The sequence below is a fragment of the Drosophila elegans genome, unplaced genomic scaffold (genome assembly GCF_018152505.1).
Source record: "Drosophila elegans isolate 14027-0461.03 unplaced genomic scaffold, ASM1815250v1 contig_814, whole genome shotgun sequence".
Lineage (NCBI taxonomy): Eukaryota > Metazoa > Arthropoda > Insecta > Diptera > Drosophilidae > Drosophila > Drosophila elegans.
The window spans coordinates 4,643,107-4,760,105 of record NW_024546167.1 but is presented as its reverse complement, the minus strand read 5'-3'; the positions used below and the strand labels follow the sequence as shown (position 1 = coordinate 4,760,105).

The 116,999-nt window shown below is 39.2% G+C and overlaps 17 protein-coding genes across 24 annotated transcripts; 10 read left to right on the top strand and 7 right to left on the bottom strand.

Moving 5' to 3' along the window:
• Nucleotides 1–23,748: 23,748 nt before the first annotated feature.
• LOC108138140 lies at nt 23,749–27,167 on the bottom strand. Its single transcript, XM_017260199.2, has 5 exons — nt 26,566–27,167; nt 25,842–26,062; nt 25,181–25,787; nt 24,041–24,568; nt 23,749–23,985 (listed from the first exon to the last, which is right to left on the bottom strand). Exons 2-5 carry the CDS (start codon nt 25,925–25,927, stop codon nt 23,761–23,763), a joined length of 1,446 nt encoding a protein of 481 aa, XP_017115688.1. The 5' UTR covers nt 25,928–26,062; nt 26,566–27,167; the 3' UTR covers nt 23,749–23,760.
• A 487-nt stretch (nt 27,168–27,654) lies between these two features.
• Nucleotides 27,655–29,423, top strand: LOC108138328. Its single transcript, XM_017260495.2, has 2 exons — nt 27,655–28,084; nt 28,722–29,423. Exons 1-2 carry the CDS (start codon nt 27,667–27,669, stop codon nt 29,360–29,362), a joined length of 1,059 nt encoding a protein of 352 aa, XP_017115984.1. The 5' UTR covers nt 27,655–27,666; the 3' UTR covers nt 29,363–29,423.
• Nucleotides 29,424–31,704: 2,281 nt separating this feature from the next.
• Nucleotides 31,705–37,671, top strand: LOC108138289 (transcription initiation factor TFIID subunit 4). The gene is made up of 3 exons (XM_017260448.2): nt 31,705–31,819; nt 34,646–35,760; nt 36,397–37,671. The coding sequence occupies exons 2-3, from the start codon at nt 34,647–34,649 to the stop codon at nt 37,386–37,388; spliced, it is 2,106 nt and encodes a 701-aa protein (XP_017115937.1). The 5' UTR covers nt 31,705–31,819; nt 34,646; the 3' UTR covers nt 37,389–37,671.
• A 125-nt stretch (nt 37,672–37,796) lies between these two features.
• Nucleotides 37,797–39,186, top strand: LOC108138300 (pinin). The gene is made up of 2 exons (XM_017260458.2): nt 37,797–38,350; nt 38,414–39,186. Exons 1-2 carry the CDS (start codon nt 38,068–38,070, stop codon nt 39,094–39,096), a joined length of 966 nt encoding a protein of 321 aa, XP_017115947.1. The 5' UTR covers nt 37,797–38,067; the 3' UTR covers nt 39,097–39,186.
• A 1,084-nt stretch (nt 39,187–40,270) lies between these two features.
• On the top strand, nt 40,271–41,562 carry LOC108138167 (putative protein TPRXL). Its single transcript, XM_017260262.2, has 2 exons — nt 40,271–40,363; nt 40,819–41,562. Exon 2 carries the CDS (start codon nt 40,820–40,822, stop codon nt 41,498–41,500), a length of 681 nt encoding a protein of 226 aa, XP_017115751.1. The 5' UTR covers nt 40,271–40,363; nt 40,819; the 3' UTR covers nt 41,501–41,562.
• Nucleotides 41,563–42,069: 507 nt separating this feature from the next.
• LOC108138192 lies at nt 42,070–42,955 on the top strand. Its single transcript, XM_017260309.2, has 2 exons — nt 42,070–42,346; nt 42,495–42,955. Exon 2 carries the CDS (start codon nt 42,496–42,498, stop codon nt 42,838–42,840), a length of 345 nt encoding a protein of 114 aa, XP_017115798.1. The 5' UTR covers nt 42,070–42,346; nt 42,495; the 3' UTR covers nt 42,841–42,955.
• A 1,348-nt stretch (nt 42,956–44,303) lies between these two features.
• LOC108138153 lies at nt 44,304–45,566 on the top strand. 2 transcript variants are annotated; one of them, XM_017260236.2, is made up of 2 exons: nt 44,304–44,449; nt 45,097–45,566. In XM_017260236.2, exon 2 carries the CDS (start codon nt 45,098–45,100, stop codon nt 45,503–45,505), a length of 408 nt encoding a protein of 135 aa, XP_017115725.1. In that variant the 5' UTR covers nt 44,304–44,449; nt 45,097; the 3' UTR covers nt 45,506–45,566. The 2 variants fall into 2 exon arrangements, with proteins under 2 accessions (XP_017115725.1, XP_041566268.1); XM_041710334.1 differs by lacking the exon at nt 44,304–44,449 and adding an exon at nt 44,956–44,973.
• A 102-nt stretch (nt 45,567–45,668) lies between these two features.
• On the bottom strand, nt 45,669–46,413 carry LOC108138158. Of its 2 annotated transcripts, XR_005977879.1 has the most exons (3): nt 45,964–46,413; nt 45,841–45,903; nt 45,669–45,787 (listed from the first exon to the last, which is right to left on the bottom strand). XR_005977879.1 is itself a non-coding variant. In XM_017260250.2 (2 exons), coding segments are annotated over exons 1-2 (351 nt in total). In that variant the 5' UTR covers nt 46,314–46,412; the 3' UTR covers nt 45,809–45,902. The 2 variants fall into 2 exon arrangements, 1 of the variants encoding a protein (XP_017115739.1); XM_017260250.2 differs by lacking the exon at nt 45,669–45,787 and having other exon boundaries at nt 45,809–45,903; nt 45,964–46,412.
• A 92-nt stretch (nt 46,414–46,505) lies between these two features.
• On the bottom strand, nt 46,506–49,453 carry LOC108138116 (coiled-coil domain-containing protein 96). 3 transcript variants are annotated; one of them, XM_041710588.1, is made up of 5 exons: nt 49,197–49,453; nt 47,823–49,128; nt 47,289–47,393; nt 47,137–47,233; nt 46,506–46,972 (listed from the first exon to the last, which is right to left on the bottom strand). In XM_041710588.1, the coding sequence occupies exons 2-5, from the start codon at nt 49,125–49,127 to the stop codon at nt 46,566–46,568; spliced, it is 1,914 nt and encodes a 637-aa protein (XP_041566522.1). In that variant the 5' UTR covers nt 49,128; nt 49,197–49,453; the 3' UTR covers nt 46,506–46,565. The 3 variants fall into 3 exon arrangements, 2 of the variants coding, with proteins under 2 accessions (XP_041566522.1, XP_017115634.2); XM_017260145.2 differs by having other exon boundaries at nt 47,823–49,453; XR_005977906.1 differs by lacking the exon at nt 46,506–46,972 and having other exon boundaries at nt 47,145–47,233; nt 47,289–47,389; nt 47,823–49,453.
• Nucleotides 49,454–50,394: 941 nt separating this feature from the next.
• LOC108138270 (disks large homolog 5) lies at nt 50,395–60,530 on the top strand. The gene is made up of 10 exons (XM_017260424.2): nt 50,395–50,601; nt 52,000–52,092; nt 52,158–56,405; nt 56,470–56,835; nt 57,791–58,045; nt 58,123–58,342; nt 58,804–59,042; nt 59,107–59,336; nt 59,398–59,614; nt 59,762–60,530. The coding sequence occupies exons 2-10, from the start codon at nt 52,038–52,040 to the stop codon at nt 59,866–59,868; spliced, it is 5,937 nt and encodes a 1,978-aa protein (XP_017115913.1). The 5' UTR covers nt 50,395–50,601; nt 52,000–52,037; the 3' UTR covers nt 59,869–60,530.
• A 519-nt stretch (nt 60,531–61,049) lies between these two features.
• On the bottom strand, nt 61,050–69,473 carry LOC108138279 (protein spaetzle 4). The gene is made up of 3 exons (XM_017260437.2): nt 69,053–69,473; nt 62,098–63,431; nt 61,050–61,671 (listed from the first exon to the last, which is right to left on the bottom strand). Exons 1-3 carry the CDS (start codon nt 69,101–69,103, stop codon nt 61,218–61,220), a joined length of 1,839 nt encoding a protein of 612 aa, XP_017115926.1. The 5' UTR covers nt 69,104–69,473; the 3' UTR covers nt 61,050–61,217.
• Nucleotides 69,474–72,798: 3,325 nt separating this feature from the next.
• On the top strand, nt 72,799–75,643 carry LOC108138310 (conserved oligomeric Golgi complex subunit 8). Its single transcript, XM_017260470.1, has 5 exons — nt 72,799–72,947; nt 73,016–73,488; nt 73,544–73,757; nt 74,436–74,617; nt 74,676–75,643. Exons 1-5 carry the CDS (start codon nt 72,875–72,877, stop codon nt 75,432–75,434), a joined length of 1,701 nt encoding a protein of 566 aa, XP_017115959.1. The 5' UTR covers nt 72,799–72,874; the 3' UTR covers nt 75,435–75,643.
• A 9,583-nt stretch (nt 75,644–85,226) lies between these two features.
• On the bottom strand, nt 85,227–85,668 carry LOC108138199 (E3 ubiquitin-protein ligase complex slx8-rfp subunit slx8-like). Its single transcript, XM_017260320.2, has one exon. It carries the CDS (start codon nt 85,666–85,668, stop codon nt 85,258–85,260), a length of 411 nt encoding a protein of 136 aa, XP_017115809.1. The 3' UTR covers nt 85,227–85,257.
• Nucleotides 85,669–90,795: 5,127 nt separating this feature from the next.
• Nucleotides 90,796–91,568, bottom strand: LOC108138179 (protein spalt-accessory). The gene is made up of 2 exons (XM_017260290.2): nt 91,361–91,568; nt 90,796–91,298 (listed from the first exon to the last, which is right to left on the bottom strand). The coding sequence occupies exons 1-2, from the start codon at nt 91,370–91,372 to the stop codon at nt 90,885–90,887; spliced, it is 426 nt and encodes a 141-aa protein (XP_017115779.1). The 5' UTR covers nt 91,373–91,568; the 3' UTR covers nt 90,796–90,884.
• An 87-nt stretch (nt 91,569–91,655) lies between these two features.
• LOC121467882 (histidine-rich glycoprotein) lies at nt 91,656–92,966 on the bottom strand. Of its 3 annotated transcripts, none has more exons than XM_041710513.1 (2): nt 92,858–92,966; nt 91,656–92,371 (listed from the first exon to the last, which is right to left on the bottom strand). In XM_041710513.1, exon 2 carries the CDS (start codon nt 92,348–92,350, stop codon nt 91,835–91,837), a length of 516 nt encoding a protein of 171 aa, XP_041566447.1. In that variant the 5' UTR covers nt 92,351–92,371; nt 92,858–92,966; the 3' UTR covers nt 91,656–91,834. The 3 variants fall into 3 exon arrangements, with proteins under 3 accessions (XP_041566447.1, XP_041566448.1, XP_041566449.1); XM_041710514.1 differs by having other exon boundaries at nt 92,848–92,944; XM_041710515.1 differs by having other exon boundaries at nt 92,898–92,915.
• A 607-nt stretch (nt 92,967–93,573) lies between these two features.
• Nucleotides 93,574–95,156, top strand: LOC108138338 (phenoloxidase-activating factor 1-like). The gene is made up of 2 exons (XM_017260507.1): nt 93,574–93,665; nt 94,047–95,156. The coding sequence occupies exons 1-2, from the start codon at nt 93,608–93,610 to the stop codon at nt 94,919–94,921; spliced, it is 933 nt and encodes a 310-aa protein (XP_017115996.1). The 5' UTR covers nt 93,574–93,607; the 3' UTR covers nt 94,922–95,156.
• An 8,181-nt stretch (nt 95,157–103,337) lies between these two features.
• Nucleotides 103,338–107,818, top strand: LOC108138130. Of its 2 annotated transcripts, XM_041710568.1 has the most exons (4): nt 103,355–103,405; nt 103,542–103,868; nt 104,398–107,510; nt 107,577–107,818. In XM_041710568.1, the coding sequence occupies exons 2-4, from the start codon at nt 103,655–103,657 to the stop codon at nt 107,673–107,675; spliced, it is 3,426 nt and encodes a 1,141-aa protein (XP_041566502.1). In that variant the 5' UTR covers nt 103,355–103,405; nt 103,542–103,654; the 3' UTR covers nt 107,676–107,818. The 2 variants fall into 2 exon arrangements, with proteins under 2 accessions (XP_041566501.1, XP_041566502.1); XM_041710567.1 differs by having other exon boundaries at nt 103,338–103,868.
• Nucleotides 107,819–116,999: the final 9,181 nt, after the last annotated feature.

Below are 116,999 nucleotides of genomic sequence, written 5' to 3'. Positions count from 1 at the left end.
TTCATTTGATGGTAATTATTGTAAATGGCGGCAGCGGCGCAGGTGGAAGTGGGAGTTTTCCAGGGCTCTTTGATAAAAATGAGCCAGCACTAGGGCCCCCGGGGGGATAAAGAGGGCGAGGGCGAGGGCGTGGGCGTAGAGGGCGGGTCATGTCGTGGACTGTGGGAACATTGGCGGGAAAACCGCTTTGGGCGCTGATTGAGCAACCAAATAAATGCGCCAAACTTTGACAATGGCTGATGTTGTTGATAATAGCATAAGGATGATGCCAGGACCTCCACTGCTCTTCCTGCAGGATGCTGCTCACGATGGTAATGATGATGACGCCCGACTCCCTCTTGGTGTTTATGGCATTCCAGCTGACATTCCGAGCTTAGCTGCGTTGAACTGAACTAAACTGAGCTGAGCTGAGGTGTCCTATGGATGCCCAGCGGCCAAAATGTGAAAAGTTGTCGCGCCACCAACTATTTAATGGCATTTGTGTGTCGTCCTGCCCGATTCCCAGCGGAGTTTGCACATTTGAACCCCCTTTTCGCTGATCCTCCAGGTGTAATTGCTACTCTTTTGATCAAGAAATCGATGCCCACGACAACTGCATTGGTAAAAAGATATAAATATCAATCAGAATCAGAGAATGGTTCAATAGGATGTCCCTATACATTCACTTAAATTAAAAAAAAAATTGATTTAACAACAAAATCACCTCAAACAATTAAGTGTTTAATCAAGGATATTCGTTTATATTATTATCTCTCTCATGAAAAAAAAATATTTAGGAGCGCAACTTAGTTTCTTTAATACAAATTATATTATTATTATTCTATGTATATATTATATTATTCTATGTATTTTTTTTATAGAAAAACCAATGCTTATATGACTAGCTCAATAATCTTAACTTAAAGTGTTGTACTAAATCATTAAATGAATTAAATGAAACCTCATTTTAATGTAGATTTGTTTACTTAATTCATTTTTTATGGTGAAATTTTTATTATTTAAATATTATTAACTATGATATCTTTTAAAGTGCTTTATTTTTGTTTGAGTCAATTATACACCTTGCTTGTGTTGCTCAACATTAAATTTAAATTTAAGTTTAAAAATGATGGCAAACAAAATTGTTTTAAATCGAACAAACACGACATATTTTTAAATATTTCACTAAACGACGAGTTTAAAACTTCCGTAACCATCATCTTTAAAAGTTCCTCAATCGCCTGCAGCACATTGTCCTGTTTAATTAGATTAGTTTACGTATATTGCAAAAGCCTGGACAGTGGACAGTGTCTTGGGCAAGCAAACGCAATAGAAAGACATAACTTAATAAGCAAATAAATTAATAGGTTGACCACACAAAACATGCACCGACCTCCTTCGCCAACTCCTCGTTGAAATTGCCATTGATTGGAAACCTGCCATCGATGAAGTGACCCGAGAAAAAGGAAATATTTTTCTAATTTTGCGAACATGCCCCCGGGCCAAACACAAACAGACAACAACTAGTTGAAAGCGGGGGAAAAAAAGGGGGCTACATATGCAAAGCAAAAGAGCTGGAAAATCATGTTAACATTTCACATTATGGCCATGCGGCAGATGAACGGAAAACTCATTCAATTTTCGTTGCAAAATAAGAGAATAAAGAAATCATCCACTGGACATTATAATTTTATAAGAAAATTGCAATGTCCGTTGTTGGCCGTAAAGGAGAATTTCTATGGCCGTATATTGAGGCCATCGAGGCAGCCCAAGGTGGACCAAAAGGGGTAAAAAGAAAAGAAATTGGACTGTAGACTCAGGAGCTGGGAAAACTGCTGACTGGGCGACATGGAAAATGTCTGGAATCGAGGTTGATTGAGGGTGATGTGTGGTCCTAGTGTCAGTTGCATGGTTTTATACTTTCATTTCCGCCACACTCGCTCATAAATGCAATATACGACTTTCGCTGCGGTCTCCAAATTTTCAGCTGAATGCAAACCAAACTTTGAAGGTGAAATGAAAGTTTCATCGACTATGAAAGCGGTCAATGCAGTTACCCAAGCTCAGTTGGCCAAAAAGTCAGACACATCATTCTGGCTAAGTCCTTAAATGGTCCAGCGAATGTGTCGGTACGTGAATTTTTTCGAGGGTTTGTTGTCCTCAGCGTGCATTGTCTGCATTCATTTTCCGAGCTGTTGGTTTTTGTGAGGGTTTCTAATTCTTTTTCTTTTTGCTCAGGGGTCAGGCATTAAGACAAGTGAGAAAAAGTAAGGTGTGTTGACTGGCTATCGAGATGCTCAACAATTGTAAGCCCTTAAAACTAACTCGCTTGGGAGATTCCTTTTGGAATAAGATGCGTATAGATAGTACAAATACTTATAAATATCCATCTCCAAGGTGAATGACATTCTGGAGAATCAATAGCTGATTATCTCAATGAAATGCGCATCAGAAGGTCTTATTTTTACTGATTTTCTTGATTGGATGAGAGCAACTTTCCTCTTTAATGCACCCCATACATTATGAAATTGTTAACTGATTGCAAGCAGAATAAAACAGCATAAATTGTTGACATCCAATAAGTCGCATAATCAAAAATGTTATTTTACTACTAATTTGACATATTTGCACAAATTAATATTAACTAGATAACAATTATTCGCAAGCGGATGTTTTTTAAAGCAAAAAAAAACAGGAAACTGTCCTTAATTATCCGTACACAAGGTGGTTTAACGGATTGATAGATTTTATTTAACATACAAAAAAGACTTACAAATAATTATTCGCAAAATGTATATAAATTAGTTGCAATATTTGACAAAAAAACTAACACAAATCAAGTGGAATAATTAGTGATATTATTACGGCTATAGATAATTAAAAAAGTATCTATGTTAATCCACGTAAATTAAATGGTACAAAATGCTTGAAATATTATTAAATTGTTTCCACCTGCAGAGTGAATGTTTTTTTTGTTTTTTCAACGACTCTAGTCTACGGATATGGGCTTTCAACCCAGCGGCCGAGTGGAAAAGGGCAAGTTTTTAATCTGATAAACATGACCAACATCCAAACACGAAATTAAATTAAAACTTTTCCTTTTCGGGCACAAACAAAAAATCGAATCAAGTCCGTTAAAATGAAGGGAATTGCGAGACTGGCAAGCAAATAAATGTTTTAAATCAATACAAGCTGCTCAAAGGAAGCGCTTGGGATGAAGGCTTTGTTGAACTCCCCGAATCAAAAGTGATAAATCTAAACCGGACGTGTGCGTGTACACTTATAGAAATTGAAAACCGGAGAAGGGCAGCCAGCAGCCAGCAGTCAGCAGCCAGCCAGAGGCAAACGATTGCTGCCGAAACTATAAATTTTATTTTCGTTGAGGGCCTGCCAATTTCAATGACACTTTAATTTAAATTCGCTCAAACGCAATTGCTAGCCACGCACCCAGTGGCAATCAAAGGGAGTCACCCAATATATCCACATCCGTGAGGCGGGGAGTTGGGTTCCATTGAGCAAGTTGTCAAATTGTTTGAATTTATTTATTGACTTGGTGGGTCGGCATTTGCATTCCAGTCGGGAGACTTTCGACTCAGTGGCTCGAACGGAGTCTCTTGCACTGCCATCGGCGGCGGATGTGTAAGCTCACGCTCCCTGGCTCCTTTATCCTTCCACTTTTGGTCCTTCCCCTTTTCTAGGGGTCTAGGGGTCCGTATAATGAAGGGCAAAGGACTGCAGCTCATCCGGCAAACTGGGATTGTCTGCAAGTCACAGTGGTGATGTGATGATGGAGCTGGTAATTAAAGTGTTTTCGTTTTGATAAAAAATCATTTATCGTTTTTATATATTTTTAAAATTATTTACTTTTTGTATATAAGCAATGGCGATTCTTTCATAAGCTTATATTACTATATAGATATTGGGTGCTTTGAAAATTTTGATTTACATGGTAAGTAAACTTATTTAACATTTTAAGGAAGTTTCAAAGTAAATTTATTAATTGATTGTTTAACTCTGTAAAGTGGTTATCTCTAGGTTTTTCAAAAAATTCAAATTATTTAGTAAATCAAATTAGTTATTGTATATTTATGTTAGTAACCATTTGAGTTAAATTGTAACATATATATTGGCATTCTTTATTTTAAGTAGACTTAAGGATATATAGTAGGCAGCGGTTAACAAGATTACATACTTGAAATTCTATTGTTAGGCCATCTTATCCGCTGATCATTGATTTTATCCTTATTCCGCATACTTTGCAATCAAAGCTTTTTATAGCACACTTTCGAGGGCACTGACGAGAATAACTCAAACTGATTTTCCACTGTGAGCAATTGAATGGCAAGCGGAAGGGCGCACACAGATACAGATACAGAAAGGGTCAGCGGTTGGATGTCCTGGCATCATGTGTAACTATGTGTGTAGTGGGAGAACCTTTTAACTTTATCGCAAGCAGCGTATACACATGAAATAAGCCAAGTGAGACTCGCCCCTCTGGCATTTGTGTGTGTGTCACGCACGGCTCACTTGGCCACAGCCCTTTGTTGGTGTGAGTTTCGGTTGACTATTTAATAAATCCCAGTTTTGTGGTCAGCATACCAAATTAATGCGATTTACTTGGCACACACACACAAACACACTCGCAAACAACTGGAGTTTGGGAAAAGTGTTAGTAGCAAAGAATGAAAGTGCGGAAAATTCATTTAATTTATTCTAAAGATTAGCTATTCATTTCACTGTTTTGCTCCCGAAATTCTTTGTCGAAAGAGAATTGTTACACCCTCTGGACGCGATGGCAAGTGCGGAATTTAAATTTGTCCTGTCCAGTTAGCAGGTGTGGGAGTGCCTTCGAGTGTGGCTGGGAAAACGACTTGGTAACTTCTTCCTGGCACGTGTTTGACTTATGCGCAGGCCAAGTACCAAAGTTTAAACTTTGTCCAGCTGAACAGAGCCGAACAAACAAAATTATGAAATTTTCAATTCGACTAGATGGTATCCTAAGCAACTAAAAAATTAGTCAACTCATGACGCAGTTTAACAGTCAAGATCTTAGCGTTGTTTTATTAATGAGGTATTTTTGGTTGTTTTAGTTTTATTTTAACTTAGCTTTAGCTGAAAAAGAATCGACACTTTGTTTTATTTATAAACTTTTTGGATTTAACCATATTTGATGCAGATTGATATCGAAAATTTAAGTACATTTATCAGCAAATAAATATCATAGCCTTTTATAAATTGATGATTGTAGCTAACAAGAGAACAAGTTTTTAATCCTCTACACTAGGAAAGAAAATTATTAAACTTACTAATGATAAATAAATAATAGGAATAAAAATAAAAATAAAATGTTAAGAGATATATATACACAATATAATGTAAATAATAATTATTGGTTTTTGTGAATTGATAGTCACGGGTGGCATTATTCATTTTGCATTGGAAAACTCTATTAGTAATTAATTATAAAGGGTTCTGGGGTAAATGACCTTAGTTATGCACTTTGGTTGTCATTATTCCAGCACACTCACCTGCTTTAATGGCCAAGGGGTATCGCAGCAGACTCGAATTCAGAATCACAATGGTCGAAAGGAAAAAAGTTTTGCGAGTACAATGCCAGCACCGGACACTAATGCCCGGCAAGTGCCCAAGATCAGGTCGGGTCGGTTTGGGTCGCGTAGGGTCAGGAGCTGCCGACAGTTGGCCAAAATCGTGGCCCATATGCCAGCGCAGCTCGAGGAGGATGGGAATGATGGCAGAGAATCTCTGCGGACACTGGCAACACCCTGAAATTATGCTAATTTCTTGGAATTCCTTACACATTTATGTTATTTATTGTTTTCTCTTTTTTCCGCTCCTTCTTTTCTATTCCCTGCGAGTTGAAAAGAAGTATCCAAAAGTATTTAGAGTCTTGACAGTTTTTTGTTTGTTTCCTTACGTGCGGGGGGCGGAGATGGTAAGATAGGATTTGCTAACTTTCGGTGACTTTCATTTATACTTTGCCGAGGGGAAAGTGCGGTCTGTTGATTAAAGCTTAATAAGGGCGACATTTATGAGTTGAATTTAAATCTGAAGACCTTTCTGAAACATGCTTAAAATCATTAAGTGCCTTAATAATTTGTGTAAATCTTAGAGTCAAGTAATTAACCAGCCAGCGTGGCCCGTCTTTCAGTTATCAACTGCTCATAATTCAAGCAGATGGATAAATCCAATTTCATGTCTCATCAAGTAGCTGAACCATTTCGCAATCAGGCTGTGGCCGGAGCACTCAACTAAGCAGGCTTTGGATTTGGACCTGGCCAAAACGAGACGAGACAAGACGAGAGCAGGCAAGGCCAGCAGCAGTAGCAAAACAAATCAATTAAAATAATACTGACACACACACACACACACACTGATACACACACACAATGAGCGACGGCACGCAGCTTAGGCCAAAGTCCACTTCAGTCAAACTATTACATAATTAAATCACAGCGACGCACGCACGCACACACGCACACACACAAGCCGATTCGCCTGTACATGTACTCATAATAAATGGAGGATTATGTTAATCAAGCGGAAAAGCAGACACGCAGCCGTACTGAGAACGGCCAAATAAATGAATGAATAAATGAGACATTTTATTAATGGTTTATTTCCACTGCCGCGCGTCGTCCTTCACAGTCACAAAAAAGTTCAAAAAAGTCTAAAAAATAAATCTACAAAGCCGGATAAAAATGGACAAAAAAGTTATAAGCACTTAGCTTTGTTTTCGTTTGCTTAAATAATTCATTAAATTAAGTGTACCAAACAATCAATCAAGACGCATTTAGTTTTGTCGGCCAGCGCTACGATAATGAAATTCGCAGATTCCTTTTGACTTTGCCCTCATTATAACGAAAACTTTTTCTTCAGAATTCAGTTTCTTGAAGACAAATTTAAGCATATTTTCGCCAGCCGACGACTTTCCTTTTGCTTTGCTGGCGTCTGGAAAATTCTTTTTCAGTTTAAACATTGCCGAATACACGAAAGGCTTCAGGCAATTATATTAAGAAATTTCAAGGGAGCTATACTAAAAAAAAGCTATGTGAAAACCTAGAAAACAATTCACACGAAACACGCAATATTAACGTTGTTGGCAAAAAGTATTAAATATTAAAATATTAAAGGTTTATGAAGGCAATTACTCAAACATTAATTTTTATTTTTGCCTATTACAACGAAAAGTCCAAAAGATTGGCTTATGTTGTACAAATCCGCTGCTAAAAAAGGCTTTAAATTATGTATGTATATTGAAAATCGGAATTCCAAAGATACCTCAAAATATGACAAAATTAATCATAATTTTTTTTTTTTTTTTTGATGTAAAAATGCTCTATCATTGCAAAAATAATATCTTTAAAATTAAAGCAAAATAAATTAAGCAACATTGAACAAAAATAACACTGATGTTGTTCTTAAGAAATGCTTTTTTTTTAATTTCCAATTTGAATGTTTTGATCGTTTTATTTACGAAGGTATAAACTCAGCTGAATAAGATTAAATGAGTATGATTTTTTTAAGATATATTAATTTTATACATAATACATATATCAATTGAATTCTAATTGATAAAGCTGATTTTTTTTCAGTGTAGGAACGGAGCAGACCGAAACCAGACCTCGGGGCAGACTCGAATGGCTCCTGCAGCTGAGCGTTTGGAGTGACACAATAATGCGCATTAAAACTAGCGCATTTTTCCAGATATTTCGTTGACTATTTTTCCCGCGGGAGCTTAATGCCCCGCCCCCCCATTGAACGCCCACTAGCTCATATGGCTTTCGCGGGGTTGTCGAGTTTTCCGGCTCGTCTCATAAGCAGTTGCAAGTTATTGGCGCAAGATTTCCCCCGACGTCGGTTCCTGCGGAGAATTCAAGGCGAATGCCGAAGGCAGCAACATAGTTTAGTCCTTCGTCGCATAGCTACTCACACAAAGATACTCACACACAGACACAGACATAGATACATATACACCCGCACACACGTGCAGTCGGGGAAGCCAACAAATATGCGAAACAAATGTTTGCCTTGTGCTTGCATTTTGAGCAACATATTTTTATAAAAATAATATGTAGCCCAACAATTTCGGGGCTTTACTTTCGTTAAGCATCGAGTTAAGTTTAGTTTATAAACGTTAACAAATAGTTGCCCATGGCCCATGCCCTGTGATTTTTCAGCAAACTTATTTACTGGGAAAATAGTTGCACTCGTTATAAAGTTAGTTACTCGAGTGCCAAATAAAATGCCGTACCTTGCACTGCTTTTATGCTCTTTTATGCTATTTTCGGTGCTTGTTTGTTGGTAATTCTTTCTTTTCTTTTCGTTTCACTTTTTGTTTTTGTGCATTCTGTGTTCCCTTAAATATTTTGCGACTTTGTGGCCTGTGTTGGCTTTGAGTGCAAAAGCAGCTTGCAAATAAACATATTTTTGCGAGAGCTAGACCTTGAAGTGCAGAACAAAAAATATTTTTCTGCAACATGAATTTCTGAAGTTTTTGTAATAGAAATTTATACTTAATTTAACCACACTTAATGCATTTAAAAAAATTGGCTTACTTTACGTTTACTGGAAGTCCATTTAAATATTTAACTTTAATTCCACGAAATCTCGTCACAATTCTACTAAAATCAAAAGGAAAGAGCTTTAAACTTGTTTCTGTAAAAAATACTTAATCCCAGTTGCACCACTTTAATATTCCTTATAAAATAATTCAACGCTTGACACGTAGTTAAGAAGTCTTGTTATCTTACCGCCTTTTTAAGCAGGACTGTCGTGTATTTTTATCGGCCTGCAGCACGTGATTGCCTTTGGGCCGGCTTTCAATTATTTAAGGTCTTTATAATCGAATAATTAAAAATGAAAAATTAACGCATGAAAAATGCATCCTCAACTCAACTCAACTCAGGCCACGGATGTGCAGAGGGGGGAAATGCCATCAGAAAGTTTTTATTTCGCCTTTATTTGCTTGGACCGTGCTACTTTTTGCCTACTTTTTTGGGCGCCTGCTGCCCAAACACTTTGAACTCACACATGGACAAACAGGCACGCAAACATGCGCATGCAGTTCACGGGTAAAAATAATTGGAAGATATTTCGCATACTTTATGGTCGAAGCCTGGAAGAGAACGAGTCCTGGGCGGTCAGCAAGGATGCGCGACCAAACACATTTAATGAAAACTGCCTGAGTAATTAAATACATGATGACATAAGTGGACAGACATACATACGTAGTTATAGTTTTCTACTCTAGGTGGCGGGCAAACCGAACTGACAATAAATGATCCAAAAATATTCGAAGACATATTTAAAACCGTAAAATATATATGTATGTCTGCATTAAAATATACTACATGAAAAAAGCTACTCCCAAAACATTTTTTAAGCTGAAAATGGATTGGATTTTGGGATTTTATAACACAAAAAATAATAATTGGATGGTGGAGAAATAAATAAGGTTTTTAAAGTATTTCTAAAAATGTCTATAAGTAAGTTATACAGGATATATATTTTAATATTTTGGTCCATACTTTGGGACTCATTTTGAACTGATTTCAACATCCCAGTAATTTGTTTGGGTTAAATAGCATTTTTTAAGCAGAACAGTTTTATTTATTATTTTATTTTATTTATTTTTAGGCCCTTAAGATTATTAATTGTAGAGTACCCTGTTTTCGGCATAGTCCCATTGCAGAAGCCGCATTTCATCATTTTTATTTAAAAACACAGCGAAATATGCGAGTTATTTATGACTCGCATTGACCACCGACAAGGATAAAATATATCCGGACGGCGACGAAGGACCACGGGCCATGTTCCGAGTTGACTTGACCCGCCTGTCGTCGTTTTCGCATCACATTATTGGTTGCCCATTGACAGAAGATATTAAATAAAAGCCCTATCGCCGCCCTAATGCGTTGAAGAGCCGGACTTAACGAGGCCGCAGCGAGGGGAAAGCCGGAAAAACTCACCAACTGAGGTCTCACTCCCACCCGAAAGTCCAACTATTTGCGAGTTGTTTGTACTCCGGCGGAAATTATTTGCCGAACTGGGAGACAGGGAAATGTAAAATGTAAAACCCGGCCAGTAGTGTCCGGCACAAAGGCGTAAGAAAAATTCCAAACAAAACTTAATTACTTTGTAGGGAAAAGGGAAATGGAAAAGGGAAAAGAAACGGGCGCATGGGAACATAACAAATTGGCCAAATTTGCTTGACTTGGTAGCAAGTTTGCATTCGTATTCGCCGCTCTTTGTTTATATTAACTGAGCAAGGGTGACATTTTTTTTGCGCCTTTCATTTGCTTCGCTTTTTCCTTTACTTTTCAGTTTCTTTAATGAGGGTTTAAGTATTATTTGCTCAAGGGTTGCCTTTGGCCTTTGTTTGACTGGTGGCTCCCCATTTCCTAAGCCGAATACCTTGTCGCCGTAATTTGAGTAGGAAATGCCTGGTGAAAAAAAAAGGTTTGCGTGTAATAATTTTTAATTTTAATTTTTAGTTCGCTGCGGCCAGGAAAGTTTTCTTTTCCCGCATTTTTTTTTTTTTTCTGTAAGCCACTTAAGCGGGCTTAGGGTCAAGTGAAGAAGGTTGGGCCGAAATAAATGTGGCAACAACGAAAGTGGTTGTACTTGGCGGATGCGAGATAACCAAATGAGATGTCGCTGCCGGAGTAAATAACCGGCGAAACTTATGACAAAGGCAAAGACCGAGTCTGATGTCATTTGCAAGATTACTTCTGGCAGTTGTGGGACTATTTCAATACAAATTTACTTAATTGTTGAAGAAATGGTAAGTGGAAGAGTTTGAGTGGCGGTCCCCAATAAGAAAGTCAACAGAACGATAATTTTTTTATTTTTTAAACAGTTTTCGTGCAGAAATCAAAGAGCCTTAGATTATGGAAACCCTTACTTGAGGTAAAAGTAAACCAAACTATATCTTTAATATTAAAACAGTCACATTTTTGACACCCCTGATATATCTATGTACAAAAGGATGCTCAAATCGAGTTAAGAAAAAACATTTTAAAAATATTTTTAAGAGGAATCAATAATATATATTATTTTTTTTAACCAAATAAATTGCTTTCTGTTCTGAGAAAGATATTGTTTATTAAAGACTCTAACAATTGGCTTTAAAGTTGATCAATAAAACGAAAACAGGAAGTTTGCTGAATTCTAACCTGAAATCAAAATGCAAACGATGAAATTGGAAAAAAAATGTTTTTTTTAATATACAAATTATTCTTGTTATGAAAGTATTTGCTAGTCTGCGAAAGAAAGTGTTCACAATGAGACTTAAACAGTTTACACAGAAGTAGATCAACAAAACGGAAAAGTGAGATGAATTTGAATCTCTAATCATAATACAAATACCCAGAATAAAAGTGGTTCTATTTAAAAGAGTATTTGCCTTAATTTGTATTTGATTTGCTATTCTGCGAAAAAACGTGTTCAAGAAGAAACTTGAACAGTTTACTCAGAAGTTGACCAAGAAAACTGCAATCAGACAGAGCTGTAAGCCCCTTTTGTCTTTGCGGCTCATTCGCTTCTTTTTTCCGCCGCTTTTTGTTGAAGCAAATAAATGCTCTTCCCCACAGGATGTTGATCAACAATGGCTTCAATCAGTCGGCGCATCGAATGCTACTTTGTTTCTCGGTGGACCTTCACGTAATTTGATTGACTGTTTTCGGTATAAATCACTCCCAGACTGACGGACGCATGGGTCAATCGATTATTTCAACAATCTTTGCGAAAACATTTTCGCTCTTGACGCGGACACTCACTCCAAGCAATTATCATTATGACGAGATGCGGAATAATTTGCCAACAAGTGGGCGAAAGGACCGGAGATGGTTTGACATGGCCGTTCGCAGGACTGGCAGGATGTGCCGAGTTTTCGACGAGACATATAAAAGTAAATTCTATTTTTATTAATTGTCCGCCGTCTTGTTTGCCCTCGCATTGGAGTCCGTTGGTTTTTCATCTTTAACCCCACGACGAATCCGCTTCAAGGGCACTTGACTGGCGATGGGCGGTCGATGGAATGCCGTTTCGAGTGGCATGCCAGCCCAACCATTGAAACACTATCGAGTGCAGGGGGTCCTGGGGATTCCGAGGGCTGGTCCTCGCTCCGCTGGATCCTTTCAATATTTATAATTTGTGTGCTTTAATGAGACGCGGACAGACGCGGGGGGGGAGAAGGGCTGGGGTGAAGGGATCAGCTGGCTGGGCCGCGTATAAAAATAATTTTAAATCAGCTGCATATTTACCCAAAGCCTTATTTGATTTTAATTGATTTTTTCCGCCAGCGATATTTGCTTTTAATTTGACTGGCGAAGTCGCAGCCCCTCTGCAGACACGTATTTGCCCATAATTCGACTGTTTGATTTGTCGAAAAAATATACGCGTACATTTGCACACACACGTTCGTGCGTATTTTAATTTTATTTGCTTTTTAAATGAAGCATCAGTGGCCCAAAGCGAGCGCAACTGATTGTGTCTCCGCCCCGGGCGATTGACAATCAGCTGGCCGGGGTAGCTGCAATCCTTCCCCCCTCCACCCACACCACCCAAACCACCCACTTCAATCACACCCCTGCAAAAATTAACCTCAATGCAAGCTATGCGTGCGCCACCAGCGAATAAATAAGAACAGTTTCAACAAAAAACACAAAGTGGAAATTTTATCTATCCCCATCGTGAACTGTGAATATCCTACTTTTACATACACAAAATTTCAGTACACTTTTATAAAAACATAGTTCTTTTTAAGATATCTGTCGAATTTATTGTATTTATAAACATAGTAATTTTAAAACGGAAATCAATTAATATTTACTTACGAATATAAAAATATATTACTATTCAAACGGAAATATCATCAATAAACTTAAGTGAAGTTTTCTGTACCCATTTTAAGCCCTAAATACTTTTTATAGTTTTTAAATAGGTAGTTAAACATATTAGAGATTAACAGTAAATACAATTTGATCACATACCGTCATTATAGCTCTCCTAGACACAATCATTTTAATTATTTTTAATTGATATTCTAGCTCTTATTTAGAACCTATAAAGTAAACTAAGCTACAATTCAATCTTTCCAAACAATCTTTTAACAAAATGATTTTTATTTTAATTGTCTGAATTAATTAATCACTTTTATTGCATTTAGATTGGTTCTACAAATTCCGTTACTGCTTTCACAGTCTAGTAAATATACCCACCTAAAATATTGTTCAACAAAAATAAGGGAAAATTTTATTTACTTTGTTTCTTTGCGCGCCTGGAGCTACTTAAGTTCTTGGCTTTTCCCTGATTTCCCAGTCTTGTTGTTTTGCTTGTTGTGTATCGTAAAATATTTGCGTTATTATGCTAGTAATTTTTCCTCTTTTTTTTTGTTGTTTTGCCCTCGCCCCTTTTGTCAGGTTTATGTTGTTGTTGTTGTTGTTGTTGTTGTTGTTGTTGTTGTTGTTGTTGTTGGCCAGCTAGTTGGCGGTTGGGTTTGTGACGTTGTCGTCGTAGTTCGGTAGCTCATTTTTATTTCACTAGCCCCGGGCGGGGATGACAAAATCAGGGCTTGCATGTGAGTGCCGAGCTGCGACGTTCTTCGCTTCTCGGGTCCTGTGGCAGCTTTTCCAGCTTTTTGCAGCTCGTCATAAAATGCCAAACATTTCCCAGAAATATACAGCTCGGAGTAGCAACAGCAACAAGAGATACTGCCATTAAAACTAAATCAAGCACGGGCAGCTTTTCCCCTCACCCCCATTCCCCAAACACTGGATTCCGGTTTCTCAGAAATTTTAAACTTCTACTTCAACTTGTACTTCAACTTTGTTTGAACAAAAAAGGGAAAAGGTAAAAAATCAAAATATTAGAGTAAAGCTAGAGCCAATTGCCAAAAGCCTGGCGGAATGTCCTTAAGCTGGCGAATCGGATGAGGAACTATGTCGGTACACAGCCAGGCATTTTAATGACCTTTAACTTTGACAACAAGGCATAAATGGGCCAACAATTGGGGCGTTAACGGAAATTGGCTTAAAAAGCTATAAAATTTGCTTCGGCAGCTCGGACAGAGAGTGAACACATTTATTGGTAAATAAAGTTTCGTCCAAGGTATAAAAGTTAATAATAAATTGAAACAATGGAGCAAATTTTGTTGATCTCCGTTAGAATCGGGTAAAATCTCTTGCTACAAAAGTCAACTTTTATGGCTGGCAATAAAATTGGTAATTGGTTGAAGGGCATATGAAAATAGCTACCGAAAAGGGAGTGGATTTAATTAAACATCAGAGTGCAAGCTGTTGATTAAAAGTCATTTTCACGGAAGGCTACTCCAACTAGATTGTTTATATTTATTTTACAAAAATTAAGGCTATGGATAAATCACCAGCAATTTATAGGGAATGAGGTAATAGACAAGGTACATTTTAAATGAAAATCATATATTTATTTTCTCTTTTCCAATGTTTTTAGTTTTCCTTGAAAATATCACATTAAATTTTTAATTAGCCCACACTTCGGTAAGAGAAAAATCGAAAAATTCCAAGAATATCAGACGTAATTAAATATTAATACGGTTTGCCAATTAAGATGCCGCGACAAATGTTCAAGTACAAAATTTTCACTTCTATTCATGTCACCAAATTATCGCATCAAATGAGAAAGGTAAAAATTCAACATAAATTGGAAAATGGCATGGCCCAGAGGTGGGGGATAAGTGGCAGAGGACATTTGCCCCTAAAAGATGGCAATCTGGGGTGTGTGTGTGTCGTGATTGTCATGCTGCTCGCCTCGCAGATGAAGACGCAGTGCGCATGTGACATAATTGGAGGCGACACGGCAGCCTCGTATGAGCAGGTGAGCAGGATGCCTGTCCGTCCTCCGTCCAATAGAAGATTATAATGTACGCATTGCTTAATTTGAATGGTGCGTGCTGGGCCTGTTCTTCTGCTCCTGCTCCTGTTGCTGCCATCTTTGAAATGCTGTCAGAGACGCTAAATGAAATTAAAGAGGGCATCCCCTTCCATTCAGTCAAAGATAACAGGGCACTCATGTTTTAAAAATTAAGCGAAAATAATGAAATTAGCATAAATAATCGGCGCTAATAGGATTTCCTTTGTAATTATCAAATTGCCAGGCTGGCAAAAAAAAAAGAAGACACACAAGCGATAAATAAAAATTGTAAAATACATTAAATAATCACCGCAGCTTTAAGCATTCCTTTGTGGTAAAACGGTGAAAAAGTGCGCAAATGTACACACATGTTGGCAACTGTTTTTTGTTTGTTGATATCTGTTTTGACGCCTGCGCTTGTTTTGTGGGTAATTTATTGGCTTGCTCGCCAAAATCGATTTCGCATTATTCGCGTATATCAATGCACTGGCTAATTTGCTTAAAAGCATAATTAACACGGCTCACGCAGACAGGCACAATGCTCGCCATTTTATGGATGCACGTGAGTCGTAAAAAATCGACAGACACGCGAGGTGCAAAAGACACGGAAAAAACATGATGTGAAAAAAACAGCTGTAAATCAGCGCACAGAGCTGGCAATGCCAATAACATAGGTCCGCACCACACGTCGTATACGTAATGAACATTTCGTATGTTTTGTTGGCCTGCTTTGCCGCTTATGCGTTTTTTTTTCAGCGCGAAAAAATAACTAGCACTTGTGTTAAGTTTTCCAATGAGTATGCATGAACAAAAGTAAAGTGAAAGTGTGAAACATATTTACCATACAAAATAAATTAACTTTTCACTCAACAATAAGAATTAAATTGTAATGAAAGTTAATCGGTACGAAACAGAACGACTGTCTAAAAAGTATTATTCATTTCTTAAAATGCAATTAATTAGGACATAGTCATTAACATTTTCCAGTACAAATTCTTGAGAAAAAAAACTGAAGTGAATTGCAAATCAAATAGGCTTCTAATTGAAGTCAAATATTCAAAACACTATATCCTCAAAAATGGCAAACATTTTCAATTGAAAACTTGACTTATTTATGTTTACTTGGAAGCATTTTCGGGTCATAAAATTCACGTTTACTGAAGCTTAACCTTTTAAAATTTTAAATAGGGGACATAATTTTCAAAATGTATTTTTTTTTTAAACTTGTTGGCTCAAAAAGGTTTCGCGTCTTTCTTTCATTGCCATGATTTGCTTTGTGGGCCAATTAAAAGCGATTAGTTTCATATTGTGCGCCATTTATATTATTCGTTCTGCTCAATGCGAGTTTTGTGTTTTCGAATGGCTAAAAGTACGAAAACCTTTTTTAATTCTGTGGTAATTAATTAGCCCGGCCATTCAAATTGCCCAGCGGTTCCAGCCACTCGCTTTTCACGGGTCTGGAAAAGCTTTTTCGGCAATGCACGTAAGCGTTTACCTATAATTTTATGACTTTATGAGCAGGGCTAGGGGCGGGAAACGACGGGGGGGCCGGGTGTTGCCTGTAAACAAAGTTTTTGTTGGGGCCAAAAACTTTTCTAATTATAATCTACATAACTTAAATTTGCAAATGAGACGCGAGGGCAAAGGCACAAAAGTTTAGCGCTACCAAGGCATATGAAATTAAATTATGTCCGTGTCTACGCCATGTGTGTTTGGGTAAAACAAAAAACAGCTGTTTGGAAAGAAATGCAACAACGCAGACAAACATTTAGATTCATATGTCAAAGCGGCAAAATTCGAAATTGAAAATATCTACAGCTTAAATTTGAATTTTTTGTTCAATTTTTATTGATTGATTCATTTAAAAACGCATACTCATACTTAGGAAAATGTACGAAGTGGGCTTTTCCTTTGGTTCCAGAAAAGAGGATGCCAACTTTCTGCGTTTATCTTGAAAAATCATCTAATCTTAGCTAGACTTCATATTTTTCTCAACGCTAAGCTGCCTGCCATCTAAATGTGAATCGTTTTCGTGCACGGTTCTGAAAAAGAAAACCTCTAAAATGATGAAATATTTTGTTTGCTTTACTCGCCAGGTTTTTATTTATACAAAAATTGTATATCATCTTAAATTATTTACTATTAAAAAAGTACTAATAACTAATAATAACGATACAAATTTATTTTTAACAATTATTTTTTAAACATTATAAATCTTATTCATTTAATTTGTTTTTAGCTATGTGTAATTTTGTTAGACTCAGAAATAATTTAATTTTTGTTATTCCTTTTTAGACTTTTTTATATTTTAGTCGACTGTTGAATTTGATTTTGTTTAAATAATTAAAAAATAGAGCCAAATCGGTTTTATTCAGGCATTTGTAAAGCACCTTTATTTGTAAAACAAATATTTATATTTTCTAATTGTGAAATCCAACTATTCACGGTGTATTGTGTCAAACTTACACACCATTTATAGTCTGAATTTAATATTCATAAAACTTGTTCATTATGATTACCGTTCCATCTTTACCGGAGATTTTTGATTTTTTTGAGAAATTGGTTTTAAAAACACAATTACCGAGGCGCACGAGGTAAGTGTGTGTGTGTGTGTGTGTGGTTAAAAGCCTTTGGCTTCCTTCTTCCAAACACCCTTGGGCATATTTTAGAGGCTCATGTGACAAATTGCGGCAGCACGTGTATCGCATGCTCATTTCTGGAATATGCCAGGTTCTGTTCCCGCTGATGCGAGTATCTTTTAGTTGCGCACACGCTGACAAATCCAATTCATTCTCCGCCGCCGTATACGTGGCGTATACGTAATGGGCCAGCAACTAAAGGTAATGTGATGGGTGCTACCTGCCTTCCACTCTGATTCCGTGTTTATGCATGTACACTCCACAAATTGGCTCACACTTCAATCATTTCCAGCTGCCTCGTTATTTTTTTTTTAGTTTCCCATTTGCTTGTTTCGCTGGCGATCCATCAAGTGGAAGGCAATCGAAAATTGGCGCTTCACAACAAAATGCTCAATGTTCAGCAAGAAATGGCCGGACTTCACTTGGCCGGAATGATATTGTTGCATGGCTATGGCATGGGTATGTGCATGGGCATCTGCATCGGCATCGGCATGGGCATCATCCAGCAACTGGCAACAATTACGCGCCGCCTTAATTGCCGCACACACACACATACATACACACACACACTCGTTAACAGGAGGATGGTGGAAAAACGCCAACAATAACAACACAATTGGGCAGACAGAGACGGAATGGGGCTGGGCATCGGACCTGAAATCAAAATCATTGGTGTGAAAATAAACTAATTGAAGAAAAATTTCATTTGCAACACCGGCAGCAAGAGGAACAGAAAAAGCAGCAACAACAGCAATAACAACAACAGTGCCACTCGACGCACCGCATCTTGTTGCATTTGACCCGGGGTCAAGTTGCAGGGAGGCCAGTCCAGGCCACGGCACACATGCTGGGCCACATCCTCGCGCTGGAACAGAAGACTCTCGATAAGGGGGACAGGGGACACGGACTGGGGGCACGGTACACGGCACACGAACACCAGGGAGCCCGATACAACGTGTGCTTATTTATCAGTTGAACCACATCCCCGCAAACCGCACAGTGGCTATAGGGAATTATCCCATGGCGATGGCATTTTTCGCTAAAATTAATTGATGGAATTTTAATTCATTTAAGGTGGAGCTTGGGTTTCCTTTCATCAAAATATTTTCAAAAGTTTTCAATTCAATGCAATTTCTGTAATTACATTTTTTATACAGTTAATTAATAACATAATCACTATCAGTCAAAAAAAGGTATCTCCACCCAATTTATTTATGATTTTTTTTAATAGAAACGGCAACATTTACTTTTACAAACATAGCTTCAGCATTGAAATAGTTTTTCTAAAGTTAAAAAAACCGATAAGACTTTTGGTGGTTGTGAATTTTATTAAAATAAAAAAAAGGCTTCCGATAAATGTTTAAATTTTTAATTTAATTTTATCGTTATCAATCATAGTGCTATTTTAATTCATTATTGATAGTAAAAAGAAATTACAAATTATTAAAGAAATTGATCGGTTTAACAACATAATTTTCACAACTTTTTAGAGCTTACTCTCCAACTTGTGTACTTGCCAAACAAACACATTAAAGGATCGAAAACGCTTTCGCCTACTTGCACCATGTCAGCAAATAAGTACAACACAAACATTTACTGTATGAGTAAAGGATACAAATATGCATTTAACACTATTTCCCCATGAAGTAGTAAATCCACAACTGTTAATCTGCTGCTTAGGTCCACTGTGCAAGTTGGAAAGTCTCTTAATGCCTGACTCACTTCGGTGCACTGTCCTTGTCGGGGTAATATTTTCAGGGAGTTGCCTGCCGAACGGCTAACTATCGAAATGAATGCATGAAAAACTACGAAACGGTAATGTGCAGTTGCCATGTGGCAGTGGACCAAGAGCATCGGCAGATGTTGCTGATGGAGCCGCCCCGAGTTGTATGCTATACTTTTTGCACAGCACATTCGATGGCGTTCCTGCGATAGTGTGAGTGGCGTGGCGAGGGCGTGGCACATATCCTTGAATGTTTATTTGTGCTGCCTACTAGCTGCCAGCGGCTTACGCGTTTTCCAATGCTGCTGCAGATGCCGATGTTGCTGTTGCTGTTGCTGTTGCTGTTGCTGCTGCTGTTGCTGTTGCCAGCAGCAACAGTTGCGTGTAGATAGATGGACAGCCATCTGGCAGACCGTAGATATTGCAGCTTGTTTGCGTGCGCACAGGCAACAAAAGCTGCAAAAAAATATATATATGAAACACACCAGGCTTTGCCGATTGGATTTTCAAATTTTTCACCTAACTGGCAGCCAGCCGATTGTATTTCAAGTGCGAATTCATCGTCTCAATTACAGTTATTATTGGTACGAATCCATGGTTTATATGGGCTTCATTTAATGAGTGCATCCAAAAGCCAAGCTGCATAGTTGATGGTGATGAAGAGCACTATGCGTGAAAGTAGAGAGCACTTGTTCCACAAAAATTATAGAGCAAAAGCACAGATATTATTATACTGCACTATAAAGTTGAATATTCACAAGTGTAATTTTATAAAAAAAATTTTTAAATTATCTTTTGAATATAACGTAACCGATACAGTTTTCAAACACAGAAGTATTCAGCTAATTCTCTTACTTTTATGTACAAAATTCAACTATTATTGTGTCTTTGAAATTTGATTAATATAACATGGTTTCAAAATATAGCAGCCTTTCTCTAGGAACTTTGTCTACTAAGATTTAAGTGAAACTAAATATTTCCTCCACTTAAGCAACCAGTTTGCTTTTTTTTTTTTGGCCTAGTCACAAATCAATTCTCTGATTCTCATGTTCGATAAGAAAGAGGAGCATCTCCCTCGACTGAACTAATTCCTTTCACGCTGCGGTCTGAGTTATGGAGCTTAAATTGGGCAGTCCCCAAACACCAGGAACCACAAAATTTGCATCTTTCCCAGGCTCCATCTAGTCTATATCTTTTTCGCTTCTGGAAGTGTGGAGGCATCTACATAAATGTGGCTTTTCATTAAAATCTAAAAGCATAAATCTAAAAAGTGAAACCAACAATGCCCGAGCAGACACAGGCGGACATCTGCGGTGTGCACCACCCCTGCTCCTCGTGAATCCACAGGATCTGTGGGCTGACTGCTTTATGCCTTTCTTCCTTCCTATCTGAATCTGTATCTGTATGTGTATGTGTATATGTATTTGTAACTGTGTGTGTGTGGGCTTGGTGGGGTGTGCGTCACAAAAACTAATTGAATTTTGAAATTCAAGTCGAAATTAAAAAATTACAAACAGCCGGCCGCATTTGGCAATCGCCGGCCGAAATAAACTGTAAAACGGAAATGTATTCGGCAGGTGGAAATTGAAACTGATTGAATTGTAAAGTGAAGCATAAAATGCTTTTGCCTGCGTTGTTTTTGTTTACAGCCTCTGGCACACCCACCATCAACCGCCCACCAACAACCGCCCACCGCCAATCGTCCACCGGTTTTCCCCAGTTGTTTTTCTTTTTGTATAATTTATGGTTTTCGATTTTAATTTGCGCACTTAGGCGCGTATTTTATGGCAGCTTTCTCGTTTGTTTTTTTTTTTTTGCATATTTCGACGCGCCTTCTGTGTTTTGTCACAACAAAATGTGGCAATGATTTAGAACGAGAGTGGATTGTGGAATTTCAAATGCTGATAATTCAGCAGATTTATACTAATAGGCATATTTTAAATATAATTAAACAGAATAACATAAGGAAAATACTTATAAACTTAGTCAGAAGAAGCAAAATTATCATTTCCAAATTAATTTGAATAATTAACATATAACTACTATAGTTATGAAAATGGATAAAAGCTTATAGACTTTAAATACATAAACTTATTTAACTATAAAAATAATTAAATTTTAATTTAAACTCTGTTAATAAGCTTTCTAAATGGATATCTGCCCTCGCTGCAAACTGAAAGACATATGCATTATGATTAGCGGGCGTAATTGAAGTTTAACTGCGCGTGTAATAAAAGCGATTTTTGGCCATTTGCAACGCATTAAAAGCATAAATAATACAAGGCGACGACTGTGTGAAAATAAAGACACGCGATATATTGTGTTCTACGAAGGGCTTCGCCCATTTCGCTAAAGAAATCCAAAAACATTTCTCAAAACAGAAGAAATACGGCACAATTTTTTGATGAGTTGAGGATTTGGGGCACGCGAAATGGGCGCGAGAAAATGTGCGAAATGCGATATTGTACCAAGGCATTATGAACGTGTCGGCATTACCAAAACCTAGACCGACTTATGTATATGCGTTTGTATGGCTGTGGCGGGAAATGTGGATGTGCTGTAGACCGCAAACAAACGACGGCGACTTATTCATTGCGCTTGCCATTAAGGTGGCTCTCGCTGCCATTTGGCCATGCTTTCTCCCACTGCCATTGCCATTGCCATTGCCACTGCCATTGCCTTTGCCCCTCCCACGTCAGGGTGATATATAACACGCTCATAATTGGTCATAAATCTGACAAATGTAATTTGTCATCACTCAAGCAGCTAGCGAACCGGAGCCAGCATCACCCCAATCTTTCTCAGCACCCAAAAAAAAAAGGACATAAAGTTGCTTCCGACTATCAGATACCTGGTGTTTTAGAAACAAGGCATTTGGATGTTTTATACCATACTTACTTTTTTCAAAATTTAATTTTATAATAATAAATCATCGAATTTTTACTGGCTTAACTTTCTTCGCATTTGCAAACACTTAAAAGACTTAAAAATCAAATATGAACCAATTAACCACCACATTAAATTATTAAAAATTAATATTAATTAATTAATATTAAAAGCTGCAAGTAAAGTATTACATTTAATTTACTACCATTAAATACTTATTTTATTTGATTTAATTGAAATTTAAATATTTCAAAACCATACAATAACTTCTTTTACATACAAGTTTATAGCAAGCAGAACTTATCTTTATGAAAAATTAAATAACATTTTATAGCCCTAGGCATATATTCCACACATTAAAAACCTATATTTTCAAGGACTTTAATAAATTATAAATATACCTGCTGGCATTTTTTGCATTCAAAATGTTTAATGCCTATATTCGTCACCTTTGATTGTTTTAATATTTATTATTTTTCCATATATAAAACAGCACCCTGGGAAACCATATATCCTTTGAGCTTCCGGGCATGGGAATTACCCTGTTTCCTTCCCACATTTTTCGTCTTTTGGCCCAGTTGGACGACTTGGTCATGCGACGAGTATACTGAAGTGCCAAAATGAAAAAGGTGCTTGACACAAAATGTCAGCTGGATATTTTTTATTACACAATCACAACATACACACACACACACACACACACAACACACACGCACTCACTTGGACACCTTCGAATATGCCCAGAAGCAGACTATGCTTTTGTTTTAGTTTCCGCTCGACACCCACACACACACACAGACAAACATTATTTTCGGGCACTCCGCATATAAGCCACAAAGTAGTTACTTTTTATGCCCCTGACTCGCACACACTCATAATCGGACTTGGGCCCCGATTGTGATTGTTTTCCCCAACGCTCACTTGAGCTCGTAAATATTTTACAAGTTTGGCCCCGTCCCCACTCTCGGATCTAATTTAAGCTCTTGTAGATGACATACGACTCAGTTTTGGGGCTCCTTGAGTACGAAACCTATCCAGCATCTTCGTTATAAATGACTTTCAAAGGGCCTAAACGTTCTAAATGGAGCAAGTGCGTGTTTCTGGTCAAAACATCGTCATGAACATTAAGTTTAAATGGGCGGCAGCAATCAATAGGCCATGATAATTTATGGCGATTATTTCGCAAAAGTTGAGCAAGTTGTCCGAGAATATGACTTAATATCAAACTTTGATTTTGTAGTTGGGGGCAAATAAACATAATTATAAATTGTTTACAATGTTAATGACTGAATATTGGTTGGGAATTTGAGCGGTTTTAATTTTTTCATAGTTACAACAACGCTCTTACTAAAATGTGAATGTAAAAATTTACTAGCACACTTTTAGGCAGCATAATTTCAGCAAAAAAATATTTTTTTTTTGCCTATTAGAGTTGGTTTTTTTATTATTATTTATTTATTTGCCTCAGTATTTATTTAGCAAGTATCTACGAAAAGTTAATTTTGTGGCCATTTTAAAAGCGTAAGTGGATTTATTTTAATCACAAAATTCTTAAATTAATGTTATTGAGAAATAATTACAAAATAATTAAGACATAATGTTGATCCCCTAATAAAAAAATACTTAATTAAGCTTTCTTTTTTTTATATGACGAAGAGAGGCGAGGGAAAGAATCCATCCGTAGGAAATACTCCATTGGAGGGTCACGTAAATTACCGTCAATATCAAGAGGTAAAAAAACAGGGACATGCGAAACTCATAGCCACTCATTGAGATGTGAAGCAGACTGGTGGTGACGATGAGGAAAAAGAAATAAATGCCAGTCTCCGTTGAAGAGGTAGTAATTACCTGGAGATGGGAGATAATCAGAGTGCCTAAAATAAGAGGGTAATTGAATGCTTACCGAGCAACTGGGGTTGTAGCAATCCTGGTAGTGGAGCGTTGGAAATGCGAAAAAGACCGCATAGGTGACCATGCTCATTACGACTCCGAAGGTGGCATCCCACATCTTTCTCATCTGCAGGCACCTGATGACTATAGCCTCACTGAACGTCTCACCCAATCCAAAGTACATCAGGGCCGTGATATCGGGCGTTAGATCGAACTTGGTGCTAATATACTGCCACGCGAGGTTCTCAATCTCTCGACAGAGAAAGTTCATCGCAAATGAGCTGGCGATCAAGCCCTGAAATGCAAATAGCCAAACATTATCGGGTCGCCTCAAGGAGTGGGTGGAGATGAAGGTCAGGATGCTGAGGGTCCAGCAAACCACGAGCATCATGACCCAGCCTACAGCCTTAACCCCATTGAGAAGGCAAATGAAGGGCAGCACCAATAGACTGAGGCAGCTTATAAATTTAGTCCAGCCCATCAAGTAGCGGTCTTTTGATATAACCGGAATTAAATTAGATATTACAAAATACATAGGCACCTGTAAAATAAATAGTGTTAAATAAAATAAAATATAAGAACACTTATGAAAAAAATGGAATAGTATAAATAAATATCTGACTATTCAACAAAATAAATAAGAACACTTATAAAAAAATGGAATAGTATAAATAAATATCTGACTATTGAAATCAACATTTTATATCAAATTTTAATCGCAATATTTAATGCACATTAAGTCCCATGATTTAAAATTAAAATATTTGAACTAATCTTGAAAATATTAATAGTTTCTATTTGATTTAAATGCATTTTGTTTAAGATAAATAGAGTTTAAATTTAAATTTAGTTTTTAGCTTTTAAAATCAAATCCGAAAATAATTAAAGGAAAAATTTTTAAATATTATAATATTTTCATATTTAAAATAACTTAAAACCGAAATAGATGAAAATCAAAGAAAACATATTTAAATTGAGTACAAAATTCAATAAGTAATTGGATTTACTAGTGTAATGATATAACAACTTTGAATCTATATACCAAAAAAAATCAATTGAGCGAAGGCAAAGATATTGTAATTTATCAAATTTGCTTAAAATAAAAATCCTTTGTTTAAGCAGTTTGTTTGTTTAAAAATGTAGTTGTACCCACCATTACAATCCTATATATTACATGCGAATCGGCCATGTTCCTATATCCATTCACCGTCTTCAACCAGAGCTCACGTTTTGAAAACACTCTTTGCTTCCGGTATTTGCCTAAGATTTCATCGCCGCTATCCATATCCGAAAAGTGGTCTAAACTTGGGTTCTGCTTCGGGGCATTTCGTTGAAATGTAGTGTGCGACACGACCAGGATCACCAATAAGACCATCGCAAAAGTAAAGATGAACACCGTCACCCGGAAGGTAATCAAATACATGTCAGTTTGCTTGTAATCAAGATGGTATGATTTCCTTGTGACGACAACCAAATAGTACATTCCGACCAAAATGAATGTCATGCACGACCAGAGGGTGACTCCTTCAACTCGATATCCTTGCATACAGATGACCATAACTCCCATTACAAAGTATTTCATGATATCTCCCACGATGTTTGAAAACTGCAGAGGACTCATGTTGCCTTTGTGGGAATAACACACTTTGCTGACACTGTTGAAGTGGGGTACAAAAAAAATTGCACCAAAGAACATGTAACTGAATCCAAACATTGTCATGGGTGCAAATTCAATGAGCGTCACTAAATTAGGCACAAAGCTGCAAGAAATCATCATTTAGTAATGAATGAAATAACATGCTTGCATCACCCACAAGTATTTTGTCACCATGAAGAGCAGACTAAAGTGTGCCATCAATAAGAACGCACTTATGAAGCCATAAACTAACATCGAATTCATTTTGAAGATGCAGAAGGAGATCTCTAAGTAGTTTATAAGGTGCACAAACGTTCCACAACTAAACGTACTCCTCGCAAGATCACATGTCTCATTGGCAAGTCGAAACGATTTATGTGAAATCAATGAACACCGGTCCTGCAAAAAATCATCAAGTCAGTGGGATTATTTATTTCACCTCTAGAGTACTTGCCACAGCTGAAAGTTGCACAAACGCCATATCAAACTAATGCTAGTTAATTTTTGATAGATATAATTTATTAGAGCTCGTTTGCTAAGGTTTCTGAGATAGTGCCAAATTTTCTTTATTTATAAAACAGTTAAACTGTATTTTAAAATGCACTTATATTTTTAACAACTTTAGTTTATTGTGATATAGGTGTTCGAAATCCTTTTTAAATTCATTTATTTTTATATCTTTATCCTTTTTATTTAGATTCCTATGTCGAAATTATATATACTTGATATAGAAATAAAGTTTACATAAACTTGCTATCTATTAAGCAAATTTCAACTTTAAAATTTATTTAAAAATATCTAAATATCTAGTATAAAATAGATTAAAATTCAAAGAATAGTTCTCAACCAAACATTTTGTAATTCTGAGTAAAATCTTTAAGGAGAATATAGATGCTACTTACTTTTCCACCAATTTGATAGATTCCAATGGCCTCTCGGCGTCAAGGTGCAAATGCAAATGCACTGCCTTCGAAATGGGTCATCGGTGGGTTCATGAGCGATCGCCGTCGTCATCGTCAACGTGACGAGCCCCAAGTACGCCGCATATCTCTCCACAGTCGTTATGTATCTTTTGTGCCTGCCCAGGCAGCAACAGCTAAAGATTCGAGTTCCTGCCGTAATGAAACTTGATGCAAATTGCCGTCGCATCAACAGCAGGCACCAAACATCGCTTCTCGAGAACATGATATTCTGCTTTTTTGGGCTCCAAGAGAAAATCCGAGAACTTTTCGAGCTCGTCTCAATTAGCGGCAATTGAATTATTACACGGCGGCACTCATTCAATTTTCAGCGATAGGGGAACAGACCCACCAATGTTGACAGGCTTCTTGATGGTCGAGTGCGACATGAGTGTGGATACGACTGGGCAATGGCATAACAAAGTCACTCTACAGAGATTTGGGAAAAGAACTTCGTACTCTCAAAAAGATTTCAAAACTTCGTTTAAATATGAAATTCTTTGTTAGGGACAAATCCAAAATTGATGTGATATGGCATTGCTGAAAGAATGAAACGATCATAAATTAACTTTCCAATTCTTGAATTAATAATTAATAAATTAAATTTAATAAAAATTAAAATTGGAACCTTTAGTTATTCGGTTCCATTAAAGGTTTTGTACTCAATATAAAAATTATTTACTTTGATTTTTAAATGTAAGAGTTGTTAAATCAATAAACTTGTATTTTTAAGTGAATTAATTTTCGTTCCTCAAGCATAATAAACTTTCTTAATTGTTTTCGAAATTCATGACTGACGGATTTATGCTTGATTAGATATTTTACATTTTCTCGTACTTGGATCAACAAAATTCCTACTTAATGTACATAATATTTGAAAACTAAACACTTGATTTACGGATACGCCCTCCTCCCAAATCGTAGGGCATCGTCCCACGCATTTGTCACTTTGCTCGCATAAACACGTCGCAGTTGTGCCGCCTGTCTTCAGTTCGACCGCACCACTCGATCCGTTTAGACCAGCTTAGATTCGTCGCGATCAAGATGAGATCCTGCTACTTGGCACTCTGCCTGCTGCTGATCGCAGCCTCCACATTTCAGCCCGCTGAGGCTCGGGGCGGAAGGGGGCGTGGCGGCGGCTCGTTCGGCGGCCTCTTCGGCGGTTGGCGCAAGTACAAGAAGCCCTCGTCGTCGGGCGGTGGGCGGCGTGTGGTGAGCGGATCGCCGGTACACACGGCCATGACGATGCCGAAACCGCCACCGCCGCCCCCCGCACCGCCCAAGCCGATGACGCCATCAAAGCAGCAGATCGCCAGCTATCCGCGCCAGCAGATGCCAGCTGGCTACGGCTACGGATCGTATCCTGGCCAAGGAAGCGGGACGTACTACGCCAACGCACAGGCTCTGCCCGCCGGAGCGGTGTTCTACGCCCAGCCACCTGTGGGAATGAACAGAGGACTGGGTGAGTATCAGGGGCCAATTGAAAACAATAAGACTATTGTACTTACTTAGAAGCTCCACCCTAAAAAAAACAAATTTTTAACAATATACTAAGTTTGACCAAATTTTTCAAAGTGCTTGGAATATGATAAATATTTCGGTCTAAAAAATATTTAAATGTCTGTCCGTTTCTCCGATTTTAATACTCTATAATACCATGCATATATCAAAGAATTTTCAAATCCATTGAATAACAGCGAAGTTAAAACAATTATGAAATCGTCGTCCCATTGATAAAGTAACGAAGAATATGGTTTTAATTTGTTTTCATCCTCTTAATTTTATCATTGCGATTGTTTCAATTTTAATAAAATTAATTTTAAAATATTAAACCATTATTGTACTGTTAAAAAATGAAATTAAAATGTTTGTTTCCGTCTCGTTGGGACTGATACACTACCTGTAAAATAATTAAAATTTTTGGAAAGTTAAGAGAAACGTTTTAGTTGTTTCGAATACAACATACTGCCGTCACAAGAAAAGACTAAATCAATTCATGTGAATATAAGATTATCACCTGTTAAAAACAAAAACGGCAAGCTAACAGATGAACATCGTTACGATATTTTACCTTTGCTCTTATTTTTTTATCCTTGCAGGCACGGGAGATTTTCTCACCGGAATGCTGGCGGGTCACATGATGAACAACATGCTGTTTGGTCACCGCCACCATGTGTACCACAGAAATCCGGAGGTTGGGCAGTCGCCTGAGGGAAATGGTCGCCAGATCATCATCGTCAACAACGGTCAGCAGCAGGGAGTTTTGCAGAACGAAACCACTATTTCTGGGGAAGCCTCCGCTGTGGTGCCCCCCGAAAATCCACTGACAGAGGAGCAGGATGAGGAGGAGGAGGAGGGGGAGGGGGAGGGGGAAAGTGAACACGTTTCTAGCGAGGAATCCACAGAATTTGAGGCAACTCCACAACCATATCCAGACGGTGGCATCGTTTGCTTCCCCATCACACTAAACGAAACAGATCCCGAGAACGCAGACCAGATGCGAGAAGTGGAGCGCGTGGTTTGCTTTCCAGCACCGCCCAACAATCCGGTAAATTTGCAACCCACCATTACCACTGAGCCACCCATTGTTGCAGGCGATATTGTGGGTGGTGCAGAGGATGGCTCGCAAGGTGGTGGAGGTGACGAGGCTACCAATGCCAATGCCAATGTGGGTGCCCCAATCGAGGTGGCCAACTTTGTGGCATCAAGAGCCGCCCAAGTCGAAATGGACTCCTCTTGATTACTCCTAAGTTATAAACTAAGTAAAATAAAGTTAAATAAACATAATAACTTATTTCTAACTACGATTTTTTATCTGGTAAAATAATATTATGGCTTGCATGTGTGTTTAAAACTGACTGGCAAACAAATTGAGAAGGCGACATTTTTAAAAGCAAGAAAGATTATTAAACTTACGAATATATTCAATTTGATATTATAAATTAAAATACCATAATGAAAACCCGCTTTGTGATAATTAGTAACATAGCCACGACAAGATTTCAGATGATTGTCCTTAAATATTCTCTAGTTCGAAATAATTTAAAAATTTGTTAGTAAGCTCACTCTATATTCTCAAGTTCAAATTATTAAATGTTTCTGTGTTAGTAAGCCCACTTAATACGTCTAAGTGCCCTATGAAAATGATTTACATGCCCTCAGTAGCTTTTAACCAAATTAAAAAATATATTGTTTGAGCCATAAGCACGCAAAAGTGACGCGAAACAGGAGAAACCAATAATAGAACTTACGTCAGAGGCTCCCTAGTGCGTCCTTCGAGTGTTAACCTTTTGCCCAGGTGTTAAAACAGGTAACAACACACTGTAAAGAATGTCATCGTTTAGTATGTTTACACTTTGCATATTTATTTTTATGTAAATATTTTATTTATTCCACTAATGTTTATCGATACATACAACGCAAGTTTTAAAATAAATTTTTATAGTTATGAAATAATAAGAAAACTATAGGTGAATAAAAAGTAAAGTAAAGTAAAACGACTATTCTCTTACTTCTACCGGACGGCAGGTGGCGCCTGCATTTGTTTGTCATAGTCATAGTTTTGTACAAAATTTCTGTCAATAATAATAATATAATATAATATAATAGAATAACTGATTTCTTTTTTTCATGACACTTGATTTGTAATTAGAATAATAACAATTATAATAAAAGAACTATTGGCGAACCTTAAGCACAATAACAACAACAATAATATTAAAGACAATCTTTACAACTTTTAATAAACAGACTAATACTGCGACGCTGTCGTAAGCTGTGACGATGACTTTGGCGTTGAAGGCAATCCAAATCAACAACAAAAACTACAAACGAGTGCTGCGACTACGATTATACCCACTACTCAGCTAACTTTCTTAATCTACGGCATTAAGGTATCAAAACCTAATTTTTTATTTGCGTATGTATTTTCTTTTTTATTAACGAGTTTGATTGACTTAGCTGTTAGACTGTTTAACAGTTAGACTCAGATATATGTACATACCCCTGTTGCATTTGTTTTAGTAAAAACAATATTCCCAATTTCCACACGGATAATGGGTATAATCGGGAACAAATACAAAGCAGCGACACGAGTTGAAAAACCCAAACAAAACTCACTTGTGGGTGTGAGTGTGCGATGATCCAACAACCAGAGCAATGAAGCTCACTTGGCGCTCATTAAATTCCCCAGCACCTACAACAAAAAGCGCCACAGAAGCAACAACAATAAAAGTCGGACAATAAAGTGAACGAAAAGAGAATATGACAGACAATTTTGTCATTCATAAGTTTTGTTGAAATCATTCACAAATGTTTAGTTCATTTTGGAAACAAATTAAAAAATGTATTTATTTGAAAACTACATTTTTTAGATTTTAATCATTTTCATCACTCATAATGTATATTTAAATAATCAGTTGTTTTTTTTTTTTTTGGATTAACTGTAATTTTTTTATATTATCCCAAATCATACGGATAACTTTCAAACGGTTGCTAACTAGAATTCTTTGATTTGCTTATTACTTGTTTATTTATCTGTTTCACCTTTTGCTAGTTCTAAATGTATTTAAACAGTCGTAATGCCAAACAGCAGAAAGATAAACGGTAAAGAGCGGCACCAGAAATTCCCTCCGGAGAGAAGCACAAAAAATGACAAATTAAATAAAAACATTCATACTGAAGCGCCCAAGAGATAATAAAGCAACGTCAGAAATATGAAATATAAAGAGAAACCGTTAGAAAGCAATAGTCGACTGCAGAGAAAAAAAATTACCTAAATTGTAGTTAAATCGATAGTTTTTGGTTTTTTTTTTTAATTTTTGTTTTAGAAATAGGACAAAATAAAACCATTAATGTGTTAAATGTTAATACGAACATAGTTTTTCGAACATATTAAACTTTTATAGAGTTATATATCAAAAGTAATAAATATAGTTTGGTACTTTATCAACTTTTTTCAGTGTACTGACCACTGTGACAAGGCAACATGTTGGTCTCGCTCTCGCGGTCGCTGTTCTGCTGCTCCTCTGCTCTGCTGCTGCTGCTGCTCGCCGCATTCCGCTCCAGAGGAAAACGCAAAACACACAACGCGAGCGATTTTTTAGCTCAGTTCAGTTGTTCGAGAAACTTTGCACGAAACAAAAGCGAAAATCGCACGCGGCAGAAACAGCAAGCGGAATACACAGTTAAAACCAAAGTAAATATCATATAAATTAAGGTTTATTTGCATTTGAAGACGAGGGTGTTTTGAGTTTTATTGTTTTGAGTTAGCAAAATAATTTGTTTAACATTTAAGTAAGGTTTTAGTAAGGTTTTAACAGCAAGTTTGTTAATTTAAATACTAATTGCAGTGCTCAACTGCTCAACGCTTTTATTGCTTTCTTGTGTTTTTCTTTTTTGCAAATGCTTGCCCGAATTGAAGGTCACTTCAAAACAAAAAGGAAACAACACAAACCAGACCATATTAAAAGTATATTCCCCATCAAAATCAATTTGAGGTTCTATACTCGCCTTTTCTAATGCGTTTTTTAATTGTTTCTTAAATGTGTATGTCAGCAAATGTGTGTATCTCTCAAATATCCAAACATAATTCATTTTCTGCACCCCACAGGTTGGTTTAAAATTAGAAAATCTAACTTTGTTATGACGCCGATTGTTTGCATTATTCTAGGAAAAGGTATACATATTAACATATCAGAAATTTATGCATAGATGCATTGAAGTGTGACACAAAAAAATGAAATATAGATTTAGCAGTAAATCAACAAATGAGTCACTAAGCCAAGCTTAGTAATGACAAATGAAAAATATTTGTAGAAAATTTATAAAGTATTTATACAACTTTATTAAGGGATATGGAATATATAGTAACTTGTGTGTAAGGTAATCAGTATTAGATCATCTAAAATACTCTGTGGAAACAGCTGCCACATCTCATTAGATCTATGGGCAAACAAAATTTTATAATTTAGTTTTGAGACCAGCTGAAAAAATAGCCAATAATAACTATTTGTGCCAAAACGGTTTTCAAGAGTCACCCACTCAAAAACACACATAACTAACCGGCTTTTGACGCCCAATTAACTTTTATTTTTATGTCTTCTGTCTTCCATATATTATGTAAGTCTTGGCCAAACAAAGCTCCCTCCAAGGCTTAAGAAAAATGTGATTCATTTATTATTGAAATTGAGCCTTGCTTATCTATAAGCATTTTGACATCTGACTTTAACACTGCGATAAGCATTTGAATTCTAGACCGTCTCTTAATGATTATGATGCTCCCATTGGACACTCGTGTAGTTCATAGAAATCCAAAGACAATGGGTAAACAAACATGAGGTTAACAGTTTCGTGTTAAAGTATTTCCCCATTGACGTCATAGCTGCGCATGCGTTGCAGTTCAGCGGCTCTATGAGTCAGCAAACAAGTTTATCACGCTTTCAGCATCGCTCGTAGTTTGCAGCAAGTGCATGTGTCGGTCCTAAACAAAAATCTGCCCACAACTGCAATTAGATCTCTCTGTTTATATAAAACAATTAAATCTATTGTTGGTTTTCGCGGAATCCACTGAATTGATTCGTAAGAATTGCGTTCTTGATTAAACCAAATACATTTAATTTATGCCGGTTTTTATAGTCTTTATTTAAAAGTTACAACACTTTGATTAACTCAGCTTTTCTGCTTTTTCCTTCCAAAGTTTGCTAATGTGAAAAACGGATTATTTCAATTTCAACTTGCAAAGTTAAATTAAATGAATAACATTTGTATCCAAATATAATACAATTTTAATTATATATACTTAATACTTATTCACTGTTTTTAACAACAAAAGTACTTTATTATTTTTAAAAAGTGGGTCTTAAATTGAAAGATATATGTGACTTACAACTTTTTAAACAAAATATGGATTCTTACTTAATTAATTTAATATTATATTTTTATATTTTATATTATATTCTTATATTTTCGTTCAAGAAAAAAAATTAATAAAAGATATATATATATTATTTATATAATAACACTATAGTTTAATGAAACCAACCGGCATCTTTTAATTTGCAAGTAAATTTCTGTTCCAGTTTACTTTTCCTTCTGATGTAATGAAGAGAACATCCGTTAGCCTTGTAACCCCAAGACTTGACCTCCGAATTTGTGTGTTTATAGTTGTGGAACTTAGCCTGGGTGTGTTTGGCCAAAGTCAATGGAGTGTAGCCACGCGACAAGCCGTCCAAATCAGCAAGTTAATTATCATTAGGCGGTCGCTCAAGACACGCATTACGCGCTTCTAATTTGGGCAAATAAAAGGGAGGCAGGCCGTTCTGAGCCTCCTGTAAATTTGGCAATCAGGGCGTGACACCGACACATTGTTCATTAGTTGAAGTGGATCGGGAAAATTCCAAAACTGCAGATGAAGTTAGCAAATTTAATAATAGCTTTCAAAATGTTGGCAATCTAGTAAAGCTGGCGGGGAACTAATTCTCAGTTGACTAACTATAATTTTGGTTTATTATTAGCGTAAATTGAATCAATTGTTTTTTCACACAAAACATAAAAATATAACCATGTTGGCTGATGATGACTGACAATGGGGAATGAATTGTGGGGTGCAGTAGGGATATACATTAAAAATAAAACTTAAACGATGGCTGGAGTAGTCGAATCTGTTATACCCTATATTACTATTAAGGCTTTTTAAAATTGTGCATTAAACGAATATCACCATAAAAAGATCTATAACAGATATTAGAGATCACGTTAGTTGAGGCTCGTTTCTAATCGAGGCCTAAGATACAAAGTTTTTAAGGTTAAATATTTTTTTTTAATAGCAAGCGGATGGTTCTGTCCGACCTTAAATATCCGAAATACTTAATTAGGTTTGAAAATATTTTTATTTGGACTTCTTTTTTAGTCTATATATTATATATATAACTTGACAGCAAATTCGTTATCATGATTTACATATAAATCTATAAAAATCAGAATTGAAATCACTGTGAGTAACTGAACATTGTTCCCATTTCAGAATGTTCCTTTACCCGCGGCGGCTAAGTGGCAGCCTGTTGGTGGTGGTGCTTCTCGTATTGGCGCTAACCACCGATGATGTGCATGCCAAGTGGAAGTCCAGTGGCAGCAGGAGTTCCACTTCGAGCAGAGGTTCCAGTTCGGGCAGACGGACCTCTTATCCAGCTCCTTCTTATCACCCAGCTCCAGCCCACCATGCGGCTCCCTCGTATCATGCACCACCCGCTTACCACGCACCACCGGCGCACCACCCAGCTCCGTCGCACCACGCCAATGCGGACAACGTGAAGCTGAGCTACGGCGGTGGAACCCAATCGCAGCCCAGCAGGGTGGCCAGTTCCCAGACGCACAGTGCAGCCCCCTCCGCCCCTGCCGCGCCCATCGGCTGGAATGTGCCGGCCAAGCCGCAAGGACCACCGCCAGCGTACTCCGCCTCGAATCCCGTGGGCGGAGCTCATACCAACATAAACGAGCGTCCGCCGGCCTACAATCCGTCGTACAAGCCGGCACCGCCCAGCTATACGGCTGCCACCCAGACGCACAACACGAATCTGCAGAGCCAACCTCGTCCAGCTGGAGCAGCTAGTCCCAGCTCGAGTCCGGGTGGCTACTATGGAGGAGCACACTCCAGCACTGCTTATCGTGGTCGCAGCAACTCCACCGGTGGCTATGGCTCATCGGGTGGCTACCAACCCATCACGGCCACCAATGCCCACAATGTGCAGTCGAGCTATCCGCGTCAGCAGTTGCCAGCCGGAGCCACCTATCATCCGGCGGGACAGATTCCAGCCGGGGCCACTTACCACCCGGCGGGTCAGATTCCGGCTGGTGCCAGCTATCATCCCGCGGGCGGATATCCAGCCGGAGCCTCGTACCACCCGGCTGGCCAGGTGCCCCACGGAGCCACCTACTATCCGCAGGGTCAGATTCCGGCCGGAGCCACTTATCACCCAGCCGGGGGCTATCCGCACGGAGCCAGCTACTATCCACAAGGACCACCAGTGGCCGCAGGAGTGCCGCCAGGCGCCACCTTCCTGCCCGCCGGAGGAGCCCTGCCCGCCGGAGCTGTTTTCTATCCCCAGGCGCCGCAAAAGTCCTCCTCGGGCTTGGGATTGGGTGAGTTTAAAAACATAATCTCAACTGCTTAAGGAAGCAGTTTTAAGCCAGCATATTGAAAATTACATTATTAATTAGATATACAATTTACATTTTCAATCGTTTTTAATAGAATTAGAATTTTCCTTAGTTTTTCTATGCACGTTATATGGAATGGTTTTCTAACATAGACAAAATTAAAAAAAATTCTAAAATACCAAATCAACCTTCATAAAGTGCACTATAAAAAAAAACCTAAAAATCATTGATTAGTTCGTGTAAAAAAGAGTCTAAATTTTGTAATCTTTTTGTAGGAAACAGTTAAAATATATCTCGTAAATAATCAAAATTAAATTAAAACTTTTTAAGCTTCGATTTACTGCGACTTTAAAAACGTGAGTTGTAGGAAAAACACTTCAATGTTTTGAAGGCTGGTGTATACTTATACTTATTAAATGGTATAGGTATATATAATAATATGCGGCCTTCATCAAATTTGCTCCCTTTCACTTAAAATTTATTAAATAAAAAGTTTTAAAGCTCAACTTCCCCTTAAAAAAGCCAAGCAGCTACACAATTAAAACGGATTTTTCAGTCTAAGATAAAGGATGCAAACATTTAATAGCTTTGCTAACTTGGTCTCTTTATTTTCCACAGGCACTGGTCTCATTGCTGGAGCCTTGGGTGGAGCCATCCTGGGTCACGCCCTTACTCCCACCCAGACACGTGTGGTGGATCACTCCTACTCTGGCGGTGGTGGTGGTGGAGGCGGTGGCTACAACCAGGGTGGCGACGACAAGATCATCATTATCAACAACGGACCACCCGGATCGGTGACCACCAGTGATGTGGGATCTGGCACTACGGTGATAAACACTGGCGGAAGCCAAGCAGCGGCTGCTCCTTCGCTGCCAGTGCCACCTGTATATGCATCTCCTCCGGCTCCTGGCCCGCAATCTCCTCCTGTTCCACCAGCACCTGGAGCTGTTCCATTGGCACCTTTGGGTCCTGTTCCGGAAACTCCAGTTGCTGCCGGAATTCCACTAGCTGCCGGAACTCCAGTTGCTGCCGGAACTCCAGTTGCACCCGGAACTCCAGTTGCTGCCGGAACTCCAGTTGCTGCCGGAACTCCAGTTGCTCCCGGAACTCCTGCTGCTCCGGCGGATCCCAATGCCCCAATTCCTCCTGCACCTGGCGCCGCCGCTGACCCCAATGCCCCACCAGCTGGACAGATTATCTGTGTGCCCGTGAAAGTGCCACAACCTGATCCCAACGATCCCACCAAGACGATAGAGGTGGACCAGGTGGCCTGCTATCCAGCCCCACCGCCGGAAACTGCTACTCCGGCCAATGGAACCGCACCAGCCGTCGAGGGAGCTGTGCCCGCTCCCGTCTCTGCCCCAGGATCAGTTCAACTGGCTCCCTTCCAAGTCACCACACCCGTGACCGTTCCCGAGGGTTCGGTGCCCTTGGCTCCTCTGATCCCCGGCGGTCAGCCTGACATAATGAAGATGCCGGGTCTCACCTCGGCTCGACTGTCGGCGGAGTCGGGCCTGAAGGATGCACACAGTGTGGCCGGACGATCCTTTGGACACTTTAGCCTCATCTCCACTCTGGCGACCCTGATCGTGGCCTACTGTCTCCACTGAGCACTGAGCACTGAGCCCTTAGCACTGAGCATGGGTGCTCATCCCCACACCACCACCCTTTCCTCAAGCAAGGACGAAGTGTCATCGGCAACCGGAAAGCTTTAACTTATTTATTGTCATTCTGTGGGACACGAGATTCAATTGGATTTATAAGACCAGCCCCGATCAGACGGTTCTCTTTATATATTTTGTAAAAAAAAAAATCGAATTTTTGATATATACTCGTAGTTCTGTTAGATTTCAAACTAAGCCAACAATAAATGTACCAAACCATTAAAACACAGTCATTGGTGTTAATTTTTGGAAGTATACGCTATACATTGCAGTGCCCAAGTTGTTGAACATGAAAAATTTTCTTGTTTTAAAATTGTATTAAGTCCATACCTAAAACCTCAATTCTGCAACACTGTGCGAAATCGGGTGGTAAAATTGGTAGTTAATTGAAAAAAAACCTAGTTTTTAAAATGTATTATTTTCCGGTGTATTATTCCTGCAATGAAGTTCTTTTAAATGTTGGCATTAAATAGCTCAATATATATTAAAAAGTTAACTTTCGCGAATTACATATTTTTCTATTATTTGAAACGTTTTAATTGTACAAATTTGACCAATCAAAAATTGTGTGTCAAGGTTGTTATTTTTGAATAAAAAAGTAAGGATAAATACCAATAAATTACATATGCACTTTTCAACACTTAAAAAAGATAAAAGACCAGAGTTTCTGTCAGACTACAAAAAAACAACTCTGACAATTCTGACATTTCAATTAAGTTGTCAACCGATTAAAGCAGAAAAACCATTGAAAAATATCTTCCTAAACATGGACAAAAAACCGAATTACAAGGTGACCGAACGCGACTTGGACATCCGGTCGGATCTGGAGTTTGTGGACAGCCTGGTAAAGGATCTTCGTTTGGAGGTGGAACCACAAGCTCGTGGCGTGATTCTAGATTTGGCTTACAGTGAGTTGAAACTATACTTAACTTTTGTTAAAAAAAAGAACACTTTTTGAGTGACTGGTTTAGCTTTGGCCAGGGACAAACTGGTGGAGGCGCAACGCTTCGCCAAGCTGGCCAATCGCTCCAACGTGAGTGTCGAGGATCTGGAGATGGCGGACCTGGAGCGCACCGACGAGCTGATGAGGCGACCCCGCCAGCAGTCGCTGAAGAACCTGCTTCCCGCCCAAGCATCCCTGCCCTCGCCCAGTCTGACCCGTGGCCTAATGCTGCCCACCTTGCGCCACTGTCAAGTGGGCATGACCGCCGAGCTGAAAGGCAAGGGCACTGAGCCCCAACCACAACCACAACCACAACCCCAAGCTCAACCACAAGTCCAAGCCCAACCACAAGTCCAAGTTCAACCACAAGTCCAAGTCCAACCGAACCCGAGGATTGGGCTGACCCCTAATCCTGTGGCACCTGCTGCCGCAGTTTTGGTCATGGCACCTGCGGGTCGTATGGCTGCACGTTCCCAATCTCGTCCGAGTCGTCCTTTTTCGACTCTTCCAATCATAAGTTCCACCTCGGCAGTGGTGACCTCTACTCCTGGAGCTCGACCCAGTGGCAATCCGGCAGGCGTGGCTTCCTTAACTCCGATGGCTGCCAGCAGAAGACCTATGACGCCATTTAAGCCAAGTTCTTCGGCGATTAACGCACCTGGACCTTCAGGAGCAAATCCACCAAACAAAAAACCACGCATGCTAAATTAAAATCGATATAAAGGAGGACGCAGAACACTTAATATACTTTGATTAGATGGACGGCCTAAAATAGCGAAAAATATATCGACTTAATATTAAGACAGTCCATTGACTATTAAATACTTAACACTAAGTGTTAAGTCTTGGAAAAAAAAACAAAATATACGGATTTTGATCGGATCATATGTTTTAATTGTTCAAATTGTGTTTTATATTGATGTTATTAACCTTTAAAAGTGTGGTTCTAATTACTGATGGTGCCAACAAATTTTGTGATTACCTGCTGATTTATGTTCGAATTTTCAAAAGTATCGGTTCATTAGATTTTGAGTTCCGATGTTCACGGAAAAAAAAGTTTAAAATATTTTTTCAGAACTAAATTTATTAAAATCGAACAACGATATCAGTCAGCCGAAAATGATGATTTAGTTTTTGCCGATGCTTGATGTTTCCTTTCTTTTCTTAACAAGTTTTGAAATAATTGTTGATTTGGAAATCTTGATGTGTCATTAGATATATTTCTCTATGGGGCTCAAGAGTGCGCATGGCCAAATTATAAAATAAACTGCGTTTGAGTATGCGTAACTAGAATCTCCCAAATGCTGAGATATCGTCTTTCATACGGACATGGTTACTGTAACATACTTTATAATATAATATACCCCTTTACGTGTAGCGGGTAAACAAATATTGTTAGCATAGATAAGAGAATATCAAATATCTTAGTGGCTGCGTCGTAGTAGGCTCTAATGTTGCTGCGGTTATGCGCAATCAATTTATGAAATGAATAAAGTAATGTGTTTATTAACTTGGCTTATTCGTATTGCCAGCATATCTCTACACATAAGTGGGACTGAAAAATTTGATTTGCCATGAAAAAATTTAATGACTACACCCAATAACAACAACAATTAACGTCCTGTTAATTTTTAGGTTTTAATATAAAATGTTCTATTCTTCATCGGATTTATTTTTATACCTCTACCTCGTATTATGAATTCGTCTGTAATGCATAAGCAGAGGATACTTTAATATAACGTATTCAAGAATTCTTGAAGTTCATAGGATAAATATAGTAGGTATAGTATACAGTATACAAATATTTGTTGAATCGTCTTGCGTGGCACCTACAACAGATACACAACATTCTTTGCTTCAAACGAGGGTTGTTTTCGGTGGGCTTTCGCGGGATATCCTTTCTCAGTCGATTGTGAGCTCGCAGCGGAGCAACAACAATTCATTGAATTGTCACTTACCTCCTACAGCGGCTATTAAGGTAAGCATAAACCCTTAAAAAGGTATTCTACAAGAATTACAAATTTATGGTTACATTTTATATACTTATTTATAATTTAATTACGAAAGTTCTAGTAGAGACCAATTATATGATATCTTATTCGGTACATATTTATCATACATATTTTAAGTTATCAATAAATGAAAATCAAACATTACCAGTGACGTCATTGCAAGCAGTCAGATTTGCCTTCTTGTTTGTTTTGCACAACAGGTGGCGCTTTCGACTTAATGGTTTGAAAGGAATATGTGTTTTGAAAATTGTTTATAGTCGTGGCAATATAGTGACTTCTTTGACCTTACATCCCATCTTCAAGTGAACTCATTTTTTCTGAGCAATGTACTTAATTTTCAATCCAATTTCCCATATAATCTTTATATATAGTTATATTTAATGAGAACATTGTAAGTAATTGGTTGTTGGTCTTATTTCAGAATGTCCTCTTACCAGCGGCAGCCTAATGGCATCCTGACGGTGATGGTTATCCTTTTGGCCATAGCCACACATTCCATGGCGAAGTCCGGTAGCAGCAGCCGAAGTAGCAGTAGCTCCAAATCCAGTTCCAGTTCAGGATCCAGTTCGTCATCCAGCAGCTTTTCATTGCCATCATATTCAAGTTTCTCGCACTACAATTCGCCACCTTCGTACAGTTCCAGTTCAGGATCCAGTTCGTCTTCCAGCAGCTTTTCATTGCCATCATACTCAAGTTCCTCGCGATACAATTCGCCCCCTTCGTACAGTTTCAGCTTCGGGGGCGGAAACAGTGCGCCCAAAGGACCTCCGCCGGCTTACTCCGTTTCGAATCCTGTGGGCGGAGCTCACACCAACATTCACGAGAGTCCGCCGGCCTACAGTGCCGCTTACAAGCCAGTGGGTCCGCCGGCCTACAGTTCGGTAGACAAACCAGATAAGATACAGTCCCGTCCAGCGGAAAAGGCAAGGCCCAGTTATTCCACCTACTACAACGGCGGATCCCGCTCCAGCACTGGTTACAACGACCCCTATAACTACACGTATAAATACTCCTCCAATGCAGCCACCCAAGCACAGTATCTCTCCCACGGACCCTTCGCCCAAATATCCACCCTTCTATATTTGTGCTGGCAATTATTATAAACGTACAAATTGTTAAGAACAATTCAACACCAAAAACAATAAAATGTTGTCTGTTGTTGTAAGCCCTCAAGCCGTGTTGTTATTAACCAAATAAATATTTCTTAGACTTGTTAACCTATTTAAGTTCCAATTTAATTCCGAATAATTAAAATAATATTTTTTTATGTATCTTTTTCTATTTCCGAAATACTAATTTTTTTTTTCATTTTATATAAAATTTGTGTTTTTTGGTTTTCTGCCATACACTGATACTTTAAAAATGCCAACTGAAAACCAAAAACTGTGCACAAGTTCAAATGTTATCAGTTCCATCTTCATCCGCCATTGTAGCAATCTCAAAATATTTGAAATACTCTTGTAGTAACGTCTGGCTAGACTTCTTGATTAATAAATCAGAAAAAAAAACGTATACCGAAATTGTGTTTTTATTTTTCTTCGAAGTATGATTATACTGTTTGTTCTTCTTTTTCAAACTTATGCTCAAATTAATTCAATTATTAAAAAAAAAAGTTTACCCAATAACGCGGTTTTTTTTCCGAGTGTATCGATTCTTATTGTCATAAGTTTTTTAGTTTCTTGCTCTTAAATTCGTATGTAAAAAGTATTGTTGTTGACAAAAAACAAACTACATCATACAACAACATGGAAATGTAGGATGGATTTAGTTCAGTGTACTGACCAATTCGCTTTGATTTGAGTTTCGCTGCCGCGATCGCTGCCCGACTCTTCCACCCAAAAAACTAAAAGACGAGCGGATTTTTGAACACCATTTTAGTTGTTCGAGATACTTTAACAAAACACTCCCGAAATCCGGGTGACAGCAGCAGCAAGCGGAACAAACAAAAAGTAAGTTAATCATAAAGTTATAAATTAATTAAATTGTTAGCTTTAGGACAAAAATGACATTTTTTTTTTAATGCATAATATAATATAATAATAATAATTTACTCGAATTTACTCCGATTAACTTAAACATAATATGAACCCATTTCAGAATGTCCTTAAGCCTGAGAGTGCCTAGTGGAAGCCTAATGGTGGTAATGCTTCTAATGCTGGCCCTAATCATCGAAGATGTGCATGCCAATCGACGTTTTGGACATCGTTTTAAAAATTACGGATGTACTGGAAATGGCAGGAGAACCACTAGGCCCTCTTACATAACGCGCAAAATGCCCTATATACCTGTTCTGGCGCGGCGTGGGGATAAAACTATGGCGACATCGCCGCCCTACCATCCGCTTTACATGCCAGAGCAGAGACGATCCCGTCCAGTATATGAAGCCAGACCTAGCTATACCCCCATAAACTGGAACCGCAATAAGAACGCCGAAGATTACTAGTTCAATACCGCCACCAAAGCCTCCTTTTCCTTATTGTGCTTTATGCTTTTGTTCAATTAAAACATTTTTTGTTTGAAAATTGTAATTAAACTTGATTAAAATATCAATATATAAACCTACGAATTTTCAGTTTACTTAGCAAACAACGTTTTTTATACCTGCTAAACCTTTTGAAATTATTTAGGTTAATTGCCTTCTTAAAAATCTTAAATTTATATATTAATCGTTCTGTTATATTAAGAGTATTACACAGAAAAAAAAAGATATTCCAGTTATCGTTTCGCCAAACATCTGATTTTCGTATTCTTAGCTGTACCACAGAACTCAAACAATAAAAACTGATATACTAATAGGACGTAATATATGGTTTTGAATATAAAAAAGTTATAAATTTCAACTATTTAAATATTTCTAATTTGTTTCGGTCTCGCGAAAAAAAGTCTTTATACAATTAAAAAAATTTGCACTCAAAAATCAATTAAAAAAATTAAAATTGTGTTTATGACTCTAAAATGTGTTTTGATCACTAAACGTGGTGTTTATCATATAATTTAAATTAATTGGACTGATCACACATTACTATGAAATTGATTGTAAGAAAACATTCTGACTCATAGTGTTTATTCAAAAATGTTTTAATGTAATCAGTAATACCAAAGACTGTGCGGGAAGTCAAACGTTATCAATTCTACATTTTTTGGAATGCGTCACTTGCGGGCCCCAAAATATTTCTAAGAACTCTCATCTTCTTATACCCTTCCAGAGTGTATTGTATGTTGATGTTTGCTTACATTCTTGTTTTATTTTATAATTCAGGCCTTTCTCTCGACTCATTGGTCCTCTCTGTTGTAATAAAGTATGACTAGACTTCTAGCTAGAGTGATAGCCTGATTCCATTGGCGCATTCAAACGCATTTGGCCTAATGCGCATTTATTTACACAGGGAATCCTATAAGGCTAAATGCCGCATTTAAAATAAATGCGATAAATAAATGCGATTAAAAATCATTCGCCCCGAACATTTTTAGACTAAATACCGCAAAATATGGATTTTTAACGATATTTTGTTAGCGCCACCACTATAGCAGTTGGGGTTTTATGCAAGGATGGCGCAATTTTTGATTCTTCTGAATATAAAATCTATTTTGCGTAAAAATTACCGAAATGAATAGCATGCGCATCAAATCCTGCTCGCTTCCCTTCCTTGTCGTCCAAGTTGGTAAATGCATCGGTTGCAATTTGGATGTCCTGTTGGGGATTAAAGATATCCGTAAACTCGCTCATATTCATAATTTTTAGATCATTTCGTTTTAATTTGCGACAATTCAAAAGTAAACAAACAAAGATCAGCCGTTCGTGACACTCACATGTCGGAATAGCATTAGCTAAATGCTAATGCGCCAATAGAAGGCGGCACACTAAAGTCGAATTTGAGATTAAAATATGAAACTTTAAGACGGATTTGATCAGTATGCTCAAAGAGCTACGTTTCAGCAGACGCTGCTTCAGAAAAAAAATCCAAAAGGCGAGCGATTTAGGTCCTCAATTTAGCTGTTCCAGAAACATTACCAAAACACAGCCGCAGTAACCGGACTACACTAGAATAAAAGTGAGTATTAATTATACATATATATAATTTTTATTACATATAAAGCAGACATTCAAAAATTCAACTTAAATTAATCGTTATTTGAAGTTGTGTGATCTAAGCTTTAATAGATTATTAAAAACATTTTCCACATCATTAAGTCTTAAAATAGTAGTATAAGTTTATACGGTCAATAGGTTGTTGTTTTTATGTTTCTTAATTAAACAAAAGTGTGTTATTTTGAAAATGACTTTTAGCCATCAATAAGATTTTAAAAACAATGTTTTACTAAATAGTTGCTGATATAATTTATTGCCTATAGAAACGGGGTTTAGAAAAAAAAAAGACAATTATAATCGTTTGCAATATCCGTCCATCTAGAGAACTGAAAACCGTTCCTATCACGATTTTTTTTAAAGTCTATTATTCGGCATGTTGATAACCTTTTGAACATAAATAAAGTGCTGCTACAGGGTGTTGAAGAATATACTAGGCAGTCCAGTTTCAATAATATTTTGGGGCATTCGGACGATCTTATAAAAATGGTAGCATTTTCATATTTCCGATTTCCCCAGACGTCTTCAGAGAAGCAAATAATATTATTGACTGTATTTTTGTATTTTATATGAAAGTTTTGCTAAGAAAAAAAAAACTATAACTCATTTTAGCATGTCCTTTTACCTGATGAGGCCCAGCTTAAGGCTGATGGTGGTGATGCTCCTAGTGTTGGCCCTAATCACCGATGATGTGCATGCTAAGGGAAGATCCAAAAGCAGGAAAGGCAAGGGTGGCGGTCTTTTCAATTTCGGCAGCTGGTTCAAAAGCCCCTCCAAATCGGCGCATTCGCAGAGCGGAGCTCACACCAACCATCACGAGAGTCACCCAGACTACAGTTCGGACCGATCCGGATCTAGTCATTCCTCCTACTACTACAGCGGATCCCACTCCAGAAGTAGTTACCGAAACCGCAATAACAACACGGATGAATACCAGTTCAATTCCGCCACCAAAACTTATTATGTTCCAAGTGTGCCATTCGTCCTCGTCTTATTTAGTTGTATCTGGTTAAATAATTAAATAATAAAATAAAATAGAAAGCCAAAAATGTTGTCTGGCGGCATTATAACTGGCGCAAAAATGCAAATTTTACGTATTTTACTCGTTGGCATGAGGAAATTAAGATGACAGTTTTAAATTATGTGATAGTTTTTGTTGTGTCCAGCCAAGTCTTTGAATTCATCTCGGGGCTTAATTCTTTGAGATAGTTTGACCATCCGAAATTCTCGTCTTTGTTATTCTTTTCCTTATTATGAACATTTTTCAGTTCCTCCGATAATAATTTGTTTAAAACCTTTGTATCTAAATATGTACCCAAATTAGTTTAAGTATTGTCATTTCCATATTTTATTGACCATTTTTTCAGTTCCAAATAAATTGTGCTTTCCCCGATAAGAATTTGTTTTATACCTTTGTATCTAAATATGTACCAAATTAGTTTAAGTATTGCCATCTCGATTTATGTTTCGCATACGTACCAGTCTCCACTGTTGTTCACCAGGTCGTCGAATCCCTGCTGCATATCCTGCGAAAAGCGATTGAAGTATTTGGGCCCTTGAACGCCCAGGGCGTTAAAGGTCTTCTTCACCGACTCGTTCCAGGCATCCACCATGGACTCCTGCCAGGGCTTGACCTCCACATCCGGGTCGCACTTCTCGCAGCGCCAGCAGCAGAATTGGTTCATCAGGTAAGCGGTGATGGGACTCACCTCCCGTTTGGCGCCTTCGAACAGCTCCTGCGTGTGCCGCGAATTCTCCCATATTCCCAGCTCTTGGGTGCCATATACCGCTCCGGCCACCAGGGCCACTCGGAGGAGCAAGAATGCCATTGGGCCACAAAAGCTAACATACAATTTGGATTTGGCCAAATAATGGTGTTGTTTTATTCTTTGGAAATTTTGACAAAACTCGCTTGGCAATTCAAATTCATTTTTCGGGATTTACTGAAAGCTGTTCTTCTAATCAATATATTAAAATTTTTTTAAGAAAATAAGAACTTAGATATAGTTTGTGCTATTGCTCTTAAATTTATTGATAAATATCTCTTTAGCCATGTCATTTGTGTGAAATTAATTCACCTATTAATCGGTCAGTACGCTAACACTTAACTTGGATAATTGAATCTTTGACTCAACTATGTCGATTCTCCTCAGCAGACTGTCGTGTTGCGCCTTTAGTTCCTTGACCCGATCCTGCTTCTGCAGTATAAATTTCTCTGTTTGATCAAAATCGACCAGCAACTTGGGATAGCACATTATACCAGCTCTGAATCGAACTTCATTGATTTTGGCGTGAAGTTTGTTGTGTATTATGTTTCTAGTGAATAATTTATCGCGCAAGGCAAGATTTTGAGTTTGTTTATTTTGCAGCTCCTTCTTGGCCTCCAGAAACTTGCGACTTAGCAACTTTCGTCGACATCTTAGATGTGAAATGCTATGAACTTTGTTTTTAATCTTGTCATGCATTCGAAGGAGTTCTGCGTTCCTAGCTAAACGGAAATAGGAAAACGATTACATTTAAGTCAAACTCAAAATTATTAAAATTATTTACAAGCAATTAGCTTAAAGCCATAAACTCAGAGTGCAATATTTATTTGTATATTGTCTCTAAGTATACTAATTACATTTAGTAAGATATCAGGACTATACTTACTACTTAGAACGTGGGCTAACTGTTCAACATCGGTTTCGGTGGATAGATACGTATCCATAGTCACTTCTTCAGAAATGGTTTCCAATTCATTGAGTTTCTATGGATGCAAACGTATAGTTTTGCAATGTACTTTATTTTTGAACTTCTCTCACCTGTTCAATAAAGGAATTGTTGTGTTGCTTTATGATCAGAACTAGTCGTACTTCGGACATCTCATCGCGCTTTTTTCTCATTTGTCGAAGCGTATTCTCAGCTATCTTGTATTCAAAGAATTCAATTAGGTTTCGATAATTTAAATCAATTAATACAGTATACAGTACTTTAATCAAGAAAGGAAACAAATTTAGGAAATCCGAAGTTTATATGTATACCCTTGCAACTAAAACCGTATTCCTGAAATATATTCTCAAAGAATATTAAAATAAAGTTGAAAAACCGCAAAGCTATATATTTTGTATTATTTTTTTTTCTGTATTTTATTTTTTTTTTTTAATTATGTTATAGTTGTCAGATTTAAATATTATCAAAACCGTAAGTCTTAAACATTTAACCATTACTATAGCTTAAATATACAAAAAATAAACACGGAAATGGCTAGATCGACTCATCTAGTGATGGTGGTCAAGAATATATACACTTCTGACTGAGATTATAATACCATTATTGAATTACTGCAATCGACTTACGATTTTAAGGCGATCCGAGGGATAAGCGCGGCGAAGTATGTTCTTTCTGATAAGTTCCTCCAACTCCTCGACCTGAGCCTCGTCCTCCGATTGCTTCTGCTTCAACTCCGCGAGCAGACGATCCCTCTCCGCCAGGTGGATATCCTCGGCCTCCCGTTCCCGTTGTAGCCAGTGATCTAGTTCGTACAAGGCGCTCAGATGGCGTCGTCGATTGGCCTCGTTATGGGCGGCACTCGTGCTCGGCGTGATCAGCGAATACTTGGAGCGGCGCAGGTGGTGTTCGGTCAGACGTTTGGTTAGATACTCGTTCTCGTACCGCTCCCAGTAGTTATCGTCGACTTCCTCGACAAGCCGATCCAAGAGTTTACCTTTGTCCAGACTTTCTGTCCGCACATAGTCTGCATTTTCGAACCCCTCCACGACTTTTTCAATAAGATCTGCCAGATAGTTTTCGACATCTTCGCAGATGTTTAAAGTAACCAGCGGTTTCGGTTGGGATTTTTCGGAAGACCCAGATGAATCAGATATAAATGTAGGTCTAAGACTAAGCTTGGGACTTCTTTGCGGCTCCCAATAGCTGCTGTCATCAGATTCCACTTCTGATAACGAGATCGAGGTCAGACTTATGGCATCGGGTTCTAAATTGGGCGGCCAAGCTGCCTCGGTGATCCCTTCGTTTTCGGATTCGGTCAGTGGGGAACTTAAAGTGCTGGTGGAGTGGCGAGCCATGGGACTCCTGAACCTTCCCACGTCCAAAGGGTCCTTCTCCTTTCCCGCAATCCACTGGTCCAGATCCGGGGTCGCTATTGCCCCAAGTTCTTCCAAATCGGGTATATCCCTGAGGCCTTGGAGTAGGTCAAAGCGCCTTCTGATATCCAAGTCAGGTGATACACTTATCTGGCTTTCGCCATTAATGGTTTGGTTGGTGCTTTGGTCAGTCAACTCCGGTCCTTCACTTTGGACGTAAAGATCTTCTTCTATATCTTCACTATCTTCATAATCGGTGGAACTAGTTATAGCCGCACTGGTATCGAATTGTATTGCCTGAACGTTCTCCTTTGACGAGAGTTTCTTGATCTTATATATACTGGGTGGCTTTATCGATAAGCTACTTAATCGTTTTACACTCCCGATAAACGATTTTTTTTTGGACACGGAATTAACGGAATGCTTCGAGTTCCTTTTGCTTCTGCCAGCAGAGATTTTCTTCTTGATGTGTCTTTGCCGCAAAGAAGTTTGAAGAGAGACTGGAGTAATCCTACCACTTGCCGGGGCAGATGGGGCATACTCCGAGTCTGAACTCATGCTAATTGGGGATATGCTGAGTTGCGATTTCGATATATGCAAAGGGCTTGCAACTGACGACATATCCACCTTTTCAATCACATCTCTATCGACCTTGGGACCTTTTTTTGGGCGCACTTGGGCGTTTGTCTTCGAAGATGTACCGCTCCGATCATGGGTTTTAGTTTTAACACCTAACAATTTGGATTGTTTTGGCTTGGCCATTTCCAAAGGCGACAACCAGGTGTGCAGTAACACGTGCGAAATTAGCACGGTGCAAAATGTGTAAAACTAAAAAGAACAAGAAACAACAAAACGTTTGAATTAAATATTGTACAGTGTGATCATGTTTGATTGAAAACTCCTAAAATTGTTTTCTAGAAAATATGCAATATAGTGCTTGGGTATATCCCTAAATATGAACACTTATTGCCATAAATTTAGATCATAATTCATGCATCCCAAAGCATGACCAAATAAAAATATGAAAAATTATTAAAATCGTAATACAAAAATTAACTTCTATCTGTAAAATATTTAATTAAAATTAAAAAAAAAATTAATTATTAGTAATTGTTATCTTAATAATAATAATCTTTACATTAACCAAAATATTTCAAATATAATTTAGCACTTACAGCAACCTTAAAATCGGGTGGAAAACCAAGCTCCTTAGATGGCATATTTTAGAGCATTTTTCTACATTTAGTGTATTTGGTAACACTGTGAAAAACAGAGATGCCAAATAATTTGTACCTGCTTATCGGCACTATCGCATCATTATTACAAGCTTTATTAACGACATTCTTGTAATTGAAAAGGGGCATTCTTCTAGTAAAGCTTAACATATTCGCGAAACAAAAATGACAAAATTCCAAGATCCATAGGTTTTCTTAAAAATAATGAAAATTAGGCAGGTAATTAATAAAACTAATGTGGGAAAATATATTGCCCATTTTCTATGCTGATAAATTATGAACAATTGATCCACAATTTTCAGCTTTGGAGGGAACAACCGAAAATAAAATGAATAATTTTAAAGAAGCTATTAAGTCATTAGGATCAGTAGTTCCATTTAATTGTATAACTCATACGCAAATGAACTCTATAATTCAAAGTTATGTTAAATAAAAATTAATATGCTGTCACATACATATATATAGAATACCCCTATTGTTGTCAGTACTATCGTGATTAACTTAAAATAATCGATAGTGCCGGGCCATAGATAGGCCAGCAATTGGTACTATCGATAGTGACATCGATGTTGTGACAGCACTATAGGAAAAGTGACGTGAAGTTGTGTTGTTTTTTTTTTTTGTTTTTCGTTCGTTTTTCGGTGGCGTTTTTTCGTTGCCCATTCGTCATCGTTTTGGACTGTTTTGTCCTTGGAAAATTGGCCGTTTGCCGTGGAGTTGTGCCTTTCGCCGCGTTTTTTACGGAAACTTCCGGAATCCACGGATGCGCTGTTGTTGTTGTTGCGCGAGCGAAAACGGTAAAAGTCGGCTATCCCGTTTTTTGTCCGCCTGTTGCATCTCTCCCTCTCTTTCCCGCGGGGCTGGAATTGGGGTGGAGCTCGCCCCCTCTCTTTCGCTCGCCCATTCAGCTGTTGCGTTTGCATGCAAGTGCGTGTGTGTGTGTGTGTGTGTGCGTGTGCGTGAAAGTCTTTCGACCAAAGGAATATACGGAATATAAGCAATGTTTTTGGCCCAATAAGCGTGTTTGCTGGCCAAGATAAGTGCCCCCAAAACGAAACTCCATTCCGAAAAGCGTTTATATAATTCGCTTTGCTTTCCACCTTTGTGCGTTTGCCAGCTTTTCTTCTCTTTCTTCCATTCGGTCAACTTGTTTTGCCCGCTTGCCTGTGTGTGTGTGTGTGTGTGTATGAGTTTGTGTGTCGGTGTCGGTGAGTGGTGTGCGTGTGTGCATACATGTTGCTATTAATTTACGCTTTCTGCTCGGCTGCTTCAATTAATTCTTTGGCTTAGTCCACATCCTCTAACTCGAGTGCTTAATTGCCACACACTTCGTTTTCGCAAGCATAAAACGCTCGAAAAAGCTTCAAAAACCCAGCACCCAATCACCGCCCACCCACTTTCCCTCCCACTCTGCGGTTGTATTTAAATTTCGGTCGTTCAATTGTGAAAATCGCGGTTTCACAAAAATTGTGAAAGTTTCGTTTTTCCAATGTTTCGGTTTTTCTACTTACTCTCATGTCTAACAAATATACAGCAGTGGTCAAAAAATGATATACTTTTATAGAATGGAAACAATAACATATCCAAGGCAATGAACGAATAATAGGAAAATATTTTATCTGTATTTTATAAAAATATTATACTTTCATAGCTTTTTTAATGATTTGGGAAGATCAGCTTAAATTTATTTTAGTTGTACAAAATATTTCTAGTACCTCTAAATAAATAAATACTAATGTATTTTTACTCAAAATAAATTCTTGGAATTAAATTTGTTATTCATAACTAAATTAATTTATAATAATTTATTTAATCCTAAAGTTTTGAACACTGCTGTATCTATTAAGACGAAGATAATTAATGCAGTCATTGCTGTTGGTTTTCTTTCAACAATAAGATAGTGAGATTAGAGTTTTTGTTACGCTCACGTTTGCACTATCAAGATGATCAACAGGTGCAAGTCATCATTGCGATTAAATTAAATTGATAAAGTTCTTTACCTCCTGGTAACTCCAACTGGCAATTAATAAATCTAAGTTGTTATCTTGCTCTAGTTTTAAAAAGTTCTTGGACAGATGGGATTATATATAGCAAACATTTTATGCCAATTACAGGAGGGATCAATTTAGTTAGTTCTACAAACTGCAGTTTTATTAACTAAATTAATTCTGTATATTTTATATTCACTTCCCCAGCTTAATCTTCATGTTGAGTATCACCTAAAGATGCTGTGATGGCGAAGATGGCATCGGGAGATCTTTCGCTGACCAGCACGAGCAGTCAGGAGGGTGAGTTCTGCAAGTCTCAACTCAAAGTACATACATCCGCTATATCATTGCAATTACAATTTCAGAAGAGAGCTCGGAGTATGTGGGCTATGACAACACCCTCCGTCCGCCGTCCAACTCCAGTGGCAGCACCACGGCTGCCAACATGGCCAACATGGCCAACAACAACGGACCCTCGAAGGGCGTCAATAGCGGAGTGGGCGTGTCGGGCGTTTCCGGTGGAAACGGCACAAAGTACGATTTGCTGCAGGCGCAATACAAGACCGCCCTCGTGGAGCTGAACACACTGCGCCACCAGCATGCGAGCACAAAGCGACGCTGCGATGAACTGGCCACCGAGCTGAGTCTCTACCAGGAGCACTATGTGGCCGATCGCAACAAGTTCACGGACATCGTAGAGGAGAGCGCCCGGCTCAAGCGGCTGCTGCTGGAGACCCAAAGTCAGCAGAGCCAGCAGGCCCAGAATGGAAACAGCCAGGTGCCGCCGGGTGGCGGCAGTGGGAATCCGTATTACTTTGGCAAATCGCAGGGCTGCGACGGCAGCTGCAGCGACAAGCTGGCCGAACTGAAGAAGGAGCGCAACATGGTCGCCGTGGAGCGGGAGAAGTTCAAGAAGTTGTACATCGAGATGGAGAAGGATCGCAACTACTATCGCGAGCGGGGCGACGAGTACCAGACGCTCAAGGTGCTGCTCTCCAAGGAGACCAAGAATGTGGTCTCCCTCACCGAGGAGCTCAATCAGTTGCTCTCCGAGAAGGACAATGTGCTGCAGGAGCACCAAAAGATGTCCGACGATCTGGTGCTGGCCAACAAGGAGATCGAGCGTCTGAAAAAGGACGACCAGCTATCCCGAGGCGAAATAAAGGCTCTGCAATTGGCCAACGCCGAGCTGAAGAAGCGCGACCTTCTCAAGTCACGCGAGAGCTCGTGGTCCAAGGAATTCCCCAGCGGCAAGGAGCTGGAGAACAGCAAAGAGCTGGAGAAGCTACGCAAAAGCCTCGAGAAGGCCCTCTCCGAGGTGGAGCGCTCCAGTCAGGATGCCGAGGAGGCGAAACGCGTACGCGACTGGGCCATATCGCAGCGCGAAAAGATCGTACAGGAGCGGGACTCGGTGAAGACGCTGTGCGACAAGATGCGCCACGAGCGGGACAAGGCCATCTCCGACTCGCTGATGGCCATCCGCGACAGCGAGAAGATCAAGAAGCAGAAGGACGAGGCCCAGAAGAAGATCGATCTGCTGAAGGAGCAAATGGAGCAGCAGGAGCGTCACAATCTGGACAACAATGCCTCCGGATCGCGACGCAGTTTCCGCCTCAGCAGCTACGAGGGTGAGGATCTGCTGGAAGTGGAACTGTCCGGCTACGAGCACACCTCCGACCTGGGCATCATTCTCGATGACAGCAACAAGCGGAAGCTGGTGTGCGGCGTAACAAGCAGTTCGCCTGCCAGCGGCAAGCTCAAGATCAACGATGTGATCTGCAAGGTGAACAACCTGGACTGCCAATCTCTCTCCAAGCGCATGGTCCTCGACGAGATTCGTGCCTGTGCGCCGCGTTCCCTGCTCCTCGTTTCCCGCACGCGTCACAGCAAGCGGCATGCCTATTCCGTTCAGCTGAAGACCCGTGACCGCGACTGTCCGCACGGCCTGCAGCTGGACATGGGCGTGTTCATTGCCAAGATCGAGCAGAACTCGTTGGCCTTCTACGAACCGGAACTGGACGTCGGCGACCGTGTGCTAAGCATCAACAACAAGTCCATGGACTCGGTGCAGTCCATCGAGGAGGTGATGCAGTTGCTCAACGATCCGCGCAGCGATGGACTCAACCTGTTTGCTCTCAAGTATGTGCAGGATCAGCTGCCACCGGGCATGACCACCTCGTCGGCGCAAACGGACTCCATTGACTCCAGCATGCAGCATGTGACGAGTGGTGGCGGCATCGGTGGTGGTGGTGGTGGTGGTGGAGGAGGAGGAGGAGCCAGTAGCGCCACTAAACATCCGTCACGATTCGCCGAGTTCTTCTTCCGCAAGCTAAAGTTCAGCAAGCCGGGCACTCCGGAGGACAATCTGGAGCAGGAGCACGACGACGCCATCGCGGCCCTGGATTCGGTGCTGAGCGAGAACAGTTCGGAGAAGAGCAAGGAGAATCTGTTCAATCGCAAGAAGCGCACCAAGAAGGAGAAGGAGGCCTCCAAGAGCATGGGCACCTGGCCGCGCACCAACATCTCGCACGACAATCCCACGGGCACCATGCGCGGCAACGAGAAGAAGCACGCCCTCATGTCGCTCTTCACGGCCGGTCCCATTAACGTGGACAAGGACGACGAACTGGGCGGCGAGGTGGGCGTGCCGGCGAAGCAGCCACCGGTTCTGATGCAGGAGCAACTGCAATCGCCGCCGCCGCTGCCGCCACAGATGTCCAAGCCGCTGGCCCACATACGTGGCGCCAATGGGAGTGCCATCAAGGCGCATCCCAATCGTAACTCCAATCCGGTCAGCTCTGGCGTCTCGTCGCTGTTTCCCACCGCCGTCGCCGCCGGCGCCACCGCCTCCTCGTCGGTGGGCATGCCCATGGGTGGCTATCCCAGCCATCCGCGGTACTCGCTCTACGGCGGAGTCGTCACATCGCCGGAGGAGATCAGATCGGACCAGAAGCCCATGCAACGAGCCGCCCCCCTGATGGGCGCCAATGCCCGGGTGAAGATGCCCTCGCAGGAGCGGTACGGTTCCAGGCCGCACAGCAACCATCGCCTCTCGTTGAACATCACGCCCAGCGGCGACTTCTATCAACCCAAGACCAGTGGTCAGCAGGCCCAGCAGCAGGTGATGAATGCCTCCGCAACATCGACGGGCTTCGGCGCCATGGGTTCGGGTTCAATGATGGGTGGGATGACGGGTCCGGCGGCCGGCGAGTTTCCAGTGCGCAAGCAGCAGGTCTACGACGTCTTCCATCCGCCGCCGCTGCCCAAGAACAGCTCTGGATCTGGATCCGGATCGGGATCTGTATCCAATCCCAATGCCGTGTTCATGCCGCTTAATCCGCCGCGTGGCAGTCATCCGTTGCCCGTGGGCGCTGGTGGTGGTGGCCAACCGCCGGATGTGGTGTCGCTGAAGTCGCAGAACTCCATCGAGTCCATATTGTCGGCCAAGAGTCCGGCGATCAGTGAGTACGGCGTGTACGCCAAGCGGCATGTGCCGCAGGCGGTGCGTCATGTGCCCAAGTATCCCAGCGATAGCGAGAGCATTGGCTCTGGCATACACGGCGGCTACGGCGGCTTCCTGCCGTCCAATCACCATCCGGGCAACCGGCATACGCAGCTCTTTCCCACCTTTGGGCCCGGGATGAGGAGCAACAACCGGAGATCCAGTCCATTGACCCTGCCCTCGCCACCGCCAATGCAGCAGCAGCTGCAACCGGCGGCGACAGTGGTGCCGCACGACAGCGTTGGCATACCCACCGACCTGGACTACCATCCGCATCCGCATGCCCATCCGCATGCCCACCATCATGGGCAGACCAATCCGCATGCTTCCCATCCGCATGCTCCGTACCTGGACTATGGCCACGGTCCGTATCCCTACATGACGGTGGCCGGCGGAGGTGCAGCAGGCGTGGGCGTGGGCGGTGTCATCTACGAGGGCGGAACGTTTCCGCGCAAGAAGGACAACCAGCGGTTGCGCATCCCCTCCAATCCCAGTGTGGCCAGCAAGAGCAGCAGCATGGTGAAGAACAGCTCGGGCAGCATCGACCATCACTATGTGACGAGTGCGGCGCCGGCTTCCGCTGGATCCATGTCGGCCTCGTCCTCCGATCGTGCACCCATTTCCCTGATGAGCTCCAGCATCCACAATAGCTATGGTGCCAATATGGCAGGTGGCAATGCCACTGGATCGGCAGTGGGAGTGGGAGGAGGCGGAGCCGGAAACGGCGGAAACGGAGGAGGAGGTAGTGGACGTGGATCGCCCATGCCGCAGGTGCATGTGGAAGTGCTAAGCCATGGCGGCGGCGGCAGTGGCAAACGCAACTCCAATGTGCCCGCGGATTTTCTCTGCCCCGGAGACCTTAGAAGAGTCACCATCGACAAGCAAGACAAGTCGCTCGGTATCACCATACAGTGCAACAACAACGGCGGCGGCATCTTTGTGGCCACCGTCGCCGACAAAAGCACAGCGATGCGTGCCGGTCTCCAGGTGGGCGATCAACTCTTGGAAGTATGTGGCATCAATATGCGTGCGGCCACGCAGGAGATTGCGGCCAATGTGCTGCGTCAGTGCGGCAACTCTTTCACCATGCTGGTGCAGTACAATCCGGAGAGTAAGTGCACCCATTTCTAGACTAGAGTATACACAAAAGCGCTAACCCAATCCCCCTCTTGCAGAGTTCCCGTCAATGGAGTACGAGGGAGCGAACAATCTGGAACCAGAATCTCCTGTCAATCATTCGGGTTCACCAACGCCGCGCAATTCACCGCGTCCGCCGGCTCGCAACTCGATCTTCCCGCTGCCGCTGCAGCCGCAGGCGCCATCAACGCGCTCGGGATCGAGGGCCCCACTGTCGCACCAGTCGATCAAGGATCAGAGCTTCACCGACAGCCTGGAGAATCAGTCGGACATCAGCAGCAGCCAGGACATGCCCTCGTCGGCGGCCACCACCACCACGACGACCGCCTCGGCCACGTCGACGGTCTACGACGAGGAGCCCAAGCCCGCCCTGCCGCCGCCGCCCGCATCCGTTCCGGCCGAGAGTACGTAGTCACAGCACAGCAAAGCACAACACAGCACTCCACCCACCACTAACCACACAATTCCGGGGTAGTAGCCTGCTCCCATAACTCTTACCCTTTAAAGAGGAGAAGCTAACCATGCAGCAGGAAGCGTTTCCGGCTGTTTAAGGTACCTATCCTCACGTCTGTTACGGAAAACACCAAGACTTTGAGCGAAAATAGGGTTTTAAAATGTTTTTTTTTTTATAATTTGGTGCATAACATCTCTAGAATAGAGTGTTCAACACTTTAAATTTTAAAGTGAAAGCGTTATTCTCACATTTTATCACTTTTAAACTACTGCAACGATAATTTTTAAATTTTTAGCATGATTTCTGTACATAAGTTACCTCCTTTCGCCGTAGTGTTTGCACCAAACACCCATTTTTCATTAAAAGTGATATTTCGAACGATACCTTGAGCGTTTATCTAACGTTAAAATTTTGATTTTTATAATTCAAATCAATTTTTCCGAGATGCTTCAGTGTAATTGTTACTATTGCCATATTTTTGAATATTTCTCCAAGAATATTTAACAAATTATTATTCTTATTATTACTATAATGTATTTTTGATTTGTAAGACAAAAAAAAAATCGTTTTACTGTTTCTATCTCAAAAATTGAACATTTTTACAAAGGATAACTCTGCTTTCCCCTAAAGCTTTTAAATTTAGTTGATTGGCATATTTTACTTCGCTACAGGTTTTTATAAGAACTATATTTTTGTTGATCAAGAAAGGTGTTTTAAAATTTAATAGGACTTCAATCTCTAGAAACAAAGTTTGAAAACAGGTCGGTGTTGTGTTACATAGTTCCTTTTTGTTGAAATCAGTTTTAAAAACCCCATGGAGAATTACTCCAAATCTAAATCCCTACTAACAAGGCCCTTCCATTAAAGTAATTTCCATTTTATATGAGCTAACATTTTTACTCCAGCTCTGAGGTATGTGACCTTGCACATGGACAAGTCGAAGAACCTGGGCATTAAGCTCTTCGGGGGCAACAAGGTGGGCATCTATGTGCACGACGTGGCGCCCGGATCGCCCTCGGATCATGCAGGGATACGCAAGGGCGATCAGATACTGGAGTACAATGGAGTGGACCTGAGCGGCGTCACCGCCGAGCAGGCGGCCAATGAGATCTCCAAGCTGACGGACACGGTCACCATGCTGGTGCAGAATAAACTGCACAGTGAGTAGCTAATATATTATATAGTATATTACAATATATAATATATTTATAATGAAAACTACCTCCTTTTAATGCAGCTCTAAAACAAATCAAGGATGAGCCTGGCGACTCATTTTACATTCGCGTGGGGTTTGATCGCATCGGTGAGTTGAACGAGGACGACTTGCGATTTGTAAAGGACGAGGTTCTCTACGTGGACAACACGGTCTTCAATGGCACCTTTGGCCTGTGGCGAGCCTGGAAGCTGGATGCCATGGGCCACCGGAAGGAATGCGGCATCATACCCAGTCAAATGAAGTACGTACGATCATTGAATTGATTTATTGTTTATTTATTTATTAATCATTTATTGATAGCCATCATTCTGTAAAAAAAATCTAGATTCGATATTAAAAATGTAACGTAATTGCCTTTACTTCACGTAACTTATAAGCTAAGAGTTTAGTATTTTACAAACAAATTACTTGAAAACGTATTCAAAAAGCAATATATAATATTTTAAAAATGCCAAAAAGTCAAAATCATCAAAGTGGTGTACATCATGTGCAAAGAGCCGAATTTTATGGATTTTTTTCTAAATTTTAATTGTTTTACAAGGGTACAAACTCTCCATTTGATAAATTTATTTTATAACTGCTAATATATTGATAATTTTTCGCTTGGAAGATTTCGACTCATTTGTGCCTCTTGTTTATATATGAATATGCATATTTTGAAGTTCTAGAATACTAAGACTATTGTTTTTTTTATCCCCACAGAGTGGAAGAGGAACTGCGTTCGGGGGAAGTGGTGGACTGTGATACTGGAACGGCCAGACGCGGCAGCACTTCGGCCAGGAGATCGTTTTTTCGTCGCAAGAAGAACCAGCGCAGCTCGTCCCGCGACTCCACGGAGATTGCCAGCTTCAGCAATACGCAGCTCAGCTTCTTTCCAGACTTGGGCCTGCTGAACGATGATGGCGGTGCCCTTAGCTACCAGCGTGTGGAGCTGTTAGATTGTAAGTGACCATTGCTTGGTTACCTAAAAACAAATAAGTTAAATATCTCCTCGTTTCGTTGCAGCGCCCATTCGTCGACCCGTACTGATCATTGGTCCGCTGTCCGAGTGTCTTATGGACCGGCTGACCATCGACTTCTCCAACCTCTTCAAGCTGTGCGAGGTGACGGCCATGGACTGCTCGCAGGAGGCCATGGAGGAGGGTCTGAAGGAGAACATCTTTGTGGACTACCGACGGCGGGGCAACAAGTTCGAGTGCACCACCGTGGAGGCCATTAGCAATGCCTGCAAGAACGTAAGTGGCTTAGCCACTTTACTAGTTAGAGCGCTTCAAAATTCTAGAGTTTCTTTTGCAGGATCGACGTCACTGCATTTTGGACGTTTCCATCTCGGCCGTGGAACGTCTGCAGCGTCTACAGATCTATCCCATTGTCCTGCTGTTGCGCTTCAAGTCCGCAAAGCAGATCCGCGACATTCGCGACTTTGGCACCGACAAAATCTCGGCCAAGGCGGCCAAGGAGATGTACGAGCGGGCCATGAAGCTGGAGACCGACTACAAGCAATACATATCAGGTGGGTTTTCTTTTAGAACCGAACTCAAATTGAAGCATTTGTTCATTTAATCGTTTAATGTGGTTTTGATACAGAAATATCTTTCGTTGAGATTTCTCTGTAACCTCGGTTATTTTACCATAATTAATTTACTATTCCATCTTACAGCCGTCATCCCCGGCGTTAGCATCAAGCACATGTGCACCCAAATCAAGGACGCCGTCGACAAGGAGCAGGACAAGCTGCTTTGGGTGCCCGTTTCGAGTGGCGCCTGAGCCGATCGGATCGACAGGACACCCTCGACTTGGGATCTTCCTAGTGCAGTTATAGTTATTAGCACACAACGCGACACTCACGCTTAGTATTTTTTTTCTTCAACGCGCATCAATAGTATCGAGTTCGTATTCGTATTCGTATTCGTATTCGTTTCGTTCAACGCAGAGTATTCAATGGGCGTCGACTTGCAACGCAATAGTAGTTTTGCATTTAGGGCGCGGTATTTCTACCTGTTTCTCGTCTCGTCTCGTCTTGTCTCTGTCACCTAATTTATGTCTGTAGATTTAGATCACCAGCAAAGGGGAATGCTTCCACAAATTTATATATCTTTATTATATATACCGTCTGGAACACTGATTTCCTCCTTGGGCGACATTCTAAGCCGAAAGTCTGTTTGAATGCAATCTATTATTATGTATTTGTAAGTAAAAACACACATATATTTTATTTTATTTACCTTAACGATTCGATAAACTCGGTGGCAATAGGGAGTTTGACTTTAAATCCTACAACTGTTCAACTGTGTATATTAAATAGTTTCAATTAATCCAATTTTCTTTGAGAACTGCTTCTAAATCGAGCCTTACCAACATCATTACTTATTTTGGCAAGTGCCTTTGGCCGATAGTAAAAATAAAAAAAAACACGGCTATTTAAGCAACACTAGAAGTTTTATTTAATTGAAGTGATTGACAAAAAGAGCTATCACTAGCCTTAAGTGGTAAACGGTTAAACTGAAATGAAGTGCCTGAAATGCCTTTAAATTGCTGCTTATCCTACACGTAATAAATACAATTTATAAATCTAATTTATCAGCGTACCCTTTTGTGTGCACTAAAGAGTAAAAAGGTTATATATCAACGTATTAAATACAATAAAATCTATTTTATACATACGTAAGCATTCTAAATATACAGACTATGGTCGCATACATTTTTGCAATAAATATTTTTCGAAAAACGCCTTCGCATTAATCTGGTTTCTGATATATCCATATATGAAAAGATTTGGGTTTAATGTTATGGCCACTTTTATGGTTACACTTAAAGCTAAGATTTGAATAAATAAATAAATATTGTTAATAACTAGTGAATACCATCGTACGCAGCTCAATGGCCGCGAACCGTTCGCAAGTATTTCAAGGTACATTCGCTCTGCAAGTTGTCGCCTAAATCGGGCATTATGTTGGCCTATATTTACATTAACATAATGCCGCATCTTAAAGTAAATTAGGGTATTAAATTGGGGTATAAACTAGAGTTAGAAGATAGAATGCTTAACTTATTACTCTTGAAATCTAAGGCTACTGTACAATTGATCATAGGAGGAATAGAGTTGGAGATAAAGATTACCCCTCCAGGAAGTCGAACTCATCGCGTGGGCGGTACCACTCGTCCGTGGCATGTTCGTAGATGGCCCGCTGGACCTCCGCCTCCGCCGCCTCGATGGGATCAGAGTTGGGGCCATCGAAGCGGCTGTCGGAGCGCGGACTGCGCGAGGTGGCCCGAAACTCCATGGGGATGTTGTAGCACTTGCAGATGCAGCTGGACGGGAAGCGGAACCAGTCGGAGAAGATGCCGCGGCACTCGTTGTGCGGATCGTAGGCCAGCAGCCGATGCAGGCGGTACTGCTGCTCACAGCGGCATCCATCGCGGCAGAACATCTGCTTGAACTCGTGCGTGCACTTCTCCCAGTGGACGTACTGCTCGAAGGGATACAGATTGAGCAGGGCCAGGACCTCGCCACGGGTGTTGTTCGCCCAAAAGGGGGCCACCACTTCATCCTTGACGGGACAGGCATTTCTGGAGGAGGAAACATTGGTGAGTTTTCGTTAAATAAGTTTACAAGTATATACATATTTAACACCCGTAACTTAAGTAATCATTTTCACAATAAACTTGCCCGCAGATCAACAATCTTAGCTTAGGTGGCGCCATCTGCCGAACTGCAGAGTCAACACTCTCAGTGAGGTCAAAGGTTAAACTAATTTCTTCAAACATTTCTTAAATAAGGGTTCGATTTGAAAAATAGTTCGTGTGTCAATAGAGATTGATCGAAAAAACATATACCCCCCAAAAACTGGGCTGTACAATGTCTTAGATAGACTTGGTAGAGTTTCTCGTGGTTAAATTTTAAAAATAATTAGAATCTGCTTGTTAAATCTTTAACCTTTCACTTTAAAATTAACTAGTCTAATTATGTGCTAATTTAATTGACTGCAAACTTACACTCCCCGCAGGTTGTTGGCCACCGCCACGGGCTCCTGCTTCATGGCATCCTGGAACAGTTGTCCCTCCCTCAGAAGTCCCGACTTGGTGGCACTTCCGGTGGCTCCCACTGCGGCTCCTCCCGCCACCAAAGCAGGAACAGGAACTGGAACTGGAGCTGAAACTGGAGCACTGGTACTGCTGGTGGTCAAGGGCCTGCGCAGCTTCTCCGGACTGAAGAGCCCACTGGAGGTGCCGGAGAAGAGCGAGGCGAAGCTCACGGGCGTGGTCACGGATGCGGGTGAGTACTTGGTTACATTCCGGCGGATCAGCACGGTGGGTGTAGTTGTGGTTGTGGTTGTGATTGGAGTGGTCACGCTGCTGGAGGTCTTCGGAGTTGGCGTTGGCGTTGTGGTGGTTGTCTCCAAGGGTTTCCTTCTCCTGCTGGCCGAGGCAGACGAGCTCTTGGGCAGAGAAGAGGGCCTTAAAGTGGTGGGTGCAATGGGTGCTTCCTGGGATGGCTTGGTCTCCATGCTGAGGTTACGCAAACCCAGCTGTGGTGAGTCAATAATCTGGATATTTTCACCAGCTGCAGGTGGCGAAGGTGGCTTTGCAGTGGAGTTCATTGATGGAGGCGAAGAGGGCACCACTTCGTAGACGCTATTCGACTCCGGACTGGGTTGGATCTCCACAATGTCCGCCTCAACTTCAGGTTGTTCGGGCGAAGGTGGATCAGCGGCAGTGGGTGTACTTGTACTACCACTTGAATTGGTGGTTGTGGTGGTAACTTTATCGGGAGTTTGCTCCGTAGTGCTACTACTTGCCGTGGGAGTAGCTGTCGTTATCGTCGCCTTTGTCGTACTCGTTGTGCTCGTGGAAACCGGTCGAAAGTGTGGCTCCATGAGGACATCATTGCTCTTAAAGCTACCAAAATCATCGCGATCCCGTTCGCGATCGCGATCCCTGCCGTTCATCAGGTACTTGGCACTCCGACGGCCAGCATCCTTGGTGTACCGCTCCGCCGCCAGCTCAATGTCGTCCGCATCGACCTCGTTGTTCTGGATCTCGTCCCGCAGAATGGAGATGTGCCGCACATCGCCGTACATGCGCTTCATCAGGCCCTGGTTCTCGTGCACGAACCGCCGGACGGCGTGCCACGGATACGCCGATCCGGGCAAATGGCAGAAGGCCTGCTGGCCCAGATCGCAGGGGATCGCAGCCAACATCTGGGCACGACCACGTCGCGACAGCTTGCCATTGGGACTGCACGAGTTGGCCGAATCGAAGCCGAATCCGGCGGAGGCCAGTGGCAGAGCCACCGCCAAAATCAGCAGCGCACCACTGGTGACCTCGGTCTGCAAGAATCAAATTTAATGTAAGCATTATTATCTTTCCAAAAATATTTTTATTTTTTTTTAAGTAAACAATACAAATAATAACAATTAAAACCCTTCTTTGAGGAATTTTAGTACACTAAATCAAGGAAAAATTCTACAACATAGCCTAATAGTATGTTCTTAACTATTTGCTGATATATTTTTTTTCATTATATATTATTATTCTCCTTAACTCATAAATAAGTTCTAATATATTGTACAACTTGTTGCGTATTTTTTATGCCGCAACTGCAACTCACAAAAAAAAAACAACTAACACAGAGTTTTAAATGCAAAAGTCGGCGTATGCCTAACAATTTATTTAAATTTTAAATTACCTTTGTTAGTAGCTATTACTACACCCATAAAAACCGAAAGTTTAGTTTTAATAAGTATGCCTTGAAAATTAATTATTACAGTTAAAGTATTAATTCAAAACTAAATAATATAGCCCCAACACGTATAAAATATGTATCCCCTATTTAAAAATAGTTGAACAATAGAAAATGAATAAGAAGTTTAAATTTGATTTTTTAATTGCATATTAATTTATTGGATTTATGTATTTTAATAAGCGTAACTTTGATTTCACTTCCTTCATGTATGAAAATATATTCTGCGTTTTAGTTTTCGGTGAATTCATAATTTATTTCTTGTGTGTGAATTTGATTTTCCGCCCTTTCCTGCTGTTGGAAAGGCTTTTCTTTCCAGCTGGATTGACGATTGGGCAAATGACCCCCCCACCAACTAATGGAAATACTGAGCAGCTCCAGCTGAGCAGAGGAAATCTTAATTGAAACGACAGTCGCTGGCTGATAAGCAAATGGCGTGACCACAAAAACTTCATTTTTTGTGGCAGGCAAGTGGAGTCAAGTGGGCTCAATGCACCTGGGAGTACTGAAAAGGCCGGGCTGCTCTCACTCGGCCAAAACGAATGGCCAGAGACTTCGATGCAGCCGGTAGAAAACCAAATTTTACTTTCACGCAAAGCCAACTGGACAATCACAAGTCATAAAGATGATCGATGTGCATTTGCATGCCACCTCCAGACTGCAACGCCAGAGAGAATGGCCGCGATTGCAACCATCATTACACTGAGACAATGGTATTTGTGATTTCTACTTGAAAAAATTGAATTTAAATAATGACAGTAAAACTTTTCTAATTTGAATTCTATAGATGTTGTAATCACGAAAGGTTTGTTTTGTGTATAATTTAATAGTTTATTTTGGATTTTATAAACTTATTTTAATTCAATATTTTCATGCAATCTTTGTTTAGCTTTCAAACTAAAAAGTCAATTATTTGAATAGTTAAGAATCATATTTTAAATTTTTTCCCAGTTATACTACATAACTATTTGAAATGAATGCACCTCAGTGAATATAAACAAATTATTTGGGTCAAGTAGATTTTAGCCCAGTTTTTGGTAAATCACAAAAAGGACTACAAATATTATTTGTTGATTATTTAATTAAGAAACTAGTTCAAATGTCTTATTTATAGCACTGCTATTTGGAACTTTAAATGTTACTTTTAATTTTAACTATTACTACTTCAAAAACTCACTCACTTTCATGTTTAATTCCGTTCAAATTGTATGCAAAAATGTTTATTCCTTTATTACACAATGTAAGCTTTTTTAAGCAAAATATCTATAAATAAAAATTCTAATTGGTTCTTAGTAATTAATAGTAATTTATTAATTCTTAAAAGTAAGATACAGAAATAAAAAGTCACCAACAATTTGTAGCATTCAAAAAAATATATTCGTATAAATAAAATGTTGTTCTATTTAAATCTTTGAATAAAGCTTGCTTTTTCTCCCAGTGCATGGATACCAGCACACCAGACTAGCCGCCGACAGAGCCACACCACCCTGGTCGCCCCGCACCACCACCCGAGTGGCTCACCGGCAACCGGCAACTCACTGGCGGCGGACACAACTTGCAACTGGCCACCGACCACCGACCAACGACCAACAACCACCGATCACCGATCACTGGCAGCCGGCAAAGTGAAATGCAAAGAGCAATCAAAAGCGAAATGGGTTACCCAAGTAAAAGTAAATTGCGGCGAGCTGGAAAAGCGTTGGCATTTCCCGCTACCCTCGCCCCCCTCGCCACCCGAGGGGCCCTTTCAACTTTCCTTTTCGGTTGCACAATTGTTGATGGGTAGGCCGAGTCCTAATAGGGTCTCTTTTGACTCTTGCCTCTTGGCTCTTTCTTCGCAGAACCGGTTGGCCAAAAACTGATATGCACTCGGTGTATGGTATTCGGTGTTCAGTTATCTACCAATCACAATCACAATCACATGTGGCGCACACATATCGATCGCTGGTGATTCACGATGAGAAAAGAAAGTGATCGGCTCCCTTGGCGGATGTGTGTCCAAAATGTGAGCTCAACACGACTGGCCATGCGGTTAGGTAATATTGATCATTGATCTGTTTGGCCATCTCTCATTTGTGTGGCTTTTAGGAAAATTCCAGACCGATTAGCATAAGCAGGCAAGGTCAACGCCTAAGCTATTTCGTAATATTTTCAAGGAAATTTTTTGGGTTAATACTGCCTAGATAACAGTTAAATCTCAATAAAAAATATAATTATAGTTTAAAAAAACCTTTAAATTTTTGTAATACAAGCAAACACACAAAAGGGAACTTAAAGTTTAGTTTTAATAAGAGTACCTTGAAAACAAACTGCAGACAGTATTAAAATATGTATTAATTCAATATTGAGTTATAGTTTAGTTTCATTTCATTTAAACTACAAAAGTTTTTTTTTGAGACTTTCGTGGTGTTAATTTAATGCTAATCTTTTTAAGCAACTTAGAGAGTTTCTGGCACATAATCTCGTACATCATGTTCTGTAATCATATTTAAATATCAATGACAAGGTGGAATTCCTTCTAGCATTAATTCCCATTTCTCCGATTTGAAAAGGTACCTCAATCAAGTGCTTCACGGCACCAAGACCATGGCAATTGCGAGAAGAAAGTGATCTGAGGTCTGAAATGCGAGGATGAGACCGCAACTTGGGTTCGAAACAAATGGCTCTCTGCGAACTAATTTGTGTTGAAAATCAAATCAGGTCAGACCGCAAGAGAAGACGACGCCTGAAATGGAAAGCAGAATTACTTTCGCTTTGTTCGGCAAAAAAATATATAAGGCGGCCTGGCATTAGTGTCGATTGTCATGTGCAGCGAGACAATTAAGCCGAATCTCATTCATTAACATTGTCATATTTCTTGGAAGCGAAGGAGCCACGGGGAAATTGGAGCAAATGCTGCTGTCAGCGTCCCAAGTCGGCGAAACAAATCAATATGTCCAATCAGCCGTGAGAGCTTGCAACTGCTACAGACAGTGGTGGCAGAATGGCTATTTTCAAGCCAGCCTTTTTTATTTAATTATTCTAATAACTATTATTTTTTGCACAAGTGAACAAAATGCAGTTACATACAAAATTATAGTAAAGTTGATTCGGAAGTGAAATAGTTTTTAATTCTAAGATGATTTTATAAAACCTTATTAAAAAAATTTAAGATTTAATCCTAGTGCCAAGTACTTTTAGATTATGCAAAAACATTCACATAGTCATTTTATAAATTAATAATTATAGGTTATTTAGATTAACTAGAAAAATAAGTTATGGTAGTTTTGAGAGTTTCTTATCGTTGGATATTGATAAAGGTGAACAAATTTCATTGAACTGGAATTGAACCTGTATTTTCCTAGCCTTTAGGGCCACTTAACCTAAAGTAAAACCCAATTTTAAATATTGAACTGATTTTTTCAGAGTATTTTCAGTTAGTATTGGTTTGGCTACCTTTAGCCGCCTCTTGTAGCCCCAACTCGGCAGCAATAGATGCGGCGGTGCAGTGCCGATGCTGCGGTGCAGTGCAAATGGGCATTAAGTCAACTCGCATCGAGGAAGACATTTGTCAATCGCAGACGATGCCGAGCTGTCGCCAGAGAAACGTATTGCAACACTTTAATGTGTCAGCGACTTTCTACGAAAACCCAGTCGAACGGGGGGAGGCGGGGGAGGGTGAGGGGGAGGTGGTAGCATGAGGAGACGTTCCAGTCTATGTCTTCATTTCCCAAATACAATGTTGCCGCCGTCCATCTGCAACTCTCTTGGCAAGTGGCGGCTAGAATGAATTATTTATAAATTCAATTGGCTCTGGAAATGAAGTTGATGTTACACTTAACCAAATTTGGCTATGCCGCTGTTGTTTCTGCTAATTGCGACCAGGCGACCAGCTGGCGAGTGGTGAAATTTTCCCCACCAAAACAAAAGACTGAGGCGACAAACCTGACCGGGGTTTGCAGGCCCGGTCCCAACAAAAGACTGAGGCAACAAACTTGACTTGCAAGCTCTTCATTTCCCTTCCCACACTGGCTGAGCAATGCATATTCATGGCGAAATGGTTAATTAATCGCAAAATTTCACTGATCGGATGCCGCCGGAAAAGGCCGCCAACTTCGCCGCCCAAATTTGGCAAAACGATATTTTTTGGGCCGCCGTTTCGCTTTCGGTTTGGTTCGATTTGGCTTTAGTTTTTTTAGCTTTTAGTTTTAGTTTTGGGCCTGGGCTTGGGCCAAATCCAACGAGTCGATTCCAGCCAGCCGCATTGCTCTCGAAGAAAGTGAAACTTTTTATTTTATTCCGCTTCTCTCTCACTTTTTTTTTTTTTTTGTTTTCTTCCTCTGTTTGGGACCGGCAATGCCAACCACAACAGCAAACACAGCGGAAACTTTGAGCATTTTTCGTTGTTGGTTATGCTTTTATGATTGCGTAGTCATGCGTTAAAAGAAAACAAAGTTGAAGTTGTTAATATGCATAAAACGCTTAGCCCTATCGTTTATCGATTTCAACACATTTTTGAAAAATGACGGGAACGTGTGACCATCTTTTAATTGCGATTTCATTTTCATCAATGGCTTGTGACCCGAGGGGACAACAATATTGGTTGATGAGTTTATTGTGGCTAGAATTGTGCCATGCAATTGAATGCCAATTCAGTCTGAAATGCTTGTATAAAGTAATTTATTTATTTTTACAACTAAAACCAAGAAAGTCTTAAAGTGATTGTAATATTTATATTTTTACATTTATTGCAAAAAGTAACATTTTTCAATCAAATTAAAATAAAATTCAACACTACTATATCTTCATTCCCAAGGAAGTTGTTAATGTAATTCTGCATAATATAATATAAAAAAAAAATAAGAACTCAATTTATTTAAAATTTACGAAGAGTAACAAAGAATAAGCTCAAAAGTACTACTGCAATTTTAAAATACATTCAAATAATTTATTTTCATTACAATTTTAAAAATGTGTTTTTTTAATGAAGTATTTATAAAAAAATTATGCCAAAGGGTACTTCTTTTATTTATTATTCAGGCTTTACTCTTATCAGCTTCTTTAGTTTTTATATAACACCGATTTCGTTATTGATAAAGTCGCTATTTCGGTTGTCTTCATCGGCCTGAAGCACCGTAAGCCAAATTTAAATTTGCTTTGCTGTTGCAATTGTTTAATTTTTGTCACTTTGTTATGCAAGGCAGTGTCATTTGGCAAAAGCCCACTTACCGTTATTAGCTTAGCGATCCGCGATCGCCTATCCATTTGGGTGCGCACCATTGTTTACTTTCACTCGATTGACACTCGCGTCGATGGCAAAAGCCAAATGTCGAATGCAAAATAGGTGCAAATAGAAATCTGTCAAAGGATTTGGCAATGTTTTACGCAGATTTCACACTCGCACGCTCACACTCACACGCAGGGCTATGAAAATTAGTGTTAAAGTCCATATTTCCACACACACTGCAAATCGTATGCAGTTTCCGCGACCTCTGGGGTCCCGCTTCTGTTTTTTTTTTCCTTGGGGCAGGGGGGCTTTTCCCACTGCGCCCAAATCGAGGAAATCGAGGAAATCGGGAAGATCGAGGAGAACCAGCGAAAAGCTGAAGCTGAAATCACGTTCACACGCTTCGGACTCACGTTTGCAACTGCGCCGCCACCAGCGGCTGATTGAGCTCCAAGTCCCACGGCAAAACGTCCACCTCTCTCTCTCTTTCTCTCTCTTCCCCTACCGCGCCCCCAGTCCCAATACACTGGGAGAAATGAAAGCATTCGTATTAATATTATTTCGTTTGTGTTTGGTATAAGTTGGAATAAGGAAAATCGTAAACTTTACAAATATTTCTTGCTATCTTAATTTAAAATTGTCTTCTATTGTAACTAATGCTCGAATTCAATGGTTTATGTAGGAATAAATAAATAAAAATACGAAACACAAATACTTTGGAAGACCTCAATTAAGCATAATATAGCTAAAATATATATTTAAATAAATAACCCTTAAATTATACATGTCGTTAAATAAAGAGGAATAAATAATAAAAAAAAATAATTATTCAAAATTTTTAAAGAACTTTCATAAATGTGAACCAATTTTTTTTTAGTTTCTAAAGCTTGTTGAATTAAAACATTAATCTTTAAAACTTTATTTGCTTGTTTTATTAGCTTACACCACATTAAGCATTAAATGTACTTATGGTGATGTTCAAGATTTATATATTTGTATATATTTTTCACATTTTAGTGAAACATTTAATGAAAGGTTTTAACTTAAGTCCCATTATTTTTTTCGAGTGCAGAGAGGCAGAGTGGCGAAGTGAGAGAGGTGGTCGATGGATCTCAGCTTTGCGCCAGCGAAAACGCTTTTTATTTTTACGGTTCGGCTTGCTTTTGTTTTTGCTTTTTGGTTTGCTTTTGCAGGAAAACTTTTTCTTATTTATTATTCGACGACGAACGCTGAAAAACGACACAGCGCAAAAAAAGCAAAAAAAAAGCAAAAAAAAAGCAAAAAAAAGCAAAAAAAAAGCACCAACAACATAAAATACAAAACAAAAAGCCAGAAAGCAGAGGAGTACACGTACACTGTGACAAGAAAAAGCGCCACACGCAACGCCGAACCCGAAGATCGAGCCGAAGAGACCCCAGATCTCGTAGTGCTCCAATGCTCCAATGCTCCAATGCTTCAATGCTCCAAAGCGCCAAAGCGAAGAGTGCGTCGCGAAGTCTGCTTAGTAGGTCAGTAGTGGACCCCAGCATGTGTTGTTGTTCTTGTTGTTGTTGCTTGGGCTTTGTTTTGATTCATTTGCTGCCGCTGGTGTTGCAAATGTTGTTGTTGTTGTTGTTATTTCGTTGTTGTTGCTGCCGCAGAGGATTAGACGCAGCGCCGAGAACGGAGCTTGTTTTGGCGCCCATCCTCGGGACTTGATTGCGGGAGCGCTGCACTTAGCGAGGGTTGACTGTGCGCTTTTTGTTTTGTTGCCCTTTCAGAGTTACATGGTTACATTCACCTTTATCTCAAAGTTAATTGATAAAACTTTATAAAGTTAGAAAAAATCAATTTTTGGAGAAATTAAAGATTATTTAAGAGTACCTTTCTTGTGTTTTTTAATTTTTAAAACTAGTTATAAATCAAAAAATCTTATATTCAATATTTTCACCGGTTTTAAGAAGTTTTTCGAGAAAAACGCATCTGAACTGGCATGCCTAAATATTTAAATACAAATAAGTTCTAATTTGATATTTTTTTTACAATATTATTATTAAAATAAAATTATAGCACAAGCGGAAAATGCATTTTTGATTTGTTATCTTGTGAATAATATTTTTTTTCCTATCAAAATTTGAATAAAAACTAAAACAATGAGAAATGAGCTAACGTTATGAAAAGTCTTTATTATACATGTTTTATTTTACATAGTATCGAGATTTCCATTTAAATATGCACTAAAATGACCTTTTCAATCGAAAATTGAACAAACCATGAAATAATACAATTTTTTCACTTAAGATCTAGATACAAAAAAAAAACGTTAGAAATTTTCGATTTTAGAGATACTTTTGTTTTAATTACCATAATATTTTGTAGTTGTTTTCGACCGACCCTCGCTGCCATCAGCGAACTGTTGAAAGCGGTCTGTGTGCCAGGCTAGCCGCAGTTTAATTATCGTTGTGTGTTTATTATGTCCTCGCCCGCCCCCGTGACCGCCTATCGCCCACCGCCCACCGCTGCCCCATTCCCGCCCCCAAGACACAGCACGAATAATATTGTGTTGCTGCAGTTCCTCATCCTCCGTTTTTTATTGGCCACGAAGATTCCCATTGAGTAAGAATTGCGCCACCAGGTAACCGGGTGGGTGGAGGGGTGGTGGGGTGGTGGAGCGAGAGTTTGGGAGTTCCACCAGTGGAGCGGGTGGTCGCTGATGGACTTTCCGCTGCCGTTTCCCGCTCCCTTTCTTGGACACAAAAAAACAGGTTTCTTTTGGCGATTGCCGAATAATGGCGATTGCAAAATTTGTTCACAATTGTATGTGTAACGAGCGTTAAAAATATCAATTTAAGAAGTTTTTCTTCTTTTTTGCTTATAACTTGTAAGCAAAAAAATATATATATTTATTGAAGTGCCACTATTTAAATAAATACGAACCTTTGTGCTCATTTCGTAATTTAATTCTTACGAAAACGCAATCCAATCATTTCACTGCCAACGATATTTGGGTCAGAGCAAGTGAAAGTGCCAAAAAAAAAAATAAATAAATAATTGCGTCTGAAAAGCAGGTTCACATCAGTTGAAAGCTTTAATCGGGAGTCTTGGGATCCCGCGAAAATGGTATGTGTGCCGAAATGATAAGCTTCTTGGGATTGAAGTTGCATGGAAAAACTTCCATTATCTAAAAATATTAAGAGCCAAATATCTAAAATTTATTCTTCTTTTCTTACGATTTCTTATATCTGAAGTTTAAGTTAACAAATTTGCTTGGATCTAAACCTCCGTTCAAAAGTTAATAAAAAAATACTTTTTTATTTTGGTGTATTTCTGTTTAACATTAAAATTATTTAATATGTTTTTTTTTTTACTTTTTTGCTTATTTTTAATAATTGTTAGAACTGATTTTTACTTAACTTGAGATTCCTTAACTTTTGGTATAAAATTTGCTATTTTTCTGGACGAATGTTCTCAAAAGTTATTAAACAAGAAAATCGGCACCTTTTCCTTTTGCCTTGGCAAGAATTTTTTATGCACCACCAAATTGGGGAGAATAGAAATGTATACAAATATAACTCTTAATTTATTAAAAAAAAAATGAGACTGGAAAGTTTGTAGAAGAGATGTTTGAGCAATCATTTTGAAAAGTCGTTAGCTGAGTTACATATCAGCCAGCCTCTTACATTCCTCTAACCAGCGTTTTTCAACACTTAAGATTCTCACACTTGCGTTGCTGCAGCCTAAGCTAAGTCGCTTTTAAACACTGGCTAAATCAGATGTTTTTCGTAGGCGACAACAAATTGGAACCTTTCCGAATCTAGATTTTAGAAGTTTTAAACCAAATTCGTATGGATTTTCCGGACAAAATGGACATGGAGAATGAGAGGGTGCTGAAGCTGATATTTCCCGACGGAGTGCCGGGTAAGTTTGACCTGTGAACCGGCTGGCATCGTCAAAGAACTTAGGGTTTCTGTGTTCGCCATGACTAGACAACTTGCGTGGCAATCCGGAACTGGACAATTATTTGGCCAAACTGGGCACTTGCAAGGTGGAGCAGCTGAAGAAGGAGCAGACACGACTGGCGGACGAGGCGCGCAGCATCCTGGAGCAGACACAGGACCTGGCCATCTCGAACTACAGGACCTTCATCACGACGGCGGAGAACTCGCGCTCGATCTTCAGTGAGTTCCTACGCTCGGAACAGCAACTGGACACGCTGGTGGGCAAACTGCCCGACTTGAGTGCACAGTGCGAGCGCTTCCTGCTGGACTCCGCCGAGCTGAACGAGCAGCGGCGCCTCAACTCCATCACACTGCAGAAGAATGCCCAGCTGCTGGAGGTCCTGGAGCTGCCGCAACTCATGGAGCGCTGCATCCGCGAGGGTCGCTACGAGGAGGCCCTCGAGCTGGCCGCCTACGCCACTCGACTGGGCCAGCACCAGGGACACATTCCCGTGGTCACAGTGCGTTGTCCTTCGTGATCTTTTATGCTCTTAATCCATATTAAATCCTTTCCAGAGCATTGTGCGCTCGGTGGAGGCCCTGTGGCACACCATGCTGGTGCAGCTGGTGTCCCAACTGCGTACGGACCTACAGCTGCCCAAGTGCCTGCAGATCGTGGGCTATCTGCGCCGCATGCAGGCCTTCGGTGACAACGAGCTGCGGCTGAAGTTCCTGCAGGCCAGGGATGCCTGGCTCACCTCCTGTCTGGAAGCCATTCCCACCTCAGATGGTTAGTCTCAGTTTATATTTAAACAATGCCTTCAATAAGTTTTCAGTCATTAGATCAAAAAATAAGTCAATAATTTGTAACTACTCCTCTCTTTATCTGAACTTTGTTCATTTTTCTAATGAATGAGTCTGAATAAGTTAGAATTTAAGTCTAAGCTATATTTATATAAACCTTTTGAATCATAGGATATACAAATGAGGACACCTTTTGTAAGTGGTCCTTGATTTATGTGAACTTTGTTCATATTTCAATCTAGATTTGGATAAGCACTATTTATTTTAATGCCTTTATAAGGCATTTTCAATCATTAACTCTTCTTCGTTTTGAGTGTAAGTTTGTAAGAACAAGTCTAAATAAGTTCGAATTCAAGTCTAAGCTAGATATGTATAAGAATTAGTTATTATAATGCCTTTATAAGGTCTCGAGTCTCCTTCCTTTTATGTGAAATGTGTTCATGCTTCAAATGAACACGTCTTAATAAGTTAAAATTTAAGTGTCCTTGAATGAAGTCGTTATGCCGCGAATTTTTGGCAGAGCTTACTTGAATTAATTAACAACAAACGAATTTTTAAAGTAATTAAAAAAGAATGTCTTAGAATTAGTTTTACAAAGTGTAAATGTATATTTGTTAACTTTACTACCGCACTCTTGTAACTATTTCCTTTTTTCTCACCTTAGCCCAGCAACACCTGTCCAAAACCATCGAGATCACGCGCATTAATCTGTTTAACATCATCACCCAGTATCGGGCTATTTTTCCCGAGGAGGAGGGTAACTCAAAGACCCAGACTCCGTTAAGACCGTTGCAGGGCGTCAGTTGTAATGGCGACCGACTCTTCCAGGCCTGGTTGCACAACAAGGTTTGGACCAGCTTGACCAGCTTCTAAAAGAATTAATATTATTATAACTCTTCCTCAGATCAACGACTTTCTGGAGACGCTAAAGAAAGATCTTGAGCTGGGAGTGGGCTCCGTTGAGACGGTGCTGGGCCAGTGCATGTATTTCGGACTATCTTTCAGCCGCGTGGGCGCCGATTTCCGAGCCCTGATGGCGCCCATTTTCGTTGGCGTGATCCGGCGTCGATTTGAGAGCAGCGTGGAGCAGGTGAACGAGCAGTTCGAGCGGGAGCTAGAGCGCTTCACGCTGATCAACAAGGTGGCCATGCATTCGCATGCCCGCAAACAGGTGGATCCCGAGCAGGAGACTTTTGCGCCACCGGAAACCCTGTTGGATTTCTATCCGCTGGCCGCTCTGTGTAATGGCTATCTGGGTGCTCTGAATGAGTTGCGGCTGTGTGCTCCGCTGGCCTTGGCCACCGATGTGACCCGCTGTCTGCAGCACTCCCTGCAGCTGGCTGCCCAGCGAGTGCTCGCCTTCTATCGGCAGGAGCAGCAGGCATTCGCAGGCAGCGAACGGGAGGCATTCGTCCGGCTCTGTTCGTGCCTGGCCTACGACCTGGTGCCCTATATGCAGCGGTGCATCCACGGCGTCTTCCCGCCGCAGTCGCTCACCGTCCACTTAGGGATTAGCCTGCTTCAGCTGGAGCAACAGCAACTAACCTATCTGCAGCAGACTCGCATTTTGGAGCCCCTGAGGCATCTGCTGCCCATCAAGGCGCTGGTGCAGCCGCCGGAAACGAAGCCAAACGTTGCTCTGCCAGTCGCTGCCGAGGGATGAGTTAAACACACAAAAAAACACACACATGGAAACACAAACACCACAAAGGGAGGTAAATAAATTATACTTTTAAACAAAGTAAACATATATAAACATATATATATATAAGTGTAGCTTATATTCCACTACTTATAAATCGTTAATCTTTTAAGATATTTCTTTTGAAAGAAACTAATTAAATCAGAATTCTACATGCAATTGAAAACAAATACATTTGTTGTTGTTTAATATAAATATACCTATACTTTATAGGAACAAAGAGCTCTTTCATTAGATTTGAGTTTAGTTTTAGGAAGCTTTTGGTCATGGATCCCTGAACAAAAAACTTTGCTAAATTTTTTTTAAGCATACGTATGGACATTAGAAACCTTGATTATTTGCTCCATGTTTTAAGTAACTTTGTTCATAACTAACTATTTAAGAAAGTTTAGTTTCTTTGTTTAATTCAGATATCATTAAATATTTATTTTCAAGTCTAATAGTAAGAAGTTCATGTTTATTTTGCGTGAAAATGTTTAACAAACAAATAATGTTTATTTTAAATGACGATCTGTTAGCTTAAAACTTTGATTAGAGAAACTACTAAGGCAAAATCCATGGTTGGCAAAGCAGTTAGCTCCTTTGTTTAAACCCCATTTTATTTTAATATTTTGTTTTATTGAGTAGAACAAGTTTATGCTTTTTTATTGTTTATTTTTGTTTTTAAACCCTTGCATATGAATTCGAAAGTTTCTACCTTGCAATATAATTTTTTAATTATTTAAATATTAAAAAATTATTTTGAATAAGAAAAATGATTTTTTTTTATAGAAAAACAACTTATTATCATTTAAAAGAGAATTCAAATTATGACTACCTTATAGTTTCTTTTTCTTATTTAAAATAAAATACTTTAATTATTAATCGTTATCAAAATAGTAAAATATAACATTACATATAGTAAAATATAACATTCCCCAAACCAAATTCATAGGCATCCATTTCAAGCTAGATTTTGTAAGAGGTGTTAGCCCCAGCGATTTTCCACTCAATCGTTTTGTTAATTTTACAACATTTCCCGCCGAATAAACTCGCGATGGGGCGCAAGTGGTTTTTCGAGGGGGGCAGGGCGGGTGGAGACTTAGTCCTGGTTGTGTACTGACCCACTGGGGAGTCCCCATTTTACTGGAATCCGCGAGAGTGTAATAATATTTTTACTTAGGCGGCCGACGATCAAAAAGTGGCTCGCTGCGGTTGTCCAACAGCCAGCGCCAAAGCCAAATCCAAAGCCAAAGAGTTGCAATCAGCTCCACGAACTGCCTTCCATCTGAATTTCGGCCAACTGAAGCGTCGACATGGCAGGTCAGATTGCGTTCGGCCAGGGGCAGTCCGGAAAATCCGGAAAATGGCGTGTGCACAGGAGGCAGGAGGGCCGCGTTTATAAGCAATTTTTGCGAACAATGACTAAATTTCGGGAAAAGCGAGCGACGATTTTCCCTCGCCGTTTGTTACTGTTGTTGCCGTTTTTGCAGAACGAATCTGAATGCAGCGCAGAGCGCCGAAAATTGGAAAACATGGCAGCCGAATGGACAACTGACGCAAGAGGGACGGATCACAAACGAATGCACTGCGAGGAGTCGAAGAGAAGACAGTTTAAAATTCACCATTTATTAGGATTTACTCGTATAATATTACATAGTTACAAGATTCTAAAAATTTAGGCTTTACTTTACACAGAAGTCATTTCATTTAATATTATATAAACGCTACAAATACAGATCTATATTTATTGCGATGCTCACAATGGCTCAAAACAATATTTAACACATTTAAAAGAAATACTGGAATATTAAAAATATAAAATTTGAGGAATGGTTTACAATTTGGCTTAAAAAGAAAACAACAGTTGGCAAATAGTTTTACTTTAAAAGAAGTCATAACTATCTTTAAGATCGCAGAAATTCTTATAATTGGAAATCAATTATAATTATAAATTATAAAAGCTTATGAACTATTGAAGACAAAGGGAAAACCACAATTTCTAATTTCAAACGTAAAACATTTTACGTTTTTTTTCGCGGTTATCCATAAATAAAAAAAAATATTATTAAAAACATTTAAAAATTCTTTAGATATGAATTTTAAAAGTGTTCGTACTTAATAGTTTTATTGTTTTACCCTTTTTTGTTTTAACATCAGACCTTCCTACTACAGTTTAGTATATGATTGTTAGGTAACATGTATTTCTGCAAAATTAAACAAAGTGATGGTAAATGTTTTTTTACAGGCATACTTTTTAATTCATTTTTAGTTAAATTTAAAAAGTAAACTTCGAAAAATGTGACTAAGACAGTTTTCCTATTATTGTTGCATTGACTCTCACACAGAATAGTTTGCCAAGAAGTAAGTACTATTTAAGTTAAAATGCGTTTATAATACTTACCACAATTTAATTCAATGTTATTATTATGGAATTTTTGTCGAGTGTCGAGGGCATTGGAATAGGAATAGGCACATGGACATGGGCATGGAGTGTCCGGCATTCAGCGGCGACTCATCGTTCAACGTCAGCGCCGGATGCGTTTGTGGCCACGGCCTTTGTGGGAGTCCCGCTTTTCGGGGAGCAGTTTGTGCCAGAGGGCGGGATAAACTGAGGGGAGAGGAGGGGAGGGTAGAGTTGCATCTGGATCTGGTCTGGGGGCCTGTGTATTTTTAAGTCCACCACTAAATACAAACGAAAGCACTCAAGCACAAGTTGGCCACGATTTCCCAATCGCAGTCGCTCCGGCCTACTCCGCACTCCACACACGCACAAAAAGTCCGTAGTCCGTAGTCCGTAGTCAGTACGGCCGTAGTCGGTACGGCCGTAGTCAAAAGTCCGCACTCGTCATAGTACAAATGGAATTTGGGATTTTGATTGCGAATCGAAATAGATTTTGTGGTATTTGGCAAGCAGTGCGAAACAAGCGGCTAACAACCTGAGTCTGTGTGTGTCTCTCTCTGTGTGTGTGTGTGTGTTTGCGCTGCATATGCTGGTGTGTTTGTGTGTGTTCATTTGTTACTTTGGCATGGACAACACTGCGTATACGCGCTTTATACTGTTTCGTCCCCATCCCGTCCGTTGATTGATTGAGTTTGTGAGGCCTTTTTGCACGCTCGCTGCCTTCGTTTTTGCCAGCCAGTACCTCGTTTATTTTGCATTTTTGCAAAGCCCATAGTCTGCCCATTCCCCACTGGCTGTTTGCATTTGTGTCTGTTTTTGCTGGCCGCTCGCTTTTCGGTTCGTTTTAATTCGTTACCAAGTTGATTTTGTTAACCTGTAAAGCCGATTTTCCACACCTGAGAAATGTTACCAACAAAAAACGGACATGGGGCCAAAATAAAAGTATCTTTTGGGAGGAGCTATGGGGGCGTCTATGGCCACCAAAATAAAATTTACAAAGACCTTAATGCATTAAAAACTTTAAATATTACTATGTTTTTTTTTTGAATTTAAAAATATTTTTAGTAGTAAGTACTTAATTAAGTTTGAAGCAATGCCTGCAAATCTGTAGATTTAGAACAAGCTTACAGGTAATGTTGTTAAAGATATTAAACCCAACTTATAAGCCATTTAGTTATATAAAATAAATAAATAAGGAAATCATTATGATTTTATTGATTAATGTCTGATGTTGAATTGGAAATTATTTTTAAAAAAATAAAGAAGAAGTAGAATAAAAATGAAGTCTAGTTCTTCACATAGTTTTGGCTCCTGAACTTCTGAAGAATTCAACATTAACTTTATTAATTTACGATTAACACCAGTTAAAAATATAAGAAGACATTGATTTCATCGATCATTTTCCTAATTTATATTTTATATTAAATTACGATTTTTCAATTATTTTGATTTAGTGTCGTGTACTTGTTAATAACAAGAAAGAAAGCAAACTTCGGCAAGCCGAAGTTCATATACCCTTGCAGCTATCGCAAGAATTAAATATTTTTGAAAACATTAAAATTATGATTTACTTGCGTATTTAAACCATAATTCTGAAATATTTAACCATTGCTATATGTTGAAGAACTAAAAAAAAATTAAAAAACAGCAAAGTTATAATTTTTTTCAATTATTTTTCCGATTGTTCCTATGGGAGCTATATGCTATAGTCGTCCGATTTTGATGAAATTTTAACCATAATTCTGAAATATTTAACCATTGCTATATGTCGAAGAACTAAACAAAAAATTAAAAAACAGCAAAGTTATAATTTTTTTCAATTATTTTTCCGATTGCTCCTGTGGGAGCTATATGCTATAGTCTTCCGATTTTGATGAAATTTTAACCATAATTCTGAAATATTTAACCATTGCTGTATGTCGAAGAACAAAACAAAAAATTAAAAAACAGCAAAGTTATAATTTTTTTCAATTATTTTTCCGATTGTTCCTATGGGAGCTATATGCTATAGTCGTCCGATTTTGATGAAATTTAAACCATAATTCTGAATTATTTAACCATTGCTATATGTCGAAGAACTAAACAAAAAATTAAAAAACAGCAAAGTTATAATTTTTTTTCATTTATTTTTCCGATTGTTCCTATGGGAGCTATATGCTATAGTCGTCCGATCCGGCTCGTTCCGACTTATATACTACCTGCAATAGAAAGACAACTTTTGGGAAAGTTTCATGTAGATAGCTTTAAAACTGAGAGACTAGTTTGCATATAAACGGACGGACAGACGGACAGACGGACAGACGGACGGACAGACGGACAGACGGACGGACAGACGGACATGGCTAGATCGACTCTACTAGTGATGCTGATCAAGAATATTGCAAACTTCTGACTGAAATTATAATACCCTCTGCAAGGGTATAAAAATGTACATCTTATCTGACTGAGCCTAACCTTAAGAACTGTATCAGTGAAATACAATTTTAGTCCCTTAATTATTTAATTTGTTTTTAAACATAGTGGGAAATTTTAAGTTTATTGTCCTTTTTTTTCAATTAAGTAAGACAGAATGCTTGATTGAATTTTAAGAGATGATGAATACCATTGAAGCGTGTAAGCTGATCCGATCAATGTTAACCTACATACTGTTTTAATCCGTTTGAATCGCGAGGTTAGGCCACAGAAAATCGCCTAGACAATTGAAATCGCTAAAATTCAAAGTCTCCATTTACCAATTGTGTCAGCCCTTGTCTATTTTCCAAAAGTGAAGGAGGAAGTTGAGGGTCAGTGGGTTTGTGGATTGTGAATTGTGGGTGGTTGAATGGCGACGCGACGCTGCTGTGCCATTGTCCGGCTGCTAATTTATCGGGATAATTGCCAAATGACCAAATGGGGAGTTTTATTACAGTCGCAGGGAGTGGCAAAGGGGGCGGGGCAGTGGAAGCAGGATCAGGACTGATGAGCAAAGCACAAAAATTGCCAGACAACGATAACCGAGGGTAAGCAACCCAAAAGGGCGGACACATGTGTCCTCTGCCCTTGGCGCATTTTTAATTGTAATTCATAAATTACATTATTTACCGACTCCGGGGCAGGTTAGTTAATGATGCTGCTGCCATTTGGGGATTGCTCTTCGTTCTCCGCCCCCCTGAAAATAGTTGGAAATCGATAAGGGATATAATGCACACCACATCTGAAAACGGCCACAAAAATGGCGTCTCATAAATGTCAACTCGAAGCTGTAAACTGGCAGCGAAATTGAATTTGCCACTTAACACCGCCACCTGAGTTGGCTCCACTCCCTGGGCTGGGATTCCATTCAGCAGCACTGATTCAATTTGGATACTTTTACTTATTCAACTTATTCGTTATGCAAAATTATTGCCGCAGCGTATTGAGTGGGATATGCCGGTGAAGAAAGCCAAAAAAAAAAAAAAAAGAAGGCGGGGAACTGCTCAACGAGTTGGAAAATACCCTGGGATTTCTCGGGTAAGGGGCGTGTATGTAAATTTCGCAAACAAATCACTCGAGCTTGCGAAATACCCTTAGGGGAATCCTTTAGTTATCCTTTAGCGATTTTTCAAATAAACATGTAACACATTTTTTAGAAATCCACACCCCTTCAGTGAGCCAGCGGCTGCCAAAGTTTGACGCGTTTTTGGGGGCCAGTATCAGATTTCTTGTTTCTTATGCTCTTAGTGTTGCCAACAATGTAATGTGGTGGGATATAGCTAAAAGAAAACAATGATTTTTAAAAACAAGTTGTCCTTAGAAAAGAGTATAATATGGAAGAAAAGTAATACCAGTTTGCCCTAAAAAATATTTGAATATTTAATAAATAAATATATGTCAAGAAATCTTTTTATTAACGAGATAAATCCAAAAAATTGTACAGCCTAAATAGGACTAAAATAGATACAATTTATTTAAAAAAAAAACTGTGTTTCTAACTGATTGAATTAAAAATAAATAATGAAAATAATCAAAATAATAACAAGTCGATTTGGAAGTTTTTTGTATTAGTCGATAGTTATTGGCTAAATAAACATACTTGTATAACCCTTACATAATGCTCGCGATAGGAGGCGGTGGAGTGTTCGTTTCCACATTTTCCAATAAAATTGAGCTGCTAGAATCTGCATGTAACATGGACATAAAGACAGACGGAAAGTCGGACGGATCGACTCAAATATTGATCCTGATTATTAATATATATGTTATACAACAAATACAGTATACCTCTTTTACCAGAAAATAAATAAAATCTTCTCAGATTTGGCTGCAAAATAGCTAGTTACTCATCAAAGTTCTTTGCGTGTCCCGGCTTCTGAAATGATGATGATGATGCTGATACTCCTGTGGATACTCCGATAGCGATGACAACGTGCAGAGTGCGCCTCGAGGACTTTCGGCTGACATGTGTGGGCGCTTTTCTAAGGCTAATGGCCTGCGATGGCTGCCGCGGGCCAAACGCCTCTGACTTTGACGGATTTTCCAAGCAAATTTCGTTAGGCTTGCCTGATTAGCTTCTGGGGAATTTACACACACATCTCCAGGGTGTGCGGGGAGGTGTTTCACTTAGATGAGATAAAAACTTTGGTTTCAAGCGTCTATATATATATTATATATATATTGTGTTTGCAGATTGTGACTACTTGTAATTAAAATTATAAAATTGATATAAGAAAACTAATTGCAATCAATAACTATAAAGATATAAAATATATTCACAATACACTTATAAATATACTTACCATCATCAACTTACTGTAACCGTTGCTAAAAAGTTGACCTTTCGAACAGTTTTTGTGGTTTGAATTAGTTTGAATCAATCTTTAACGTTCAGTAAGTTACTTTTTGGTATTATTACTCTTAATTTATCAGATGCACAATTTTAGTTTACTTTGTTTCATGAAAATAATCTACAGACAATTTTAAAGTATTAATTTAATACTACATAATATATATTATGTTATATATTATTACATTATATTATGTATCCTTTTTAGTTTAATTATTATTTAATTATTAATATTAATTTAATAATCATCTTATTGAGCAATGTGTAGTTTAATTATTACAATTGGTTTATGGGTGATTTAACCAAGAAATTAATTTTCTGTGTGCCTTTCGGAAAACAGGACTTTCCATGACTTAATTAGCGAATGCCGGACGGGCAGAAAGGGATCCTGCAATCCAGAGAGAAGTGCCCAGGAATGCGCGTCATTATGACAATGGCGGCCACCCACTGCACCCACCCATACCGAGCCACCCTCAGCGCCACCCCCAGCCCCACCCTTTTAACCTCGGGTGCAAAAATGTCGCGTTGCAACAAAGTTGAGCTCAAATCTGCCCTCTCTGACCCCTCGTTTCCAATAGTTTGCTATGGCTTTCTTCTCAGTTTTTTCTCAGCTTTTTCCGCTATTTCCTTTCATTTCACAATTTTTATTTCACATATCTGAGTGAGTGTGAGTCGGTGTGTGTGTGTCGGTGTGTGTGTGTCGGTGTGTGTGTGTGTGTGTATATTATATTACTGCAACGCGAACCAATAACCATCGAGCGGGCAGCTGGAGACGCTGACGCTTCAGAATGCCATTGGCTCGGGGTCCCATCCTCGGGCTCCCCCGATGACCTGATTCACCTGTCCGCAGTCGAGTATCTTACGGATACCAACCTTTTTGTTGTTTGCCCACCCAATTTCTTTGTATTGTGGTTATGATAGCGACTCCGGGCACATCCCTGCACGAAGCCACCTTTGACCCCCCACCACCACACCATCCGTCATCCAGTTCTAGTATCCTTTCGTGTGGTCCAGAGGCAATATAATTTATTGAAGTTCTGGCATTTTTCAAAATGAAATTCTTTTTAACGATGATTGAACTACGTACGTGTGTGAGTATCTCATCCTGCTGGTCTACGAGTTTGGGTTTGAGTTTGAGTTTGGGTTGCTTTACGTGGGGGTGGCGATGGTCCATTGTTTGGGTTTAGCACGTTTGGCCTGTCCATTGAACGCCATATTATTGGTCGATTGAAAAGTAAAACATTTTTTATTATCCGCACGTGTGCCAGCTCCCATTCGATCCACCTTGCACCCTGCTTTTATGACTACGAAGAATAAAAAAAAAAGTGGGGAATATATGGTAGAGATGGGGTGGTGGGCGGTGGGCGGTGCTCTGACCACCTGTCGTGCCATCGGGCATCCATAAAATTTTCAGACCCACCTACCCACCTGGGTGTGGTATCCCCCCCCACACTCCTCTGCCACCCCCTCGCAGGTGAGCTCATGGCTTTTATGATACCCAAAGCCCAAGTAGCGAACCACCCAAAACCTCGACCCACTTTCGGTTCCTTCATATTTGATAAGCAAGTTGGCGTTTCTTTTTTCCATGGGTTCCTTTTACTGTTGCGCCCCATCAATATCCTTCAGCAGCTACCCATCTCTTTCTTTCTTTTTCCTTTTTCATCTCGCTCCCTCTTTCTCTATATTTTTTTTCCTCTATTTCCTGCTGTTTGCTATGTGTTTGTGTGTATGTGTGTGTATATGTGGTTATAAAAATATTTCATTCAATTTTTTATTCCTGTTGGCGCTCGCTGCCTCTCTTTCTTTCTTGGACAGCCAGTCCTTGCCTTCTCTTTCGCACTTTGGGTCCTGCAACTTCTTCTTTTGGCCCGTCTTCTATCTCACTTACACTCGCCTGGTTTTATGTCCAGCGATTTATTTTGCCGAGCCAGCGGACCACACGGTTTCTCATTTTTTTTCCAGTGTGTGTGTGTGTGTGTGTCTGTGTGTTGCTTGCTTGCTTTTCCTTTTGTTATTCTGTTGTCCTTTGCTCAGGTCGGCGGTGTCCCGTACACTTAACCACCCACTGACCCCCCACTGACCCCTTACTGACCACACCCCCTTTCTCTGACCCACCGTCCACGTCTTCAGCTTCATAATTTCCCGATTTGCTGGCTAGCTCTCTCCTGAATACAACTTTTCGAACTCTCTCGCTTGCGCAGTGATGCGAAGTATCTAGATAGTGGGACTTAGGTACATATCTAGGTACTTTATTTTTAATGGACATTTAAATCTTCATAATGTATTTGGGACACCATTTTTTACCTAGTTAAAGTTCTATGACATTAAAACTAGGGCTATTGACCACTTCGGAATAGGATTCCTCCGAACCAGAGTGGTTCAGATTTTGTTATATTATATAATACACATGGTTAACAAGTACCACGCTGTACTTAATTAAGGGTCTCGGATTTATATTTACGATTGTTTATATTTGAGTAACTGAACGTATTAAAAGGAAAACAACTCAGAAAAAAAGACATTCTTCGCAGTATTTATCTTTTTTTTTTTGATTAAAAAAGGAATAATTGCAGAGCAATATTAACATTAGTTAAGGATCTTTATAAGTAAATTCGAGAATATTGATGGGCCGATAGCTTTTTGTTACACAACGGGCACTTGTGCATAGCACTTATGGCAGTTCGGATGCATTTTCGACAGAAGACATGTCCACACTTGGTGGCCACCGGCTTGAGCTTGCTCACAATGAGCAAGCAAACCGGGCACTTGTAGGGCTCCTCCTTCTGGGACAAGTCGGGATCGGACCGGATGCGTTTCGGTGGCGTCCCAACCTCGACATCCACTACTTGTGGACTTGCGGACGACTGAACGGGTAGAACTTCGAGGAAGCTGCGAGTCTGGGCCTCCAACTCCTCCCTTAAGTGATCGAGTCTATCCAAAACGGCTTCCAAACGGAAAGTATTCGCCCAGAATGATGAATCAAATTGAAGAGGATAGGGATCGGAATCCATCGTGGCTTATATTAGAAAAATGCACTGAAGACGGAGCTGGGAATACAGACAGAGCTGGTGGCAGAGCCGTCGCTAGAAACAGTAACAGTATGTATCGTTACCCGAAGAAAATTAATATTCTGCAATTGAGTCCAACAATTTCTGATGGTCGAATTAACTGACTTGCTTTGAACTGAAATTATCCAGCCAAAATGAAAAGAAAATCAGGTCCTACTGATTGTTCGCCTCGTTCATTGAAGCTCATGGACAAAGACTACGATACGGAAACTGCTAGAGATTTTTGCTAAATTGCTGCAAGTAATTCAATACAAATTCTTTAAAAACCATAAATTGCGATGTTCATTTACCTTTACTTGGCAGAGAATTAATTTGAAAAATTAAGACAATGTTTTTTAAGTTGTATTTAAGACTGATCGCTTTCAAACATACATTTTTAAACAAAATAAATTTATCCTAAAATTTATTTCTAATTGAAACTTAGTTTGGTTAGGTTTTCTATTTTTTTTCTTGTTAAGAATTGTACCTTATGTATCACTAGCGGGGGGTGATAGAAAAATATGGCGCGTTTCCTTCTTGAATATTTCTGCGGCCGCTGCTCTGAGTCCCCTACTCTTTGTTCTGGTCAAGCTGTGGACTCGTTTCACTTTGCCTCCGCCCAGTTTGGCTGGATTCTCTTCGGTTCCGGCTCGGTTGGGTGGCATTGTCCCCTACACCACCCCCAAATCATCCCCTACAGCCACCCAAGCCGGCCATGTTTGTTTGCACTTTTATAACAATGTTGGCCAGTGCGGGATTAGGCCATGTCGTGTGGTTTTCTTTTCGGGGGAGAACGATGAGTTGCGGTGGGTGTACCCCAAAATATGATGTCATACTTCAACAGTTTGCGGTGTTACTCTGCGTTAGAAGATAAATTTAGCTTAGACATATAGAGAACAACCATAGTTATAAATGGTTTCTAACGGAATTTTGATTTTTAAAACCAAAATAGTTACAGTCAGTAATGAAATCATATATATTAACTTGCTTGCTTAACTTGCGATAGAGGGCATATCTTTTGGCCAAAAATGACTCCATTTGAGAGCATCGGATCTGCTGAATAGCAACCTGAAACTAATTAAGCTCAGGGCAAATAGAATAGTAAAAATGGAAGCTGGTCAACTATGTATCTTAAGATATGTAGTGTGTCCATTTGATGAAGTGTGTTTATGGCACACAAAGAAATACAGAAACTTTTACATCTACTCACGAGAGGGTGTTGTTTTGTGTGTGCGTGTGTGTGTGCTCTAGATTCATTTTTGGGCCATCCTGAGCTCCGGAATGGCACTGGCCAATTTATTTGAGCCATTAAAATTGTATGATAAAGCGAGTCCATTAATTGTGTTGCTTAATTTTCGTTTTAACGCATTTTATCAAGCCAAACAGCGAACGTCGTATCCTTGGGTCTGCACGGCCCTTTGCCTCCCACCACCACCCACCACCAAACCTCCTCGTCTTCGTAAAATGAGGTTCTTAGCCGCTCTAATGTGTTTTTATTTGTGGCTGAGGGAAATCGATGGAGTCCAGCCATGGAGGCGCTGACAGGCCATATGGCACATAGAAAAGACTTGCTATTTTTTGGTGGTCCAACTCTCAACTTGATGGTAACTTTAACATACAACTAGATAATTTTATAATAAAAATACAACCTTTGATTCATTAACGATTTAAATGTTCAAGAAAAACATTAGTGTAAACCTTTTTTTGAGACTATTATTAATGTTCAGTGTAAATATTATCTTCAATTTACTTAAATATGTATATAAATATATTGTTGTAATTAAATTTTTCTGTTGCCAATTTTGTTCCAGATAATGCGAGATAAAAATCTGCAAAATTGTATATTCTTTTCTATAAAAATTAGTTTAGTTATTAAATTGTAGTTATATATATAAGTTAAATGTATAATATTACTTATAAACTACCATAGGGACCTTTATTTTTATTGAAGTGCCGTCAGACTTTTAAGTAATTTGTTTGAAATGTTTGTCTCTGTGGGCACATTCTACATGTGTAAGCAAGAACTGAAGGCATTGACCACTGATGGTCGTTCCCCCAGAAAAGCTATCGTGTATTCCTTGTGGACGCTCATATCTTAACGCTTTTCGTTTATATTCATATAAAGCCACATATGTACATAAGCAGGAGGCTGACTTGGGGGTGGTATTGGTGGGTGGTGGTGGGGTTCTAGCCGGGCTATGAGTATACTATATGATTTTTATTGTTATTGTTTTGTCCTTTTTATGATGTTGCACGTATCGCAGTAACTTTGCCCGAATGCTCGTGCGTACGTGAAGCTTGTGAGTCTTGACTATATCCCACATAAATACAAACACACTCGCAAGCACGTATATAAATAGAAGAAAAATCGAAGGGAAAACGAGAAAAATGAAACAATAACAAAACGAGCGACGCAGTTGAAGTCGCCGCTCAAATAAGCCACCCAACCACCCACCCACCAACGGAAACAGCCTTACCCATACGGTTATAATTGGGTGGCATTGAGGGTGCTGCCGCCCGACTTGGCCTGATTTCACCCCCAAAAACTCGCTTTCTTTTGGGCTTTTCCCCCTCTTTGTTGACTTGCGAGAAGTGTGGTGGTGTGTGTGTGCGTTTTAAGGGCTGTTTCACCCCACTGCGCCCCTTGAGACCCCCATTTCCGCTGTGTTTGTGGTTGTAATTTGAAGCCAAAGACAACAAACGCTCGTAGTCTTGATGGTTTTTTCTTTTCTCCTCAGTGGGGGGGTGTATGCCGCCACGTTATGGATTATGATGATATATACACATAACTTTATGCAATAAGCGCAGGTTCACAAAGCCTTTCCTGTGGTTGGCTGACATGACGGGGTGCTTTTTTGATTGGTCGAGCGAAGCGAACAAATTCATAATTCCTGCGGTCACTTTCATAATTCCCCACCCAAATGGCGTCGTCGCACATTGCGTATGCGCAATATTTTCCAGGGGTTGGAGAGCAGAGAACTTCTGACTAGATTCTAGGTGAGGTCACCCCATTTCCTTTTCCATTTCCACTTTCATCTGGCTATCGGATCCAAAAGGGCGGTGGGGGGTCATAATATTTCCCATTTGACAGGCTGCTCTTCCTATTTCCTGGTACTCCCATTTCATTTTTATTGCTTCACTTCGCTTAAGTTTGCTTTGTTTCCTTTTCACTTGCTTCAGCGGATTATCCCAGGTCCCCCCTGCATCCCCATTGCTGTTATTGGTTTCCACTTTTTATTCCCTTTGAACTGGACACTGCTACATTCTGCCCTTTCCCTTCACTTATGGTCTCAATTTTTTTTTTTATCAAATTCCCCCTTTTTATCTTTTTTATTTGACGAGACTTGTTTAGAAAAAGTAGATTTATTATAGATATTTTATAGTATAGACATTGCAGCACAGAGAAAGAGAAAAATAGAAAAGGAACTTGTGGCTACGTGAAAAACCAATCCAAATATTATAAATAATAAAAGTAAATATAAATATTTTTATTGTTATTATTTTTTATTTAGAATGTAAGCAGAAGTTTGGCCATGATTTGTCTACCCTAAAACATTTTTGAAAACAAGCTTACAGATCTGATTAAAATTTTTTAAAAATTTTTATTAGTTTTATTATACTAAATTTTATTAACTTATGTTATACTTGTACGATTTTCCTTACAAAAATGTACGTTTGCGAGTCGCGCTCTCAGGTGAGTTAAATATTTGTAAGCCATTTTTATTTGTCCGCAAGTTTCTTCTTGCGTCACCTGCCTTTTTGTTAGTCCTTTTTTTTTGTTGCATTTTTTTCACATTTTTATGGCGCAAATTGCTAGAAAAAGAAGCACTAAGAAAAGTGAACGACGCAAAAACAAATTCGCCGCAAACTAAATGTGTTTGTGGTGTTTGATAGCGTCAGCAATGTTGCCGCTTGGGTTGGTCACCCTTTCACCCTTTCACCCACCCACTTTCACCCGCCCACCTTTCCCGAGCCACTTTTCCGCTCTTCTTGAAAGAAAAACGCGAGTGGGAGGAAAGCAGCAGGTGAAGTAAATGGCAAAAAGGAGAAAAATTAATTTTATCCTTTCCATTTCCGTTGTTGCGTGTATCAGTGTGTGCGGTTTTTCCTTTTTCCCCACTCTTTTCACCAGTGTGTGGGTGCTTTTCCGCATATTTTTTTAGTCTTTTTCAGCTTTTGCATTATTTTAACGTGTGCTTTTTTTCTCCCACCTTTAACTTGACTTTTTTTTTCATTTCGTTATAAATCTTGAGGTTGAGCACTCGACTGGACGCCATTTTTTATTTTTCACCTTCAGCCCTAGCCCCCACATCCACCTGGCACACCTCCCCTCCCCCCACACACACACCACCCCCGCCCACGCAGTCGGGCATCGCTTATTTTTCAATTCTGTCAGTTGCGTTGGTCAGAAAATGTCGCTGGGGAGCGGTGGACAGCAGCCTTTTCTCCGATTGCAAAAGTTGAGATGGGGTGTGGGTGTGGGTGAGGGTGTGGGCCCATCCACTGCGGTATATGCTTTATCTGCGAAATAATTTATAGAAGAGCGAACCAAAGTGGACGGAGTAAAGGGTTTCGGTTCCTTATTTATCCTTTTTTCTTAGTTATTTGTGTGGCTCAGTTATTTCATTTTAGATACTGAAATTTGAGTTGGAAGTCTGTATGGGGATGAAAGTGTGATTCCTCGCTGAGGAATGGGATAAGACAGAAACAATCACTTTTATAAATCGAATCAGGATTTTTTTTATATAACCAACTTCCATTTGACACAATATGCATATTATTTCTAACAAAAGAATAGATTTCAGGTTTATTTGAACTCAGATACAGATATTATTTTAATAAAAAAATCCTCATTAATTCTTCAAGTTAGAGTTCCAAAGTTGACAAATTAAAAATACACTCTAATATGGGGAAAATTAGCTGTGCATTGGATTACATGAATTTGTTATTTTTAAAGCATTGCCAAGTAAAAAGTAAAGCTAAGATGTGTCTTGCTTTTTTACTTTGTTATTAATTATTAGTTATTTGGCATATATATATTTGGTAGTTTTTGGATCGGATAAACAGATTTGCATAAAAAATTTGCAGACATTGCTTGTAGAAATGAACTTTATTTTTGAATTCAGTATTTTGTTGTACATTCGGGAGAACGAGAAATGTATAATATAAGATCTGAACTCTTAATGCCTGTGATGGCCATGATGTTCGTGATGTCCATGGTGCTCATGGTGTTCATGATGATGTGGCTCTTGGTGATGCTCGTGATGGTCCGGATATTCATGATGGTTTCCAGGAAAATGACCAGGTCCAACAGGATTGTTTCCGTAACCGGGCTCGTATAGATTTGGCTGTGCTTGTGGACCAAATCCTCCATGTTGCGGAAGTACACCTCCTTGACCAACACCAAATCCACCTTGACCACCGAATCCTACTTGTCCATTGAATCCTCCTTGTGCACCGAATCCTCCCTGTCCACCGAATCCTCCTTGTCCACCGAATCCCCCCTGCCCATTGAATCCACCTTGTCCACCGAATCCGCCTTGGCCATATCCATTTTGAGCCACAACGGTGGCCACCAGCACAAACACAGCAATCTACAAGGTAAGAAATTGAATAGTGAGTATTTTAAATAATTTTTCACCGCGAGGAAACGCACCAGTAATTTCATTTTGCGAGATGATTCAGTACTGAAGTCATTTCAAAAATTCTGTGATATTTATACCAGAAGCCGAAAATGTAGGTAGACAGAAAGACCTGTACCTGAATGCCGATATTAAGTAGGATACCATGTTATCTACATCTCTACCTAAATAAAGGACTTACACAAATAAATATTGTCAACATATGGTTAGAGCGGAGAACTAAATATTCCAGGTTTTTTTGGGACATCAGCTAGGGTTTGCGGGTTTTATTTAACTATTTTTATTTGTAATAAATGTAAAAGCGATACATTGAAGTGAATTCCAAAAATATGGTCAGTTTATTTGCTTTAAGAAACAGAAAAAAGTCTTTGTAAAAATTAATTAAACATGTAGAATTAAAATCCTTTTAAATTACTTTAAGGAATATTTTAAAGGAATATTTTTAAAAGTTTGGGATATATATTTTATAATCGAATTCTCTTAAGGAGTCACGGATTCCTAAGATCAATGATTTCGTATTTATTTCTGCCAGGTATTTGACTGCTTGGGATTTCTTCCTCAGTATTTTGAATTTGGCTGCTGTCGGTGTTACTGGACGCATTGTTACCATTTGGATCGACATTTGGGGTTTCGCTAGGTGGTGCTTGGATCCCGGGATGTGAACTCTGTGGTGGACCGCCTCTGGGGCATCCGCAATAGTGGCAACCACCTCCTTGGTATCCAAAAGGTGGTGGCTGATGGTGAGGAGGTGGCGGAGGATGATGATATCCATGCCAATAGTGCCCTCCACATGGTTGTCCGTCAGCAGGTGGAGAAGGGGGCGGTGGTGGAGGAGGAGGAGGAGCACATCCGTCCCTATAGTGATCACCGCTATGGTGTCCACCAGGAGGTCCATGACCATGCCAACCGTGTCCACCGCGGTGCCCGCCATGATGCGGTCGATGGTGGTGAGGCGGACCTCCTCGTGAGCGGTGTCCTCCTCCAGAAAATCGGCGACAACCCATCTGATCTAGTTCCAAACAAATCTGAAAAGATCATTTATGGTATTAAAAAAATTTCTTGCAATATTATCGCAGTGAATCACCTCACACCAGCAACAATAATAATAAAACAAAAATTTTATGACGCTTTGTCGCTTCCAATCTATCTATAGGTGTATACTATATTTTATAATTCGAAGATTAAAAACTTTTATGTTTGGTAAATAGACGAACAGGCCATATTTAAGTATGTTAAACTGTTTATTTTCAACGTTTCCACCAATCAAAAAAAAAATACAAATGAAAATAAAACTGATTTAAATATATACATACTATATATATTTGGTAAACAATATTTAATAAATTTGTACTTATTATATGTACATTATTCAACCTATCACATACACAATAACAATCACGTTTGACTTTTTTAGTAAACAAAGAGAAGTTTTTAACATAAAGTATTAATGCACATTTTTAATTTCATCATGCATATAAAAGACTTGTATTATCTTATTTACTTGCTCTTACACTTTATACTTCACAGTATTAACGTGATAACAATACGCACAGGTTGGTACTAATCTAAAATACAAATAATAATCAAATAAATGCGAAAAGAACAAAATTAGCAATTTGGGAGAATCTCTACTTTTGAATATGTATTGATATAGAAAGCACAAAGAGCCAACCAGCTGATAATAATCTGCCATTCACAGAAATAGCCGACAGGTGGATACGATCTGGTAACATAAAGCCGCCAAATACAAGTAAATTTAAATAAATAAAAAAAATATTTGTATTTTTGAATTTGACAATATAAATAATATAGTAAATTGTGGTGTTGATTATTATTATTATATCTGCCTTACACTTATTGTGCTTTAATTTGAACAGTTCAAACGGGCATCATAATATTCTGTATTGCCTTCCATAAATAGTTTTGCAAGTTTGTACCTTCAAAAGAAGTACTAACTTTTTCAAAAAATTAAATAGGTAAATATTCGTGGTACTTTTGACGTCACTTAAAAAAAAAACACATTTACTCTTAGTTAAAGTGGGCAAAATTGCGTTAAATTAAAACGGAACAGAAACTCAAAGAGAAATCTGTTCTAACTGAGATAGAGAATATTTTAAAACCGGTACTCTTAAGTCGTAACAAATTGTAATAGCAACACTAGAGTGCGAAAACCCGACTCAAGTCGCAGCTTTTCAATGCAACAACTAGAGTTAAGTTGATGCTTTGATAGAGCGTCAGTTACGATTAAAGATTACAGCAAGATGTTTGGAGGAATTCCAGTGCTCTATTTCTTTGTAGTTTTTGCTACCATATTGTTGCGTAAGTTACAAATCAATCTTTGATATTTGCAAAATTTTTGTATAACTAAAAAGGTGAATAAATTTGGGTCTTTTAATTAATATGTACCTCCTTTCAAAGGTAAATATACATGAAACTATAAACCAGGTTGTGAACTGGATTGAATAAATAAATATATTAAAACTCAATATGATTAACATAGTGTTGCTTGAATTCCAATGGGAAAAGTAAATGAATTTAATTTATTTTATCCAATAAAGCACAAAGAGCTGGCTCAGTTTTTATAATCTTAACTCACATGCGAAGCTATAATTCCCAACTAGTTCTAGGGGTGTAAACTTTCCAATTTACTTAAAATCTATGCCAAGCAGATATACCCAATATATATATTTTCGTTTTTAGAAATTCAGGGAGAGTCGTGTGGATGGTTGAAGGACAGCCAGCTGTTTAATCGAAAGGAAATCACAGAACCGGATGAGTATGCGTGGATTGGTCGCGTGGGCTACGGAGAGTCGAGTAATTTCACCACCGATTTCTACTGCCTGGCGGTGCTGATCCAGCCCCATTTTGCGGTTCTTCCCGCCCACTGTGTGCTGAACCAGGCCAAAGTCGAGGCCACTTTCATCCTTTTCGGGGACTGGCGTGCCAACGGGGACATCGTTGAGGCCGATTGTCGCCTGGAGAAAAGCGGCAGAGTGTGTGCTGTTGCCCCGGAAGCCTACGACATCGAAGAGTTGATAGTGCACCCAAAGTACATGGGTCGGAAGAATCCCAGTTCCATCGACCACGACGTCGCACTGGCCAAGCTGCTGCGAGAGGTGATCTACAGCGACTACGTGGGACCCCTTTGCCTTCCACCACACTTGGAGGACGAGGACGACGACAGTCACATAGCTCAGAAGCTGCCAATGGTGGGTTTCAAGCGGCGGTCCAGGAACCAAACAAATGTGCACAAGGACGATGAGTTTCGCACGAAGGTGGAGGTGCACACGATAGGTCTCAAGTACTGTGGCTCCCTGCAAGACCAGTTGCATCTCTCCAAGAATCACCTTTGCGCCACGGCAGCTGGGCAAATGCTTAATTTTTTCGGATCACCACTGATGGGCATCGAAGTATCGGACGGTGAGCCGTATTTCTTTTTCCTGGTCGGACTTCCTACCTTTGGAAAGATAACAGGTTTCAAGCGCGATACCGCTTTGTTCGTATTCACGCGCATTTCTCCATACGTGGACTGGATTAAAAAAAACACTGGAGACTCGGGCATGACGCCGAAGTAAATATGTGATTGAGCTTTAAGTCCTCTGACGTCATTAGTTCTCGCTGATCAGTGCTCTTGAGCAGTAATAAATGAGATAAACTCAATATTAAAATTTGCCTTAAATTAACTTGCTCATAGTAATACTAAATATATGGCAGCTTAATCTATTGACTATCAATTAACTCGTTACAAACTTACCATTTTCGATAAAGATACTATAAATTGTAGCTTGTTAATAAAAAGTCTTACAAATATATACATATTTTTTGTAATCTGTGGAATGATACAATTGAAAGAATTTCTAAGAATTTACTGTAAGTTGTTAAATAATAAAATCAGACAAATTTAGTCTCGTGGCATCCTTTGTATTTTATAATTCGTGTATTTCCACTTTTAAATTTTATAAAAAGTATTTAAATGTAATCTCTGAAATCTTTCACTTCATGGCTATTATCATGCTTTCTCTTGGCTCCAGGACACAACCCTTTTGTAAAGAAGCGAAACCCGAAGGCATAAAGTTATGTGCGCAACGCTAAAATTTTAATTCCAAATTTAATTTTCAGCCATTTTATTCATTTTGCCCGGATGAGTTTGTCAGAGCGTGTCGCATTCGGAAACCGCTCGCTGGGGAGTGGAGACAAAGAAGACATCTCGAGAAAGGAAACATTTTTTGGCTTATGCCAAAATTACATCAAAAAGCGCTGCGGGTATGTAGGTATGTAGACAGACGTGGCTTATCCCATCTTAGGATTGAGTAGAATGGCAAAAGTGTGAAGATGAAAGTGTGGAAGTGGAAGGGGTCCTGAAGGATTGCGAGTTCCAGGGGCGTGAGGAAATGCCAGGAACCTTGGAGAAATGTTGAGCGGACCGGGAAACGGGGTTGGTGATTGCTATCTTCATAATGACTTTGAAGTGTCAAACAATTTTGGGGAATTATCAACGCCCGCCGTCGTCTTTCGCAAAGGTGAAAATGAAAATTGTACTTTTTGCCCGACTGAAACTTGATGGGGGCCCAACTGAAGATATAATTATAATTTAATTGAAACGAAATTGTCGCTTAAGTCAAGTGGAAGTGGAATGGGACGACGGATTAAGTTGATGGCTGGAGAAGATGCTTTCAAGTTAATATTTTTCCGGGCTAAAAATTCAGCCAGATGCGAGAAACTCAAAGTGAAGAGCTGGTATAAAGTAAGTCAATAAAATACTGGCTAGTCCAGGGTCTCGGTCTCCAACTATTTGCGCACCAATTTAATATGCGACACAGACAAGTTGAAGGAGTACGCAGTAAAAGTTTTCTGAATGATTTGGGCGAAAAAAAAAACCGAAATCCATAGGGTTGTCAAAAGACCATGAAGAGGCAGAAAGAAAAGCGAACAGAACTTTGGCCCAGGTCCGAACAATGTCCGAGGAAAATCAATTTAATTTTTACTCATGTTCATGGTGTGACCCCTCGAAAATCCACAGAAAAAAAAAAATAAATGGGACGAGGCTTGCTGAGCCGCCTGAGGTGGAAATTTCACTTAAGTCACTTTCAACTTTCGCAAGATGCCATCAAAGTTTGCTCTAAAGTTACTGGTCAGTTGATTTTTCCACCTCCTGGGGCGACGGCCATTACAGTCGATATTTACATTTTTCCCAACCCCGGGGAAAACCTTTTCCCGAACACGATCTGCCCCAGAGCTCTTCAAACTTATGAAAAGTTTCGGTGAATTTCTGATGACTCTTTTTTTTTAGCAGGTGTGTTTACATTAAACTTTCAGCGCACGTGTGACAACTTTTTCATCATATACTGTCTACAGTTCTTGCGAAAGTAAGTGGCATTTTAGCAAGTATAAATTGTTCAAGAGTCTTTTACAAGAAGCATTTTTTGTTAACTTAGCTAAGCTTCCACTTTTGATTGATTTATTTTACAAGACTTATGGAGTAACTATTTATTTCTCAAGCAATTTAACCAATAACATTTATTTCATAACATTTAATTCATTGCTGATCATTTAATTTATTTGCATTTATTTATATTTTATTAAATTATTATGCTAACAAAGTCGAGTTTAGTTTTAATAAGGTTCAAAAGAAATTTTGTTGATGTGCATTATGTTATGTTTCGCTATTTTTTTGGTAACTATTTAAGCTTAAACTTTTCTGCTCAAACAATAAATGTCGTTTTGAACAACTTTAGGAGAGTACAATTTTAGTTATAAACAATAAAAAAGTTTTAAAATTTAAAGGTTTTCTCATAGAATATCATAACTTGGTAGAAAAAGCTTCTCCAAGTCTAGAGAATTTGAATCTTTTATGTTGTTTGGCAAACAACCTTAAATCAAATTGTTCCCACTGTGGAAAACAAAATGGTTTACTTGTACTGTATGGAAGATGAAGATGAAATTGGAAAATCTGACCGAGACAGGGGGTAGAAAGGGGTGTGAATGGCGAGGGTGTGGAAGGTGGCTGGCACTTACATGACATGACAATAACTTTGACTTGACCATTCGACCGTTGCTCATATCTGACCATCTGACCATCCTTTCGGGCTGCCCACCACTCCAGATCCTTTGGCTTGTTTGTTTGTGCTGGTGCAGAGGGTGGGTGGCAGCAGACAAAGGGGTCAGGGGGTGTAGAGATGAGTGCAAACCGGCAAGGATGTACAGGTACACACACACGAAATGCTCTTTTTTGGCTCCGATGCGATGGCCGAACAAAGAGAAATATTTATGCGTTGACCAACTTGACCAGCTCGGACTCCACACAGCCATTTCCAATTCAACTCCAACCTCCGGCGGTCCTTGAAAGCCAAAAATTCCAAATTCAAATCCAATTCGAAATCAAAGCCCGGCCAAGGAAGAAATTCCCAAAAGGGGTTGAGTCTGCCAACTGCATGCTTAGTCATTGCTGTTTATGATGAAAAATGTCCAAAATTGCTTTGCCAGCTATATACACTGAAGAAAATGTTAATAATTTTATGATGAATTTATCATAAAATAAAATTTTATGGCACAAATGAATATAAGTTTTGCCAGAAGGGCTTATGATGAAACAAAATTTATTTCAACTAAGCTTTTGATAATAATTTTATGATAAATATATCTAAAAATATTTTGAATGGCAGATATACATTTGTTTTCTGGCTAAAATAGAGCTTACGATAAAAATAAGTAATTACACAAAAGAAATATTATTTTATGCCAAAATAATACAATTTTTTTTATGTGTATCGAAGTGATGTGAGTCGAAGCAAGTCTGCTCGCAGACACATGATGACCTTTTTGGGTCCGACATCGAAAGGGTCAGTCCGAGACAACTCCACTCGAGTTTTACGTTAATATTTAATATTGCGAATAGTTGATTGAAACATTTAGAATTTTCCATGACGGGCACCAGCAGCATCAGAACAACAAATTGCTCATCTCTGCATATCCCAATGCAAGTGCTCGATGTCCCATTTCCTTAGTTGGCTGACTGTGATTTTATTTGGCTATCGGAAATTGAATTGGGAATAATTTAGTAACTGGATTCCACAAGGGAAATGTACACAATATTATTTTCCTATTTTCGATTGTAGTTACCCTAAAAAAAACTAAAGGAACTTACAAAAACGTATGACTTAGTGTAAAATACCAATAAGAATAAACAATTATATTGTATTTTAACTTAATATATGGATAAAACACACCATTTAGAGGACATAAACACAGCTTACTGGGTGAAATTAAAATCCCCGTGTTACATTTATTAAGAAACGAGCGGAAACGAGCAGGTGGTCCTGCTATTGCCGTCACCCATCAGATGGACATAACGATAATTAATAGAATTTGTTCAGGGAATACGTAATGAGGCATCGACTGGGGGACTTGGTGTCCTGCAGACAGGAGCCCAAGGGGGAGCTAGGTTTTCTATTTTTATTATTTTTCGATTTGCAAGGCATTCATTTGGATTTTGTTGTTTTATTATTAACATTTTCATCTGGACTCCGCCATTGGTATTTTCCCTTCTCAGCTTTTCTTGTTTTTCCTTTTTTTTTTTTTTGTTCTTTCAGACAAACAAACTTGAATTTAAATGAGCTGAGAGGTTCGGCTTGCGGGGCACAGCCCGACAGTACGGTAAGTGTAATAAAAATTAACATTAATTTAGAAACAAGAAAATGGGGGAGAATTCATATGACACGAAAGGGAGAATGTTGAGGAATTTTAACAAGAAAAATATGTAAATAGTCTCGTAATAAAAACATCCTGGCCCTCGACCCCAGTCCTCCCTAACCTACAAGCACACTTATCTGCAAATATAAATTTTATGAAACATTCCCCGAAAGAAAAAAAATCGCTGCAAAGGAATTAAAATGGGAAAAAGTATAAGGAAACACAAAATAAAAAATCAAGTGAGAAAAAATAAAAAGCCAGCAAAGAAAACGGAATGAGGCCCAAGGCCTGAGGGGGGGGCCACAAGTTATATCCCTGCAGGACATTATTTTAAATACTAATCCGCATCAGTTTTCATTTGAGTTTTCTTCTCGACCCTGACTCCCTCTCGCTCCACCGTTCGCTGTGCCCCGGAAAATCGTCGCTGTCCCACTCCGACGCTTTTCCCCTCCGCTTTTCACGTTTCGCCTGTCTGGCTGCCATCTTTGTTTGCGTTTGTGTCGTTACATAAATTCAGATGTTATCCTAAATGCGCAGCATGCACGTTATTAAAATAGCGGCAAAGCAGGCGAAATTCGCAGGCATTTGGAAATAAAGCAAGTGGATTGGTATAGCCAAAGTTCCCGACTGTGTGATACCTTTATTCTTTTGCTATCATTAGATAAACACAAACTCTATTTTAAGTACAATTAACGACAGAAAATCGTCTATATTAATACCAATTTAACATTTTTTTTTCCAAATGAAATGACATGCTATTTTTATATTTTTATGAAAATTGCTATATTTAGTATTGAAAGTATTAAAATAAAGAGAACATTCGAAATTTTCTCTGGATGGGTTGTATCCTGACTAAATTCGTGTGCAGGGTGTTTAGTCAGTTTTAGTTTTGTTTATAATCATATTTGAACAGAGAAATCTGGCATTTTGTCAGCAGTGCGTATACATAATCTTAGATTTTAAGGAATTTAATGATGCTTCAAAATAATTTTGCATTATAATTTAAATAAGTTTTACCGCTAAATCTGTATGTATCTTGAATTTATTAACTTGTTTTATTGTGATTTTGCATTCGACTAAATAAATATTATTTTTTAGAATCGGAACTAATATGTTCCGCTTTATTATCCGGTTATTTAAGAGTTAGCTATTTTCAACGATTTGGTTTTAAACAAAGCCCCCAGTAACCAGCATGTACGCCCAATTCCACAAAACGTTTAACGGCGGGGGAAGGATACCCAATTTATTTCTTTGTTCAACTGCTAGCGCTCGCCTAATCCAAAATTGTGGTTAAGTGGGGGGGTACGGAAGTTACATTCGAATCAGCAGTCGATAATTGCATGACCATATTTAGCAGGTTAGTTTTAGGTTTTCCAAAAATGGTGAGATAAATGCAGAGTGTTCGAAAATGAATGAAACCATGAAAAGGTTGGCTTAAAATAGTATGAGAATGCTGAGGTTTCGGGGGAACAAAGCCATTATGGTTTTGAAAAACTATGAACTCGAGCAAATAAGTACGAAATATATTCCTTATTAGTTTTAATGTAATGGAAAATGTTCTGCTACTTTATAAAGTAGTCCTCTGTAAGGATATAGTTATACTTTTGCACAATACAATTTCTGCTTCTTAAAGTTTATGCTTTTTAAACTTTTTAAGGGTTCTAATTACATTTAGTACAGCTAAGTATGTAAGGGCTTAAAGTCTTTCCCTTTTAATTACTTTCGAATAACAGGCAAATACCAAGCGATCTTACTATGTAACCCTATTTTTTGTTTGTTTTTTTTCCCGGTTGGGTTTCTTTGAGAAATTGGACAAAGCAAAACCAAACCTAGACCTAGAACCCAGACCCAAGAAAGGAAAAACCCAAATGAAAATGCAATTTTATTTATTGTTATGTACAAATGCTTGCTACTTTTTTGTTTTTTTCTTAGCTCACGCCGAGCTTATGTAAATTTATTTATTTTGCGTAATTTTTCTTGTTTTTACAGAAGAATAAATTCGCCTTGTTGGCCGCCACCAGCCAGTCCCAGCCCCCTTTGGGCAGAAAAAAAATTTAATTAGAATAAAAAGAGGCAGCGCAACCAAAGGAAAAGTGAGAGAGCAAGGCACAAAATTAAAATGAAATGAGGAAGCTGGTAAAAAATGAAAAAGAAAAATTGTTGCCAAGCCGAGTGCCCAGCAAGGGGAAGGATTTCGAGGGTCTGCGTGGTCCTGCTCCTGATTCGCTGTACTCTTCGTTCGTAATAAGGCAAAAGTTGTGCAATTTTCATGTGTAGCTGACAGTCGACGCCAACATTTTGTAATGAGCTGCCGGCCTCTGCTGAAGGGTCAGCAGGGGGGTCAACCGGGGGGTCAACGGAGGGTCAGTGCTGTCAGTGGACAAAGGTTGCCACTTGGCCGCCATGTCGTGTCCGCGACTTTGACTTGAGGGAATTTCCCTCACACTGGGGCTGCATCGTAAATTATAAACAATAAAATTGTAAAAATAAGCTCAACTGAAAAATAAGAGAATTCCGCCGGAAAAAAGGGGCTGAGGGAGTGGTTAGACCCTGTCAGCAGAGCGGCTTAATTGCATACTTGGTTTATGACTTTATATGCCAAACAAGATACTGTTGGTTACTCCACAATGTAAGTCCACACAGGAATAAAAATATTTTTCGCTTTGCCTTGAGAAACATTTGGTTACATATTAAATATGTTATCTTAAAACTCATAATTAATTAAAAACACCTATATTTTAATATTTATATTATATATTTACTATTTTTATAAAAAAAATTTAACAAATAATGAACTAATAGCAGTCAATACCAAAAATACAACGCCAAAAAAAAAACACAATTTATAAAAGTTTAACAAGGATACATGATCCCTTTTTTCTTTAGCACATTATTATTCTACGTCCTCAAATACAACGAGGCTGAATAAGTCTTATCAAATTTAAAGTTTCAAGAGGAACATAATTGCTTTTTTATGCATATTTAAATCAAAGTGATAAATGGTAATTGGCATAAGCGACATAAAAAATTAAAACAATTTTTATTTGTATGTCAATTGTTTTTAAAATTCTTATTACAAAAACATAATTATTCTTATACTTTTTAAATTAGTAGACCAGTTCACAACAGTCAGTAAGCAAGCCCAAAATTAAATAAAACAATGTGTGATGAAAATGTGTATTGCCATCTATGATAACCCTATGTATCCTACTTACTTTTATGATTAAATTTTCCCAGTGCTTACATTTGCCTGGCATTCACATGATGTCGCTCAATTATGGGGAGCTTTACGTGCTTTAGTTTGACTCAAATTTAATTACATCGTATTATGGAATTTATATGACATCCACCCGGTCACACATATCCACTTGCCATGGCATCCTCTCCGTCACTTTTGGTCTTTTGGGTTGGTATGGGATTAATTATGATGTGCCCTAAGTTGCTCGCTCGGTTTAAATGAAATGTAATAATTTTCGTTGAAGGATTTTAATTTGGAATTTGAACATTGTACGCACCATAAATATCCAACTTTGGGGATGCCACAGAGAACGGAATGTTCTCTGTCTCTAACCAGGACATCATGAACTCGGGTTGTCAACACTCAGTAATTCTTTGAATCACCTGCCAATGTGGCCTACTAATATTAACGATATTTTGCAGGTATTCCGTTTGTTACGTTTCCATTGCAATGATATGAAAATATTTTAGCATAATCCAATTGTTCTCAGCTCCGACTTCCGAGAACTACGCCAAGTCGAATAATAAAGTACCTTTGATCGGTTCTCTCTTTGCTAACTTGTGGGTGTGAAAAAGAAAACAGCATTTAAGAGCACATCAACATATTTTTAAATGAAATGCTTTATCGAGTTATTTGCTCTCAGTTGCCGCTGAAATTCAACGAAGTGAAAAAATGTAAACAAACGCAGCTCAAGTTTTTTTTGAAAAAGTGTCAAACCCACTCTAAAGCCCACAAATCGCGAAAAACTGTGTTTGTTTGTTCATTCAATATCTATCAACTCAAAATAAAATGTATCAAGCCGAACCATTAAATAAACATACTGATAATAATAATTGAAATACATATTTACCTTATTTGCTTCTCTTAACAATTTCGAACATCTTAAGAGAAACACCTTTGGATAAAGAGAACACAAGTTCATTTACGGGAAGAGTCCAAAAGTGCAGTAACTTATCTTTCGGTTGATAACCCGGCAACGATTTTCAGAGAGCAGATTATATGAGCTTTTTTGGCTCTTTTCTTTCCAGTTTTGCGTAGTTTTCGCGAATTACTGGAAGCGTGAACATCGTTGTGCTATTGAACAATTACATTAATAAAAAAAAAGTCTAATAAATCAAGTGTTAAGAAAATGGTACACAAAACGATCTTAAATTTGAACCATTTTTGTTATTATGAGTTATTTAACCAAATGAAAATCAGCTGTGAAACATCAAGTACAGCCCGTACACTCGCAGAAATAAAATACAAAGATTTAATTAATTTCTTAGCTTGCCGCAGACAGTTTCGAGATCTGTTCTATGAGTGGGATAAGGATTTTTATAAAAGTTTATTTTTACTTTATCTGAGCTCTACAAGTTACATAAATATCGACTTTGCCGAAATGTACACACGTCTACAAAATATCCCCGCAAAGGAAAAGGATGGCTATTGGAAATCCGTTAGTTTTGCTATTGAAGAGAATGAAAACCTGACCAGTGTCGAGTTGCGATATACACCACAGAATTATAATTGTGAACACATTGAGGTGTTTCAACTCGTAATGAATCAGCTGAAGAGGAAAAAACGTTTAAACGTATTGAAAATGCATATTTCTGGTGAGCTAATACAAATAAATACCACTATACCTTATATAAGTAAATACCTATGCATATATACTAAACTCTATACTGTTAATCAGGATCAGCAGGCGGTAGATATAGTATTATCTTTATTATCGTTTAGCGAAACTATAGGTTAAAGGTGAGTGGCAGGAAATAGATATTTTTATACCCGTTATTCGTAAAGTAAACTAGAAGCGTATTTTGTATTAGCTTATAACTTTGTAACAGGTAGAAGAAAGAGTTGGAAACGTTTAAACGTTCACACATAAAAAAGTTTAATGTCGAACCATAATTTCTGCAAATATTATATTACTAAATTAAGTTTAACATATATTATTGCGTCATCGATAGCAGATTGAAATATCTAACAACCAGATGGCGCTGTTTTTTTGTTTGTTGCCGCTCCCACAGAACTGCAAGTGGCGCCATCTGTTAAGGACACAATTGTTTTGAAACGCTTATTGACAGTCGTAGTACTCAACTATATCTTTCGTATTGATTTGTCTGATTTCCGTTTATATAGGTTACACCGTTGAAGACCTTACGGGATTTGGGAATCTCAAAAAGCTATTCCTGGATGCTCGAGTAAATTTGGATGAGTTGAGCAGATGCTGCAGCAATAACCCCAACTTGTGGGATCTTACAGTCCTTAATGGCGAATCGGCGGGACGTCGTTTGGCCGAGATCACACCGCATTGCAGCCAAGTTAGCAGGTTTAAATTCAATATGAATACGGATGGTGATGCCACAAAATACGCTCCATTGGCCAAAATGACCAGCCTCGAAGAGTTGAATATTAGTGGAGTTCATATGCAGGGAACGTTGCAGACACTTTTTAGAGCATTCTCCAGGAAGACTACCAAGCTTCTCAGAAAATTATCCATAGAGGATGCTCTCATAGACTTAGAGGAGACCAAGGCCTTGTCTCAGATTAGATCGTTAAACGAACTAAGGTGTGGATTTCTGGATTCTCAAGATATTGAACATACGTCTTACCTGAACTTAAAACCCTTTTCCCAACTGATTTACCTGAACGTTCTAGAGGTACTTTCAAAACACGATATCAGAAGTATCTCAGAGCAAATTTTCAGCATATTAAAGCTGTCTCAAGGAAAGATGAAAATACTTTTGACAGACTGTTTAATAAATTGGGATCCCAAGGGTAATCTGCAACTTTTTCTCAATAACGTGAATGCCTCTGATTATGGAGCCCTGCTCATGTTGCCAAAATTAAAAAACCTTGAAATAAACGGCTCTCATAATCCAGGTTCTCTTGTAGAACTTTTCAAAAAGTTCGCGTTGTGTCAGTCGTCGATTTTAATAATAAAAGCGATTAACCCATTTGGTTGGGCTTATGAAACCCTACGTGATAGAGGCTGGCAGTTCAGACCTCCAATGGTTCCAGTGATTAACGCCCAAGAAACTAGAGCCCTGTCGACTTGTAGGAAATTGAAAAAGTTAGTCTGTGGATTCTCCGATACCGAGAACATAGATCTTCTACATAATCTTTTAGAACTCGAAGATCTAACCATTACCAGTAAGCCATCGAAAGGATCACTACAGAATCTTTTTTCCGCCCTGGCTTCAAGGGTACCCTTTTCAACCCTTCAATATTTTCGGCTTTTCGAAGGAGCGATCAATACTCAGGAGGCTAGGGAGCTGACCCAAATAAGATCTTTGGTGCAGTTGCAGTGCGGCTTTGAAAACGCTCAGGACATCGGGAAATTCGCAGACCTAGCTAAAGAAAATCTAAAGGTGCTTAGCATTACCTCGCTACAAAACTTCCACGAAACTTCGCATGGTATACTCAAAGTTTTACAGGCCTCCGAAAGCAAAATGTTCTTCTCCACCAGGGACATTATAATAAAGTCTGACCGCTGTCTAAATTTCCTAGGCCTTCAAATGAGTATTACCGAAAGATACACAGATGATAGCCGGCTAGTTGCCCTGGCCAATGTTGAGTGGGTAGAAAACCTTGGAATAAGCATTAAACGAGGCAATTTAGGAAAACTATTTAACGCCATAGCAATGAGAGATAATAACCGACTGAAGAAAATTGTAATAAGCGACGGGTCTCTCGATTTTAATGAGACACTTGAATTAGCCAATATGAAATCTCTAAAAGAGTTTAATGGCACATTGACAGACGCACTGAGCATCGAACACTTAAAGCATTTAACTTACCTCGGACTTGGTAATTCCTTTGGCAACAGTTTTCCAGAGAGTATTGTTGACATTTTTAATTCTGTTAAGGAAGAATTAACCATAAGTCTGGGGGGAGAAGAAATAAGTTTTAACCAGACTACTGGCCGGTTAACACTGTGTAACGCATTTGCGAAACATTCTCCCAAAATGGCCAGAGACATCACTCCACTAGCAAGCGTTAAGAACTTAAAGTCAGTTCGAATTTCGGGAGCTAGAAAAGTTAGATCACTCCAATCTTTTTTGGCCCAACTAGCCACAAGGCAAAGTCCGTCTCTTCGCGAGGTGATAATGGAAACAAGAAATGATGAAATTGAGTCTGGCGTTTTGAAGTTAAGCACTTTGGAGTTCAGGGAAGTGGCATCCATCAAGTCTCTAAGGACTCTTAAATGCGGCTTCTCGGACGCAATGGACCTTGAATTACTGGCTGGCTTACCGGAACTAAACTATTTAGTTGTTGGCTTCGATCAAGAGGATGTTTTGAAAGGCCTCCTCAGGAAACTCTCACTGAATGACATTTCAGTTCCAGACGAGTTGCCTGCTCAAGGCATAGTGGGATTTAAAATACGATTGCACCAAATTTTTCTTAAGGAAATGATAATTTTGAAGGATAAGGGGAATCCTTTCCTTGTGGAGCTGTTCAAGATGTTGGCCTTGGTAAGCGGATCAAACCTACAGAGTTTGATACTCAAAGGTGCACCCATCAGCCAGGAGGAAGCCGAAGAAATTTCAAAAATAAAGTCATTGCAGAGACTTATTTATAGATTTGGAAAATTAAAAGACATTAGAGGTCTCTTGCGGTTAAATGAATTGACAACTCTCATTATTGGATGCAGAAATGCTCATATGGCATATCCTGAAGAGTACGATGAGGTCGAAACTTTGATGACTCGAATTCCAGAACACGTTTCGCGAGATCTTCTGTCATCACATTTTAGGGGTCTCGTGGGCGTGGCTCAGCACTTGGACCGCCAAAGATTGCTGATTGAGTTGCCAAAGGAGGTGTGTTCCCTAAAATTGATATTTGAACCATTGCCTGCAGGTTTGACACACCAGCTCCAGGAACTGATCATAACCTACAGGTATCTAGTCTTCGAAGAGGCCCAAAGGATTGCTCAAATCGCATCATTGAGAAGGCTTAGGTGTGGACTCCGAGATGCCATTAGCTTTACCGTTTTGTCAAACCTCACTCAACTTGAATGCTTGGAAATCAAGTCGGATCCAATGTTCATGGAGATATCTGATTACCTGGTGCTATGTTTCAAGGAATGTCCGAAGCTCCAGTCCATCGACTTGCACTTTAATCCTCGAGTGCAGTTTATCAGTGCTGATTTTACGCAGCGCGCAATCGAAGCACTGAAATCAGTTCGAGATCCAAAGCATCGAAGTCCACTGAGGCTCAGCTGTTTCGTTAGTCAGGTTTTTATTGAACCGGTAAGCAGAAATACCACGCATCATAAGAATTCACGTAATAAATAAATGTCCTTCTTGTTATTTCAGAAATCTTTCAGCGATGAGCAGTATTTAAATCTATCCATTAAGGAATACCAGGAAGATAAGGTTCTATGGATATATTATAAAGACCATCAATCTGTTTAAAAATGTATCAAAATGTTATAGCTTTTAGGGCTAAGAAAGATACATTATTTGGATAGATGTATTATAATACTATGGTATTTTCCAATCGAAGTAAAGAATAGATTAGAGAAGTGCATGTTTGTTCACTTTGGACCCACACAATACTTGAAAGTAGTCTTTTAACATATTTATTCTTGAATCTTCTTGAATCAAACTATTATTTGGTTTTATTTTTATTTATCATCGTTAGTAGATAAACATATTTTACCTTAAGGTAATAGTTGGATCATTACATTCATTGTCACCAGCATATATAATTATACATATGTTTTTTTGCAATTCTAAAAAATGTTAAAAATTGGTAATGTTTTATATATTTTATATATTATTCCTTTGTCTGCACATTTGTGTGCGGTTCTGCCAGACTACTACGTAGTTAGCTCTGGGCTCTCGGGTAATGAACATGGGCCGAAAATAAAAACTAAGGCACATTTCTAGCAAGCACAGCAATAAATGGCATAATGAAGGAATTAATGAATGGACGAGGACCAAGGATGGGAGCAGAGGTGGTGGCAAGGGGGGACGAACTTATGCAAATGCAAATGAAAATTAATTTAATCCGCAGTACGAGTAAATTTTCCATTTTAATTTAATTACATGGACACTGCCTACGTGAGCGACAGCTAACCAAAGACAGAAAAAAGGAAATCAAATAAAAAACGGACACTTTTAAGCAACCATTTTTTGCCTTCAGCTGCCGAGCTTTCTTTTTTTGAGGTGGGCGGATGGGTGGTGGGGTGGTGTCCTAACTATGAAATGCTCGTGTGTCCACTTAAAGCCAATTGGGCAATTATTTTAAGCCGCAACGGTCATTTAGTCCGAATGCGGAAATTATGAAGGTTCCGGCCTTGGGGCTTGGGGCAATTAATTGGGGGCGATTTTCGGAAGTCTTTGCTTATGAAATTAAAATGCAATTTTCATTAAATCGGCGCATCGTTGTCCCCAGCATCGTTGTCCCTCAACTGTGTTCGCCTTATATAATTATCCATTTTGCCTACAAGAGCTGCTCGCTAATAGCGAAATAAGCCCGGACCGGACAGGCCAAAAAAGAAATGAGCCCGTCAGACGGCCAGGGAAAATCGGGACATTGCCAACGGGCAGATGAGGAGCAAGTCAAAATAACAAATTAATTAGCAAAAAAGCAATTATTCCTTCGTTCCTGCGTTCTTTGCGCTCTTGAATCCATTTGCATTGAGCCCAATTGAATGGGAAATTACATTGCAAAGCAAGCCTGAATATTAACAGTATAAAGGTCAGTATAGACAGCTGAGAAATAAATCCTTATTTCTCTATATTGTATATGGTATAGTGGAGTATATTTTAAATATCTGACTTGCTATAAATAGTTATACATCAATTTTAGGTTTTTTTTTATTGTCGTTTTAAAAAGAATGCACTTAAAATGATTTTTACACCAATTATTTTGATATGTAGCTGACTAATATTCTTTTTTAAAAGACTCTCAATTCATTTCGATTTTGAGACTACTAATTCATTAATTTGTTTTAAGAATATAAATCATTTATAGTGAAATTTATTGCAGTTAAATATTATTTTAAATACTTTTGTTATACACACATAGTTATCAATAAAAAAGTTCTAAATATATGGTGAATGTAGCTAATAAATACTCTTCAAAGTAACTATTACAACTCCCCATTTTACGAGGGAAAGCGATTAAGGTAAGTCGTTGGCCACCCCTTCACCCACACAGGGGTTAATGTACTAACGGTAACATAAGCATAAACAGATTAGAAGGCACATAACATTGTCCACTCTTTATGGCCATATATGTATGTGTAGATATGTATATATATAGAACGAGCCATTCCATCCCACAACATGCCATTCGAACTGGACATTGGGGATGGGCTCGAAACATTGCAAAGTGGAAGAGGACATTATGTAAGAAAAATGCTAAATAAGCGCTTAATGCATAATCTGTACCGAGGCATTACACACATAAAAAACAGGGGTTACTCGTGCGCCAGCTCACGAACCCCATTCCAGACCCCATCCCCGCCGCCCACTGACCATTTCCCCGATCCACTGACAACGGTTGGGCCGACTCCGGACTGGCCCAGCCAGATATGGCCATAATGTATGACTGCCATTTTATATGCGCCTTTGAAAAATGTGCTGACACTTCGAGTAGAAGCCGGAGCCCAACACTGAAAAAGAATATTTGAAACTTTTCTCGTCTTAACGTTTTATTATTATTTTTCACAGAAAAGAAAGTGGAAACTTTAACGCATTGTTGAGTATTAAGCATTGCCCAGCTAGATCTTTTGGGTTCGATTCTTTCACTTAAATAAACATTTCAAAGTTAATTGGGTTCTTAAGATGTGTTACTGATAAAAATATATAATGCTTTTATGACTTTTTTTTTAAGCTTTTCTTAATTAAGAGAATATAATGCTTCTTAGGCAACAACATACGTTTACAAATGTATTTAATACTGGAACATAAACAAATGATTTTTTATTAAGACAAACACATTTATTAAAATTTGTATAATGCTAAGAAGAACTATAGATTGATAATGTTACTTTTCCACCCATAGAACATAAACTACTGTCTTTTATTAAGACAGACAATTTAATAGAAATGTTTATATTTAAGGATAAAATAATTTAAGTATATGCTGTTTTTTCTTCAGTGTCCTGGAAGCCAAAGATTGGGGGACGAACTGGAGCTGGAGAAAGGGCTGGACAGCAGAATGATGGCGCTGGTGCGAAAGGGTTGACCCCAAACGCAATTGACCACGTGTGCGTGTCCATTTGGGGGGCGGTCAGCCTTAGCTTTGGTGTGTTGTAGTATGTGTTTTATTTTTTTTTTGGGGGGAGGAGGATGAAATCCTTTTATCATTTAAATGGCATATGGCAGAAGGCAGAAGGCAGTTTTTATTTTTATAATCCCAACGAGCAAGCAGCCAAGGAGCGGGCTCCAGGCGGCGACAAGACATCACGGAAGTGGCGAAGCCGGGAACAAATCACACGAAATTTGTAAATGTCCATTGTCAAGCGGTTGCCGTCGTCTCACCTCGAAGTCCCCCATATCGGGACAGCCCCACCCACGCAACGCCTTCCTTCCTTCCTTCCTGCTCAGTCCATTTATTAATTTGCCTCGAATAACTCTGCACCCCCCTCGACGACGAGCAGAACGTAATCCCTTCGACGCTCACCCCGCAGACTTTGCGTTTTTCAATAAGGCGAAAGGAACAATTTGCCGCACAGCAGGTGGAAATATCCGGCAGGGGATTGCAGGAGCTCGAGCTAAATGTGGGCAGATTCGCCACCCGTGGAGCAGATTTTGTGTCACTTTCTGGCGTAGTTTTAGCCCGACTTTGATTGGCGGCCATTAAAAATTTCGCTCATGTCCCGCCAGTCATGTGATTGATGGTCCGAACGTGATCTATACCCAATAACCGACTAAAGTTTTATGAATTTTTAATGAAAAGTTACGTCCAGTTGAAGACGGGGGATTTACTCTTCCAAAATAAGGTACGGAAATCTTATATCACGGGATTGCAAAGTGACGTGGGACTTATTGTAAAATAAGGTAAGGATTAGTTTAATTAATATGGATTTTATTCCTTGAATGGTTGTGGGTTTCTGTATATATGCTGTGGTTACTTAAAACATTTTTAAGTGGAAAAGTGATAATAAATATATATAAATTTTTGTTAATTTGTTTAGCTCTTTCCGTTTTTCAAAACTAAATCCAAAAAATATCTTTTCTTTGTGAATAATACAGTAGTATTAATTAAATTTAATTGAATAGTATTTTTTATTTTCCGTTATTAAATGGTATTATTTTATTTCTCTTTTAACTAATTTATTTATCTATTTCCAGTATTTCAATGCAGGAATTTATTTCTATATATTGTTTATTCTAAGACGAAAAGTATGCTACACTAGTTTCATCCCGCGCAATCTAACCAATTACAACTTATTTAAACATAATTTTCGGCTGAGTCATTGTCAACTATTTTTAATCAAAATATGTCCAGTGAGTTACCCAACCCATTCCAGCAGGAATTTGACTTTAGCTAATGGCAGACATTAAGCTCGCCTATCGTAAATCAAAATGTGAGCCCTTTTGCCGCCCACTTTGTGTAACCCAAACATTGTCATGGTCCGTATGATCTACTGTAGCTGTAGCTAACCCTTCCACCCTTCAAAAATTTCCAAACAGATGCGGCAACAGACAAAATCAGAATACTTGCCATGTTCATGTTCGGGGCACCTTCATCGACATCGCCCCTGACTAATGATGTGCCAACAAATTTAACGCAACCGGTTACCCGCTGCAAGATAACACTAACAACACCCATAACTGACTTGACTCAATAAAAAAGATGACAAAGCGCCCAATTCACTTAAACAGCGCCAGCAACAAATTTGACAATGGAAATCATATGTCATCATTATTAACAGTGAGATGATTCCATTTTCCGGCACAATGGCCGCACATATGGCCCGCTTCCACTCCGTGAAACTAAGCGGATAATTTCGAAATAATATCATAATCATAAGCGCAGCACAGGGGTTGAAACTCGATGCCACCACCACCGATGGGCGGTGGTGCGGAAGTCAACCTGCTGGCTGCGTTTGAAGCTGCGCACTTCCCACATCCACACCTTCCGCAATGGGCTCGCAAATCTCCACAATGAAAAGGGGAAATTATGGTAAGCGAGAAATGCAAATCCAAATGAAAATGAAAATATGTCAAAAAGGACTGTTCAACCCCGAGGCTGAGGCATTCCCCCCTTCTGCATATTAAATTAAAATAATGAAATTTTGGAACGCTTTCCAGATCTCTTGTGGCGATGCTGTTGTTTACATTGTACGGCAATAAAGGACGCACTCCGGGTCCGGACAAAGGGACAGCCGGACTGTACGACACCACCCCATAAGTCGCACATAAAACAAAGCAATTGGAAAATTATGCACTTGTCCTCCAGTCACCGCCTCATCATCGCATCGCCGCCCAGAAGTATGCTTTTAATAATCAGCAAAGTGTTCCGGGCAACTGAGGGTTGGCATTTTCGGCACTCGGCTTTCCACACGCAAAAAGGGGGGCGGTGGTGGGAGTGGTCGGTCTGGGCCCGGCGGCAGTTTGCCATTTGGGCTGGCAGATTTACATAAAATGGGAAAATATGCGAGCGAACATTAAAATGTTTAAAAAGTGAGCAAAGTTCTGGATTAAGTACGGTGAGGAAAGGGATCCGATGGCAGAGATTAGATGGAATGACTTTCGAGTTTCTGGAGGTGGCAAACTGTTGGTTGGGCTTATGTAGAAGTGTGCATTTGATTGACATTTTAAGGATTTTCCACCTTTTTATCGTGGCTTGAATATATTGTAAATACATAGTTTTGTTTAATTTTTTTGCTTATTAAGTTTTGAACTCATAAATTATATTTATTTCTATATATTTAGGATATAAAAAAAGGAAGCTCAAGTATTTTCAATATAGAAATATTTTACAGATATTAATACCTGAAAATGTATTTTTAATAAAAACTATATTATACTTAAAAACTGTGCACTTTAAATCAAATATTTTCTACTTTAGCTTAAATATTTTATTTTTAGTATAATATTAAGATGCTATATTATATTTTAATATGAAATATAATGTTAAGTATTCAATACCTAAAATGTTAAGTATTCAATACCTAAATTTTTAGGTTTACCTGTCCAGCTATTTTACCAGTTTATTTTGATCACTTTTCTTTTTCAATGTACCGAATGCATAGAGTACTTGTTTGAGTTTCCATAATGTTCGTTATTAAAATCAATTTGCAAACCGAACAGCCCGACGGCCATCTGGAATATCTTCCATATGAACAGTATTTTCGGACCTCTCGGATCGAACTCTTATTTGATTAACTTAAGGTCTAAAATTATTCCATTAGGACAGGGGCGGAGCCGAGCCTGCGGCCAAAACATTACGGACTGAATCGGAAACCGCCCCCGGGATGCTGCATGAACTCACCTAAATCTACACTTGCCGGAATTCCCAAATGTCTACTTTTCAATGCGCTTAGCATTTTTAAGCTGCTTTTAATAAATTCGACACAAAATTGAATTTTCATAACGGTTTGTCCTGCACTTGTCCTTTTGACACCATCCCTTATCCTTGAAAAGGAAAACGGGCATTGGCAAAGGGAATGGGAAGGTGCGACGTGTGCGACACTCACTTAAAAAGTGATTCATGGATACAGTCACCCCGGTAAGTGTGTTAACAACAAAGACCCGGGGCAGTTCTCGAACGCCCTTCAGCTTCTGTGTTTGTTTTTTTAGGAACTCTTTTAGAATTAAAAAAAAAATTCAATATTTATTCAAATGTAACAATTAAAAACTTGTGTATGTAAAATGTTGTTACCATCTTTTCAATTATTTTTTATATATTTGTTTGTTTATAATAAATCAATTTCAATTTAGATATTTCGATTTTCATTTAGTAAAAGATTTTATTTTATGGTTTTTTTTGTTAATAAATAAAAAATTCACAATGTTTTTAGCCCAAATATGGGCTATAGCTAGTGATAATTTGTATAGGTCAAAATACAATTACGCAGTTAATCCTTAAATAATGTTAAAAGCTAAAAGTAGTAGTCACATTTAATTTTTGATTAGAGATATAAAAACGTCTTCCACATCAATTCAAATCCTAGCTTTATTATATTAAAATTTATAAACAGAGTTAATTGAGACCAATGGGGTAACGGCTTCACCTTATCAAACAAGAGTATTGGCCTTTGAAAACCTAATTAAACTCTATGGTTTTTAAGCCACCTTCATTTGCCTATCTTGGCCAAACCGCAACGAAGTTTTTTGCGCATAAATTCAAGCCTTTTGCTGTCTTTGAATGCTCATTGAATATGATATACCTGGTAATATTATTCATGTGCATAATAAATATTTAAAAGGCTCTACCGATTTCCACCTTGCCTTGAGTACTTATCACAGTTCAAGTGCTTTTGGGGTTTCGGTGCTGAGTGGGCGGGGTCAGGGGGCGGTTGTAAATTTATGCATTCAAGTCATAAACAAGGGGCAACATTTCATTGTTATTTCTCATAATCAAGTGGCGACAGAAACGTGCGCCCGGGAAATGCGTGAGTGCTGCATTTACAAGAAAAGCGATAAAATTATGAAAATTTTATGTCGCACAGCAGCGTGAACGGAGTTGGAGTGGGTCTGGCATATATGGAGCGAACTCAATGAACATGTCATAAGCGGGGCTCGATCCCATTCCCATTCCCATACCCATACCCATACCCACTTCCCAACTAAACACGTTCGACGACAGTTGGACTTGTTGTTCCAGGAATCACAGTTCAGCACACGCGTGCCACAAATTGTGGCCGAGATGGTTAATACACTGAGCATAAAAGCATATCCTAAATTTTTTGTTATTATAATATTGTTTCGATAAAAGGCTTGTGACTCTTATGAAATCGAATATATTTAAATGTCTTTCTGTTTTCTTTTTCTGTATTATCAGGAATTCTCTGTCAAATGTTATTTATATAAAAATAACAATAATATAAAAAAAACAATATATTTAAATAAGCAACATAAATTTTTAAAATAAAATATAATAAGATAAAGTCGAACTTCAACAAGCCAAGCCAATACTTGCGATTAAAATAAATTCGATTATACTTCCGATGCATTAAATAATCGCATTTTTAAAGCAAATACTTAATTATAAACTGATTTTTCCAAGTGTGCATCATGTAAGGGAAAAAGGTTCAGCTTTCTCATAAAAGAAAATATGATGGCGACTATCACTACCCGTAAATCACACGTAGGTGAACGGGAGGGCATTAAAATGTCATCGACGTACGAAAAATTAAAATGAAATAACATAAAGCAAGAAATTGTCACTCCGAAACGCATAAAAACGAAGCCCCAATAATTAGAATTCAGAGCCCCAAGAAAACCAAGGCGCGAGTGGAAGGGCACTCGACGACACCTAGCCCAAAATTCCTTAATCGAATTTGCATTAAGCGATGAGCAGCTAATAATCTGTAAACCGAATTAAAAACAGCTCCAGGGGCGTCCAAGAGGAAACAGCAAAGCAGAACCGCCGACCCCAAGGGTCGATAAGTTGGGTACAAAAAAAAATAAAAGAAATACCACCAGATTAGCCAGGAAGTGGGGGTGGCCTTGGAGTGGACTGAAAAATACTTCCGGCAAATTAAAGCTAATGAAAGTGCCTCCGCCTCGACGTCCTTTAACTTCTACTCCTGCTCAACCTTCAAGTCCTGCCAGCCACCTTAAGAAAAACTGACAGCCATAATTCATGACCGCCTGCGATGGGTGGGAACGCCTCCTTTTTCCCTCCCACACGCCCCCTTTTGGAGTACGCTGAAAAATTCAAGAGCTCGACCCCCAAAACGATGGGCTAATGATAATGATAACAAACATGCCTCAAGTTTCCAAGTCAGAAACTTTTTGACAAGCCGCGCTCTGCTGCCACACCCCCATCTCCATCTCCATCCGCCTTCATAGGATATATTTCCATATAATTCATTCGCCGCCGGGCCCATCCATTCATTTTGAAAATGTGAATTCTTGCGCATCATCATTGTTTGATTGCTCGTGCTTTATATATATATATATACACACGCCGAACTTTATTTCGCATTTTGTTTAGCGCTTTCTGGCGAACCTTCGGTGGAGGACCGGCGACTTTTCACTTTCTCACTGGGAAATCGCTTGATAAATTGGGGTCGAAATCATTATAAGCGTTGTGCTCCATCGCAGGCCCATTAATTTTTTGAGCCTCCTGCCTTTCGGAAGGTACAAGTACAATGCAATATTGTATAAGTGTTTGTACGTCTCAAGTTTCGACTTAATAAATCTAGTCAATGAAAAATGAAACAAAATTGATGACCCCAAAGTTTATTCGTTTTTCATTGAGGGATATGAAAATTCACCATCTAATATAAGGCAAAGCCATTTTAAATTCTTAGAAATAAGCATCACGTACTTAGTTATTCAGGAACTTAATTAATTCATTTATTTCAACATATAATATTTGATACACAGTTATACCAATATAGACAATTATTTAAGCCCTTAATTTTGTTAGAACCTAGGCGAACCAATTCATATTTTAACAAATTTTTAATAAAATGTGCATAAAATTTAACTCTTCAAAATATATATTCAAAATGTTGTCTAATTACTTTAACAGTGTTTTAATAAGAAAAGTCAGACTTCTTTATGTAACATACATTTCTTTAAAACAATGTTTTTTGTACATGT

Bases quoted from the DNA above. Each gene is read 5' to 3' on its own strand.
- LOC108138140 (XM_017260199.2), bottom strand. From the start codon at position 25,927: ATGAATTCGATGTTAGTTTATGGCTTCATAAGTGCGTTCTTATTGATG. The intron at 25,788-25,841 runs GTGGGTGATGCA...GATTTCTTGCAG, and splicing joins TTCATGGTGACAAAATACTT to CTTTGTGCCTAATTTAGTGA. The intron at 24,569-25,180 runs GTGGGTACAACT...TTTATTTTACAG, and splicing joins TAATATATAGGATTGTAATG to GTGCCTATGTATTTTGTAAT.
- LOC108138328 (XM_017260495.2), top strand. From the start codon at position 27,667: ATGAGATCCTGCTACTTGGCACTCTGCCTGCTGCTGATCGCAGCCTCC. The intron at 28,085-28,721 runs GTGAGTATCAGG...TTATCCTTGCAG, and splicing joins GGGAATGAACAGAGGACTGG to GCACGGGAGATTTTCTCACC.
- LOC108138289 (XM_017260448.2), top strand. From the start codon at position 34,647: ATGTTCCTTTACCCGCGGCGGCTAAGTGGCAGCCTGTTGGTGGTGGTG. The intron at 35,761-36,396 runs GTGAGTTTAAAA...TATTTTCCACAG, and splicing joins CTCCTCGGGCTTGGGATTGG to GCACTGGTCTCATTGCTGGA.
- LOC108138300 (XM_017260458.2), top strand. From the start codon at position 38,068: ATGCACTTTTCAACACTTAAAAAAGATAAAAGACCAGAGTTTCTGTCA. The intron at 38,351-38,413 runs GTGAGTTGAAAC...TGACTGGTTTAG, and splicing joins GATTCTAGATTTGGCTTACA to CTTTGGCCAGGGACAAACTG.
- LOC108138167 (XM_017260262.2), top strand. From the start codon at position 40,820: ATGTCCTCTTACCAGCGGCAGCCTAATGGCATCCTGACGGTGATGGTT.
- LOC108138192 (XM_017260309.2), top strand. From the start codon at position 42,496: ATGTCCTTAAGCCTGAGAGTGCCTAGTGGAAGCCTAATGGTGGTAATG.
- LOC108138153 (XM_017260236.2), top strand. From the start codon at position 45,098: ATGTCCTTTTACCTGATGAGGCCCAGCTTAAGGCTGATGGTGGTGATG.
- LOC108138158 (XM_017260250.2), bottom strand. From the start codon at position 46,313: ATGGCATTCTTGCTCCTCCGAGTGGCCCTGGTGGCCGGAGCGGTATAT.
- LOC108138116 (XM_017260145.2), bottom strand. From the start codon at position 49,331: ATGGCCAAGCCAAAACAATCCAAATTGTTAGGTGTTAAAACTAAAACC. The intron at 47,394-47,822 runs GTAAGTCGATTG...TTTGAATACAAG, and splicing joins CCTCGGATCGCCTTAAAATC to ATAGCTGAGAATACGCTTCG. The intron at 47,234-47,288 runs GTGAGAGAAGTT...TTGCATCCATAG, and splicing joins ACAATTCCTTTATTGAACAG to AAACTCAATGAATTGGAAAC.
- LOC108138270 (XM_017260424.2), top strand. From the start codon at position 52,038: ATGGCGAAGATGGCATCGGGAGATCTTTCGCTGACCAGCACGAGCAGT. The intron at 59,043-59,106 runs GTAAGTGACCAT...GTTTCGTTGCAG, and splicing joins GCGTGTGGAGCTGTTAGATT to CGCCCATTCGTCGACCCGTA. The intron at 59,615-59,761 runs GTGGGTTTTCTT...TCCATCTTACAG, and splicing joins CTACAAGCAATACATATCAG to CCGTCATCCCCGGCGTTAGC.
- LOC108138279 (XM_017260437.2), bottom strand. From the start codon at position 69,103: ATGGTGCGCACCCAAATGGATAGGCGATCGCGGATCGCTAAGCTAATA. The intron at 63,432-69,052 runs GTAAGTGGGCTT...TGATTCTTGCAG, and splicing joins GGATCGCTAAGCTAATAACG to ACCGAGGTCACCAGTGGTGC. The intron at 61,672-62,097 runs GTAAGTTTGCAG...TTCCTCCTCCAG, and splicing joins GCCAACAACCTGCGGGGAGT to AAATGCCTGTCCCGTCAAGG.
- LOC108138310 (XM_017260470.1), top strand. From the start codon at position 72,875: ATGGATTTTCCGGACAAAATGGACATGGAGAATGAGAGGGTGCTGAAG. The intron at 73,489-73,543 runs GTGCGTTGTCCT...AATCCTTTCCAG, and splicing joins GACACATTCCCGTGGTCACA to AGCATTGTGCGCTCGGTGGA. The intron at 74,618-74,675 runs GTTTGGACCAGC...ACTCTTCCTCAG, and splicing joins AGGCCTGGTTGCACAACAAG to ATCAACGACTTTCTGGAGAC.
- LOC108138199 (XM_017260320.2), bottom strand. From the start codon at position 85,668: ATGGATTCCGATCCCTATCCTCTTCAATTTGATTCATCATTCTGGGCG.
- LOC121467882 (XM_041710513.1), bottom strand. From the start codon at position 92,350: ATGGGTTGTCGCCGATTTTCTGGAGGAGGACACCGCTCACGAGGAGGT.
- LOC108138338 (XM_017260507.1), top strand. From the start codon at position 93,608: ATGTTTGGAGGAATTCCAGTGCTCTATTTCTTTGTAGTTTTTGCTACC. The intron at 93,666-94,046 runs GTAAGTTACAAA...TTTCGTTTTTAG, and splicing joins TTTTGCTACCATATTGTTGC to AAATTCAGGGAGAGTCGTGT.
- LOC108138130 (XM_041710567.1), top strand. From the start codon at position 103,403: ATGGTACACAAAACGATCTTAAATTTGAACCATTTTTGTTATTATGAG. The intron at 103,869-104,397 runs GTGAGCTAATAC...CCGTTTATATAG, and splicing joins ATTGAAAATGCATATTTCTG to GTTACACCGTTGAAGACCTT. The intron at 107,511-107,576 runs GTAAGCAGAAAT...TTGTTATTTCAG, and splicing joins GTCAGGTTTTTATTGAACCG to AAATCTTTCAGCGATGAGCA.